Below are 121,896 nucleotides of genomic sequence, written 5' to 3'. Positions count from 1 at the left end.
AGGTGACATCCTGGAAAGACTCCTTTCCTTGGCCCAGATTTTCTGCTTCTGTTTGTATTGCCTCATTTCATGATAATGTTAGTTGCTTCAATGCTTTGCAGAAATAAGCTAAATGGAAAATTAAATGCAAAATAATACAGGGAAGTGAAGCGCCTCCCTCCTTTCTGTTATCCAGGTAGTCTTCATTGAAGAGAGCAGTGACAGACCCTCCGGGGCAGAGTGGCCACCAGGTGGCACCAAAGCTTTCCCACGGCCATCTTCAGTGTGGTAATTTGGCCTGCAAGTGTTTCTATTCAGCCGGCCATTTCTTGGACTGTGCCACACACACTCAGAGTGGCTCCAATCCAAAATGCTCTGGACTTGGTTCTAGGGACTGGCAAAATTGACCTACAGGAGTTGGGATGGCTTCTTCAAGACCCTGAACTTACCAAGACCTGCCCCACCTAGACCAGGGCCGTCAGGGCTGTGAGGCAGCTCCGTGTGTCTACACCATCCCTGGCTGCTGAATGGATGACCTTTGTCACAAATGGAGAGTCCAGGGAGGGTGTCACGGTGACAGGGAAAGAGCCCTATCTCTTTCCACAAATGCTCTAGTGTGACTCCCAGCTGAAATGGACATACTGCCCTTGATAATGACACAGCACTGGACAGTAGCTATGACCACCTGCAGAGCCAAGATTGAGCGGTGGAGACCCAGGTGTGCGGATGTCACCACTCATGGCGGGCTCTGCAATTCAGAGAAACGAGATCATTTAAAGCCGTTTTGTAACCAGAGCTGTAAGCCCCAGATTAGAAACAGGCTTCATGAGAGCTTGAAGAATGACTCATATATGATCTTTATATCAGGGTCTTGACTCCTCATGAGTACATTTGTTATAATATTTTTATTTATTTGGAAGGTGGAGAGAGAGAGTGAATTTCATTCACTGGTTCACTCCCCAAATGCCTGCAACAACCAGGGGTGGGCCAGGCCAAAGGTAGGAGCTCAGAGCTCATTCTGGGTCCCCCACCTGCCTGGAAGGACCCTAACTACTTGAGACATTACTAGCTGTCTCCCAGGGTGTACACTGGCAGGAAACTGGAATTGGGAGCAGAGCCAGGACTCAAAACTCAGGCACTCCAACATGGGATGCAGGCACCTTGAGTGGTGTCATGACAACAGCACCTAACACTGTCCCCATCAGGTGTAACAGGTGTGACAAAAGGTGTTTCTCTTGTGTCCACAGCATTCACGTTGACTTCTCATGCTGGTCTCTCCAGCCTCTAACTGTGTTCTCGGGGATTAAAGAGAAATAGAGTGTAGAAATGATGAGGTGACACTTACGGTCAGATAGGCTCCTGGGGCAGAGAAAGAGAAGGTGGCTGTTCAGCCACTGTGCTACTCTCCTGCAGCCCTGATCTTGGGGAGCCCTGGCCAGAACAGGCCCTTGTCACGGTTGTGAGGGTTTGGGGAGGAAGAAGCTCTCTCTGGTTGGTTTCATTTGCCTCTAAAAAAAAAAAATCTCTTCTGGACTTGTGTGTCTATTTGAGTGTTTCTTAGCCGACAGACTGGAGAATTCATTCATCCAACCAAAGCAAGGCGACAGGAAGTGCCTGCACTTCTGCTTTACTTGGGCCTGAAGAGATCAGCCAGGGGCTTAAGACAGCCCAACCAAAGCAAACACCTGGTCCCACCTGCAGTCAGTGCAGCCTGACACACCCTCTAGTGACTGCCCCCTGCCCTCAGGCCCTGGAATCGACCAGCACCACAGTCCAGTTCTTCCTACCATGTGTGTCCCAAAAGGCTCAACCCTTGCCCCAAGGGTCCCTCTGATGCTTGTGTTAAGCAAGGGAGGCAATGCAAGCTGATTTCTGTAGGGCTTGCCAGGTCAGTGGGGGTGGACTGAGAAACATTTGATGCTTACAGCACACTCTTGGTGGTGCTTAGTATTGGCCAGTGCAGGATCACGAGCAGAAACATGGGGGATCTGATTTGGATGTGTACTTGGTCAGGGCACTTGCTGATACAGCCCTCCAGGCACTGCTGGGGCAGAGGAGACAAGACATTGTGTTCTATTAAGTTCTATCAAGTTAGGGTTAAAACTGAGACTGCCTACCTCACAGAGCCTAGGTTCGAAAAGAAATAATAAGTGAGACAACTCAGTGTTTTTTTTTTTTTTATGGAAAAATTTATTGAGCACCTGTAAGAGGCAGCATCTTTCACAAGAACAATATCCAGGGGGGGTCAGGATTCACCAGTGGGTGTCAGGAGCCCTCCAGGATGAGGAAATGCTGGTGGTGTAGCCAGGAGGGAAGCCGAGGCCTCTGGAACCCGCCCTATGGCTCCTTCTCCACAGGGTGACTCCCATTTCCCCAACACAGGCACCGGAGCCCCTAAATGCGGTCTTCCCGCCCCTCCCCCCTTGTGTTATGGGGCATCTGCCTTTCCTTTCAGGTGGCCCTTGGGGGTCACTCAGTTTGGAAGACCAGACAGTGATGAGGGTGGGCCGCTGAGAAGGGCTGGGCTCTGAGGCAATCCTGGGGGACATGCGAGAAGAATAAAAGAAGGGCACAGGTTAAGGACGAAGACAGGACCATCCCTTGCCAGCTGGGCCACTTGCGTTTTGCCTCGTTGGCTTTTGTAGCTATTGAGCTTGTGCCCCTGTTCCCTGGGGGCTGTGCCATTGCCTGAGTGACTTTTTCCTCCTCCCTGATGTCACCGCTGCCTTCCCTTGCCAGCGGCTGACCTTGAGTCACGTTTCCAGGCAGGGGGGCACTGCTGGTGTAGGAATTGGTTCTGCAGAAAGAAGCCCTTTGGTGTTCTGGGCCTGTAGTTCTGTAGTCATTGGCTTGACGGGAGCAGCCTGATTTCTTGGCATCACACACCACAGTCAGCACAAGGTGCACACTTCAGAGTCTCAGTTCTTAAGTCTCGAATCAGCCCCAGGCAGTCTAGTTCAAGGGCTGGTTGACTTTCACCCTCGGGCCTTGTCTGGCCCACCAAAGTCTTATTGGAACTCTGCCACTCACGTTCATGTTCATTTTATCCACAGTAGCTTTCCTGCCACAGCGGCAGTAGTTATGATGTGACTGAGAAAGCCTACCCTATTTATTACGTAGCCCTTTTCAGAAAAAGAATTAGAAGAGACCATATTTTCATTTATTTACATTGGAGTAGAATATTACAGTTCGAAGTCCTACAATGTCCAGGCCGTTTGAGGCAGGATCTAAGGCTCTCATTGCAAGGACGGTGTAGACCTGAGTGGGAGTCTGAAATCAGTAAGGGCTGCGTGGATAACTGTGTCGGAAAGGTCTCGGAGGCCGGCTGGGCTGGTGTGGCATTTTGGGAGCGCTGAACACTGTGCCATGAGTCATTGTGACAAAGAGCACCAGACTGGGACATGAACAACGCACACCCATGTTCTCCTTCCCCAAAGATAAATGTTTACGCATCTGGGAGACAACTTGGCATTGCCCCTGATGTCACACTTGGCATCGCTGAGGTTGCAGTTGTAAACATGCCCTTCCCGGGGGTGAGAGTTAAATGCCACTCATGCTGCGACAGAACCAGCCACAGGCAGGGAAAGCCGAGGTTGGGCTCCAGCTGCAGCCGTCCCCAGGCCCTCAGCATTTTTTGGAAGTATTTGGTCAGAACAGCGTGGTAGGTAGGTTCCTGATTTTGGGGAGAGGACAGTTGCTAATCTGTACAATCAAAATGCCAGCTAAAATGTCACCAGTCACTTAAAAATAAAAAACGTAGGACCTGTGGCCAGGCATGCTGACTGGAAAAAGCAGTAGAAAATGTGGCTCCTATTGTCCTTAGACTGTGCTTTTGAAAACCGAAAATTCTTGAGATTACCTCCCCATTATGTCTAATACTCTATGATTCTCTAACTCCAAGGAGAGTCTTACTCAGTGATCCAAATAAACTCAAGAGCGTGGAGAGGTGGTCTGGGCTCTCATTCATTACAGTGAATGTTATTGGAAAATAGATGCAAATCTAATTTTTGGAACTCAAATCAAATTTTCAATGCATGATGAGTCTTTTATTTGTGCCAAACCCTTAGAAAATCTCTAAGCCACCTTAGTGTAAATTCGGATTTTCAGAAGCCGCATGGCCTCAAAGGGAGGCATCGGTCCACAGCTGTCTTATTGAGCTGATTTTTCCCATTCTAAGCAAGACTTGAAAATTCCTCGGGCTACTGCGCCCTGCTAATGCACATATACACGAAGAATCCCGGAAGGTGCACATTCTGTTATTGTGCACGGATGGCTCGTGCAAGTCACTTAGTATCCTTCCCACATTCGACATTTTGGCTTTAATTGTTTTTCCTTCTCAGCAGGAAATTGTGCTAAATCAGCTCTGGCTGACTGGATTTTCTTTCCATCTCAAATAATGATAATGAAACATTTAAGTGGTGTAAGTGCACTAAGCCATGCCTCAAATTGAGCATTCAAAAATATATATTTTACGGCTTATTTTATTTGCATACAATGTCAGTATTTTACGACGAGTCCCTAAAATACGCCATCTCTCAGTTAAGAATGGAGAGACTGGCAAATGTGCTCACGGTCCCCAGGCAGCAGATAATGAGATCCCAGACAGACCTGGGGGGCAGGGCAGAGAACGCTGGTGCGTTCCGAGATCAGAGGGACAGGGAGACCTGAGCCTGTGCGTCTGCGTCTGTGCGACTGAACGACACAGGCGGAGGCGGTCAGATGTAGAATTCTTCCATGTCATCATCCTCGGGGCCAGGCAACACGGTGGGTGGTGGCACGGCTCTGCCGGTCTGTGTGATACGGGGAGCATCACAAGGGAGCTCTGGGGGTGACTTAGGGAGCAAGGAGGTGCTGGAAGCCGGGGCAGCAGTGCCATCTGTCCCTGAGGAGCTGGAGGACCCTTGGATGAAGAAAGGGAGGGAGGCCCCCATGTGGGCCTCACTGACAGCGGGCAGTGGTGCTTCTCTGGACCCCTTGTGCCCTGGCCACTGGCTGCTGCGTCTTTCGGAGGGGAGGGGAGCCTCTGCCGTGTTGCAGAACCTGCTGGGCGCAGAGTATGCAGAGACCACAGACAGGTCTGAGGAGGACAGCCGCAGGCCTGTGTCCACGTCCGTCTCCTGGGCCCCCTCTAAGTCATCCACAGAGAGGGGCTGGCTGTGCCTCCACTCGGCCGCCCTGGGCCCTGGGGCACCTGTGCTGGAAAACCACTGTGGTTCGGAGGAGGTGGCTGGCGAGGGTCCTCCCGTGGGCAAACAGAACAAGGACTTGCTTCGCTGGAAACACCAGGGAGGGCCCTGGGGGCTGCCGGCAAGTTCCTGCTGGTGCATGGGAGGCAGGTGCGTCCAGCTGGGTCCTGGGAGTGGGCAGTCGAGCGGGGACTGCGGGCTGCCGCCACAGCTCGGGGCAGTGATGCTTGGAGAAGGACTGGAACGAGGCTTCTTGTCGGAGGAGTGGTGCGCTCGGCCGGCTTTGGGAAACTTCCTGTGTACCCTTGGCACCTGTGGGTGGAGAGGGCACAGCACGTTAGTTAGCTGGGCATGGATGCATGAGACACACTGTACCATCACTGGGAGACTGCTGGATGTGACGGCGCCAGGAACCTCATTCTCCCAACTCTAGAGCCAAGATGGGCAGTGGGGCTTTGAGGAGTTCCTGCATCTCAGGAGCTTGGGGAGATGCAACTCCTCATCCAAGCAGGGAATGACAGCTTTAAATGCACACACATGACCGGGTTCCGCAAACCATCCAAAAGGATGAGGGCCTGGCCGAGCAAAGCATGTGAGACAAGAATTACAGGCAGTGCCAAAAGCGTGCTTGATGGGTTTAAGTCTCCTTCCACCCAAAGCTATCCAGTGCCTCCCCTGGGGACGCTGGAAATGGTACTGATTGGAGCCGAGAGCAATCAGGACTGGACACACAGAGACACCTTCAATTCACAATGGCCCACGGCCCAAGGCCAGCTATTCTCCATGGAGAGAGATTAGCATTTACCAACTGCTGTTAGGAGCAACTACTGCCTTTTTCTATTTTGCTTTGCAAACATTCTGTATGGGAACGGGAGCCACTGAGTAATCTTGTGCAGCCCGGTGGGCCTGGGTGAACAGTTTCACCCACTCTGTCCTCCCATCCACTCACCCGCCCTCGCCCAGCCCTCACTGCGGCTCCCCAGGAGCTCCCTCTTTCTGCTGCATGGAACCGGGGGCCTCCCATGCACACCCCCCACCCCGGGTCTCCTAGATTCTCCTTCCAGTCTGTGTCCAAGCCTACTGGGCAAGCTTACGATGCGAAGTTACAGTTAAATGATGGGTCTGAGGAGAATGCATCTGGCTCTACTGAGGATGGATCACCTGACTTCTGAGTCCCTGAAATAGGGTTTTAAATTAAAAAATTGTTTTAGGCCGGCGCCGTGGCTCACTTGGTTAATCCTCCCCCTGTGGCGCTGGCACCCCATGTGGGCATCGGGTTCTAGTCCTGGTTGCTTCTCTTCCAGTCCAGTTCTCTGCTGTGGCCCGGGAGTGCAGTGCAGGATGGCCCAAGTGCTTGGGCCCTGAACCCGCATGGGAGACCAGGAGGAGGCGCCTGGCTCCTAGCTTTGGATGGGCGCAGTGCCGGCCGTAGCGGCCATTTGGGGAGTGAACCAATGGAAGGAAGACCTTTCTCTCTCTCACTGTCTATAACTCTACCTGTCAAAAATAAAAAAAAATTGTTTTAAATGATTTATATATTTGAAAGAGAAGGAGAGAGAGAGAGAGAGAGGGAGAGAGAGAGAAAGAGGAGAAAGAGAGAGAGAGAGAGAGAATGAATGAGCGAGAGGGCCCAAGAAGAGGGTTCTGACTGGGCTTACTGTATTTACCAGGCTATGAGGCAGTGGCTTTGCCTTTAGCAATACACACCCCTACCTTGCTATTAAAGAAGAAGTCGATTTCCCCACAGGCATGTAGGAAATTCAGTGAGATCAAATACTTGTTTGGAGGGTACCTATTGTGGGCAAAGGAAGGGAAGCTTATGCTGCCAACATTTCAGGCTTTGGTCACACAGCACTTATAATTCATTGAAAAAAAAAAACAACAACAAGGGAACAAATAACTGAGACAAGAGACTGTGACGAGGGACACAGTAAAGGGAATTGAGGGAGAGATCACGTCACCCACTGGGGCAAAGCAGTCTTCGGTGGAGGTGGCCAGACACGTGAGTCTTGGAGGATGGGCACCTGTGCTCCCGATGGAAGGCCTGAGAGGAAGCGGCAGGCTGGGGAGAGGCCAAAGTAAGCAGAAGCTGGGTGCTGGCAGAAGAGCCAGAGGCCTGCAGGGGGCAGCAGCAGTTTAGCTTGGCGGGGGTGCAGGTGTGTGCAAGGTCAAGTTGGGAATGGGGTCCTGGGCCATATTGGTCAAGAAGATCCTGGCCATCTGGGTAAGTAATGCACATGCTAATTACCCTTCCACTAGGGTCATGCTCCGTCTTGATTATGGTTCCTCTCTATGACCCTTCCTTGCACTGATTTCTATCATTTGTCTAATTCCTGGAATCTCCTAATACTGTAGCAATTGAATCGACTCATCCTTTCAATCATTAACTGGGAGTCTTTTAAGCAGAGCTGCTCGATGGGTGTGCTTAGCTTTTCAGCTTTCAGTGGATTATTAAAGATGCCCAAAGAAGGGGCAGCATGGAGTGTAGCGGGTAAGATGCCACCTGTAGCACTGGCATCCCACACGGGCACTGGTTCATGTTCTGGCTGCTCTGCTTCTGAGCCAGCTCCCTGCTAATGCACCTGGGAGAGCAGTGGAAGGTGGCCCAGGTGTTTGGGCCCCTGCACCCACATGGGAGACCTGGAAGAAGCTCTTGGTTTTGTAGCAAGATAGCGCACAGTCAGAACTGTACAGTGAGTCAGAACTGTACAGTGAGTCAGATGGAGGCCAGTCTGGAGGCAGGGAGACCATTTAGTAAATAGCCCTGTACTCTTTCATGTATTAACATTCAGGAATCAGGCTGGCGCCACGGCTCACTAGGCTAATCCTCTGCCTGTGGCACCAGCACTCCGGGTTCTAGTCCCGATTGGGGAGCCAGATTCTGTCCCAGTTGCTCCTCTTCTAGGCCAGCTCTCTGCTGTGGCCCGGGAGGGCAGTGGAGGATGGTCTGAGTGCTTGGGCCCTGCACCCGCACGGGAGACCAGGAGGAAGTGCCTGGCTCCTGGCTTCGGATCGGTGCAGCACACCGGCCACAGCAGCCATTTGGGGGGTGAACAAATGGAAAAGGATGACCTTTTTCTCTATCTCTCTCTCTGTCTAATTCTGCCTGTCAATAAAAAAAGATTCAGGAATCCACAATTGCTCCTTTTCTTCTCCCATGGATTCAGATACTCAGGATTCTCCATGAATTATCTGTTTGGAATTTGCGATGCTTCTTCAATCCTAGGTTTCTACCTTCTCTCTGTGTGTGGTTTCTGTTTTTGCCCCGGTGACTTGCTGATCCTATTCCCTCTCAGCATAGCATATTGCAAACCCCAAGTTGCTTTCCTGAGGGTGGCTTTCAGAGCTGCAGGTGAAGAGCAGCAATTCAGGTTTCTGAGAGCCTGAATTACGGAGCCTTAAAGGATGTGATGCAAACGCTTTTCGAACAGGCAGCAAATGGAGAAGGTGGGGCTCCTCTGGAACTCGTGCTCCCCCAGGTCACTCTCCACTCTCTGGCTGGTTTGGGGCAGCTCCAGGTTACATGGCCATGGGCACCTCGCTGATAAGGAGTAGGACGGTTCTGCCTGGAGTAGGACCCTCTCACTAGGGCTTGCTGAATGTGTTCCACGGTCCCCTAGACTCCCACACAGCCCTGTGACATTGTGCTGCTCTGGTTGGATGGTCTTTCTGCTCTGCAAGGCTCTGAGCTCCACCAGGAAGATCCTGCTTGGCACACGCTTTGCCCAGAGCCTGAGCCTTAACAGGAGAGTAAGTGCCAGGAAGAACCAGCTCTCCACCATGGGGTAAGGAGCAGCTCCAGAAGGCCCAGGTGTGCCAGGTGTCACAGGTGAATGGCGGTGGCAGAGACTGAACTATTTTCTCAACCATTGGAGTCTGGTTGAAGGAGACAGAAACTAAGGCCTGAGGCTCTTTAGAGAAGGAAGTCTTTGGATTTGCAGGCTGCTTCCAGGGGGCACTGTGATGATTAATTAAAACACCTGCCTTATTTCTTCCAAAGGCCGATCCCTCTGGGTGTCCTAATGTCATTTTCTTACTTGACAAGTGTACGCCCCCTTGTGCTGTCTGCCCTTGAGTGCTTGCTCTTGGTGAGGATGTTCACAGTCCGCACCTGCATGGAAAGGGATGCCTCTGTGGGCACTGCTTTGTAAGAAGCAAAAGGGCAAGGTTCCCCTGCAAGAACCTGCTGGGGAACATTTACATCCTCCCAGGCTCAGGGAGCAGGCTGGTGTTAAATTTGGCTTCAAGTCAGGCACAACCGGCAAAGGACGAATCCTCGGTGGTTCTGCAGATTCATGACTGTGCTTGGTCCCAGAAACCTGCCTCGACTTGGTCTTATTTTTACTGCATGATGAAGGCAGGAGTCCAGGTTAACCCTGCACTCTGCTGCTTTACAGAGAGGTGGCACCCAATCTTTTTTTACAGGAGGGGCTGCCCACATGCACAGTGGTGATGCCCGTGGGGTGGGCAGAAGGCATGGCTGGCCCCGTGCTGTCCATAAGGGCAGGACCCTTGGGGTGGGAGCCGGAAGGGGGTAGGTGCAGAGCCCCCATTCCTGCAGCTCCCAAGCAAGGCCGAGGGCCCCTGTGTTTGTGGGATCTTCTTGGAGCAGATCTGCTGGCAATCTCTGGCTGTGCCCAGTGGCAGAGGAGTTGGCTTTCCAGAGCGAAGCAAGACCCTGCCTCCTCCTCATGCAGTCCTCGGGGACTGCCTTGCCGGGCTCCTCCAGCAGCAGTGGCCCACGGAGAGGGCTCCTTGCTTCTCCTGGGAAGCAGTGTGGGCCGGCTGCCTCACTGGACTCCCTTTCTGGCTATTTAAGGAACTTTCTCTAAGGAACAGAAGAGTGTTCCATAAACTAATCTGCATAGGGCTCCCAGCCAGGGAGATCTGGTTATGTTCCTGCACTCACAAGGAAACTGGAATTCAGCAAAGGGCCCACGAGCTTTCCTGCAATTTTGAGCACAGCCAGTTGGGGAAGTCAAGAGGGCTGGTGTGGCCACTGAGCCAAAGCATCTTTTTTCAGGGATCAGGGTGCTCATTCCCTGGTGCACGGCTAGAATCTTTTCTTCTTACATCTCTAAAGCAGGGGATTCTGCTTCTGCCCCAGGAATCCCAGCAGGTTCACTGATGGTCAGCCTCACCCCCCATCTGTCATCTTGCAGAGTAAGGCCATTTCCTCTTGCTCTGTCTTTGGCACAAATGTGCCCAGGGTGGCGCTGTCTGCCATATAATTACGCAGTGGTGGATCTTTCCACCCAGGGACTCATAACAGTTAGGGAGTGTCTCAAGGATCCCGGGCAGTGGGTGCACCCATGAGACTTTTGCTCCAGAGGAAAACATCCAGGGGCAGGCATTTGGCACAGGGATTAAGTGGCTGCTTGGGATGCCTGCATCACTGCTGGAGTCCGTTTGGATTCCAGCTTTCTTCTAATGCACACCCTGAGAGGCACTTGGCTCCCAGACACACAAATGAAAGTCCTGGATTGAGTTCCAAGTTCCTGGCTTTGGCCTGGCCCAGCCTGGTTTTTGTATGCATTTGGGTAGTGAACCAGTGGAAGGAAGATCTCTCTTTGGCTCTCTCTGCCTTTTAAATAAACAAACAAACACACAAAGAAGACAAAGAAAAACACCCCATGTTGCTTGTCCTTTCACTCTGCTCTGTGTGGTTTTTATATTACCTGCTAAGGATCCTGTCCCCTGGGCAGAGCCTGGGCTCTCTTTTTTTTTTATTTATTTTTTTATTTTTATTTTTTATTTTTTACAGACGGAGTGGACAGTGAGAGAGAGAGACAGAGAGAAAGGTCTTCCTTTTGCCGTTGGTTCACCCTCCAATGGCCGCCACGGTAGGCGTGTTGCGGCCGGCGCACCGCACTGATCCGATGGCAGGAGCCAGGTGCTTATCCTGGTCTCCCATGGGGTTGCAGGGCCCAAGGACTTGGGCCATCCTCCACTGCACTTCCTGGCCACAGCAGAGAGCTGGCCTGGAAGAGGGGCAACCGGGACAGGATCGGTGCCCCAACCGGGACTAGAACCCGGTGTGCCGGCGCCGCAAGGCGGAGGATTAGCCTAGTGTGGGCTCTCTTTTGTTGAATGGTCAGTAGAAAGAGATGAGGAAGACTTGGAAGAGAAAGACAAGGTTCACTTTAAAAGTGGACAGACCTGTGTGCATTTTATACCAGTGACCTCCTTAGGAAGAGGTTTGAGAGTTGCCACTGGGACTCCTTACAGATGAGGGGTGGGGGGGTGGAGCAGCCTGTGCTGGATGGCCATGTGCCCACCTTGCTTTCCCCTTTGCCACTGTGGAAAGGGAAGGCTTTCTGGAGAAGCATCAGAGCCATGTGCCAACTGCACTCCTCATGGAATGGAAAGTGGCATACGATCCAGGGTAAACTCAAAGTGCTTTCTCTCCAGAAAAGGAGAATGGCTGCAAAGTGAGCATCACCCTGACTGCCAACAGTTCCACAGTCTTCCAGCGGCACCCCACATAACTCCAAGTGATCTCCTCCTGGCCCAAACCTGAACATGTCTTTGGCAAACCCCACTCCTCAGCAAGCGTTAGAAGTCACCCTTGCCCCTGTGACCTTGTTTTCCAGGATCCTCACCCAAGTGTTCCAGCTGTGGGGAGCTTCTGTTTTTCCCAAACACAGCAGGTTCATTTGTATCTGTGACATTTCAAGGTGATCCCAATGTCTGCTTCAAGAGCACATGCCCATCTTGAGACAGAGTTCCAGGTGATGCTATGAAGCCTGGGCTGTCGCTCTTTTCTCTTGGTACTCTTATATGGAAGTGGTTTATCTTGTAAGATTCATGTGTTGGGAGCTTGGTCCCAGAACGGTGGTGTTGGGAGGTGGTGTGGAGCCCTGAAGTGGTGGGATCTGGCGGGAGGTCCTTGGCCAATTAGGGGCACTGGAAGGGATTCAGTATCTCTGCAGGGACCCTGGTTAGTTTTTGAGGCAGGGTTGTCATTGAGAGCCTGCCTCTGGTCCCACCCAGTCGCTCTCTGGGCTTCCTATTCTGAGATGTGTGATCTCTTCTCCCATCCAAGTACTAACCAGGCCCGACCCTGCTTATGTGATCTCTTCTGCCATACCTACTGCCATTTGCACGTGCTTGTAGGAGCCTGTGCCACACTGTTTGGACTTTCAGACTCCCAGGCTGTGAGCTAAATAAACTTCTTTGCTTTATAAAGTTAGCCAGCCTCAAGTATGCTGCGATAGGAATGAAAAGCAGACCTTCAGGCGTGGTGCTGCTGGGCCACAGGGTGGGCGTACCTTTAGCTTTAGGACAGACTTTTGAACAATTTTCCAAACTGATGGTATCGACGTGCAATCCCCCCAGGACTTTGTAAGTATCCCAGTTGCTCCACACCCAGTGTTTGCTGTCATCATTCTTTCTCATTTTTGCCATTCTGGTGGGCGATGGTGTCCCATCCTAGCATCAGTTTCATTTTCTTTGTACTGAGGATACAGAGCATCTCTCTATGTGGTTACTGGCAATTTGGACTTTTTTTTTTTCCCTGAAGCACCTGCTCTTTATACTCAAGCATATTCTAGACTTAATTCTTTTCTGAGACGTACACATTGCAAATATCATCCAATCCAGGGCTTGCCTTTTTATTCTCTAACTGGTATAATCTGATGAACAGAAGTTCTTATTTTTAACATAGTCATTTATCTTTTTTTTCCCCCTTTTCTTTTAAGGCTCTGCTGTAAGAACTCTTTCCTACCCCATCGAGTAGCTATTCTGAGTCCAGGGGTGAGGGCCAGGGTAGACAAGGGCTTGGGTCCCTGAGAACAAGCACGTGTAGAGGAAGGAATGAAGCATCCAGCTCTCTTACGCCACTATGTGTGATCCTCAGCAGGACCTGGGCCTACCAAGCACCTCCGCAGACAAATGAGACATTCAGCAGAAGTGGACTTTCACACATCTACAGGGTTCATTGTAAAATCTTTACTTGGTACTATGAAGCTTTTAGGAGCTGTGCTGGCTGACCTCTGGTATCTGGAATTATGTACATAAAACAAATAATCTGGGGCCAGTGCTGTGGCGTAGTGGGTAAAGCCACTGCTTGCAGTGCCGGCATCCCATATAAGTGCCCGTTGAAGTCTCAGCTGCTCCACTTCCGATCTAGCTCTGTGCTATGGCCTAGGAAAGCAGTAGAAGATAGCCCAAGTCCTTGGGCCCCTGCACCTGCCTGGGAGACCTGGAAGAAGCTCCTGACTCCTGGCTTTGGATAGGCACAGCTCTGGCCATTGCAGCCAATTAGGGAGTGAACCACTGGATGGAAGACCTCTCTCTCTCTCTCTCTCTCTCTCTCTCTCTGCCTCTCCTTCTCTTTCTGTGTAACTCTGACTTTCAAATAAATAAATCTTAAAAAAAATCTCATTTGCACCTAACAGATACTAAATAAACTCCAGCTGAATAATACACAATTACAAGTATGCTAAAAATACAGATCTTCTAAACTTGCTTATTAGCAGAAAAATTTAATGTGCTTATTTTAGGGTACCTCAAAAAGTTCATGCATGGGGTCAGCACTGTGGTGAAGTAGGTTAAGTCTTTGCCTGTGGCACCTCTGCCAGTTAGAGTCCTGGCTGCTCCACTTCCGATCCAGCTCCCTGCTGATGGCCTGGGAAAGTAGTAGAAGATGTCCCCAGTGCTTGGGCCCCTGCACCGTGGGTGCACGTGGCTCCTAGTTTTGGATCAGCTCAGATCCCGCCCTTGCAACCATTTGGGGAGGGAACCAGCGGGTGGAAGACCTTTCTCTCTGTCTCTTCCTCTCTGTCTGTAACTATGCCTGTCAAATAAATAAATAAATCTTAAAATTTTATGGAATAATGGAATTAAAAGATGTTTATTTCAGTGTAAACAATTTTTTTGAAGGGGCAGGCACTGTGGCACAGTGAATTAAGCTGCCATTTGGGACATCCATGTTGCATATCACAGTACTGGGTTCGAGTCTCAGATTTTTTGCTTCTGGACCAGCTGCCTGCTAATAATGCACCTGGCAAAGCAGCAGATGGTGGCTCAAGTACTTCTTGGGTCCCTGCCACCCACATGAGAGACCTGATTGGAATTCTGGGCTTCTGGCTTTGGCTGTCATAGGCATTGAGAGTGAACCAGGGAATGGAAGATCTTTCTCTCTCTATCTCATTCACTCAGCTTTTCAAATAAATAATATTTATAAAATTTTTGAACTCCATGCATAGTGTTTTCATAATACACATTTTCCACGAACTTTTATATATGTGTAAACATATACATATCATATGTCAAAAATGAACAAAGCTATGAGGACTCTGGGATTCTGGGGGAGAGCATTATTTAATGATAAAGAGCAAGTTTTCTAGTCAAGGATAGCTTCAGGTGCCTCTGCAACCTGCTTTATTTATTAACAGTAGCAGCTCTTGGGAAAATTAGCAGGTATCACAGGAAAGTCTGGGGAGAAAGCAATTGAGCACCTAGGCGTGCCAGGAAACACCCGGGTTATTGATTTGATACCCAGCATATTAAAAGGATATCGACTAAGGAGAAACAACAGAGAAAATCAAGGTCATATATGAGGAGAGGGAGCTGAGGCTGACAGATCCAAGGATCGAGAAAGAACTCGAGAAAGAACACAATGTGTGAGAGTACTTCAAACAGTCAGGCGGAAATGGAGTAAAAAGAGAAGTTTACTTTGGTGCAAAAAAAAAAAAATGAAATCCATGCATATGAGGAGTCTTCCAAAAGGTGATAGAAAAAGCAAAATATGCAAAAAGTATGCATGGATTTCAAATGTTGCACCAAAATAAACTTGTCTTTGATTCTATTTCTCCATGACGTTTTTGAAATACCCTCATGTATGAGCTGCATCTTCCCTGAACATTTATGCTTCAATATGATTTGTAAATTCCGTACCCCTTGGATGTAAAACACAAGAGTAGACAGAATTGATTTTTATATTAACAAGGGCTCATCCGAATTTCATGAAGTGGCATGATTTGAAGGAATTTCAAACGAGAAATACTCCTTGACATGCTTCAATAACGACGGATAGTGAGCAGAAACTTTGGTAACAATCTCATTCTTACTGCATTTGAACAATAACCAAGAGGCAGAGTTTTTGCGGTTTGAATTATCCAGATATTTTCTTCAATTCAGCATTTGAGGATATTTTTAAAAGATTTATTTATTTATTTGAAAGGCAGAGTTACAGAGAGGCAGAGGCAGAGGCAGAGAGAGAGAGAGAGAGAGAGAGAGAGAGGTCTTCCATCTGCTGGTTCACTCCCCAGATGGCTGCAATGGCTGGAGCTGCACTGATCCAAAACCAGGAGCCAGGAGCTTTTTCCAGGTCTCCCACATGGGTGCAGGGGCCCAAGGATTTGGGCCATCCTCCACTGCTTTCCCAGGCCATAGCAGAGAGCTGGATCAGAAGTGGAGCAGCTGGATTTGAACCAGTGCCCATATGGGATGCCAGCACTGAAGGCAGTGGCCTTACCCACTATGCCACAGCGCCAGCCCCCATTTGAGTTTTTTTTTTTTAATATTTATTGATTGATTTGGAAGGCAGAATTGGAAAGAGGGAGAGACCCTCTCTCAGCACTCTCAGCACACGATAGTGATACCTTCCATCCACTGGTTTACTCCCCAAATGGCCACAACAGCTGGTGCTGGGCCAGGCCAAAGCCAGGAGCCTAGAACTCCATCCACATCTCTTACATGGGTTGGGGGAGCACAAGCACTTGGGCCATCTATTGCTTTTTTTTCTCAGGCACATTAGCAGGGAGATGAGTTGGAAGAGGAGCAGCCAGGACTTGAACCAATACTCGTTAGGGATGCCAGCATTGCAGGAGACAGCCTAACCTGCTGCACCACACCACTGGCCTGTGCATTTGTGTTTTGTGTTACTGCTGGGTTGAACTTTGGCAAATTACTATAATCTAGACCAGAGGATTATTGTGTATATATTTGGGGCACTGAGACATTTGGCTTCACCCAGGGTTCCTCTGTCTCAGCACAATCGACATTTTAGGTTGCAGGGTTCTCTGCTGTGGAGAACTTAGCGGCGTCCAGCCACAGAGTCCAGCAGCACCCCTCCCCCCCATCTCCCAGCTGGCACAGCCCCAAACTCTGTGACATGTCTCTCGTGGGGGAGAGTGCATAGTGCCACTCACGGAGAACCACTGCTGACCTTCTGTGTCGGGGGGGGGGGGGAACTGCATGCCCTTGCAGCAGCTCTGGGGTCAACGTTTTGTGGGGACCTCTCCCTGTCATCTTTAAAACTCACATGTCAACAGAGTATTCAGAATCAGGTAGTTCTACCAAGCTTGTACAGGGAGGTGGGAGGATTCTGCCTTCACCTCTGAGTCTCACTTCTTGGAGAAGGGCTGTGGTGGGGACGTTCAGCTCTGGTGCTGTCCCACACGGGAGTGCCAGCCTGTCACTTCTCCCAGAAGGGACCCCCTCAATCTCCTGCCTAGGCGAGGGTGAGGGAGCTGGCAGCTTGTGTTCTTAGTCAGCCTGGGAAAAGGCTGGGCTGGTGGGATAGCGGTGACCCCAGAAATGCAATACAGAACTGCATTTCTTCTCCTGGGCTCAGTGTGGCATGCCCTGCCCCACTGTGCTTGGTATTGTAGGTCTAGGTCACGTGGTCCATCTTTCTGTAGAATAAGCTTCAGTCTTCTGATAGGATGAGGAAGGGGGAGCTGATTTTGGGGCCCAACTGCCTTGTACATATATGCTCTAATAAAATTTTACCTACAAAATAGGTGTCAGTCTAGGGGTTTACCTGCTATATATGAGTGTGTGTTACAATAAAACTTTATTTACAAAGTAGGTGACAGTCTGGAGGTTCAACTATATGTGTTTTCCAATAACACCATTTACAAAAATAGGCAGTAGACCAGGTTTGGCCTGTGATCTTTAATTTGTTGACTCCTGTCACCTTGTATACAAATGTTGGAATCAACTTTCCCATTTTACCTTCCCATCATTGAAGCAAAAGTACAGTGCATGTACTCTACCTTTCTTCCATTTAGTGGCCATTCAGTGGCTCCAAATGACAAAGGCAAGAGACATTCAGTGACGGCAGGAAAGGAGGACTTTTTGGGGCCTCTTGATCTTGTAGGGAGTAGAGGGGATGTGTTCTTCCAGAGATGATATACCGACCTCATCTGCTCCCCTTTTATGAGATCTGGGGTGGATGGAGGTCCAGTTCTGCTGAACTGCTCCAACCAACACGCCTTGAGAGGCAAGTGGTTGGGCTTATGGAGCTCCTCTGAACTTCATGTGTGGGATACTTAGCATTTTTCTTTGTTTATTTTTGGCCTGGAGTCCAAGGACTAGTTCCGTGACAACTAGGCACCCATCACCACCATCTGATATAGGAAAAAATGGATTAGCAAAACTCAAAAGCAGCGCCATCACAAGACTAAGCTAGCTGATTATGTTGAAAATGGCACCACACATAAACCAAGGAACCCCAATGAGTTAGGCCAACATCTTCACAACCCTCCAGTGGGCTTAGCAAGTCCATACTATTGCTCGACAACAGTGGATCCTCACCAGCCCCTCCCGGCCACCCGTATCACCATCAGGATCAGCGAGCACATACATTGCCCAGAAAAGGTGATAGAAAGAGTCCTGAAGCCTGAGATGGTCATGAACACGCCACAGAAGAACAGAAGAGAGCAGAATTTGTTGTAGGGACTGGGCCAGTTCTTCACAATCCTGGCTGCACCGAAGAATCAACTGGGAAGCTTAAACAAATACCCTGAAAAAACTCCCCAGGTGATTAAAAAGAATTAAAAAATATTATTTGAAGAGCAGAGAGAGAGGGACACACACACACACACACATCTCCCATCTACTGGTTCACTCTCCAAATGACTGCAACACCCATGGCTGGACCTGGCTGAAGCCAGGAGCTGGGAACTCAATCCGGGTCTCCCACTTGAGCTGTCACTTGCTGCCTCCTTGGGTGTGCCTCCCAGGAAGCTAGAATCACAAGTGGATCCAAGACTTGGGCAGCCGCAGTGCTGAGCATACGTTGCTCCTTGGGGGATTCCACTGTGCGAGAACAGGGCCCGCTGCTTCAGACGGACCTGTCATTTCCCCCTGGTGCCCAGCCTGCTTGCTTTTGCTTTTATGGCCTCTGAGGTCATGACATTTTGCACGACTCCCTACTCTATATTTCCCAACTATATACTCTCCTGAACTTTAAAAACCTCTTTCTTGCTCACTCTGAACAAAGTTCTTGCAACCTTTCAGCTCCAAAATTCTGTGATTTGGGAGGCTATGAAAGCTGAGCCCCAGAAAACCGTGCCATATCTCACTTTTACCAAGCTAACAGGAGTGGCGACAGCAACAGACAGCAGGGTCCTCTTCTCTTTGTCTTCCCCTGCCAAGTTGGTTCCTTCAGCAGTCACTTTCCCCCCCCACTTTTTATACAAGTGTTTTAAATAAAAGTGTACTGAACTTGGCCTCTCAGTTCACCTCTGTCTGGAAAATGACACAGGTAATGGAAATTCTGGAGAATGAGTTTCCACGGCACATTTCCCTCCCAATAATTGTTTTACTTTGTTCTTATCTGCAAATCTGTTTTAATAACCGAACTGGCTTTTCAGCTTTGAATGCTCATCAGTTCCAACCACTTCTGTGGCTTACGTAAGCTCTCACAGTATTATCTGTGAACTCACTTAAAGCAGAGAACTGTTGAACACACCCGTAATGCAGATGCCAGCAACACAAGGCTGCCTGCATCAGAAGAGATCAACTAACCCGCACACGGAACAAAGACCCGGGCTGCACAAAAGCTCTGTCCAGCCTTCTCTGAACACAGGGACGTCATCACCATTTCAGCCTCTGAAGAGCCAAGCCAGATCTAAGCGGTTGCATGAATCTGCCTAGCCAGGGCGAAGGGCTGATGGTCAAGATGAGCCTTGCAATAACAATGTGTCTACTAAGCAAGCAGAATTCAGTGTTAAAAAGAACCAGGCCAGCAGTATGTCAAGAACTCACTGTCACTGTCATCGGCAAGACCGCAATCCTCATGTCCTCAGCTGCTCTCCTGGCCAGAATAATGTGTGGGCTTTCTTGAATGGCAAGCAGCAGGAAGATGTATTCAATTAAAAAAAAAAAAATCTTGTCTTTGAAGGGCTTACTATTGAAGACACAGAAGACCTAAAGACAGGAAGCTGGGTAGATGTTCAATGGCTGCTCTACTTCTGATCCAGCCTGCTAATAAGCCTGGGAAAGCAGTGAAAGGTGGCCCAAGTGCTTGGGCTCCTACACCCATGTGGGAGACCCGGAGGATGCTCCCGGCTCCTGGGTTCAGACCGCCCAGCTCTAGCCATCGTAGCTATTTGGGGGAGTGAATCAGCAGATGGAAGATCTCTCTCTCTCTCTCTCTCTCCCTCTCTCCCTCTCCCTCTCCCTCTCCCTCTCCCCCTCCCCTCCCCCTCCCTCTCTCCCTCTCCCTCTCCCTCTCTCTTTTTTGTCACTTTGCCTTTCAAATAAATAAATAAATCTTTTAAAAAATGGGCCCCCAGAACTGTCTCACTAATGCTCAATTTCCCACCCATTTGGGATACCCGGATCTTCCACTGTCTTGAAGATTAGCTTCTGGCTGGAAGCTGGTGCTGGCTGGGGTCAAATGGACCCTCCACTGCTCGCAGTGGGGTGCCATTTAATCTGTTAGAATTCTGGAGTACCAATGTAGGTTTTTGGAACTGCTTCTATGCCCACAAAAAAAAAATCCAAAAGCTACTTTTAAATATTAATGTTCAATTAATTAAAGTCGCTAATCTCAAGCCTAATTTCCCCTTAAACTTTTTGATTTGAGTTCAGTACCCAAATCTTATTATTCTATTAATAAAGCTACCAAATGTTAACAATTAATTATTTTAAAAACAGCTTTAGTAGCTTAATTTCTTTTAACTTCTTAACTGTGCTTATACATTTAATCTAATTGATTTTGTTTTGAAGTAGTTCAGGGGTCTAATTAATAAACAAAACTTTTGAAGTACTTAAATAATTCTTAAAATCTAATTAATTGAACAAAAGTATGGTGAATATAAACTTTCATAAATGTTGCAGTGTTAAAAACTTACTAAAATTTTATACTTAACATTGCTCACCTTAAAAGTATAAATCTGGGCTGGTGCTGTGGCATAGCAGGTAAAGCCACCACCTCTGGTGCCAGCATCCCATATGGACACCAGTTCGAGTCCTGGCTGCTCCACTTCCGATCCAGCTCTCTGCTATGGCCTGGGAAAGCAGTAGAAGATGGCCCAAGTCCTTGGGTCCCTGTACTCATGTGGGAGACCCAGAGGAAGCTCCTTGCTTCTGATCGGTGCAGCTCCAGCCATTGCAGCTACCTGGGGAGTGAACCAGCAGGTGGAAGACCTCTCTCTCTCTCTCTTTGCCTCTGCCTCTCTGTAACTCTGCCTTTGAATAAATAAATAACTCTTAGAAAAAAATAAAAGTACAAATCTACATTAATTCTAAACGATATTTTAAACTGGAATCATGAGGTCGACCTCTTGTTCTCAACGGTCAAATTCTCTAAAACACAACAAGTTCTTAAAATACCAAGCATGCACAAATCGTTTCTGAATCTAACACAAAATTTTTAATAGTATGAGTTTGTTTACTAGGGTGTTCTTAATTCTAGATTTTTCTGGGCTTAAATAAGTGTCTACTAAGGAGACAATGATGTCATTCTTGCCAGTGTGGGTCGTGCATGGACAGTGAATTTAGCTGGGACAAGGGGGTGCAAACAGAGCCTTCTGCTGCGTTGCTATAGCAGGGATTCCAGAACTGAAGGGGTTGTTCCCATGGCCATGGCCCATGGCCCTGGATGGGAATCACCGCCTAATTCCTCTCTACTGACGACTTCTGCAGCCGTACTCACCACTGCTCGCTGGCTCTGCAGGCCGTTGTTTTTCCCAAGACACTGACATTGGACCCTGCTGATTTTACAGCTCTCTCAAGGCTTTTCTTCCTCCGCGGCCTCCTGGTAGGCACGTGTTCTTGGGTGATGCAAGAGGGCCCAGTTGCCCCTGGAAGGCCCAGCTGTTTGAAATGTCCTCCTCAAATGTGGTTCTGGAGGAGTAACCTCACACCCGCGGACTAACTGAAGCAAAGCAGGCTGTGGATCACTCAGCCATTAACCTCGTTAGATTCAAGGGGACCTTGGAAAGCAGCTCCTTACTGGCTTCCACGGCCCTACGACACGGCATCCTCTTGGGGCCATTCACGGGTCCCAGGCCTCCAGAGCCGCTGCTCCCTCCCAGGGTCCCAGGTGGGCACGTTATGACTGTTGATCTTGCCCCTGCCATGGAACTGACCGAGCCAACACCCTCCCTCCTGAACTGAGACACGCGGCTGAAGGTGGGTGGTCATGCCAACAGTGTGGCACAGCTCTGGGACTGTGTCTTACAGAAAAATTGCTGGTTCTCACTTAACCCCATTTCCTCCAGTGAGGAAGAGGTTAAATTTTTTTTATAACATTAGGAGAAAGTTATAAAACCATTTCTTTAGTAATGAAGAGCCCTAGAAACTTTCTCTATAATCTGCTTATTATTTCCTCAGTTTTTCATTATCCCTTTCTTGTAACTCATTCCAAAGATGGGGATCAGAACTGAATTTTGCTCCCTAGAACTAAGTGTGTTATTGTCCTGATTCTCAAGGTCAGCCCTCCCCCAAGCCCCCCGCCAATGTATACTGTCAAGAAGAGAGATCTAAGGTAAGAATATTAGGGGGATACCCATAGCTGCAGAAAGGGAGCTGGGCCACAGGACAGGTGCAGCTAAAGATTTGGATGCAACAAGACCTGCTCTTCCTCTTCTCTCTTCTGAAGGTCAGGGCCACTTCTCTCTCTCTCAAGGCAGAACAGCTTTCTCTCCTTGGTGGAAAACAGCTGCCGACCACTCTCAATCTTTACATGTTACAGCTCTAGCCACCTGGAGGAAGACCACCTTTTCCCACCCCATGCCAGTTCCCCAGTGCCAATGTAACATCAGGTGTGTGACAGCCCTGACACCAACTACAGCTAGGGAGGCAGGACTGGGTTATCCCACGTGGAGCTTTGGCTGTGCCTGCGTGAATGGGGAAGGGAACTCTGGGAAGGATGTACTTTATGGAGCTAACCCCTGCACTCAGGTCATTGTGTAGATGGTTTGATAGTAGCAATTTCTCTTCAGTGACTAAATTACATTTCTCATTTGCAATGTATGAATGCCTTTTGAATCAGAGAAGGAGAACACTAAAAATACAAGGCATATTTACATGAAAGCTGTGACAAGAAATCTGTGAACTTAGTTTCTTTCTTGGAAATTTATAGGAAATGAAGAGGAGCCAATATACTATTGATTTAGGTGTGACTTCAGCTTTGCAGTTCTAGGTTTTCTTGTTCTTTTCCTTGTTTTTTATTTTTGGGAAGTTGTTCATCTCTTGATATCCAAGGAAGACAAATCTATTTGATGTTTACAACAATAAATATTTCAGGTAAGCAGTACACTAGAATCAGACCAAAATGTCATATGTTTTGGAATTTCCAAAATACGATATATATTTTGTAAACTATATACTATGCAAAAGCAAAAGAATGCATTTGAAAAACAACATGGTAATTTCTTGCAGAGGAGGCTTACCCACATGGTTTCAGAAGTTTCTGATTTGTGTTACCCATGAAGCTTAGCATGTGTGAGGACAATTCTTGATTGATGACAGTAACTAAAAATCTTCAGATTTGCAAGTTTAGAAGATTTTCAGAAACAGAATCAGCCTCATGTTACAAGTATGACAAAGGTTGAATACACCACTCGCTCTTAGTACCTCTTTTTTTTTTGAGATTTTATTTATTTATTTGAGAGGTGGAGTTACAGATAGTGAGAGGGAGAGACAGAGAGAAAGGTCTTCCACCTGCTGGTTCACTCCCCAAATGGCCGCAAAGGCTGGAGCTTGGCCAATCTGAAACCAGGAGCCAGGAGCTTCTTCTGGGTCTCCCACATGAGTACAGAGGCCCAAGCACTGGGGCCATCTTCTACTGCTTTCCCAGGCCATAGCAGAGAGCTGGATCAGAAGAGGAGCAGCCAGGACTAGAAATGGCACCTGTATGGGATGCCAGCACTGCAGGCAGAGGCTTAACCTACTGTGCCATAGCACCAGGCCCTTCCTAAAACCTCTAAACATGCTATGTAAGGATGGTTCCCTGCTTATCATGGTTAACTAAGATTTTTCAGCTTTCTGATGGTGCAAAAGAATATCCTACTACCATTCTGTTTTTCCACTTCCAGTACAATACTTATTGAATTACAAGAGACATTCAAGACTTTATTACAAAATAGGCTTTGTGTCAGATGATCCTGTCTAACTGTAGGTTAATGTAAGTGTTCTGAACACGTTTTAGGTAGGTGAGGCTGAGCAGAGGTTACGTATATTAAATGTATTTTCAACTTAATGATGAGTTCATCAGATGTAACCCCATCTCGGGCCAAGGAGCACATGTGGTTTCCATTATGTCTTTTGTTTATTATCTGACTCCCTCTGTTGAATATACATTCGCCAGGGCAGGGACTGTTGTGTGTTGTTTACTGATGTCTCTGAGCTCCCAGTGCCTGGCAGAGCGCAGGCACCCTATAAAGCAGCTGAATGAACAACTCATTAAATTTAGGCATGAAATAAATGTCTCATGACTTAAAGACCATAGGCCTGTGTTGAGACCAGCTGCCATACGGATTAATTAGAGGAGCAGATGCTGTGGTAGGACTTCTCCTCTTTCCAAGTGTCGGTCCCAGGGCGGAGGCACACGGAGAAAGCCAGAAGGCCCTGTGTGAGCAGAGGCCAGGGAACATGGCTTCCTCTTCCCAGGTATGTGGACACATCTTTTACAGTGACAATACCCAAGTGCCTGCCCTGCACATTTCCAGGTACCTTGATAAACAGTCTGCACTTGCATTCTGCTATTGGCAACTCAGTCTGCATGGTTCAGGAGGGGCCCATAGCCAGGATTTGGTTGTCAAGTTCTGCCATGAGAAAACACCCACACAAGCACCCTCAGAGCATTACTGAGTCCCTGCTACCTGAAGGGGCTTTGGAGTTGAGTAGGTGGACTCATGGCCACATTAAAATGCAGCCTTAGATACTCAATTTAGGAGCTGAGAGACAAACGTGTTTGTTGTAGATTTTACCTGTTAGATGACAGAGTTCATATAGTCTAAATTAAAATCCTGCAATGTCTAGGCAGTGAGCTCTACAGATGGAAGCCTCCAAGAAACTATCTTCTAAAAAATGGCTACAAATATGTGAACCTTCTCCAATGTTTATAACTGAAATACAAAGCAATTAGAAAGTTTATGGAGGGGCTGGCGCTGTGGTGCAGTAGGTTAATCCCCTCCTGCAGCACCGGCATCCCATATGGGCGCCGGTTCTACTCCTGGCTGCTCCACTTCCAATCCGGCTCTCTGCTATGGCCTAGGAAGGCAGCAGAAGAAGGCCCAAGTCCTTGGGCCCCTGCACCCGCATGGGAGACCGGGAGGAAGCGCCTGGCTCCTGGCTTTCGATCGGTGCAGCTCCAGCCCTTTGCAGCCATCTGGGGAGTGAACCAATGGAAGGAAGACCTTTCTCTCTGTCTCTCCCTCTCAGTCTGTACCTCTCAAATAAATAAATAAAATCTTTAAAAAAAAAAAGAAAGTTTATGGAAAATGCACACTATCAAAACTGCCTGGATTTCAAATTTTATTTTCTACCCCAAATAAACTTACCTTTTAATTCCACCTTTCATGAACATTTTGAAACACCTGTGTATGCAAAAGCTGTGGAAAGGATAATAGAGAGAACATCCTTATAGCCAGCACCTAGATACACTGTGATCTTCTCTTATCCCCTTTGTCTATATGTGTGCCTCAGTCAGCTTTTCACTGCTTTAACTAAAATACTGGAGAGGAGCTTCTTAGGGAAGAAGGTTTGTTTCAGCTTATAGTCATGGGGTTCACAGTCCAAGATCAGGACATTTGTGGCCCCATTGGTTCAGGCATCTGGAAAGGTTGGAGGATGGTGGAGGGATAACCACATGGTGAGGCAGGAAGCAGAGAAGGAAGCTAGGTCCAACTTGGCTAACCCTCCAACTAACCCTGTGGCAAGAACTGCTTCCCAAGGACAAGTCCCCAGTGACCTAAAGACCTCCCACCAGGCCCCACCAGGCCCACCTCCCACCATCTAATGATGATGCCATCATTAGACCAAGTCTCCACTTGTAATCAGTTAACCATCAACATGAGACTTTGGGGTTTAAATGTCTGCATGAGCTTAGGGAGCCAAGTCCTGTTTAAACCATGACAATATGCAGAGAATTTGTTATACACACACACACACATATATATATGCCTACAATTTGTTCTATCATCTATTTATTTATGACCATGCATATACAGTAGCAGCTACATGTAGCTTTTTCTGCATCACTTAAAAGTAATTTGTGGCTCTCACGCACTCATGAATATTTCAGTATGCATCCTCAAAGAATGGTTTATATAAATTCCATATATGTGATGGGGAGGGACACATGTGCACATGTATCAATTAATTTTCTTAAACTCTCGTCTCAGGCAAGCAGGTGCTTTAGTTGTGTGGAGAGAAGCTCTTGCAATTGGGAGGCCCTGGGCAGCCACCGAGTCCAGCTAAAGGTAGAGCCACCTCTGTGGCTTACTTGAATCCTCACTGGGTCACTACTAGCTCTGCATTTTTGGGCAAGTGGCTACAAGCTCTGATGATGGTGATGAAGAAAATAAAAGCATAGCAGGGGTCAGCACTGTAGTATAGCTGATAAAGCCACCGTCTGCAGTGCTGGCATCCCACATGGGGGCCGGTTTAGTCCCAGCTGCTCCACTTCCGATATAGCTCTCTGCTATGGCCTGGGAAAGCAGTGGAAGATGGTCCAAGTCCTTGGGCCCCTGCACTTGGGTGGGAGAACTGGAAGAAGCTCCTGACTCCTGGCTTTGGATCGGCACAGCTCTGGCTGTTGCGGCCATCTGGGGAGTGAACCAATGGATGGAAGACCTCTCTCTCTCTGCCTCTGTCTCTCTAACTCTTTCAAATAAATAAATAAATCTTTTGAAAAATAACACAGCAAATATTTCACAGTTCTTACTGTATGTCTGGATTTATCGTATGAACGGTTTGTTAACATTTTACTAATTTCATCTCATGGACTTGTACTGAATCAACTTAGCTACACTGGAACTACATTTCCCAAGATTCCATTCCCCATGTGATTCGGCTTAGGGTTGGTCATGAGCGAAATGTACACCAGATGAGGAAGGTGGACACACAGGAGCAGCTGATTTTGTGCTCTGAAGGGTGGAGCTGGACTGTCGCTGATCTGCTGGCTCTCCTGTGGGCAGGAGGTCACTTGCAGGCCTGCAGTCCCTCCAGCTCTTGTGGAATCCCTATTCTTAGCTTCTGCTGGCCCTGGGCAGCTGTGCTTTAGGTCCACTGCAAGGGGTGCCAGCTTCTCAGGTCACCACATCACTGGAGTAGACGCAGGGAGACAGGGGCTCCATCACGTCCCTGATCTCCCCGGCTCTCCAGCAGCCTCTCCTCTGACTCTTGGCCAAGCTGATCTGGGGAGATCTCAGGCCACAGACCCAGGTGACCAGCCTAGCTCCAGGAGCACAGTGGTTTCCACCAGCTCCTGCGGCTGTGTGCAGTCCTCAGACTGCAGCATCCCCAAGCTTCCCCATCAATCCCATGACCTCCACATTACAGATGAAGAAATGGAGGCAGAGAGAGGGAGAATAATTTGTCCAATGTCATAGAGCTAGAATCTGAAAGAGGTGAGATACAAATGAAAACCCTGGCTCCGACGTCTGTCTCTGATCATCATTTTTCGAATACACAGAAATCAAAAAAAGTGATTCTGCACTTTCAGAGATTAAAGATGATGTATGGCAAGTGTCGGGGTCGTGACAGATGTAGGGGCATGCTTAATGAACAGAGCACTTGCCGTGCAAGGTAATACAGTGCATGCTATTTTAAAGGTCTCTCTAGCATCGGCTGAGACATCTCAAAACCCAGCTCATTGAGTCCATGGGTGCAGAGGGACAGAGTGGCGAGCCTGAGTCCCAGAGGATGCAGAGTGACAAGGATTTGTGGGACCTCATGAGAACATCGGGAACTCCGGGGAATAAGAGAGGCATCACCTGAGTCTACCTGCGGGTCCACTCACATCCTGTAAGGAGCTTTTATAAACTCTTCCAAATTCTGACACTGCTCCCAACAGGACAGCACTGTGGCCTAATGACACCAGTGGTTACGGCTGCTCATGCCATGGGTCACCCTTCCCTCTCTAAGCCCACTTGAAAAACATGTCTGCACCTTCTAGTCATAGTGGAAGACACCTATTGTTATCTTTAATGTGTCTCATAAGCAGAACCTACTGGGATTCAGCACCCAGAAAGGTTTGGGTTTTAGATCTGGATTGCTTTTTTTTCCCTTTAAATCAAAGAATGAAAACTGCATGATTCCTTCTGCTTTAGGCTTCCAAGCCTGGCACTTAACCCCCATTGCCTCTCTCTGTCCTTGCTTTCTATGCTTCCAGATCTCTTAGGACAACCAATCTGCTATGTATACATTTGCCTAAATATTTTATTTTTTTTTTATTTTTTATTTTATTTTTTTTTTTTTTAATTTTTGACAGGCAGAGTGGACAGTGAGAGAGAGACAGAGAGAAAGGTCTTCCTTTTGCCGTTGGTTCACCCTCCAATGGCCGCCGCAGTAGCGCGCTGTGGCCGGCGCACCGCGATGATCCGATGGCAGGAGCCAGGTGCTTCTCCTGGTCTCCCATGGGGTGCAGGGCCCAAGGACTTGGGTCATCCTCCACTGCACTCCCTGGCCACAGCAGAGAGCTGGCCTGGAAGAGGGGCAACCGGGACAGGATCGGTGCCCCGACCGGGACTAGAACCCGGTGTGCCGGCGCTGCAAGGGGGAGGATTAGCCTAGTGAGCCGCGGCGCCGGCGCCTAAATATTTTAGAATTAAGGCAGTATAGAACTCATACATGCCCAATACATGCACTAAGAAGTCTTAAAGAAATAAAACTCGAACTCAGAGCATTGCACAAAATTCCCAGTAAGTGAGGTGTGCAGCGGTGGGAGACCACTGACTTGCTTCCTTCCCAAAGTGGCCCCAGAGCCTGTGGGTGCCCCAGGGAAGAGCGCTCTACTTATTTCCACCAGGTTTCCCTCTACTTACAAGCCACTGAACCCAGAGCTCATGTAGCTGAAGGTTCACCTGGCTGAGCAGAAGCCCTGCCCGGGGAGGCTCCATCACTTGTTTATCACAACCCACTTTAGCCAGGGTTGTGCGGTGCTCTCCTGTGCAGGGCAAGGCTGTGGCAGGATCCAGGAGGCAGGGAGGTGAGCAAGGACATGGGGAATCCTTCAGGACCTCTCCAGTCTGAGCAGGTGTTTCCATGGAAACAGAAGAGGAAATGCTCTTTGCCTGCTCGCGAGTCACATTCAGTCATCTGGGAGCAGGGCTGGCATCCTGGCACCATGGCACCGTGGGCTCCAGCAGCAGGTGGACGAGAGCCCTGAGGGTTAGGGTCAGCCCCTCCCTGCCTCCCAGCTCCCTCGAGGCTGGCCTGTTTGTCCCTCTCCATTCTTGGTCTACTCTGCGGAGGGAAAGGTCACAGCCAGAGGGCTCTCAGAAAAGTTATGGCTCCTTGCCTGGGGCCAGCAGCCTATCCAGCTACTACTGACTGCAACAGGAGCCATGGTGGGCCCAGGAGCCCTCTCCTTGTCCCTCTGGCCTGGGTGAGTGCTGCAGTGCGGAGCTGTCTTTACTGAGAGCCTGCCACGGGCAGGTGCTGGCATAGTTGCATGGGCCTGGCTGGATCCTCACCCCGTCACCTTCCAGACCACCTCCGGAAGAAAGTGGCCAGTTTAAGGTGCCAAAAGTCCAAACTAATAGAACCTAAGGCCTCTGGTGGGAAAGCCATATCTGAGTACAAGCAGGGAGAGAGGGTTCCCTTTGCATAAAAATTCCAGGGGGACCAGGGGCTCATTCTCTCAGCATGAAGCCAGGAATCAGGCTTCCGGAACACCGTAAGTCAGAGCAATGTTTGACTTCACATCGGGCTGGGGAGAAGGTGGGTAGTGGGAAAGAGAAAAGTAACTAAAAGGTCTGAGCCCATTTAGCAAAAGGGTCTTTTTTTACATTTTTGGGGCCAAATGAGAAAGTAAAAGTGGAACTTTAAAACACAGTTTAAGGGGCTGGCGCTGTGGCGTAGCGGGTAAAGCCGCTGCCTGTAATGGCGGCATCCCACATGGGCGCCAGCTCGAGTCCCAGCTGCTCCACTTCCCATCCAGCTCTCTGCTATGACCTGGGAAAGCAGTAGAAGATGGCCTAAGTCCTTGGGCCCCTGCATCTGTGTGGGAGACCCAGAAGAAGCTCCTGGCTCCTGGCTTCAGATTGGCACAGCTCTGGCTGTTGTGGCCACTGGGGAATGAACCAGCGGATGGAAGACCTCTCTCTCTCTCTCTCTGTCTCTCCTTCTCTCTCTGTGAAATTCTGCCTTTCAAATAAATAAATAAATCTTTAAAAAACACACACAGTTTAAGGAAACCAACACACGTAGCATATACGATAAAATGTGGAAGAAGATGTATCCAAGTGCTCTGAGTGAAATATTTTTTATATCATCGCTTAACTTCCAAACATTTTTTGGGTAATTTGGTTTTATTACTCTCTAATTTAAAAAAAATTATGAAAGCATCAAAGGAAGCCTAATTGAAAAGTAACAAAAAATATACAGTGGAAAAGTTCACTGGAAATTACAGTAGGGCTTGATCTGGTGTTTCAAGGTGAGGCCAACCTGACAAAGCTGGCGGTCAGGTCACCAGGCAAACAGGAGTTGGTCTGCTCTATGGGCTCTGCAGGCCAGACCCCTGCCTGCTGCCTCCCTGAGGGGTCTGCTGTGCTCTCCCTGCTTCCCAAGCCCAGGAGGAGCCCCTCCAGAGCAGCACCCACGTCGCTGAGTGGCGGCTCACACCCACCGTACGGCATGGAATGATCTAGACCAAGAGTGAAGTTGGGGCACTGGGACTCTCTCTGGCTCACTCTTGTCCCTGTCCAGCCCTGGGTCTTGCTGTCTCGGATGGCCCCTGAGGGTGCTGGATTGGCTCCTCTTGGCATCTGTCCTGTGGGGGATGGGCCGTACCCGCCAGGCGCCCCTTGCCACCTGGAGCAACAACATCACTTGCTTCCAGGTCTAACGCCGCACCTGACCTCTTGGGAAGCCACAGCCTTGGACCGACCAAACTAAGTCAGCTAAGTCAGATGGGCAGGCCAAGAGGAAGGTGGCTCTGAGACCGGGAGCAGAAACCATTGCCTAAAAGTCTACGTTCCTGCCTCTGGATTCCAAATCCTGCCAAGCCTTGTGATCGTTGTTTGCTTCTGTTTTCCTGAAGGAAAATGCCTCCTCCCTTTGGGCCCAAGAGGGCTGTGATGTCGCTTACACACGGAGGTGTCTTGAACCCGGATGATGCACTGGGAACTGATTTTTTGCAGGTGACTGCCGACCTCCCTGGGCAATCAGCTCAGATGATACAGCCCAGTGCAGGCAACATGGTTCACTGAGAACTGTCATTTCTTCAGAGTCCCGGCTGGGAGCCAGCAAGCCCAGGCTGGGCGTGGCTCACTAGCTGCCCAAGGGCTGTCAGCATCATTTCCATGGCCTCTCTGCCCCCAGCGCCCTGCTGCATCTTGGCCTGCTGTTCACACGGTGTCTTCCTGCTGCCCAGCAGGCACGCCTGTGCTTTGGGTCACTGTGCTGGGAAAACCAGATGCCAAGGGAGAGGGTGAGGCTAGCTCATGCTTACTGAGGGGCTGCTGTGTCTCCCGCCTGGCGCTTGGGGCTGGAGAAATGCACCTTGAGGCAAGTCTGGTTTGTCCACTCTCCAAACAGCCCTTGCAACTTACACTCACGGTGTTCTGTTATGAATTCTGATGGCATCTACTTTAAAAAGCAGCCATGTGGAAGGCGGTGGGAATCGGACCTAAAGTGACACAGGGCTGCCCCTGCCTTTAGAAGACCCTGTACCTGCAGAAGTCACTCCCGGCAGCCACACGGGGAGCTGTCAGAAATGCAGAGCCCTGGGCTGGGGCCGCGGCTCACTAGGCTAATCCTCCGCCTGCAGTGCCGGTACCCCGGATTCTAGTCCCGGTTGGGGCACGAGATTCAGTCCAGGTTGCTCCTCTTCCAGTCCAGCTCTCTGCTGTGGCCTGGGAGGGCAGTGGAGGATGGCCCAAGTGCTTGGGCCCTGCACCCGCATGGGAGACCAGGAGAAGCACCTGGCTCCTGGCTTTGGATCGGCGCAGCACACCGGCCACAATGCACCAGCCGTAGCGGCCACCTGGGGGGTGAACCACGGAAAAAGGAAGATCTTTCTGTCTCTCTCTCTCTCTCACTGTCTAACTCTGCCTGTCAAACAAACAAACAAACAAAAAAAGAAATGCAGAACCCTGGGCCCCAGCCTGGACCTGCTCCACCAGGTTTCCCTCCAGGTAGGTTGGATGCTTGCTAAGCCAGAGAAGTTAGTGAGTAGAGCTGCCTAGGTCCCCACTGGCTCACGAGTCCACTCCTAGCCCCTACATTTACTGCTGGTCATACGGCAGGGTGGGCAGTTCTGGGCCCTGACCCTCGGTGTTTCCATCTGCACGATGGGGAGAAGATTGGTCTGTGGTTGCAGAAATACTGAGAGCTCTGGAAGATACCAGGGTGCCCTTATCCCCAAAGAACTACTAACTATGCAAGGGACATGCATTATCTTATTATTAGTTCCTAAGGGAATTCTTGCATGCAAGGGTTCATACCTCACTAAAAGGCCGACCCACTGGAGAAGGCTGGCCAGTCTCTGAGAGCACAAGGCAGGGTTGCTTAGGCAGAGGGTGGACCATTGTGACAGGTCCTCAGCCATCCCAGAGGCACTGGCTGGGCCCACCCCTCCCCCATAGCTGGATGGCTGGCTCGAGAGGAAGGGGCTCCTGTCAGCACAGCTGGCCTTTGGAGCTTCTAGCCAGGCATAGAGCTAGAAGGCATGGGGTGGCTTCCCCACACTCCCTTCCCCTCTACTCCTGCTCACAGCCATTCAGGAGACAACGTGACCCGGGGAGAGTCCTCCAGACACTCCCATGTCCCATTGTGGGGCCTCGTCACTCTGCACCCTCCCCCAGGAAGGCTCTCCCACCCTCCGTCTGGCCTACTGTGCACACCCCCTTCCGCCTCCTCTCTCCTTCCTTCACCCATCCACTGCACTTCCTGAGTGTCTCATGGATGCCAGACCCTGTAACAGGCATGAGGGATACAGCAGTGGGCAGGACAGACAACATCCCCCCGAGAGGAGAGCCAGGCAGAGGGGACAGCGCTGAGGTCAGAGCCGGGGCACAGGCGAGGAGAGGGGTTGGAGGAGAAGGAACTGGTTGTCCCCTGGGGACAAAGGGCAGGCGCTGGGGCAGGGCAAGCAGAGCAGTCACAGGATCTGACCTGGGTTTTAGAAGAGCCCCTCAGCCCTCCCACAGCAGGGCTACAGCAGGGAACTGTTAGGAGACCCAGGAGGCTCGGAGCAGTGGCGGCGGCTGCAGTGAGCGGGGCAGGAGGAGTCTGTGGAGTCTGGAAGGAAGACCTTGGAGATGACTCAGGTATTCAGGGTCTGGCGGCTGAGGGATGGTTTACCCTCCTGGTTGGGATCCTGCACTTCAGATTGGGAAACCGAGGTCCCCAACACAATGGGACATGCCCAGGGCCATTCAACCAGTAAGTAGAAGAGCCAGATCCAACCCAGATACATGTGATTCTGAAGCCATGACACTCACGGCATTGGCAACGCCTCCAGGGGGCCGTGAAAGGCAGGGCCTGCACACAGGGCTCGCCTGCTAAATGCCCACAGCGATTCCCTCAGCGTTGTCAGCACCCAGAGGGGCTAAGGGGGTTGCAGACCCATCTGAGAGCCCCTTGATGGCCCATGTCCTTCGTCCCCAACCCAAATGCATCTAGTATGACTGAAGAATGACACTTTGTATTTAGCTGTAATGTACTTAAAGACTTCATGTGGCTACTGTCTACAATTGAACAGCTCAGCTCTAGGAAATATATAGAGAGGCCGGTGCCTTGGCTCACTAGGCTAATCCTCTGCTTGCGGCGCCAGTACTCTGGGTTCTAGTCCTGGTTGGGGCCCCAGATTCTGTCCTGGTTGCTCCTCTTCCAGTCCAGCTCTCTGCTGTGGCCTGGTGCAGTGGAGGATGGCCCAAGTGCTTGGGCCCTGCACCTGCATGGGAGACTAGGAGGAAGCACCTGGCTCCTGGCTTCGGGTCAGCACAGTGTGCTGGCCGCAGCATGCCAGCCGTAGCGGCCATTGGGAGGTGAACCAAGGGAAAAGGAAGACTTTTCTCTTTGTCTCTCTCTCACTGTCTAACTCTGCCTGTGAAAAAAATAAATAATAATAATAAAAAAGAAAATATAGAGAGAATCAAATAGATTTTGGATGCTATTCTTGGTTCATCTTATTTTTCTTATCAACAAATGCCTTCTACTTCAAACCCCTTATGTATCTAATTCTTTTTATTAATCTTCTTACATACTATGTATCTTTGTCAGCCACCATATATCTTTTTAAAAAATGTAATCCCTACCTACAAATTTTTTAAAAAGATAACAGTCATATTTTCAATGTTCTTTTCTCCTCCTTCTCCTTCTTCTAGCTACAGACACTTTCATACAAGACAGAGTAATCAATATGTTCATTTACAGGAGTGGAGAACATTCCTCTGCCACAGGCCATTTAGATATTTATAACATCATCTGGGGACCATATAAAATTATCAGTTTAAAAATTAGCCTGCTAAAGATGTATTGAATTTCAGTGCTGCCTTGCGGTTGCCTCGGCAGGGCCAGGCCCAGCGATTTCTCATACAGGTCTTATACTGCCTGCTGGCTGCAGTCCTCCACCCCTGATTCAAGGGAAGGGAGTCCCGGATAGGGGAGGAACAGCCTTTTCTGTCTCTGTCGGGTTTCTGCCTCTGTGTGTTACGTATATGAATGTTCAATTTGTGAAAATTCACTGAGCTGTGTAATTAGGACCTGTGCACTTTCCCACCGTATGTTATTTATACTCATCTTCAATACAGAGCAAACAAAAACATATAAAAAGAACCCACTCTAGTCAAAACCCAGCATCAGGTTAGTTCGATGGGCTATGTCGGACAGTCCTTGACTGGACTAAGCTGTAGCTTGGCAGCATGAGGCAACAGTGCGAATTTCTATGATGCACTTTCCAGAGAAATCTCAGGCGGCTCCTGTTGCCAGTGACCCCCACCCAACTCCCTACCTTTGCCCTGAACCAAAAAATGCCAAGAAAGCAGTAGAGAGGAGGAGGGCACCTTTCTTTCCATCTTGTCAGATCCTAGTTACAAGCACTAAGGGGGAGAAAACCATCGTGGCCTCTCTCCTGCAGAGGAATGAAAATGGAAGGAAGAGTTCTAAGAAATGGGACATTAAGTCAATGGTGCAGGATGGGGAAGGAAAATACAACGACATTTTACAAAGCAACGAAAAACCACCCAACCAAGATTTCTTCCAAGTACAACGCCATCCTTACATTAAGCCTTTGACAGTGTAAATTAAAAATATACTATCTCAAATATTAGGAAGAAAGAAAGAAAGAAAGAAAGAAAGGAAGGAAGGAAGGAAAAGAAAGAGAGAGAGAGAAAGAGAGAGAGAGAGAAAGGAAGGAAGGGAGGGAGCAAGGACCTATCATTACATCTTGCAACTGTGTCTATGAACCACATTGAATCTGTTCTCTTTGCATTAATATCACACTCACATGAGGACTGATGAGAGCTGTGTTATAGTAATTACCATGCATTTGCTGTGACCCTGAGAATCTAATTATTAATAAAGTCCTTTTAAAAAGTATAACTCCAGGGGCTGTTGCTGTGGCATAGTGGGCTAAGCCTCCGCCTGCGGCACCAGCATCCCATAAAGGTGCCAGTTTGAGTCCCAGCTGTTCCTCTTCTGATCCAGATCTTTGTTATGGTCTGGGAAAGCAGTGGAAGATGGCCAAAGTGCTTGGGCCCCTGCACCCACATGGGAGACCCGGAAGAATCTCCTGGCTCCTGGCTTTGGATCAGCTTAGCTCCAGCCACTGCAGCCATCTGTGGAGTGAACCAACAGATGAAAGACCTTTCTCTCTGTCTCTCTCCCTCTCTGTCTGTAACTCTACTGCTCAAATAAACAAATAAAATCTTTTTTAAAAAAAGTATAACTCTGGCTGGCGCCGCAGCTCACTAGGCTAATCCTCTGCCTGCGGCGCCAGCACCCAGGGTTCTAGTCCTGGTCAGGGCGCTGGATTCTGTCCCAGTTGCTCCTCTTCCAGTCCAGCTCTCTGCTGTGGCCCGGGAAGGCAGTGGAGGATGGCCCAAGTGCTTGAGCCCTGCACCTGCATGGGAGACCAGGAGGAAGCTCCTGGCTTTGGATCGGCGCAGTGCGCCGGCCGCAACAAGCCAGCCATAGTGGCCACTTGAGAGGTGAACCAATGGAAAAAGGAGGACCTTTCTCTTTATCTCTCTCACTGTCTAACCCTGCCAGTCAAAAAAAAAAAGTATAACTCCATCCAATTGAACAAAAACATTCATCTTCAAAATTATGGTTGAAATGGAACCTAGGGAACATCTGAGGACTAAAAAGAATGCTAGGCCAGCTGTGGCGTGGTGGGTAAAGCTGCTACCTGCAGTGCCAGCATCCCATATGGGTGCTGGCTCGAATCCTGACTGTTCTACTTCTGATCCAGCTCTCTGCTCCAGCCAGTGAAAGATGGCCCAAGCCCTAGGACCCTGTATCTGGGTGGGAGACCTGGAAGAAGCTCCAGTCTCCTGGCTTTGGATTGGCATAGCTCTGGCCATTACAACCATTTGGGGAGTGAATCAATGGATGGAAAATTCTCTCTCTTTCTCTTTCTTTCTCAGCCTCTGCCTCTCAGTAACTCTGCCTTTCAAATAAATAAATAAAATCACAAAAAAACATATTGTTAAGCTCAAACAATATAATCAATTTTTAAGAAAAGAGACTATTAAGAAAGTAGGGGTGCTCTCAACTCCTCCACTCCCCATGACCTAAAATACCTAAATTTTTCTAAAGACAGGAATATAAATGTTTTCTTTGGAAAGCAACTTAAATTGATGGGCAGGTGTGTAGCTCATGCTATGGCAGAAGGCTGCTCTCCGCAGTGATACAGGTGAATTATCACTTGTTCCGGTGGCCATTGACAAGAATTGTGGGCACCATTTGTGATTTCTGCCCACGTTAACTCCTCAACATTCAGGCAAAGGCTTGCATTCCTAAGTCCCAAGATAGAAATCCTTCTTCTTATCCTTTTTACACTTTGATCCCTTAACTTCAAAAGCCTGCACCTTTGTAAACTTCAGAACCATCTAGATGTGTGGCTCTCCTTTGAAATAGCCTCTCAGTGGTTCCTTTGAGCAGAACCCACACCAAGCTTTTGTACTTTGCTCTTGCATTTATGTTATTAGAGGGATCAAGAGAAAAAAGTCTTGCAATTACTGCAAAAAGGAAGAAATCACTTCAGAAACAATCACACTCATTTTGTTCTTCTTGTAGAAACAACATCCTTTGCATTTCGTTGACTTTTACTTGGCACAACTCTATTGTGCTTTGCGTCAAGAACTGGCAGTCTTCAAACACAGAAGGAAATTTTTCTCACTTTTCAAAAGGGATTAGAGAGCAAATGCTAGCACTCAGCTTACTGAGAAACAAAGCAACAATACTTAGTGTAGTATACGTGTGCTTCAAAAGGAAATCTGCAGGTCAGCTAATTTCCATGAATATTAAGAATCTCAGGGTGACCTTTCTGACTTGACGATAGGCTGCCTAAAGTCTGAGCCAGTTATCTCACGGGGCCACATTCTCGCTTCATTTCATGATATGTGGTTTAGCGTCCTGGGGTTTAAAGCCAAAACCAACAAAAACTAGGAAACTTTACCTGTGATTTGAAAAGCCCCAATCAATGCCTGTAAACGCCCCCAATTCTCTATCGGCTTTCTTTTTTCAGGTAGCCAAAGGTGGGGGGGAAAAGTCTCTGCTTTTCTGAAAACAAAGCCTTGCGTGCCAGGAATGGATCTGTTAATTCCAAAAGGCATGGGTCTGGAAGGCATGTCTCAGGTAGGGCCAGGGGTGGGAGGTCCTGTCATCCACCTGTTCCATTCTACTCTACAGAGTAGGTCGTGATCTCTAATGAGTCTGGGACAACCCCTGGAAGGAGGTGAGAAGGAAGGGCTGGTAATAAGCCAAGGTGTTAGCTGTGGAAGACCTGGGGCAGTGTGCTTCCTTCTAATGTATCCACACACTCCTTCCCCATGCCTCCCTCACTGGCTCCTTCTTCAAGTGAGTCCAGCCTGCTGCCTAGGAGTATAAGGGTGGGAGGCAGGGCAGGCCGGCGTGGGAAGGAGGAGAACACGCACTGGCTCCCAGTCATCAAACCCATGGGCATCCTGAAGAACACCTGGTGCCATCTCCCTATGGGACAGGGGTGGATTCTGGAAAGCTCCCTTAACAAATACTAGACCCAGGGGGTTAGAAGCTCACTCGACCTCCAGGAGCCCTGGGGTCTGTGCTGCTCCATCAAGGGGTGACAGAAGAGAACTGGGCGTGGCTTTGCTGTGGGACACCTGAAATGCAAAGTACCAGCTGGAAAGGCCTCTCAAGCTCCTCCGGGTTGTGGATGCGGTGTGGACAGCTTGACCTGGCCTGGGAGCCGCCCAGAAGACCCCATCTCCCCTCTGTCCTAAGGCTCACTGTGCAGCCAGTGGCAAGGTTGCTGGCAGAGCCAACCTACTGGCTTCTAGGCTCCCAAAGGCAAACAGACGGACAGACAGACAGAGGGACGGACGGATGAACGCGCGCCCGGGGGTACCTGCAGAAGAATCTTGTTCCCGTCGTGGTCCTCCGTCTGCCAGCGCCCCTCACTGATGGGGCTGCAGGGGTTGGGCAGGAGGGGCACCAGCTCACCCATGTCCTTTACTCGGAACTCCAGCACGGAGGAGTCGGTGGGGACCGGGTTCTGGTCGCAGGGTAGCCTTTTCAGGGAGAACTGGATGTCCAGGTCCAGGTTGGAGAAGATGGGGAAGATGCAGAAGTCGGTTTTCCTCTGGCTGGGGCTCCGACGGAGAATCAGCTCGTAGAAGCGCAGGCTGTCGGCGTAGCTGTCGTGGCGACAGTAGATGGTGAAGCGCACGATCTCCTTGCCATAGTGCACGGGCCGGATCGCCCACAGAGGAGTCCCGGGCGCCAGCGTGAAGAAGTCCTGGCTGCAGGGCAGGTAGGGCAGGAACCTGCCGTGCACGCGCTCCGTGTGGTGGTGGCGCCAGGGCGGCCGCCGCAGCGTGCGGTGCAGCTGCAAGATCTGCTCCTCGCCGTACTCTTCCTGCAGGAACAGCACCACGGCCAGCGCCGGCTGCGTGCCCCTGGGGGACTTCCGCCGCCGCCCGCTGGAGCGCCGCTCCGACACCCGGAATAGCGGGAGGTCCGGGTGGATCCAGGCCAGGACCTTGTCAATGGCCTCCTGCAGGGGCCGCGACTCCCCTGGGTCCGCGATGATGTGGATGCTAACCAGGAACGGGTCTTGTGCCTCCTCCACCGAGAGCTCACCTGGGAGCATACACAGACAGACAGACACACACACACACACAGAATGAATGGATGCATGAACGAATGAAATTGTGATTATTGCATTAAGGTGTTCCGAGATGACATGTGTGGCCTTGGCAGGGAGAGAAGCCAAATTCTAATACAACTGACTCCACGATCTATAATTTTCTGATTTCAAGGTCAGGTGCAAGAACTACTAGGGCAGCTCCCTAGTGGCCAAGGCTAGGAATGGTTTCCAAGCTGTTCAGTTTTAGGTCCTGCATCTGAGCAGGTACAGCCGGGTAGGGAACATTTGACTTCCTGTTTATCTACGAGAGGACAGAAAGTCAAGTCTCAAAGGGATGAGGGCCCACTGGAAAATATGCTGCACCGCCACCTGCATGCCATTCAGTATTTCCTGACAGAACTGCAGCATTTCACCCTACAAACTCCCCCAGTACCACTGCGCTCCTCTGCTTTGCTTACTTCACTGGGCTGTTCTGTTCATTCATTAAACCAGCCCTTATGGGCTCCTTCCTATATGCCTGGCACTGACCCATGGGGCCTACTGTGCAGGATGTGAGAGACCTGTGCTTGCTCCCTGGGAGCTACTCCAGCTGAGAGTTCAAGCCCAGCCTAGGGAGGTGTCCTGCCCATGGTACCTCCCTGGTCATGATCGTCTCGCTGCTGGAGTCACAGGGACAACAGCCTGGTGGGCGCAAGTGCAGTGTTCTTGCTGTTGAAGTTTATGGGGCTGTGCTTTGGGATGCGGTTTTGAAAGCTCGGTAGGCCCATGGCTGCCCACGTGGGGCTGCCTTTTGGGCCACTTCCTGGCTCACGTCCACCCTTCCTGAATGGGGCAGTTACCCGCCCTGTGGCCTCTGGCAGAGTATCTGGAAGCACTGGACTCCAAGTGTCAAGCTTCCTGTTTACCTTGGCAGCACCTTCCCGTGGGTGACATAGTTTGCTGGCCACCCTGGCATATTTCTAACTCTGATTAGCTATCCTTGGTAAAAGGCTTGCTCTTTTTAAAAGATGGCTTGGGGCAGGCATTAGGCCACCACGTTAGGATGCCTGTATCCAATACTAGAGGGGAAATTTGAGTCCCAGCTCCTGTGCTCTGATCCAGCTTCCTGGGAATGCACCCTGGGGCCCAGCAGATGATGGCTCAAGTGCTTGGGTGTCTGCCACCCACAAGGGAGACCTGACGTAGTTCTGGTCTCCTGGCTTCATTCTGGCCCAGCCCTGCATGTTTTGGGTACCTGGAGAGTGAATAAGCAGATGGAAAGATTTCTCTTTCTTGTCTGTCTGTCTGTCTGTCTCTCTCTCTGTCTTTCAAGTAGATGAAAAATATATAAAAACATTTAAAAATATGGCTTTATTTGCCTTTGTGTAAATTGTGTGACTTACTTCAGGGAAAATAAGGCATCTTTAGGCTAACTGTGATGGGCAGTGTCTGGAATCTAGACCTGTCTTCACATTGTCCACTAAGGGTATCTGGCATAGCAGGACCATGTGGTCTGTGATGTCTGAGAAATGTGATGTGCTTTGTAAACCATGACCTTAGTTCACAGGAGGAAAGGTAACCTTTGTGGTAGGTAAGCAAGATACGCCCGGTGGGCTTATGGGCTAGTTTCACTAAGTGCACCTGTAATAACACAGCTTCGATTTTGTTGGGTCAAAATCTGTCTGATATTTCACCCCAACTCTGATTGTTAGACATCTCGCTGCAATAGTTCAATTTGTTGTTACCTTCTCTCTTTCATTCATTCATTTGCACACTTCTGGAGCAAGCACTGTGAGTAGGTACCAGCTACTGGGGAAGCAAGGAAGCTGGCACCGCTGAGAATTATGGGAGTCTGTACTGACTCTGGTATGAAGTGTTCCTCTGTAGTTGTGCAGTGCACATCCTGCGCAGCCACAGGCAGCAGCCATCTAAAGAACCGTGGCCACAGGTGAGACCTACACAATTTAGATGGGAACACAGGCAGAAAAACTTAAAATTCAGGGGTGGGCACTGTGGTGTTGCAGTTTGGGCTGCTTCGTGGTGGTTTATGTCCCAGCTACTCTGTTTCTGGTCCAGCTTCCTGCTAATGCACCTGCCTGGCAGCAGATGATGGCTGAAGTGCTTGGGCCTCTGCTACCTGGCAGGAGACCTCGATAGAGTTCCTGGCTCCTGGCTTCAGCCTAGTCCAGGCCTGACTGTTGTGGACATTTGGGAAGTGAACCAGTGGATGAAAGATCTCTCTCTCTCTCTCTCTCTCTCTCTGACTTTCAAGTAGACAGAAATGTATAAGCAAACATTAAAGAATTAAAATTCAATATGATCTATGCCTATAAGAAATGCAACAGACTTGGGGCAGAGGCTAGATTCTAAAGTCAGTATGAAGGGCTGGTGCCATGGCTCACTTGGTTAATCCTCCGCCTGCGGCGCCAGCATCCCATATGGGCGCTGGTTCTAGTCCCAGTTGCTCCTCTTCCAGTCCAGTTCTCTGCTGTGGCCCGGGAAGGCAGTGAAGGATGGCCCAAGTGCTTGGGCCCCTGCACCTGCATGGGAGACCAGGAAGAGGCACCTGGCTCCTAGCTTCGGATTGGCGTAGCGCTGGCTGTAGCGGCCATTTGGGGGGTGAACCAACAGAAGGAAGACCTTTCTCTCTGTCTCTCTCTCTCATTATCTAACTCTATCTGTCAAATAAAAAAAAAAAAAAATAAAGTCAGTAGGAGGGGCCAGCACCGTGGTGCAGTGGGTTAAGTCACTGTCTGTGGTGCCAGTATCACATGTGGGCACCAGCTACTGGGGAAGCAAGGAAGCTGGCACCGCTGAGAATTATGGGAGTCTGTACTGACTCTGGTATGAAGTGTTCCTCTGTAGTTGTGCAGTGCACATCCTGCGCAGCCACAGGCAGCAGCCCTCTAAAGAACTCTAAAGAACCAGCTGCTCCACTTCTGATTCAGCTCCCTGATGATGGCCTGGGAAAACAATGTAAGATGGCCCAAGTGCTTGGGCCCCTGCACCCATGTGGGAGACCTGGAGGAAGCTCCTGGCTCCTGCCTTCGGGCTGGCCCAGTCCCAGCTGTTTTGTGGCCATTTGGGGAGTGAACGGGCAGATGGAAGATCTCTCTTTCTGTCTCTCCTTTTCTCTCTCTGTAACTCTGATTTTTAGATAAAAAAATAAATCTTTAAAAAGAATCAGGTTTTGAGCAAGCTGCTCAAATTCAAAAATAAAGTCAATACAAGGTAAGGGTTTCCCGTAGATAGAAATCACTACCATTGAAAACTCGCTGGATTTCCAATCACGTCCCGCATGGTTCTGACTTGCAATAAGACTGCACAGCCAGAGCGCTGGTTCTTTGATTGAACACGAGGTGAAATAACCGGTTTGCTGCAGGACCCTGTAGAAAAGAACAGTCTGTTTCTTTAAACACCAGACCCCCCACTAGGAAAATCATGCCCTTCACTCTACAAGAAGCTTTTGGGAGCTTGAGAGGCTTCTGGAACCTGAGGATGACTAAGGTAAGAGCAGAGTGAAGCCTTCATTCTCCTGCGACAATGGGAGCAGATGGGGGTGGAACTACTGAACTTCTCCTCCTCTCCCTCTCATCCCTCTCTCTGGTGGAGCATGGATTTGCAAACTTGGAGAGCTAAGCAGGAGCCAGATGCAATTCCAACTAGCTACTATGTAGCAAATGAAGGAGCCACTCTTTCTCTCCAGGGCATCTGAGAAGGCTTCCTGGAGGATGCATCCTGTAGATCTTGAAAGGTAAATAGCATCTCACTTACAATAACCTCCTATGTAGCAGTGATCACTGTAGGAAGGAGATGGTCCACGAAGCCCCAGAACTTTGCAAAACCAAGCACATCTGAGAGGGGGCAGTGAGTAATTCTTAATTATAGCAACAGATGTGCCTGGAAAAGTGGACTGGAGCCAGGGTGTGCAGGGCCTCAGCTCCATGTGGTAGGTGATGGAAGGTTTTAATAAAGGCTGTCATGTTGAGATCAAGACAGAGGGGAGGTTCACTGAAGGCAAACAAGACAAGAAAAAATCAGGACTGAGCAGCGCAGGGGTTTACATCATTGGCCTTAAGTCTCTCTCCTGCTCTCTATTCGTGCTATCTGCCATGTCGCTTTTCACTTCCTCCCAACAAATGGAGGAAGTACATTTCTCCACACTTGGAATTTGGACCAGGCCAGATGCTTGGCTTTGGCCAGCAGAGGGTGACACATGTTTGTTTTCCCTCTTGGGGCACCTGGCATTTCCCTAGGGAAGAACACACTGGGGCTAGCCCACCATCCCAGGGGGAGGATGACAGGCGTGCAGCAGAGCCCCCTACCTGAGCCCAACCTGCATCAGCCAGCGGACTCTGAGCTGGAGCAGCTGACCCAGACGTGGGAAATAAGAAGTGACTGTGCTGTCAAGCCAGGGAGTCTGTGGGTAGTTGTTACAGCACTGCTGACAGGTACAGATGGAACCAGTGGGTGAGCAGAAGAGGCATGGATGGCTTCCCAGGCTGGTTAGGACGACAAGTGACAGAGTGGAGCCCACAGGCTTGGGGGGTGCTTTGTTGAGAGAGTAGGAGAGTCATGCACCTTGCTGTCTCCAGCTGGAGCACTGGTGTGATACCATGCTTCGCTGTGAGGGGGAACAGAAGAGGGCGGGCTTGTGGGGAAGGCTAAGGAGTTCTAGGGTGGCCACTTGACTGGGGTGAGCAGACTGCCTGTTGCCGAGGTGATGGGCTGAATTTAAGGATGGGCCAGGCACCCTTTTGCTCTTATGCAGTTATTTGATAAATGTGTGCCTCCCTATTGATCTGAATCATGGAAATTCATCATGATGGCTTAGAAAGCAATTGGAATTCATGGGATATTTCAGACCTTTTCATTGCTCGCCGTTTCTGCTCTCCTGGGTTCTTTCCATTTCATTGAACATGAACACCATTATCAGCAGAAGTGCAGTTGAAACTGCAGCAGAGAACATGCAAACCAATGAAGTTTTCCACCAGTCAGTAACCAGGGAAGATGCCACTGTCACCGCAAATGCAGACTGCACCTTAAACTCCAACAGGAGAGACACACGACTTGTCCAAACATCAGTGAATGATCAGTATACATGGAAAAGGAGAGAGAGGCTTTGAGCAACCTGCGGTAAACCAGTTCACCCAAGACTTTATCCTAGATGATTTTTGAGAATGAAAAATAAAGTCCACATGGAGTAGAAGGAGCGTTTTGGCTAGGAGGTCCCTTTGAGACCCTGGGCCCACCCTCAGACACACAGGTTGCCATGTCAGCTTACGTGAACACATGCGTGGCCTTCTACATAGACGAGCTCACTGAATCCTCACACCAACCCTGGAAGGGGGCCCTACGATTGTCCCCAGCTTAGAGAGCAGGAGATGGAGGCACAGAGAAGTAAAGTAACCTGCCAGGGCACACAGACAGGGTTTGGCTGCAGCATCTGAGGTCCGAGCACACTGCCACCCTGCCCTGTCTGTGGCGCCCATTCCCCAGCAAGGTGATCAGCGGCTACTCTCAGCCAGGCCTGGCCAGGCTGCCACTACCCTTCCTTCTCCATGGCTCTCCCGCCTCCTCCAGCTGGCTGCCTTCCTGGCTACCAGCCAGAGCTTCACGTCTTGGACACTCATTTGCGTCTCTTTCGTCTGGCCCTGGGTCTCTGAGAAGAACAAGCCAGAAACCGCCGCCCAGTGGGCACACGCCCAGGTCCTTACATCTCAGCACTACCCTCAAGGGCAGTGCCAAAAGGCCAGCACTACATGTGGGTGCACTGGTGGGAGAGAAGGAGAACCGTGACCCAGAGGAAGGCTGCACCCACAGGGAGGCCTGGGTGGGGAGCGCTCCGGGGAAGGTAGCAGTTGAATTTCCCAAACTCGTCGGGTGCTCAGCCTTGCACCACCTCCAGCAGTCGCACAACGGTTTCCCAGGGAGCAGAAACAAAGGCTGCGCTGAGGCCTGCGTGGCTGAGTGAATGTTTACAGCTCGGCAAGTGGGCAAGGTGCCCGGCCGCGGAGCAGGGCCTGGGCTGAAAGGCAGCAGACCGAGCAGCAGCTCTCCTGGCAGCTCAGGATGCAGCCGGGCCAGGGGGACGAGGACCCCCAATGCTCCCCTTGCACTGCACGGGCCAGGGAGGTGCAAGGGGTTGCAATTCTGCCCCAGAAGAGCGAAGGGGAATGAGCAGGGGCATTCACATGTTCCAGCCATGGCTGGCAGGTGCCCGCTGCACGGGATCCAAAACCACGCACAAGCTCACAGACCATAGAATGCGGTTCCAAACTGTCATTGAGTGCTAGGGTTACACACAGCCCAGAGAAACCTGCTTCTGTGCAGCTGGATAGGAAACCCAGTGTTTGAGGGGAAGGAGAGGAAATGTGAATAATTCATTGTCATGAAAAGCCTCTAGGTTTCCCTGGAGCAGCAGAGTTGACACAACTGAGGGATGGGCTCTCCTTTATCATATCCATTACACACCTCCGCCCAGGGCCCCAGACAGCACCTGTTGAGTCAGAGTCAAACACAGACCCAAAGGGAACCAGGCAGGGGGAGGGGCTTCCCCATGGCGGCCGAGAGGCTGGCGCTGTCCCCACCATGTTAAGGAGGCTTCCAAGTTAGCTGGCACTTCCCAACAGAAGACAGATTCTTTCTCCGAGACAGAGTTGCCTTCCTTTGATAACGTAAGACAAAGACAACTTTCAGGAGGATGGAGAATAAGCTCGGGTCTTCCAGGAGGCAGAAAGCGCACTATTACCCTGGGTATTTGTTATATTTGTCCCAGTATTTCACCTGTCCTATATATCCTTCCTCTGACCACTTACATTTTATAGGAGAAAAAAATTAGACAATAGTCATCATTTATGAAGCTCTTATGGTCTTGCCAGCTTTACATATGCCATCTCATTTCATTTTTAAAATAACACCACCAAAGGGGTGTCCCCCCTCCCCTGCCACTCTGCAGGTGAATTGTTAATTAGCTTGCCCAAGGTTGAGAAGGGCAGGGGCTGCCTGAGCCCCAAATCTGTGCTCCTGACCCATGTGCTCTCTCACTTCCCAAGACCGCAGTCCTTAGCACCATCCTGTTGGTTTCGTGCCTAACCCTTGGCCAGCCTGGTGCAGCTCTGCAACCCTGGCTTGGCTCCTTCAGCCAGCTTGGGTGAGAGACTCTGTCTGATTGGACAGACCCTTCACCTGGGCGGGTCTCGGAAGCCGGAGAAGGGTGGGGGAGGGTGGACTGAGGCACTTCTGCCTGTGGACGTCCTTTGGGGTTCTGGATTCCCCTCAGCTATCTCAGTGGCACCGGCAACAAGACCCCTCACCACATCCCCTGCAGCCTGTGACTTTGCACCGGCTTGGCCTACACAGTCTCACACGTCCGATACCTGCCAGACTGGCAAAGTGGTGCATCTCCATGGCACCCTCTTCCCACAGTGGGTATGTCCAGCAGAACGGCCAGATCACTCATCCCAGACGTAATGCCTGGGCACATCTCAGGTAGACAAGCTCAGTTACTCCTGGGAATTTTTGAGCAACAATCAACATCACTGTCATCGCACCCACAAGTTGTCGCTGTGAGCGTGCAACTCGGGCACGACCATTAATTCAATCAAGAGGTGATTACTGAGCACCTATTATGGGCCAGGCACAGTGGGGTAAAGCAACGTCTCTGCCTTCACAGAGCTTATGATCCAGGTGAGGGAGACAGATGATAAACAATAGATGAGATGCAGGCTGGGAGCGGAGCGCTACCGACATTCCTGGAGAAACACAGGTTCCACCGCGGATATAATAAGAGGTTGCCAAGGCAGCAGCTGTAACCCTTCCCCATCAACTGAACAAACCACCATGCTCCATCCCAAGCACTAAATTTCCTACCCACACCCCAGTGCCCCCCCAGGCCCCCAGGAAGCTGACAGATCTGAAAAAAGGGCATTCCCACTGCTGGGGGTTGTTTGATTTGGGGAATCCGGCCCGCCTGGGAGCCTGGATTCAGAGCCTCTAACCTCACAGGCCTCACTTTGAATAAGCCTCTCATTTGCATGTCTAAAACCCTACTCTGCGGCACTGAGTAGCACCTCTGTTTGGATACAGTCACCCAGTGGCAGAAAACCCAGGTGGCAAATGGGTCAGACCCAAGGAAGGCTTGCCCAGGGAACAAGTTGAGACTGTGAACCAAGATCAGGCCGTAGACAGGAGGGAAAGGGCTCCAGAGCAACCAGAGATGTGAAATCCACAGACAGGGTTGCCCTCCCCTAGGAAGCTGCCTGGTCTTCCCAGAATGCCAGAACTGAATGCCTTGAGAAATGCGGCTCCCACATTCTTCCCGGGAGAGCCCATTCATCCATGTGATGAATAACCTGCCTTTGCCGCCTTTCGCAGGGTTTTTAAAGCCAGTTCTTCAGCCCTCTGCACTAATGAGAAAATTATAAACAACCCCCCTAGCCAGCCACTACTCAAGATAAAATCTTAGACTTGTAAAATTCTTAGCGGTTTAATAATTTCAACAAGGCCATTGGCTGGCCTGAAGCTTCGGGCTGTGGGAGTGGCAAGGCTGGTCCCCCCATATGGGTCCCCAGTGGAAGCCGGAATTAGATGTAGAGTTGGGAATAGTGAAATGTGATGGCAATGAGGTCACATGTAAATTTAGGGGATCCAAACTGTGTTCATAGCATAGATAAAACAGTTCTCCTCCCTCAGCCTAAATTCACAGAACTTTTGTGTAATTGAAGACTTGAACATAGGCTGAAATGGTTGAGCCCAAACTTACATTTTCAATTGCCAGAGGAGAGTCATAAGGAATTTTCTGATCCTTCAGCCCTCCCAAGCTTTGGGAAGAAGGATGTTTTTGCTATCACGGCAATTATGCGCCTGCTGTCTCCATTTTTATCATCTGTTGCAGAGACAATGTCAGGAGCTTGGATGGCTCATTTGCATTCCTGAGCTCATTCAGAAACCAGGTCACTACCAAGAGAGAGATAATACAGAAAGTCAGGAAGCCTGCACTTTTTTCCACGTGAGAGTGGGACATGCATTTTTCTTTAAATGTATTCCTAAGCCACATCCAGTCAAGCCCATCATTCCGAAACACCTTCTCCTGGTGGGAAGGCGAGGGGGAGAAAAGCCAGACATTAACCAGAGAGTAATGACAAAGATGCTTTAAATTCCAGCATAGCTCAACATAAATTCAAGAGAACCAGGCGGGTGATGGAGAATTAATCTGATGAGGCATAAATGCAACGAGAAATGCCTCGACACATTTGTGTAAGTCCTTAAGAACGTACTGGTTTGGAAAGTTTATGAGAAGATGCGCCACGGCTGCCGCACACCAACAGCCCCTGCTTAATGAGATGCTAAGACCCCCTTTTGTCAAATAACTCAAGGGTTCTAAATGCCTGAAGAGATGATGACGTTTTACATAGAATCCTGTCTTCTGTGCAGCAATTTCCGTTTTTTTCTTAGCATTATTATGGGCTTGTCATTTTCGTAGGCAGCAAAATCATCCTGAGAGCCAGGATCTCAATAAAATCCTGTACTGGAGAGGATGCAGTGGGACAGGATTCGAATGAACACTCACCTTGTTTTGAGAAATAAAATGAGTCTACCAGGACAACACAAAAAAGACAAAAGAGGAGACTCGTAACCCAGGAACCCCCAGGCCTCCTGCTCTCACACTAGAGCGAGCTGGGAGCCTCCCAGCGACAGGGGTGAAGGCTTCTTTTCAGAAGGGAGTTATGCTGGAGGCATGTTGAGAAATCAGATGCACCGTGATTGGCCATTACCACTGTTCTACGAAAAGACCCAATGCGTGTGTTTATGAAATGCAACCCAAATGCCACAGCAGAAAAATCCATGATGAAATCTGGCAATGGTTTTGCTCATGATCAAACCAACGATGTAGGCAGTGGAGCAGGGGGACTCACTGTGTAGCCTAAAACTTAGTGAAATATTCAAATGTGTTGCCACTCTGAGTATGATACTGACATACCCCTGGTCTGTGTTTGCAAATCTCAGATCACATGTGAATCGAATTCCATTTGAGGAGCAAGCTTACCGGTCGTGGCCAGGGCAGTGAGTCCAGCCCCCTCGTTTTACAGATGAGCTCAACCCATCAGACCACGCAGGTCTAGAAAGAGAAGGAACGAATCTCCTGACCCCCGCTGTGGGGCTCTCCCTTCATACCACAGCTGCCCCTGTTTCTAAGGTACCCACTTCTGCTGCAGGACCCCAGGACTGCAGAACAGACGGAGACACAGAGCGTCCCGTGTTGGGGGAACTTACAACCTGATTGAGAAAGCGACAGCCACACATGGGACAAATACACAATAACTGCAAATGAGACACGGCAAAAGCTCAGTGATGTAGAGGGTGAAGCTCAGAGAAAAGACTCGAGTTTCCCCACAGGGTTCTTGCCTGTCTGTGGTCCTCCACCTGCGGTCAGGCTGTTCACCGCTTCAGGGTTGGTGCTGGTCCTAATGAACCCGCTAATCTCGTTTCTGATTTTTCTTTTTCTTCTTCTTCTTTTTTTACAACTCACAGAAGAGAAAATACTCTTGCCAGGCAAGGCTCTTACTACAAGATCTGGGCTCCTGGAGACACAGACTTCTTTCCAGGCTACAAACAGACCAGAAGGTTCACACCTGAGACAGGGGTCAGGGTGGCTTTTGCAGCTCAGAAGATGCCACATTCTGGCTCCTGGTGGGAGGAGGAAGAAGACTGGAAGAGACCTGGCTCCAGTCTGTCTGCGAAAGAGGCACCCATCAGATGTGTCCCGAGAACTGCACTGCTGGGTGCCCCCTGCAGCTCCCTGTGCCTTCCCGTGTCCGGGTGGGAGGGATGGGCAGCGTGAAGTTCAGCTCAGTTGCAGAGGAACACCGCAGCCCTGCTTTTACATGTGAGTCTGTTGCACTCGCGGTCACGGGAGGTGCTCATCCGAGTTCTCTGTGGACAGCACAGCGAGTCACAAGGCGGTTGATGGGACCCACGTGAGCAGGCAGCCTCAGAGGGGACTGCCAACTGCTCAGTCCAGCAGATCTGTGACGCCACGCGTTTCAGCCTCACCATCCTCCAGCCCGAGGCAAGGACGTTTTAAACACGGAATCAGAGACAAAGCCCGATTCTGAGCAAAGATTTCTTGCCACTGTTCTTGAGGCAAAAAAAGGAAATTCATCCTTCCAAGCTCAAGTAGAATAGTGCATCCTCACATTGTTGAGCTGGTAATAATGTCAGAAGATGTTAGGGTGAGATGAAAATACAAGAAGGAATGAGAAGAGAAAGGAAGATTCCTTCTTGTCCATAACTAGTGTTCTGGACAAAGCAGAAGTGTAACAAATGTGGAAGAGGGAGACGTGGTTAGCATGCAGAAGAGACAAGGAGTGGGACTCTCAGCTTTTCAGCCAGCTCTGAATATTGGGAAACTTCAAGGCTATGAACTGGCTTCCTGCACAGTATCCCCCAGTACTTTCAGTCCATTACCCCACGAGATACTAAAGGCAGCAGTGTGGACATCTAATACAGACAGAAACTGTCTACTCCCATGGAAAATACTCTCCATAAAGTCTGGGCAAAGCAGTGACTGTGCTGCTGTGGCTGTTGCTTCTGCCGGAGGTTGGAGTGGGAAATGTAACCCATTCCACGCACACTGAATGAGAGATACAGGAAAGCCTCCAACTTGAGGGTCTCCACAACCTGAGAAGCTCCCTAGTTAGAACCTACTCCACAGAGCAAGTCTGCTCACGGTTTATGCATCATATACCATATGCTTGTCTCTCTCTCTCCCTTTTTGTCCATAATCCATCTATCTCCTCCTTTTCAAGTTTCTTTTGAAAATTTATTTATTTGGAAGGCAGAGAAAGGTTGAGAAAGATCTTCCATCTACTGGTTCACTCCACAAAATCCCACCACAGTCAGGGCTGGGCCAGGCTGAAGGTAGGAGCCAGGAATTCCATCCAGGTCTCCCACATGGGAGGCAGGGATCCAAGTACTTGGACCACCCACTGCTGTTTCCCTAGGTACATTAGTGGGGAGCTGGATCAGAAGTGGAAGAGCCAAGATTCAATCCCAGGCACTCCAACATGGGATGCAGATGTCCCAGGACGCAGCTTAACTTGCTGTATCACAACACCCACAAACCACATTTTTATGAGACGCCCCCCCAAACCCTCTCATCCATGCCAGTGAGAGAGTGAAATGACGCCTCTGAAGAATAACCTGGCAAAGGGATCAGAAGCTTTAAAAGATCCCTACACTTTTTAATCACAATTCTACTTGTAGGATTTATCCTAATAAAGAAGGATGTGCCCCAAGACTGAGTATACAGATCTTCCTGACAATGCTGCTTATAACAGTGAAAGTAACCTAAACAGCCAACACGAGGGCACTGGCAAATACGGCACAGTGTAGAAACAGATGGGATGCTGCACAGGTTTTCAAACCATTGCAGCTGTAGCTTTGCTGACAAATAAAGATGTTCACAATATAGTTGGAAAATCAGACAATAAAACAATATATACAAAATCATTTTTTGGTAATAGTATATATTTACAGGAATACGGATGCTCAAGGGCCAGCACTGTGGCGTAGCAGGTAAAGCCTCTGCTTGAGATGCCGGCATACCATTTGGACACCAGTCAAGAGTCTGGGCTGCTCCACTTCCCATCCAGCTCCCTATTGGTGGCCTGGGAAAAAGCAATGGAAGATGACTCAACTGTCTGGGCCTCTGTCACCCACGTGGGAGACCTGGATGAAGCTCCTGGCTCCTGGCTTTGGCAGTTACAGCCACTTGGAAGTGAACCAGCGGATGGAGGATTGATCTCTCTCTCTCTCTCTCTCTCTCTCTCTCTCTCTGTAGCTCTGACTTTAAAATAAATAAACATTTAAAAAGAAAAAAGAAATATAGATGCTCAGAAAAAAATCAATAAAGGCAAACTATGAAAACTAGTTGTTTCTGGATGACTGGATTGTGAGTTTTTGTCTTCTTTGCTAATTTGTATTTTCTCATGCATCTATAATTACTATGGATGCTTTGAGCATTACAACTCATTTTGTCATTGAGAAAAGCAGCAGGTGCACATCACAGGCAGGTGTAGTGCTGGCTGCCCCCTTTGTTTTGTCCATTACAGCCTCACAGCCCCAGGGAACCAGATGTCCCTGGTGTGTCCCCGCAGCTTCTCAGGGGAAAGACTGTCATGAGAAGTCGCCTCCATTTTTCTCTCATATCCTGCATAGAAATCGACAGCCTCTGTGACGCTGCGGTAGCACAATGAAAACTTATCTGAGCAGCCAGGACTATACCACATTTTTTGGGGGAAGCGGATGTCAGTGTAGCAAAGGATCAAAGGACCTGCCCATGTGGTATACCGTCCTCACACTTCAATTTCCTGATGCATATCTTTGTTATTGCATTTTTCTTATCAAACTGTCAACAGAAACATGGTCTCACTTTTCAGGCTCCCATTTGGAAGACTCTGAAAATAAAGGCCCCACATCACCGAGTAACACTCTAAATGCACGCACGCTTGCAGCTTCGGTAGCTTCATTCATCTCAGAGGTTTCACTTGCTACGTCCACCGTCCTACAAGTGCCGCTGCCCCTGCCTCTTAAAACATCCCCAAACACCATCTGTGTTTCATGAAGAACCACACTGCATGGAGGAACGCAGCCATTTCTTTTAAGTTACTAATAAAATAATTTAAATTTTTATCAAGGGAAAAATGATTTGTCATATGGATTCTAGAGCCTATGGATTATACCATTAAACATCAGAATCCACATGTAATGACTGCAGAGGAACCACATCCATCATGGATGACTTCAGCGCAGTTTTGCTTAGAGGGGGAGGTGGGTCAGCTCAGGGCTCCTCACACTTTCAGTCTGTACAGAACCCAGCACCTCGGGAGATCCAGGGTGGGGCCTGGGATTCTGCATTTCCTTTTATTAAAATTAAACATTTTTGATATGCAATTTTGTACATTTTTATGGAATGCAGTGTTTTATATATATGTATACATAGCATGATCCATTCAAAATTTACAACCACCTTTCTCATTTTCTTATGTCTCCTTTGTGCTTGGAGCCTACCGGCTCCACTCCTCCAGTTCTTTATACAGCATACAACAAACACATTATTGTGAACACAGTCACCCCATCACGTCGTGGAATGCTAGAACTCTTCTATCTCACTGTGTTTTGATACCCATTATCCAATCCTCTCTCTTCTCACCCCCACCCTTCCCAACCTCTAGTAATCACTACTCTAAGTTCAGAGCAACTATTTTCTTCAAACTTCCACGTGAGAAAAAATATATGGTATTTGTCTTTCTGTGACTGGCTTATTCCACTTAACATAATGATTGCCAGTTCCATCAATTTTGTGGCAAGTGTCAGAATTTCATTCTCTTTTATAGCTGAAGACTAGCCTATTGCACATATGTAACACTTTCTCTGTTCACTCATCAGGGAACACCTGGGTTGATTCCATTTCTTGGCCGTTGTGAATGGTGCTGCAGTGAACACGGGAGTTCAGGTATCTCTTCTACATGCTGATTTTATTTCCTTTGGGTTTATTCCCACAAATGGGATAGCTGGGCCATGGAGATCTATTTTTACTTTTTTTGAGGAACCCCTATACTATCTTTACCATAATGGCCACACTAATTTGCATTCCCACCTTATCAGCATTTGTTACTGTTTGTGTTTTTGATAATAACCATTCTAACTGGAGTGAGATGATACCTCATTGCGGCTCTGATTTACATTTCTATAATGGCCAGGGATATTGAGCAAGTTTTTTCATGTATTTGTTGACCATTTGTATGTCTTCTTCTGAGAAATGACTAATCAGATCCTCATTCTTTTTTTTTTACTTGAGTTTTTGTTTCTTATATATTCCGAAGATTAGTTCTTTGTGAGATGCAAATATTTTCTTCCTTTTTTTAAAAGATATATTTATTTATTTGAAAGTCAGAGTTACATAGAGAGATGAGAGGCAGAGTGAGAGAGGCCATCTGATAGTTCACTCCCCAATTGGCCACAATGGCAAAAACTGTGCCAATCCAAAGCCAGGAGCCAGAAGCTTCTTCTGGGCCTCCCATGCAGGTACAGGGGCCCAAGGACTTGGGCCATCCTCCACTGCTATCTCAGGCCATAGCAGAGAGCTGGACCGGAAGAGGAGCAACTGGGACTAGAACCAGCACCCATATAGGATGCCAGTGCTTCAGGATAGGGCATTAACCCGCTGCGCCACAGCGCTGGCCCCTTCCCTTTCTATTAGTTGTCTTTTCACTTGTTGATTGTTTCTTTTCCTGTGCAGAAGCTTCTTGGTTTGATATAATCCCATTTGTCCTTTTTCTACTTTTGGGTGCTTGTGCCTTTGGGGTCTTATTAAAAAAAATCACTGCCTATGCTAATGTCTTGGAATGTTTCCTCTGTTTTCCTCTAATAATTTATTAGTTTCAGGTCTTATGTTTATGTCTTTGATCCATTTTCAGTTGACTTTTTTATAGTGTAAGAATTGCGGGGAGAGGTCAAGTTTCAATCTTCTGTATTACACTATCCCAGTACCACTTATTGAGGATGTCCTTCTACAATGTATGTTTTTGGCTCCTTTGTCTAACATCAGTTGACTGTAGATGTGTGAATTAATTTTGGGGATCTCTATTCTGTTCCATTGGTCTATGTGATTGTTTTTATGGCCATATACCATGGTGTTTTGGTCACAGTAGCCCTTTACAAAGTCTTTTTATTTTTTATTTTTTTTGACAGGCAGAGTGGACAGTGAGAGAGAGAGAGACAGAGAGAAAGGTCTTCCTTTTTCCGTTGGTTCACCCCACAATGGCCGCTGCAGCCAGCGTGCTGTGGCCGGCGTACCATGCTGATCTGAAGCCTTGGAGCCAGGTGCTTCTCCTGGTTTCCCATGTGGATGCAGGGCCCAAGCACTTGGGCCATCCTCCACGGCACTCCCGGGCCACAGCAGAGAGCTGGGCTGGAAGAGGAGCAACTGGGACAGATCTGGCGCCCCGACCGGGACTAGAACCCGGTGTGCCGGCGCTGCAGGCGGAGGATTAGCCTATTGAGCTGTGGCACCAGCTATTTACTAAGTCTTAGAATCTTTATTTCTTTGAAAGGCAGAGAAAGAGAAAAGAGGGAGAAGGAGAAGGAGAAGGAGAGGGAGAGGGAGAGAGAGAGAGAGAGAGAGAATGAATCTTCCAGCCACTGGTTTACTCCCCAAATGGCCACAGCAGCCGGGGCTGGGCCAGGCAGAAGCCAGGAGCCAGGAGCCTCTTCTGGATCTCCTACATGGGTGCATGAGCCCAAGTACCTGGTTCACCTTCTGCTTCTTTCCCAGGTGCATTAGCAAGGAGCTGGATTGGAAGTGGAGCAGCCAGGACTTGAACCAGCACCCATATGGGATGCCAACACTGCAGGTGGAGGCTTAACCTTCTAAGCCACAGCACCATCCCCAGTCTTGAAATCTTGTGATGTTTCCACCTTTGTTCTTTTTGTTCAAAACAGTTTCAATTATTTGGGTTTTTTGGTGCTTCCATATAAATTTTAGGATAGTTTTGTCTAATTCTGTCTAGAATGTCATTGATATTTTGATGGAGATTACACTGAACCTATAAATTGCTTTGGGTAATATAGACATTTTAACAATAATTCATTGTCCTAATCCATGAACACAAGAGGGCATCCCCTTATTTGTGCTTTTTTCAATTTCTTTCATTAGTGTTTAGTAATTTTCCTTGTAGAGGACTTTTACATCCTTGAATTTATTTCAAGGTATTTTGTTTTTTTAAAATAGCTATTATGAATGGAACTACTCTTATAAGTTTTTTGTCAGTTTGTTATTGGCATATAAAAATGAAGGGGATTTTTGTGTGTTGATTTTTGTATCCTGTGAATTTACTGGGTTCATTATTAGTTCTAACCTCTCTTGGAGGTGTATCTCTCTATAAAACTGTGTCATGTGCAAACAGAAGAAATTTGACTTCCTCCTTTCCTATTTGTATGCCTTTTATTACTTTCTCTTGCCTAGTGATTATGGCTAATGGTCCAAATTGAATAAAAGCAGTGCAGTAAACATATTTAGTGCCAGATTTTAGAAGAAATACTTTCAGCTTTTTCCTCTTTAATATGATGTTGGTTGTGGATTTGTCATTTATAGACTTTATTATGCTGAAGTATGTTCCTTCTATACATAAGTTGTTCAAGACTTTTCTTTTTCTTTTTTTTTTTAAGATTTATTTACTTATTTGAAAATCAGAGTCACACAGAGAGAGAAGGAGAGGCAGAGAAAGAGAGAAAGGTCTTCCATCCACTGGTTCACTCCCTGGTAGGCCACAACAGCCAGAGCTGCGCTGATCTGAAGCCAGGAGCCAGGAGCTTCTTCCAGATCTCCCACTCAGATGCAGAGGCCCAAGCACTTGGGCCATCTTCCACTGCTTTTCCAGGCCATAGCAGAGAGCTGGATCAGAAGAGGAGCAGCCGGGACTAGAACCAGTGCCCATTTGGGATGCTGGCACTGCAGGCAGCGGCTTTACCTGCTACACCACTGTGCTGGCCCCTGTTCAAGGTGTTTTTGTTTTGTTTTGTTTTGTTTTTATCAGGAATCACTATTGAGCTCTATCAAATGCTTTTCTGCAGCTATAGAGATGCACATTCTGTTGAGGTGAGGTACCACACTTACTGAGTTGTGTATTCCCAACCATTCCTGCACCTCTGGCATAAATCCCACTTGGTCATGATGAATGATTTTTTTTCATGTTTTGTTAGATCCCATTTGCTGGCATTTTACTGGGATTTTTGCATCCACATCCATTAGCCTATATTCTCCTTTTTTGGGTTGTGTCCTCCACTGGTTTTGCAATCAAGGTAACGATCACTTTGTAGAATGAGTTTGAAAGGGTTTCCTCCGGTTCAGATTTTTGGAATAGTATGAGGATAATTGGTGTTAGTTCTTTCTTAAAAGTTGGAGGAATTTGGCTGTGGTCCTTGGCTTTTCTTTGTTGGGATACTTTTTATTACTACTGCAATCTCATTATTTATCATTGATCTGTTCAGGTTTTCTATGTCATCATGGTTCAATTGTGGTTAAGTTACATGTATCCAGAAATTTACCCATTTCTTCTAGGTTTTCCAATTTGTTGCCACATATTTGTTTATAATAATTCCTGGTGATGTTTAGTGTTTCTGTGATATCAGTTATAGTATCTTCTTTTTCATCTCTCCTTTTACTGACTTTTCTTTTTTCTTAGTTTATCTGGAAGTTTTTTTTAATTTTATCTTTTCAAAAAACAACTTCATTTATCTTTTTTGTTTTTTAGTTTTTATTTCATTTTCCTCTGCTCTGATCTTTATTTCTTTCAATATACTAACTTTGGATTTGCTTTATTCTTTCTTTTTTAAGGCCTTTGAGATACATGGTTTAGTTGTTTATTTTTTTTCTGGAGGCACTTACTGCTATAGACTTCTCTCTTTATACTACTTTTGCTGTATCCCACAAGTTTTAGTATACTGTGTTTCCAATTTATTGGTTTCAAAGTGTTTTTAAATTTCCCTTTTGATTTCTGCTATAATTTGCTGTTCATTTAGGAGCATGTGGTTCAGTCTCCATGTATTTGCATACTTTTTAGACTTTCTTTTGCTGTTAATTTCTAGTTTTATTCTAATGTGGTCAGAAAAACAATACATGATGCGATTTTGATTACTTTTTAATTTGTTGAGAGCTGTTTCATTATCTAATAGTTGGTCTATTCTAGAAAATGTTCTAGTTTCTGATGAAAAGAATGTGCATTCTGCAGCTGTTGAATAAAATGTTCTGTAAATGTCTGTTAGGTCACTGGTCTATAAGGCAGCTTAACTCTGACATATCTTTGTGTGTTTTTTTTTTTAACCTGGATGACCTGTCCATTGGTGTAAGTGGGTTGCTGAAATCCCTCACTATTGTGGTATTGAAGCTTATTACTTCCTTTAGATCTGATAATTTTTAAATTGCATTCACTAACATTAGGGGTGTATATAGTTACAACTGTTAAATCTTCTTGCTGAATTGACACTCTCAGCATCAATTATGACTTCTTTGTCTCGTCACAGTTTTTGTCTTAAAGTCTATTTTGTCTGACATAAGCATAGCTACTCCTGTTCATTTTTGGTTTCTGTTTGCATGGAATATCTTTTCTATACTTTCATTCTCGGTCTGCATGTGTCTTTACAGGTGAACTGAGTTTCTGGTAGGTAGCATACAGTTGGGTACTTTTTTTTATTCATTTGGCCAGTTTTAATCTGTTTCTGGGAGGATTTAGTGTATTTACATGCAAGGTTGTTCCTGATACAAATTTATTTATCATTCCATTCCCTTTGGCCCGTAAGGTTTCTCTTGAAAAATCTGCTGTAAATCTAATGAGGGTTTCTTTAAAAATGACCTGGTGCTTTTCTCTTGCACATTTTAGAATTCCCTCTTTGTGTTGCACTTTTGAGACTTTATGATGTATCACAGCGAGGCTATTTTCTGGTTATGTCTATTTGGGGGCCTAGGGGCCTCTGTATCTAAATGTTCATATCTTTTCTAGATCAGGAATGTTTTCAGCTATTAAGTCATTGACTAGGTTTTGTTTTCTAAAAGGGTTCATACTGATAGCACACTACCCTTGATACAGTAAGAACCAGTATTTTTTTAATTAAATAATTATTTTATATTTGGAAGACAGAGATCAACAGAGATCTTCCATTGATTGGCTTATAAATGCTTGCCATGGCCAGGGCCAAGCCAATGTCATGAACCCAGAACTCAGTCTGGGTCTCCCACATGCACGACAGGGACGCAGGTATTTGAGCCATCATCTGCTTCCTTCCAGGGGCTGTGCACGGGCAGGAAGCTGGAATCATAAGAGGAACCAGGACTCAAACCCAGGCACTCTGGTGTGAACAGCAAGCATCCAAGCAGCATCTCAATCACTGTGTCCGAAACCAGTCCCTGAACAGGTTTTATAGGCATCTATTCCTCTCTTTGCCTCCAGGACTTCCCATGATTCATCTATTTGTTTAATGGGGTACCAAAGGTCTTGGAGGAGATTTCACTATTCATTTTCTCTTCTGGGGGACTGGGGAGTCTGGGGGTCTATCTGACTGGAATATTTCAAAAGATCTGCCTTCCAGTGGAGGATGGCCCAAGTCCTTGAGCCCTGCACATGCATGGGATACCAGGAGGAAGCACCTGGCTCCTGGCTTTGGATCGGCACAGTGCGCCGGCCATAGTGGCCATTTGGGGTGTGAACCAACGGAAGGAAGACCTTTCTCTCTGTCTCTCTCTCTCTCTCTCACTGTCTAACTCTGTAAAAATAAATAAATAACTAAAGGATCTGCCTTCAACTTCAGATATTCTTAACTTTGCTTGGTCTAGTCTGTTGTTGAGGCTTTCAACTTTATCTGTTATTTGGCGCATTGCGTTCTTCAGAGAGATCTCTATCTCTTTCATGATTTTGTTATTAGTAGCATGCATTGCTTTCCCGATTTCATTCACCTGCCTGTCTGTGTTCCCCTGTTTGAGTGTCCTTACAGTCATTCTTTTGAATTCTTTGTCAGGGGTTTCAGCAGTCCCCTTTTCTCTGAGGTCTCTTCCTGGAGCATTATTGTGTTCCTCTGGGGGCATCACATTGCCTTGCTTTTTCAGACTGCCAGTGCCCCTACACTGGGATTTGTGCATCTGTCAGATTAACTGGTTCTGTCACTTTTAATGACAGACTTTAGTGGGAAAGAAGTTACTTTGCTGAGAATGTGTCTTCCCCTGTCTGTTCAGTCGGTTATTTTTGGCTGTCATTCTAGTTGGATGCATAGTCTTGTTTCCCTGTTTCCTCCTCCATAGCAGTTGATGGCTGCAGCACTGGGGGGATGGGTCTGTGCAGCAACCTGTGGGGCAGGCTCCAGGATCACAGGGCACCTGGAGGAGGCTATGGGAGCATTGGCCTGGAGCCCCACTGGGTGCAGCTCTTCACACTCGTGCAAAGTCCAGCAGGGACATGTGCACCCTTACAGTGCTCACCCCAGGTTTCTGTGCATCGACTTGACACCAGCCAATCTGTCTGTCCTCCAGCCAATTACTCTCTGCATCTTCTGCTACTTAGGTACTGAATGAGCAATCCTGTGGTTGCCAATGTTGCAATTTTGGAACACAGAGCCCACAGCTCCCAAGATCAGCCCTGCCTAGGGTAGGGCCAAAGCCCACTTGCTTTGGGCTGCCTGCTGCTGAGGTGGGTTTGCGTCCCAAGGCTGCTGCAAACAACCACAGGTCATGCTGGCTGTGATAAAAATCTGGTTGACTGGGGCCACGGGGCTCTATAAGGGCCTCTACTTTCAGGTGCTGACTGAAGGACAATGACCATTAGCATCTGCCCAATTTCAGTTCTACCAGGTCTAAGACTTTGTTCTGTGCACTCTCCGGTGCCCTACTCCAGAGTGGGAGGAGTCTTGCTGCTCGCGTCTACCGGCAGTGGGAGGAGGGGCAGTGAAGGCAGTCCCATGGCCACCCAGAACGACACTAAGCTGCCGGGCATTCCCGCCATCCCAGCCTGCGTGTAAGGTACCCGGTGGTGTTCATGACTGTCCCAAGCTTTGAGAAGGAAGTCTCTTTTAGGGCCAAAATTAGCACAGCAAGGAGAGAGTTCTACAGGATAATCTGAAAGAGACAAGGAGTTCACTCGGTGATCATTTCCTGTTGGCACTTTTTCTTGGGGCTAAATATCCTCTCCGAAAAACATAACTTTGCAACTCCCAGCACTTCCTAAGAGTAATTTTCTAAGTATGATTATAATTAATTGGATGGAAATACTCAATCACACATGATGGGGATGTCATTAGCATTACTCGGCATGGTAGACTTTTTTTCCCTGGCATAATTATTGTTTTTCTTTTATCCTGTTTAGAAATCTCTCCCCTTTTATTGAAATCACTCAAGGATGCAAATCGTACGTAGTGGCTTAATGATCTTCTAAGCAGATTTCCAGACCTCTGGAATAGCGAACTAAAATTCTGAGTCTAAATTAAATGTATCTTCTGCAGAAAGCAGTCTGGTTGATCCAAGGTCTCCTGTGTGCCAACAGGTGTGGCATTTTTCGGGAGACAGACTACCTGGCCTGTCAGGCTAAAAAGGGCAAGGAGGCACCCACTGCAGAGAGAAGACATTCACCCAACTGAAACCCAGCCGGCCATCAAAGAAGCCCACGAGCCCCTGCTCCCACAGTCAGCCGGCGGCAGAGGACACGCCACAGAAGTGCTTCCGGGATCACAGGGGTCAAGGGAAGGTGACCCGGCTACCCAGTGTCCTCCTGTGCCCCGGGCCTGCTCCTTTAGAAAGCAGCAGTGGCCTCTCACCCCAGGCTCTCCCCGTGGCCGTGGCCGACAGGACGCTCTCAGTCCAGAGAGGCTGGCGTGGACTCTGAGCCGCCCTGGCTTCCAGGTTGACCCTGGAGGCCACCGGAGAGGCTGTCTCGTCGTCTGCATTTTTCTTTTGGGTCAACGAAAGAGCAGAGAGAAAAGACACAGGTTCTCCCTTTCTCTCTTTTCAAAAGATTTGTAAGGCAAGCACATCCGTGCATCCGGGACCTTCCGGAAGCATCCTCAGAGGTCATCCAGCCCAACCGCCTTGTTCTACAGAGGAAACAAGGCCCAGAGAGGGTAAGCGACTGGCCCAAGAGCACACAGTGAGTTTGTGGTGGTGGAAGCGGGCCTAGAACAGTGCACCTGACCATTGCCACACTGTTCTTGTACCTTACCCTTGGGGATGAGCCGCAGGAGGAGGCGGCCCTGTGCTCAGAGAGGAAACATGGTGGCTACGCAGGGTGACTGGTGCTCCCCGGAGGGAGCGCTCGGGACAGTTCCCCTGGGATGAAAACCCAGCTGCAGACAAAGGCGCAGCAAGGTGGACGCTCAGGCTGCCACAGGGGAAGCGCAAGCACGCCTGTGAACACAGGCACGGATGTGCAGAGGGGCAGACATGAGCGCCGAGAAGCCGGTGGAGGAGTGACTCCCGACCCAGAGTCAGGAATGGTCAGAAGGGAGCCGTGCAGTGGAGGCAGGCTGAGGACGGCAGCAGAATGACAATGAGGGGGCCGGGCCAAGGCAGCTGGAGGGCAGCCCTGGGTCCTGCTGGTTGCACAGAGGTCGCGGCACAGGGCCCCTGCAGCAGCAGGCCGACCTGAAACGGAACCACTCGGGCTGAACACCGCACCGAGCAGCCAGCTCTGAGCGTGGTGCCCCAGCTGGCAGCGAAAGGCTAGCTTCATCATCTACTTGGGCAAATACCGTTCCTTAATGTCACAGTGAGACCCACAGGTTAGCAGGGGTACAGAGGCGTCCTTCTGCCGAGGGCCGGCTGCCTTGGCTGGGCCACGTGGTTTTGCCACGGGATGTTTCCACCCCTGCTTTCAAGGCCAGATGCATTTATTGGCTGCATTTTTTTTTTTTTCTTTCACTGACTGCTCAAGGTACCTCTCCCGAGTGTGGTGGGGCTGGGGTCTCTGTCCCTGGCTGGGAGGAGAGGTGCACCAGGCAGGTACCCCAGAGGCCCAGCAGGACCCCCTCCTCTTTCTTCCTCATTAACAGAACCATGGGGGTGTTGGAGTGGAGCCACAGAAAGCATTTCCCAGATGCCCTTGTAGCCAGGGATAAACACATGACCAAGATCTGGCCAACAGGGATAAAGACATTCCTGGGTAGAATCTGTGGAAAAACACCTTAAAAAGTGAAAATAGCTTAGTCACCAGGTACTTCCTGTTCCTTCTTCCTGCTGAGAACAATGATGTGATGGTGGTGATGGAGGAAGCCATATTGTAAATCTGAGACAACCTCGAGGATGGAAGACAAAAGCCAAGAACGGCTCAGCCGAACGACTAGAGGATCTTCTACACTGCACTGCTTCTTCTGGACTTAAAAAACATATTTTTTTTTTATGTTAGAGGAAAACAAATTCCCGCTTGGTTAATCATCATCTGTCTATTTATGTAGCCAGCTACACTTCCTAACTGAGAGAGGAATACACTCCTCACCAAGAGGCCCATCGCTGGAGGCCGAGGTGGGACCCACCACCTATTTGAAGGGAAAAGGAAGAGCAATAACAGAGTATCGATCCCAGCTGCACCATGAGCAATGCTAACTTGGAGACCACAATTAAAATAATGGAGAGAAAGCCGTCCCAAACCAAATTACCGGTCTCACGGATGGGAGAGGTGCTTCGTTGTGACCCCAGAGGACAGATCTGACAGTTGCAAAATGAACGAAGGCTTCAGGCGAGTGTGTTAGAGAAATCATTCTTCAAGAAATGTGGCCTCTGGGCGAAGCGGAATGGAATGAGGACGGCGGCACAGAGAGACGCGGTTCGAGGAGCTGTCTGTGATTTCAGGAATGCAGAGCTTCAGGGAGTACGCGTCAGTCACCCGAGCACTATTCTCATTATTACTAATGGTTCTTAATAAACTAAGGGGCATGGGGGGGGGGGGGTCTCCAGGTAGCTGAACGCTCAGAAATTGCTCACTGCAGTTACACTAATAACTAAATATAATTTGACACTCAATGACAATTCCAGGTCTGCAGCTTCCCCCAGTCTCCTGTTACAGAGGGGAGCCAAGCCGGGGCCTCAGTCAACAGAATAATCCAATTAAGGGCTCCTGCATTTGGGACTGAGTTAGAACTGAGAGTTTAACAGGAGAGTTGCAAAGGGCAAAAACAAGTCAGTATTTACTGATTCACAAAATCCAGACTTTACTGTAAGAAGGTTATTTTTTGTTAAAGTCAGTGTTCAGCAGTCTGAATGGCTTTGGACATTCACGTGATTTTAATCACTATAAATCTTTTCTAGATGTGGAACAGAATTCCCCATAAAGACTTACTTGCTTCTACTTTCTTTTTTTTTTTTTTTTGCCAGGCAGAGTTGTGGAGAGAGACAGAGAGAAAGGTCTTCCTTCCATTGGTTCACCCCCCAAATGGCTGCTACAGCCGGTGGGTGCGCTGCGCCAATCCAAAGCCAGGAGCCAGGTGCTTCCTCCTGGTCTCCCACGCCGGTGCAGGGCCCAAGCAGTTGGGCCATCCTCCCCTGCCTTTCCGGGCCACAGCAGAGAGCTGGCCTGGAAGAGGAGCAGCTGGGACAGAACCGGTGCCCCAACAGGGACTAGAATCCGGGGTGCTGGCGCTGCAGGCGGAGGATTAGCCTATTGAGCTGCGGTGCCAGCCTCTACTTTATTTTAATATCAAATATAGGCAGCTTATTAATGTTCAGGGTGCTTCATAAACTTTTTTTTAACATGTATTTATCATTTGAAAGTCAGAGTGATAAAGATGTAGAAAAACACACACAGAAATGGGGGGGGGGCAGAAAGAGAGGGAGAGATTTTCCATGCACTGGTTCATCCCCCAAATGCCCACAACAGCCAGGCTAAGCTAGGCTGGATCCAGGATCCAGGAACTCTGGGTATCCCATGGGAGTGGGAGGAACTCCCCAAGTCCTTCGGCCGTCACCATTGCCTTCATCTGCTGCTTTCCTGGTACATTAAAATGAAGCTAGGTTGGGAATAGAGTAGCTGGGACTCGAACTGGCACTTCAGCATGGAATGTGGGCATCCTAAGTGGCAGCTTAACTCACTATGCCACCGTGCCCACCCCCAGCAATCATTGTTTTAACCATAGACAGTAGTGTCCCTTATCCCAGGGGGATGTTGTCCGAGTCCCCCAACGGATGTATACAACCTCAGTACTGAACACTGTAATCTACATTTAATCATATAAAAACATTTCTATGATAAAGTGTAACTTATAAAGTAGATGCAGTAAGATACTAACAATAACAATAAAATAGAACAATTATAACGATATAATGTAATAAACTGTGGTATCAGGATGCTCGTGCTTTGGGGCCATTATTAGGTAAAATAAGGGGCACTGAACACAAGCACTGCGCTACCTGGCAGTTGATCTGACAACTGAGACGGCTACTAAGGGACCTACCTAGGACAACGGGAGTTTCATGTCCCAGGCGGGACGGAACGGGACAGAGGATGACTTTATCACCCTATCTAAAATCTGGAAATTGCTTATTTCTGGAATTTTCCAACATTTTTGAATCCTGGGTAACTGAAACTGCAGAAAGGGAAGCCACAGTACTTAGGGGTTACTGGATGAATCTAGGAACCACCCATAAGGCAGGAAGCCCGGATAAGGGGAGCTGGACAGAGGAAACTGTCTGCAGCCCTTTGAGCTGCATTGAAGTCGAGAAATGACAGCTAAATTCCCTGTGTCAGTATTGCTATGGACACACTTCGCAGGGTGTTGGCAGGGATGGATGTTCCCGCCATTTGGGGGAGGGAATGCTATTTGCAGAAGTAAAAGGGCAACACCAACCCACAGATGAGCAGGAGCACTGGGCAGCTCCAGGGCCTGAGCTTCCTGTCGGCCTGTGGGCAGCAGGTGTTTGCAAAGCTCAATGAATGAGTCATCCCAGGTTCTTCAGAGCAGGTGTTCCTAGAAGCATCTGGGAGCAGCTGAGGAAGCCTGGGCCACATCCTTCCAGCAGGATTTCCCTGGGGGAAAGAAGTGGTCCCTCTAGTCCCGAAATCAAGGGACAATCATTCTCAGAAAAGCTTCCACTGCCAGAGTGAATGCATCCCGTGTCACATCCTTTGGCAAGGATACCTTTGGTGATTCTTACTATGAAGGGGTGTCGACATGGGTGGCCTCCGTGGGACACAGCCCTGGGTGGGGGTGGGGATCTGTTAAGACATGCGACAGGACATTTAACAGATACTTACTGCTGGTGGAGGACAGGTGGCTGTAGTCGGACCTGAAACACAAGACCTCATTGTTAGTAGCATGGTCACCATCCTTCTTCATCTAAGTGATTTACTCAAGCTAGACTTTGGAATGGTCAGTGGGAAGTAGCATGTAACTGGTAACAGAATATCACAAATTAAAAGCTGAGGCTCATTTTGTGCAAAGTCAAGTCATGTCCGAATGGGCAGGCAGAACTTCAAAGGCATTTTAGAAATCAGGGGCTCACGTGGGCTCTACGAACCCCCTGATGGGAGTCAGGTGGTCCTCGGCCATCTGAGTTTGGTGGCAAATTTCTGTATGGTTGTTTACGCGCCTCGGCAGATCCATGGCTCCTCCGAAGACTAAGCCTGTGCAGACGGGCACCCTCCAGACACTGGCACCGCACCGCGGGGAGATGTTTCTTTGCTGACATAAGCAGGGCACGCCTGTGAGAGAGAACCGTGGCCCACGAAGGCCTCCGAGTTCAAGGCACGGCTGAGCAGCAGGAAACACAGAGGCACAAGGACAGGAGGAACAGGATGTGGGCTGTGATAGGGAAAGGGGAGAGGCAGGGTGAAGGCCGGGAGAAAGGACCCATTGGGTTTCCATGCTGACACTCAGCTGCCGGCGCCCAGCCGCTGTGAGAACTGGAATCCGGCCACGGAGCTGCCCTGCTGCACCCCTGCTGAGCGCCTGCCCTGCCTGTGTGGCTTAGGAGGCCCTCTCTGGCAATGAATTCACCATGGAGCCCTGTATTTTCTCCCCCCAGTGTCCCAAAGTCATTCCCAGTAGGAAATTAATCACTTAGGCCCACAGGGATCTAACTCGATCTAATTCTGACTTGGTAGTTAGGGGACGCAGTTATGCAAATAAACTGCTTAATTATGTTTAATTTTACAGATACAAACTTCTTAGTCTCATGCTGCCTTTCTTGAATCACCCAATTTTCAGTCCATTGAGCTTCTTACCGCATTAAAAAAGCACATGTGAGAAGCCTCTTTTCAAAAAAACCCGAAGAAGCTTACCTTTTGTTAGTTAAAATAACCTGCATTCCCCAGACAAGACGGTACCCGGATTTATTAGGAGAGGAGTAAAATGGAAGAAAGACAGCATGTGGTTTTCGCTTTTTCATATTTTAGTATGAAACCCTTTAGTAGCCATAGAATTCTTGAATTGTAAAACCGGAAAGAATAACAGCTACTACTAACATGTGCACATTCCTTGATATATTGCAAGCTCATTTACATATATATGTATATATATAAAATGGGATTTTTGTTTTGTTTTGCTCATTAGGAAACTGAAGTGATACTAGTTGTAAGAGGATCAGGAGGTGAGGAGTGATAATGAGGGTGGTGAGGAAGATGCTGGCAGGGAGGTGGCTTGGCTGGGGTGTGGTGACATGGGGAAGACAGCAATGCCAGCACTGGTACATTAAATTCCTTGTAGAACCAGGCAAGATATAAACAGACATTGGGATAGTACTTGGATATGTAACTATATATAAATGCAGGGAATGCTCCCCCATCATTCCCTGTGGGAGATGAATAGCAAAACAATGCCATGACAATATGATCATTTGAAGATGGCCAGGTTTTACAGACATGTCATGACTATTCGAAGACAACATGCACTAAGAATCTGCAACATTACTATTTCTCTCATTATTAGAAATGTGCCAGTGTTTTCAGCGAGGGCTTTCCAAATACGCCTGAAGCAGATGGGGTTCACATATGCGTACATTTTAAAGATCTGCATGCAGATGGAGTTGTATGCAGGATGAAATTTACATGGGAAACATCGCTCCAGAGTCTTACAGTGCAACAGGAGTATTTTAGGACAGGCGCTAGCGTAACTGACACCCCTCCACCATTCAGTCCCTGTCTCTCCAGACTAAAGGCCCTGCCTCGGCGAGGCCTGCCAACTGGTCGGTCTTCAGCAGTCACACTCGTCCTGCTCCGATTCCTTCTCCACACAGCAGCCAATCTTTGCAAAGCACAAATCTGATCATGTCTCTCCCTCTCTCTCCTTCTCTCTCTCTCTCTCTCTCTGGATGAAATTCAAGCTCACTAGCTGAAAACACAAACCGCTCTCTCCAGGACAGATGGTCTCTGCCCAGCTCTGCAGCCCAACTTCCAACCCTGTTCGCCATCAAAACAGAAATCAAACGGCCAGAAGGGTCACCTAAAATCTCACATGCCTCTCCCCCTCTGATCGGAAGTTTCTGTACTTTGCTTGGAGCTGATCTTTTCACTGCACGCCATTGTACCATGCTGCCACCTAGATTCTGCAATTATCATTTTAGATGAAATAATGCACTGTAATGTATTCAACCATTTCCCTCTGTTTGGCTATATGATAGGTCCTGATTGCTCACTTTTACAAAGCACATGGCAATGAGATGTTACGAATATAGCTTTCCGTTCTTCTCTTGTCCTTAGAAAAAATTATCATCACTAAGAATTTAGACTGAGTCAAGGTATGAACACTTTTCTAGCTCTTTTTTTTTTTTAGAAAAAGATTTATTTATTTATTTGAAAGTCAGAGTTACACAGATAGAGAAGAGGCACAGAGAGAGAGAGAGAGGTCTTCCATCCACTGGTTCACTCTCCAATTCGCCGCAACAGCTAGAGCTGCACTGATCTGAAGCCAGGAGCAAGAAGCTTCTTCCAGGTCTCCCATGTAGGTGCAGGGGCCCAAGCACTTGGGCCATCCTCCACTGCTTTCCCAGGCCATAGCAGAGAGCTGGATCAGAAGTGGAACAGCCAGGACTCCAATCGGTGCCCAAATGGGATGCTGGCACTGCAGGCAGCGGCTTTACCTGCTACGCTACAGCACTGGCCCTACTTTTCTAGCTCTTAACATAGATTCCAAATAACCCTAAAGGATCATTTACCGGGAACTGTGCAAAAGACAAACTGTTAAGCTTGAAACAATTTTGTGCACAAATAGGTTCAAACAATTTCAGAAAACAACCAGATACAATCAGGTACTTGATCAGGATTCTCTGGAGAAGTCTACACGTGCCAGCTTTCTTAGAGTGGGAAGAACAGCAGTTGGTACCTACCTAGAGCTTTGTTTATTGATCTCACATGATAAGAATTTACCTAGGCCGGTGCCGTGGCTCAACAGGCTAATCCTCTGCCTTGCGGCGCCAGCACACTGGGTTCTAGTCCCGGTCGGGGCGCCAGATTCTGTCCCAGTTGCCCCTCTTCCAGGCCAGCTCTCTGCTATGGCCCGGGAGTGCAGGGGAGGATGGCCCAAGCGCTTGGGCCCTGCACCCCATGGGAGACCAGGAGAAGCACCTGGCTCCTGCCATCGGATCAGCGCAGTGCGCTGGCCGCAGTGCGCTGGCCGCGGCAGCCATTGGAGGGTGAACCAACGGCAAAGGAAGACCTTTCTCTCTGTCTCTCTCTCTCATTGTCCACTCTGCCTGTCAAAAAAAAAAAGAAAGAATTTACCTGGCTGGCTGCATAAGACATCAACCCTGCCAGAATGATGCACTGAAGGTGAATTCGGGAATTTTAGGATGAAAAAATTTTGGACACATGATATAGATGAGCAGAATAATGCAAGTATATGTTTTAACACACCTGATGCACACAGGGAGCCTCAAAAAGTTCATGACTAAAAGGAATTAAAAGAGAACTTTGGGGGCCGGCGCTGTGGTGCAGCGGGTTAACACCTTGGCCTGAAGCGCCAGCATCCCCTATGGGCACCAGTTCGAGTCCCAGTTGCTCCTCTTCCGATCCAGCTCTCTGCTATAGCCTGGGAAAGCAGTAGAAGATGGCCCAAGTCTTTGGGCCCCTGAACCCGCGTGGGAATCCCGGAAGAAGCTCCTGGCTCCTGGCTTTGGATCCAGATTGGCGCAGCTCCGGCCATTGCAGCCAATTGGGGAGGGAACCAGCGGATGGAAGACCTCTCTCTCTTTCTCTCTCTCTGCCTCTCCTCTCTCTGTAACTCTTTCAAATAAATAAATCTTTTATAAAAAAAGAGAGAGAAGTTTAACTTTGAGAAGCAATGACTTTGAACAGCCCTTTTCTTAATTGTTGAGGAAAAGGCACCCCCCCATTCTATTTGTTGAACTCTTAACATAGAGTTTATCATATGTGTATAAAGTTAATTTAAAATAGATCTTAGTTAAAAAATAAGAATGGGACTAGGAGAGGGAGGAAGAAGACAGTGGGAGTGTGGGCAGGAGGGCCAGTACGGTGAGAAGAGTCACCATGCTCCTAAAGTTGTAATTATGAAATGTATGAAGTTTATATTTCTTTTTTTTTTTTTATTTTTGACAGGCAGAGTGGACAGTGAGAGAGAGAGAGAGACAGAGAGAAAGGTCTTCCTTTGCCGTTGGTTCACCCTCTAATGGCCGCCGTGGTAGGCGCGCTGCGGCCGGCGCACCGCGCTGTTCTAATGGCAGGAGCCAGGTGCTTCTCCTGGTCTCCCATGGGGTGTAGAGCCCAAGCACTTGGGCCATCCTCCCCTGCACTCCCTGGCCACAGCAGAGAGCTGGCCTGGAAGAGGGGCAACCGGGACAGGATCGGTGCCCCGACCGGGACTAGAACCCGGTGTGCCGGCGCCGCAAGGCGGAGGATTAGCCTGTTGAGCCACGGCGCCGGCCTGAAGTTTATATTTCTTAAATAAAAGGTTTTTCAGAAAAAAAAAGTTTATTTTGGTGCAAATCATTTTTGAAGGCCAGGCAGTTTTTTCATGATATACATTTTTCATAATATACATTTTTCTATGAAGTTTCTGACACTCAGGTATTTTTACACTAAAATAAATATTTTAATTCCATTTTCCCACAAACATTTGGAAGTGCTTTCATATATAAAATGAATACTTTCCTGAATTCTCTTTCCCAAGAAAATCATGGCCTAAGAATCGATCTTGGCATTTCTGTCAGAATGGTTTTGATGTTTCTGTAAAATGCCAGCCCAAGGCCTCAAGGGCCTCTTCTGTTAACTGCATTGAGCTGAATGCCTGGTAATGCAGGGGTAACCAGCTCCACCTTGAACACAAAGATAATACAGCACTAATCGATCATCTTGTCTTCTACCCAGGATTCCCTCTCTGACCTTAAGAAAAAAAAGTTCTATTTTAAAAGTTAGTCCATTATTCTTTCCCATTCGCTTATTTAAATCTAGGCCATGAATTGTTTGGGATTTCGTAGGCCGTGGTGAAATACCAGCTGGATTTCACACAAAGACAGAGGACATGGTACGACCCTGGGCAAGGCAGAAGCTCAGCGACAGCTGATGCAGAAGTGCAAGTCCATTAATGCCAGACCAAACTATTGAATTGAAACAACCCATCAAGGTTGCTCACACTGGAAAGAGTGGCTTAGAGGCCAAACCTGGGCCACCTCACTAGTGCTGCCGTCATTATAAAGCTCTGGCTTGTCTTTGGGGTCACGAGGAGCCGCCTGCCCCTCTGTTAAAGGATTCTGTCTCTGCAGCTAATTTATCACCCTCGGCAGCCCACTTGCCAGTTTTTTTTTCTAACAGAAAGTCCAAAGCTGCACAATCTTGCTTTCAAGTAGATTTAGGAGGTGGGAGTTTCAAGATGACCCTCCCTCGGCACACAGCACGTGCTAGCTTTTAGCTGTGGCTTGTAGTAGGTGGCCCAACAGCAAAGGCAGCGTTTCAAGCAAAAGAAACTGAGTAGAAAAGCAGAATGATATACAGCGCACATGGCTCCATGGCGGGGGATGGGGACACAATGTCACCAGTTGGGAAGCATGCTGGAGACTGGCACTTCCTTTCAGGCCACTCACAAGCCACGCACCCCCGGGCTCCATTTCACCATCCATGACATAATACTACTTCCAGTACTGAGGCATGCCCTACAGTCGGTAGGACGTTCCAAATGAACATCCAACTGCCTATGGCATTTACAGGCATCACAGCGGAGCCAGGGCTGTGGCATAGGGGGTGGAGCCACCACCTGCAGTGCCGGAGTCCCATGTGGGCACCGGTTCAGGACCCCGGCTGCTCCACTTCCGATCCAGCTCTCTGCTATGGCCTGAGAAAGCAGCAGAAGATGGCCCAAGTCCTTGGGCCCCTGCACCCGCATGGGAGGCCCGGAAGAAGCTCCGGGCTCCTGGCTTCAGATTGGCGCAGCTCCGGCAGTTATGGCCAATTGGGGAGTGAACCAATGGATGGAAGACCTCTCTCTCTCTCTGCCTCTCCTTCTCTCTGCGTAACTCTGTTATTTATTTATAAATAAATAACATCTTTAAAAAAAAAAGCTTGAGTGCTAAATGCCACACATTGTAGTCAATTCTTTAAAAAAATAAAATAAAGGCATCGGAGCATGTAACATGAGGGATATAAAGGACCTATGGTCTTGATTTCACCATCTTTATTGTAGAATGAAACCTTAAGTTTATCATTTGGAGGGTTTTTTGCAGCAATAACAATGGTGCCGTGAGAAATGGCAATGGGCCGAGGGTTAACTTACGCCACGTACAGTTCTAGAGGCTCATGGACTCCTCACCACAAGCCTGTGAGGTGGGTGCCAATGTCTTCAGCTGAGGGCACTGAGAGCTTAAGGAACCAGCTCAAAATCCCACGATTCCCCAGTGGAGGAGCCACAGTGTGGACAGCAGCAGGTTGGCCCTTGTAATCATAGCTTTCAAAGGGCCCAACATAGTCTGCTCACTGGCAGTGAGACCCATAAAATGCCTCAGAACCATCTCTTCGGTCTGATAGATAAGGAGACCAGTCATCAGTTTCAGCAATGTCCTGAACTCCCTTGCTCCAGTGCTCTGTTCACCCTCCCCCCAACGATCGCTCCACCCCCAATCCTGGATTATCCCAACTCCCTGCATGCTCTCTAGGCCTGACTCTGGGCAGCTGAGCACTCCTGCAGGCGAACAGCCAGGTGGGCTCCTAATCACTAATCTCACTGGCTCTCACTCAGTGCCCCTAAACAATGATTTCAGATCTCTATTCTCCTGGGCTGGGGATGGGAAAGTGCTGCATTGAGCCCCAGTGGAAACCCCGGCTTCCCTTCCCTCTCCCTGCTGTGGGAAGGGAGCTGCCTGTCCTCCTAGCCAAAGCTGATCCATCCACAGGCAATCTCAAGTCCACCTGCTCTCACCTTTCCCAAAGGCTGACTGTACAGACTACCATCTTTTCCCCTCTATCTCTATCCTTTCCCTTTTAACAGACTCCTTCCTACCAGCACTGCCTGCCCATCAGTCCGATGTTTAGGAAATCCTTCCCTCACCCTCCTCTTCATCTCTCTTCTCCGATCTGGCTTCTGCCTCCACCACCCCACTGTCAGGTACCACTCTGCCTTCACCTCATTCCCACCATTTAAAAAAAGACACTTCGCACTCCTCAATTAGTTTCTCAGTGGCACAGCTGATTGCGCCTTCCTTTCTCAAAGACTCAAAGGCTTCAGCGATATCACCTTCGGCCTTGACTGCGTGCCTACTCATTCCCAGGCTCCTTCACCAGCTCGTGTTCCTTACCTGACATTTCAGTGCTGCAGCTCCTTGAGGCTGCACAGAGTTGTTGAAGGATTCAACGAGTCTCTGACTTTTTTTTTTTTTTTTGACAGGCAGAGTGGACAGTGAGAGAGAGAGACAGAGAGAAAGGTCTTCCTTTTTGCTGTTGGTTCACCCTCCAATGACCACCGGTGCACCACGCCTATCCGAAGCCAGGAGCCAGGTGCTTCTCCTGATCTCCCATGGGGTGCAGGGCCCAAGCACTTGGGCCATCCTCCACTGCACTCCCGGGCCATAGCAGAGAGCTGGCCTGGAAGAGGGGCAACCGGGACAGAATCTGGCGCCCTGACCGGGACTAGAACCTGGTGAGCCGGCACCGCTAGGCAGAGGATTAGCCTGTTGAGCCATGGTGCCGGCCTTTTTTTTTTTTTTTTTTTGACTTTTTTTTTTTTTTGGACAGGCAGAGTGGACAGTGAGAGAGAGAGAGACAGAGAGAAAGGTCTTTTTTAATTTTTTTTTAATTTTTTATTTATTTATTTTTGACAGGCAGAGTGGATAGTGAGAGAGAAAGAGACAGAGAGAAAGGTCTTCCTTTTTGCCGTTGGTTCACCCTCCAATGGCCGTTGCGGCCAGCGCATCGCGCTGATCCAAAGCCAGGAGCCAGGTGCTTCTCCTGGTCTCCCATGCGGGTGCAGGGCCCAAGGACTTGGGCCATCCTCCACTGCCTTCTCGGGCCATAGCAGAGAGCTGGCCTGGAAGAGGGGCAACCGGGATAGAATCTGGCACCCCAACCGGCACTAGAACCTGGTGTGCCGGTGTCACAAGGCGGAGGATTAGCCTGTTGAGCCATGGTGCCGGCCGTCAACGAGTCTCTGAACAGTACCTGGCACACAGCAAATGCAAAGTGTTTGCTGTTACTTTGCATTGCTTTAACCTCTCCCAGGGCCTCAATGGTCATTTTTAGGTAGACAGGTCCCAAACGCATGGTCATCATGCAGATCTCTGATCTCCAGCTGGTGCCAGACCCAACTGCTGACTCATCATTTTTACTTGGATGTCTCTCAAGACCTCAACCACATATGGAAAATAAAGTGCCTTATCCCCTGCCTCAACCTGGTTTGGAAAAGATCACAGGCTCCTTTGAGAATATGCTTTTAAAAAAAAGAAAAGTCAGTTCTCTTCTCACTTAAAAAACCTCACAAAGCACATCATTTTGCACACAACTTGAAACAGCTCATGGATTCCCAAATTAAAGGGCACTGCCTTAACAGAGGCATCACTTGAGCTGAGTCTTGAAAGAAGAGCACAGTTAGAGTTACACCTGTTGGACACAGGTGTGCCAGGTGGAAAGGGCATACCTGGATGGCCGGACAAAGGCAAGGAAACAGAAAAAAGAGTTGGGTGTGGCTAGGCACAAAGTGCAAAGAACCGGGTGAGAAGCAAGGCCCAAGAGAGAAGGAGGGAGTCTACAATGTTGGGGTTTAGGCCACGCTAGTGTCTGTGCACTTTATAGATGATGGAAGCATAAAAGTTTCTGAAGGAGAGATCAGATTCGCCTCATATAGCAAACATTCACTGTTTTCTTTGTGCTTTCTATGTAATCACAATAGGTAGCAAACCATACAAAAGCTGGATGATGGGGGGCAGAGGCAACAAGCTCCAGAAAGCAGGGAAACCCTGAATGACTTTTTTTTTTTTTTTGCCAGTTAAACAAAAATTCAAGGGATGTAGGACTACAAGGCAAATATAAGACTAAGAAGCATACACCAAATCTATTTTATTTAAACGCATACCATTCCACCTTTAGCTTAAAGATGCCAGCAATGCAATCAGAACTCCTTAGACAATTCAGTCTGTTTATGAATACACAGCCTAGTGACAGAAGCACAGAACGGACATCCTGGAGTCAGCATGCCTGGGGAGCCCCTCCAGGAGCCTTGGCAGCTGTTGAGCTGGTGCCTGGAACCCCGGGGTGATGTCACCCCCTGGGTCAGGGCTCCCTTTCCTTTCTCCAAAACAGAGCCCTTAGAAAAAATATCAGTCTTAGATAAACTCTGCAAACTGAATATGAATGGCCTAGTGGACAGTTTACTTAACCCAGCCATAAAAGAGCTGGTTAATTTTGCTTTGTTTCTTCTCTTCATGGTCCAGTTAACTACAGGCAGGAAAAAATTGCCAAGGAGCTTCAATTAAAGTTGATAAATACCACATACAAAGTGTGGAGAAATGCAAAGGGAGTTCAGTATTTGGAATCAGGTTACCCCCCTGGGTTACAATTGGTTTCTGCAGTGGACTATGAATGATCCCAAATTTGGATAACAGGGCAAAGCCCATTGCCGGGACAATGTGAAATCCTGTCTGAGCTGGGAGTGCCAGTGGGGGCTGGGGTTGAGAGGCAGGAGGCCCCAGGTGCGGAGCCTAAATGGGGGTTAGGCCGACCCCTCTGAGTCGGGACTCCCTTCCTGCCCTCACAGAGTGGCCAAGCCCAAAACCTCCCAGGCTTTCCAGGAACGAGGCTTTCCGTAGTCCGGGCAGCTCTCGCCCTCCCCCAGGGTCACTCCAGAAAGGAAAAGCCACCCTTTCCTCCGGGGTCAGTTCCGCCTCCTGGCTGCGAGCTGACTCTGCACAGGAAAGCCCTCCAGAGATAGCGGCCGGGTGGAAGCCATGGCAAGCACTTTCATCTCCTTAAAGATATTTGGTCTTTATTCCACGCAGGAAAACAGTGTTACTGGGAAAGGACTAATTAGTTCCCCAAAGCCTGAACTAATTGTTTGAGTCCAAGAAAGCGAACAGAACACTTCCTCCAATGAGCAGGGCTACATCGCGGCACTCCCCACCCCGGCCCGGACAGGTGCGCTGGCAGCTGAGTTCCATGGGGGCTGGAGGCGGCCTGGCCAGCGCAGGATAAAGTCCCCCAATGAAGACACGAAATGGGAAATGCCATCTTCCTGGTGGACTTCTGCATGACTTTTGGGTGCCGGGCGTCCCACCCTGCTTTTCCTGCCTTCCCAACCCCAGGGCTAGACTCCTAGAGGACGGACCCGCGCAAGGCTGAAACAAGTGCAAGAGCATCGCTTCTTTCCACCGGTGCTAAGGGGCAGTGCTTCGGCCTGGCACTCACGTGACAACGGCCCGGCAAGAGGGGCTGCGGTGGGACTACACGGATCCTCGAGTCCTTCCACTTCCCTCCCCCGGGGCTGGGGGCCCGCGCCAGGACCAGACACGTGGTTCTGGCCCCCACGGGACGGCTCGGGAGGGGTCCCGGCAAGAGGGGAAGACCCGTGCGCGTCTGGTCCGGCCGCAGCAGCTCCGGCTCCACAGCCGGGATCAGGAGGGTTCCCTGCCCCTAGGAGCCGCCGCGCAACTCGGAGCGCGCCCCCGCCCACCGCCGGGCCCCGCGCGGCTCACCCTCCGGTCTCGGCGCCCGAGTCCGCGCAGTCATCCTCCTCGCCGCCGCCCGCCTTTGGGTCCATGGCGCACGGCCCGGCCGCGCTCCGCTCGCGGGTCCCGGGCGTGACCCGGGGCGCGATCTCTCCAGGCCTCCCAGGCCAGCGCGACCCCAGTCCGCCCGGCTCCCTCGGAGCTTCTCGCAGCCCGGCTCCGGGAAACCACTCGGACGCCGGCTGCCGTCACCCTCGCCGCGCCCTCTCCCGGCCGCGCCGCCCCTCGGCTCCCGGCAGTGCGCGCGGGTGTGCACCGGCTGTGTGCGCGGGCGCGCGGGGCGTGTGCACCGGGTACAACTACACGAGGATGTGCGCGCGTGCACGGGTGTGTGTGCACGAGAGTGTGGGCGTGTGCGCGCGCGCGCGTGTGTGAGCCGTCGTGTTTCGCAGGCTTGTGTGCAGTGCGTGCGGGAGTGGGCGACATGTGTGCGGTCGCCTGCCTCTCTGTGGAGTGCTAAGAGTGCGGTGTGTCTTTACATTTGCAACACCTCTGCACGTGCAGAGAGAAGGGCCGGTGCGAGTCTGTGACCGCGTATGGGACGTGGCTGTGTAAGCGCACACAGGGGATCTGCGCTCTTCCCTGGGCCCAGAGTCTGCGAACCCGGAGTCCCGGGGATTGCCTTGGGGATTGCCTTGAGGCCAGCAGCCGGAAGAAATACCCGACAGCACCCGGGAGGCGGGAATGTTCCCCAGTTGGGACCAGTTCCAACACCTGGATGTTTTCTGAAAGCTTGTTCGGAACAGCCAAGGCTGAATTCATTGTCGCCTTTCTCAGCACAGGTCTAACTGGCTCCCCAGCTTGCCAGTTCACAATGCTGTCATGCACTCTGGCTGTTTTACACCATTTCTTCAACAAATAGTTTAAAGCGCAGGGGATGCACCTGCCTTCAGGAGATGTTGCAGCAAGAGGAATTACGGATGCTTGCCTAGGACCCCCTCAGCTGCGCAGCGTGAGCTCCTGATCGCTGCAGAGGCCTCCCCTCCCCTCCTCCCTCTTGGTGAGGGGGGTGGAGGCAAAGGTGGCCTGAGCAGCTTGGGTCTCATTCTGGCCGCCCTGCTGAAGCCTTACTCTCTTCTAAGGCAAATTCACCTCTTTGGGTCTTAATTTCCGCATCTGTTGTGAGTTCAGTGAGTCACATATGTAAAACACTTAGCCAGGGTCCTTGTACACCCCGAGCACGGATCACAGGCAGCTGTCATGACACTGCAAGCAGGAGCTAACCGCATTCTCAACCTCAGTGTGCAAAGCAGTGCCACCCTGGGTGACAAGTGCCACCGTGAAGAGGAATACGGTGTCTTTGTCCTTCTCTACCTTGTCTGCTCTTCCTTCCTACTTATCCAAGTCTCACTTCTTTCTGATTCTTATGTTAAATAAGTGACACAAAAGAGCACTCCAAGGACAAGAGAAGAATAGAGAGGCAACCGAAGAGTCTAGAAGAAACGCAGGTAAATATGCCAACCCCAAGTCTCAACTGGGCTTCCTACTGAGTGTAACTTTGCTTGCACTCAGGACAGAAGTGGATGTGTGACACCCAATTGGTGCTCACTGGCTGAAGGAAAGGAGTGGTTCCTAAAGGACACCCCCTTCCCTACTCCACGCACTGATTTCTAAAAGAAAACTCCCAAACAGGGCATGGGACATTGTGGGTGATGCATTGCATATTGTCATTAACTGCCATTCAAGTTTGTCAGCTCATTCATTGTCAAACAAGAGGTGAACTCTGCATATACAAATGAGATTCCTGCCCTCATGGAGCCAGAGGGGTGACTACACAATAGATTATGTATGCATAGTATTATTTATTACACTGTTATTTATATTATTATTTTCATTATTTATTATTAGCTTATATATAGTATTATATATCCCTATTATGTATATGTAGTATTTTTTAAAGTTCTTTTTTTAAATTTGACTGTGACCCTGTCGGAATAAGATCGAAGTCGGCGAACCCTAAAGGCTTCCATAACCTTGGCAACTCATGACTAGAGCCTAGGGAGATTACTGACGCCATAAACAAGAGTGTTAAATTGTTAAGTCAACAACAGGAGTCACTGTGTACTTTCGTCTCATGTGGGGTCTGTCCTTAATGTGTTGTCCAATGTGAAGTGATGCTATAACTAGTACTAAAACAGTATTTTTACACTTTGTGTTTTTGTGTGGGTGCAAACCGATGAAATCTTTACTTAGTATATACTGAATCGATCTTCTGTATATAAAGATAATTGAAAATGAAAAAAAAACTTGGTTTTAAATTGGACATCGCATAGAAAATTAATCAATTTTTAAAAATATCATGTAGGATCTCTGTCCTTAATGTGCTATACATTGTGATTTAATGCTATAACTAGTACTCCAACAGTATTTTTCACTTTGTGTTGCTATGTGGGTGCAAACTGTTGAAATCTTTACTTAATATATACTAAACTGATCTTCTGTATATAAAGAGAATTGAAAATGACTCTTGATGTGAATGGAAGGGGAGAGGGAGCGGGAAAGGGGAGGGTTGTGGGTGGGAGGGAAGTTATGGGGGGGGAAGCCATTGTAATCCATAAGCTGTACATTGGAAATTTATATTCATTAAATAAAAGTTGTTGTTGTTGTTGTTTTTTTTTTAAGAATAAATGAAAGGGGCACAGCCGCCGCTAGGGGGTGGGTGAGGGAAGAGGGCATGCCAGACAGAGGCCAGCATGTGTGAGGCACTGAGGCACAGTCAGGCTTGGAGCATTTGGTCAGAAGGGCATGAAGGAAAGTTGGGTGACTGAGCTACACAAAACGACAAAGGGGACAATGATGCTATTCAACATCGGAGTGACAGCTCCAGGAAGTCACCCAGAAGCATTAGAGCATATTTGGAAAGTGAAGGCACAAATGCTGTGTCAATGAATCCAGAATAAAGAGAGTGATAGAAATGGCCAAATGGGTAAATACAATGAATGTTCTACCATCTTGTTATCCCTGCAGGCACAGGGGAACCTGGCTATGTCTGTTCTGCGTAGGGACAATTCAGACATGCACCTCATTGGATGTCCTGTGAAATAGATGTTTTTCTGTGTCACAGAGGAGGAATCAAAATCCCCAACTGGTGGATTATGGGAGCCAGGCCATCCATCCAATGGGATTGCAACTTCCCTGTTGAGCTACTGGGTCATCCAGTTCTAGCCTTAGGAAATTGGCAGAGAAAAAGGCCGGGGAAGCAAGGGTAAAGTCCGCATGAGTCTATAGACGGATCTTGAAAAATGAGGTGCAATTTAGAGGCTTTCAGCTTTTCTCAAATACACAGAGGCAGGCCCGGTCAGACCAAAACCTGGGACCACATCTCAAAAATGCAGCGCTGCCTCAGGTGTCCCTCATCCACAAGGAGTGCACGTGTTCTCAATCATGGTTGGTGTGGATGCCCATGGCAACCCGGTGAGCATGTACTGTTAGGGAGATGCAAGTATGCTGGGCGGTACCATTGCATTCCAGTTACGTGTGGGCTCCTCGTTCAGATCCCAGGTCTTATAGCCTCAATTTACTTATAAATAAATAAGTCAGTAAATAAATAAAGCAAGAGACAGGGAACCAGCGTAAGTACTTTCCAGTCATCACCACGGGGTATCTAACCCTTGGCCTCGACCACAGCTCCCACACTCTGCTTTCCAGCTATTTAACGTGAATCACTTTGGTTGTGGGGTACAGCATCCTCCGCCCTCTCCCCTGTAAGATGGGGACAGAGGAAGGCCACTGGCCCATTGGGGTACCCTGCCTGCTGCCCTAGAGATGTTCCCATCAGAGCTTGAAGACAACATTTGAGGAGCGCTGAGATATAGAGGGGAGTGCCCCAAGGCCATCTTCCAGACCCCCAACCCCCTGCGCTCAATGCTTACACACTCACCAGAGGGAGAGTGCAGCCACCGGCACTGTGGTTCTTACTGCATGTCGGGCATTGAGGGAGGGATTCCATACACGAGCTAAAGCCTTGTGAGGCTCCCGATTGTGTTCTCTCTCTCTCTCTCTTTTTTTTTTGGACAGTCAGAGTTAGACAGTGAGAGAGAGAGAGAGAGAGAGACAGAGAGAAAGGTCTTCCTTCTGTTGGTTCACTCCCCAAATGGCTGCTGTGGCCGGTGCGCTGCGCTGACCCAAAGCCAGGAGCCAGGTGCTTCCTCCTGGTCTCCCATGTGGGTGCAGGGCCCAAGGACCTGGCCATCCTCCACTGCCTTCCCAGGCCACAGCAGAGAGCTGGCCTGGAAGAGGGGCAACCGGGACAGAATCTGGCGCCCCAACCAGGACTAGAACCCGGGTGCTGGCACCGAAGACGGAGGATTAGCCAAGTGAGCCACGCCGGCCCCGATTGTGTTCTGGAAATGAGGCAGTTGTGAATCTCACGGGGGACTCCAAGCCCTTTGGGAACCATGAAGCACAGGAATACGAGAAATCATTGATTTTTTTTTTTTTTTGATAACTTTTTCTCAGAAAGGTCTGAACATCACTCTCAGGTTCTATCTTACCTTTCCATCTCTACTGATATGATTGCATGTGTTAGTGTATCAGAAAACAAAGCCATTCTTTCACTCATTCATTCATTTACTTACTGAACACTCAGTGTGTGCCAGGCAGTGGCTGGTGCCAAGGATACATCAGGACTAGGCCAGAGCTAGTTCCTGGCCTAATGGAGTCTTTGTGGTCAGGCCTGGGCAGTTACCATGGTGCATGGTCATGGACAAGCTTTGCCATCCCACCAATCCTAGCCTTTCTTTGCTGGCTCCTGAGAGCCCTACCTGGCACCTGACGGGTTCACGGAGCTATTGGCCATTAGAGTAGGTCTGGAATATCAAAGCCCCTTACTGGAGGAAAAAGCTCAAAGCAATTTTTGTAAAAATGTATTTATTTCTTTGGGGGAAGAGAGAGAGAGGGAGGGAAAGGGGTCTTCCTTCTAGTTTCCTTCTCAAATGTCTGCAACAGCTAAGACTGGGTCAAGGAAATCAGGAGCCAGGAACTCCATCTGGGTCTCTCCCACATGGGTAGCAGTGACCCAAGTACTTGAACCATTAACTCTTGCCTCCCAGGGTGCCATGACCTCAACAGTGAAACTGGAACCCGAAACCACAGTGCTCCAATACGGCATACAGGAGTCTTAGCTGGTATCCTAACCACTATGTTAAATGCCTTCCTCTCAGAATAACCTGATGGTAAATAAAAAGCATCAGCTTTGCTGATAAAAGTGATAAATGAGTCATCAAAAAGACCAAAAATAATGGAGAGGAGTCTAAATTCTGAAAAACAGTAGATAAGCGGCCTTAAGATAAGAACTTTAAGGTAAGAGACTGAAAATAAATAAAAACAGAAATCTCCAGGGTGTGGGATTTGCCAGGCCGCTCCCATGGCACCAATGTGTACCAAACACCAAAAAGCCAGCTGGACCTAATACAGTCCTGTAAGTAAAATGTGAGTTTAGATTGTCCAGCAGCACAGAAAACTGGAAAACATGTTGGCTTGGACAGTGTTGTTCACTCCTTTTTATTTATTTCTTTATTTTAAATAACATGTTTCCCAGAAACAAAAATTTCAGGTTAAAGAATGGCATGGAAAAAAAAAATCGTTTTTAAATTCCCAAGTCTCCAGGACAGCCTGTCTGATGTGAAAAATAAATATTATGATCACGACAAGAAAAATTATAAGCGATTGACAAATCTACTTAGACAAAGAAAGCCACTAGCCTTCCATGCAGACAGAAGGGGACCAGATGGCACGGGGATAAATGGAATGAAAGATAAACTGTCGAGTTGGAAAATAATCCCATTAAAGTATAAATGACTCCGCTTTGATGAGGCAGAACACAGATAGGAGTCCTGCCCCCCAAAGAACACTCTGCTTGCAGTTTCAGGACTGAGATATGAATTCCAAGCCAGACCCTGCTGCCCCTGCCCACTGGGCCACCCCAGCGGCTGGGCTGCTGGGTGTAAACTGAGACCAGGCCGTGAAGACCTCTGGAAACAGAAATGTAAGACTGCCAAGGAAACCCTAGACCAGGGCACTGCCCTCCAGGCCCCGGGAGGATGGACGCAGCTTCTGGGCATTGTGGCTGGCACTTCCCTCCGGGAGGTTACGTTTGGCCTCCCCTGGCGCTCAGCCTTCCACAGCTCTGCTACCTGTGCCAGTCGGCCTGGAGGCCACACTGACTGACACTGACTTCTCGCAGGTTTGGAGCACACATGCTCAAGGTCAAGATGTGAGCAGAGTTGGTTTCTCCGGAAGCTAATCTCCTCAGCTGGCAGGTGGCCGCCTTCTCCCCGTGTCCCCACGAGGCCTTTGTCCTGTGTACCTGCACCCCTGAGGTCTTTTCGTGTGTCCAAATTTCCTCCTCGTACAAGGACTCCAGTTCAGATTGGATAAGGGCTTACCCTAATGGCCTTGTTTTCCTCATCATGTCTTTAAGGATGCTATCTCCAAATGGGGTCCCATTCTGAGGTACTGGCGCTGAGGGCCTCAACATATGAATTGGAGGTGGGGGCAAAGTTCAGCCTCCAAGATTCCCTTTGAGGTAGCCTCAGGTGGGAGGCGAGGTCCTCCAAAGGGTAGAAGTTTGTAGGTTTCGACACCAGCCAGACTGCTCAAGTTCAAGTCTTCCCTCTATCACTTATTTGTTTTGTGACCTAGGGCAGGTTACATGAGACCTCTCTTAGACTCAGCTTCCTTGCTCCTGCCACAGGCACATTAGTGCTCTATGATGCTCCCACAGCTGTCACATGCAGTGCCAGGGCCACGCTGGGTGTGTGGGAAGCATTGGGTGTTGTCATTTTGCCGGCTGCCAGTTTCCAAGTCTTCAGGGCCCTTCTCAGATAAGTGATCCTGGGCTCTCTCCACATGAATGCCACGTGTTCACGCACCCACTCTTCAAAATTATACTCACTTGGGCATCCTGTGGCACCTGCACCAAATAAGACAGAGGCCATGCCCTTGAACCTCAAGAGTCCTTAGCAGGAGATCCAGGCTGGTAAATTCCAAACCTCAATACGGTGTAATCAACGTTGTCTCTGGGGTGTGTGCCGCTAGTTCTGAAACAGGTACAGGAAGCGGTGGGAGCCCAGGGCAACAGGGAAACAATAGGTTCTGAGGAGAGAGAAAGAGGAGGAGGTGATGTGAAAAGGTGTCACCCAGTAGATAAGCTGAATGTTAAAAAGTGAGGTTGAGTCCATCAAAGAGACTGAGAGGGGAAGGGCAGGAACCTGGCTTCTCTGAGGTCAGGCTGTCCAGCCTCCCCCCAGCCTGGCTCCTCACTGGTGCTAGTGTGTTGCTACTACAGACATCTGGCTCCTCCCCGCTGGACCGGGGCATTTGGCTCAGGACCATCCTACCTGCTTCAGTATTTGTCTTCATTTCGCACCTGCTCTACCTACGCAGTTGGAAACTCCCAGACACAAATTGACGACCACCAGTTCCAGTCCTTTGTGACTCCCACCTGTTCCTTAACCTTGTAAAGGCTTCATTTATGCAGCTAGAAATGGAACTGTCCTAAGAGATCTTGGCTGTGAGAGCCATTGGCCTCCAGTGCAGCTTTAACGACTTTCATCACCGTGGCAACCCGCAGACCACAGCAGACGGCTCCACTGGGCACTTCTCTTCCAGCCGCGATTCTCTCTCTCTCTGTCCTCCTTGCACTCACTCCCTGAGAGAGATCCTGTCCTGCTGGCCCATCAGCTACTCCTGGGGACCCTTCGCAAACCCTCAGTCAGGCCGAGGGTTCTTCCCCTAGATCCCTTTGTAGTAGAACGTTTGTCGTTACACCTGCAGGCTCGCTCAGTCTTGTTTGAATTGCCAGTTTATGTCTGGGGATCCAGCGTTCTTTTCCTGAGTTGTGGGTTAATACACAGTTATTCTTGAGTATTGAAACTACATTGTGATTTAATGCTGTAACTAGTACTCCAACAGTATTTTTCACTTTGTGTTGCTATGTGGGTGCAAACTGTTGAAATCTTTACTTAATATATACTAAATTGATCTTCTGTATATAAAGAGAATTGAAAATGACTCTTGATGTGAATGGAAGGGGAGAGGGAGCAGGAAAGGGGAGGGTTGCGTGTGGGAGGGAAGTTATGGGGGGGAGAAAGCCATTGTAATCCATAATCATTAAATAAAAATTAAAAAAAAAAAGCATTGTGGGCCATTTCTGCTTATCAGAAGTGCCCTGCAATGTTTCTCTTCTAATTTCATCACCATTGTCTTAGTCCCTGCTTCTGTATTGCACTAGTCTTTCAAATGAACTCCAAAATTAATTCCTGTCCCTCCCATCCAGAGTACGCTTCCCAGAAGACAATTCTGACCATCATTCCTTCTGTAGTCTGTAGGGTTGCAACAGCTTCCCATTGCTCTTAGGATAATAGAGATGAGAACTGTATGCAAATCTCCAGCCATATATCACCACAGCCCCTCTCATCCTGTCCACAGTGTCTACACTCCAAATACACTGACCTTTTTGAATGCCTGGAATGGTCAATCACACCTCCGAGAGTGGCACAGGGCCTTTGCATATGCCCGTTACTCAACCTGGAATACTCTTCCTGGCCCATCTTTACCTGGTTCCCTCCCACTTGGTTGTCAGATCATCTTGCAATCATTATTTCCTTCTTGCTAGATTGAGCCCCTAATTTTACACATTCAGATTCTTTTTTTTTTTTTGAACAGGCAGAGTTAGACAGAGAGAGAGAGAGACAGAGAGAAAGATCTTCCTTCCGTTGGTTCACTCCCCAAATGGCCGCTACAGCTGGTGCGCTGCGTGGATCCAAAGCCAAGAACCAGGTGCTTCCTCCTGGTCTCCCATGGGGTGCAGGGCCCAAGCACTTGGGCCATCCTCCACTGCCTTCCCAGGCCACAGCAGAGAGCTGGCCTGGAAGAGGGGCAACCGGGACAGAATCTGGCGCCCCAACCAGGACTAGAACCCGGTGTGCTGGCGCCGCAGGTGGAGGATTAGCCAAGTGAGCCACGGCGCCGGCCACAATCAGAAATTCTTTTTTTTTTTTTCTTTGACAGGCAGAATGGACAGAGAGAGAGAGAGAGAGAAAGGTCTCCCTTTGCTGTTGGTTCACCCTCCAATGGCCGCCACAGCCAGCGTGCTGTGGAGGATTAGCCTATTGAGCTGCGGTGCCGGCCCAAAGATTCTTAAAGTCATCATTTCCTTTTTGTTTGTGTGGTCCTCTAATCATTTCCTTTTCCAACTCTAAGTGTGAGCTCCATGAAGACCAGACTATCTACTATCATTGTGTCCTCACTGTCTAACTTAGTACCTGTCACATGGTGCTCTCACAACAGACACACCTCTGCTTCGCTTCTAATGCCCAGTCTGGAACACCGTAGGGATTCCTCAAAACTTGCTGCAAGGGTGACAGAGCACATGGGCTGTACATGTTTGGATGCTTCTTCCAATTGTATGGAGGAAACTAGAAAAATTCCCAAAGATACTCATTCTCTTTTTTGTAAAAAAAGTACTGCTTTGTTCAAGAGCTTATCATGGAAAAGGAGGACTATGTAGCAGAAGAGACACCGTTTAAGTCATTAAATTTCCTTCCAGGAGATCTACTTACTGGAAGAAGCATGAAAACAGTGTACACTGACGATGGTCAATTCCCACAACCCCTCAAGAACTGACTCAAGTGAATGCTGGGTGACCTCTGGTCTCTTCCAGGCATGAGTAATCTAATCTGGAAAACATCATACAGTGAACTGGCTGTGCTTTGCAAGTACTTTCTGCTTTCACTTTTCCATAATGTTTTCCAGAATTTGAAGTATTATATCTGAGTCATCACCAGGTGAATTGGGCCTTTTTCTCCCCAGTCTGTCACTGACTGGCAACTTCCCAGGGTGAAGGGTGGTGAGGCTGTGCCACCTGGTGCGCTCACAGGTAGCAGTTGCTAAGCACTGTGAGTTCTTTGTGGGGGGTAATAGGATCTCTCCAGGAAGAAAAGGGGCTGTCTTTTGAGTATAGGGATTCTTCTTCCTTGGGGCTAGGTTAAATGCTACCCTGCCCAAGGGGAGCAGAGTGATCGCACCACCTCCCTGAGTCTCTTTCTGCACTGCGGTTCCGTGATCTTGTTAACGTTTGACAGGAGGGTAAGTGTAAATGCACAATTCCATATAACCCCTGCGTTTTCTCCTAGGGATAAAATTGAATAGAAAGTGGTATATATCATAGTGTTGGGGATCTGGCTGTGTGCTTTGGAATACTAACTAGCTGCAGGGTTTCGTCACCTTGGAAACAGGCACAGCCCGATATGGGGATCTCGGAAGGCTTATGCTACTGATTCAAAATGTGCGTGGAGTTGGCTTCATGGTGGCAGGGAACACATGTGATATTTTATTGGTGACACTAGAAACACTGGCAAGTGGTGTTCTAGGCAATTTAGGAACTAACATTGCATAAATCTAAAGGATCGAGGTGCAACCACTGATCTTAAAAGTGGAAAGTTTTAGATTGTTTTGTACATGGTGCTAAATGCCAGGATGATTCATAGAAGACAAAAAAAAAAAAAACCTGCCAAACATCTGCTTGTATGGTTTATATGATGCCAAATATTGAGATATTTGAAACCTTCAAATGTCTGACATTGCAATAACGAATTTCTGGATGAACAAGTGTGGGGTTTATTTTATTTTTTTTCAAACTTCTATTTTGGTGCTGTATAAATAATTTTTAAAAAGCTCTTTACTAATGTAATTAGAGTTCACATTGTCCAGGAGGCTTTACAAAACAAGCACATGTTCCAATTCTATCACAGAATTTTTCTCCAGAGAAAGACCCAGAAGACATCAAGGTGATGGCTCAGCCCTAGCTTGCATAGGTGGCCACGCCCTCCACCCTGGAGTGCCCCCTGCACTTAGTATCCATGAGGCCACTCCTGCTGTTTTTTTTTTTTTTTTTTGGATCTCTGGATCTTCTTCTCAGGTTCCTTTGTTAGAACCTACAGTTCCATGTGGCTTCTAATATTTGAGTCTCTCTGTCCCCAGTGCCTCACCTTCTCTTCTCATGCTCCACGCCCCCCTCCACCGTGATCCTGTGCATTCTCATGAACAAGTGCCATCAATCGAACTGATGATTTCTGTATTTCCATCCTTGATCTCCCTGCCGAACTCCGGTCCTAATCGAATTCCCTACACAGCATTTTCACTTGGATATCTCTGGAATTGAGCGTGTCCAAACTCATCATTCAGGTGTTCTTTCCCAGATCTGCTGCTTTTCCTTTATGGTTCCCGTTAAATGAGCTCCCTCACCTACAGGCACCACGGAATCACGTCTGATGCCTCTCATCCGCAGTCAGCGTAAACATGCCTCATAAATATCTCTGGCATTATCGGCTTCTCTTCATCTCCACTGTTACCCCTCAGTTCAGGCCAAGGTCATTGTGGACCCAGGTGCAACCCTGTATCCAAGCCTGCCCTCTAACCAACTCTTCTCCCGCACCAGGCAGAGAACTCTTACACACAGGCAAGCCATCTCTTGTTACTGCTCTGCTTGAGGTCTCTTTTGTGGTCTCCCAGCACCCCGAGGAGTAGCAGGAAGAATGGGTTTTCAGCATGACTGTGACTGAAATCTTAGAAATGCCTGTGGGGCCTGTAAGTAGAGTCCTCAGTAGGAGACTGTCTTAGTGGGGGCTGGGGGCTGCCAGAACAAAATACGATACACAGGAAGGCTTATGAACAACCGAATTTTTTTAAAAAAAGATTTATTTATTTGAAAGGCAGAGTTACAGAGAGGCAGAGGCAGAGAGAGAGAGAGAGAGAGAGAGAGAGAGAAAAGAGAGAAATAGAGAAAGAGAGAGAGGTCTTCCATCTGCTGGTTCACTACCCAGATGGCCACAGCAGCCAGAGCTGAGCCCATCCGAAGCCAGGAGCCAGGAGCTTCCTCCAGGTCTCCCACACAGGTGCAGGGGCCCAAGGACTTGGGCCATCTTCTACTGCTTTCCCAGGCCATAGCAGAGAGCTGGATCAGAAGTAGAACAGCGGCCAGCGCCGTGGCTTAACAGGCTAATCCTCTGTCTTGCGGCCCCTGCACACAGGGTTCTAGTCCCGGTTGGGGTGCCGGATTCTATCCCGGTTGCCCCTCTTCCAGGCCAGCTCTCTGCTGTGGCCCAGGAGTGCAGTGGAGGATGGCCCAAGTGCTTGGGCCCTGCACCCGCATGGGAGACAGGAGAAGCACCTGGCTCCTGGCTTCGGATCAGCGCCGTGTGCTGGCCGCAGCGGCCATTGGAGGGTGAACCAACGGCAAAGGAATATCTTTCTCTCTGTCTCTCTCTCTCACTATCCACTCTGCCTGTCAAATAAAAAAAAAAAAAAAGAAGTAGAACAGCCAGGACTTGAACTGGTGCCCATATGGGATGCCGGCACTGCAGGCAGCAGCTTTAACTCACTGTGCCATAGTATCAGCCCCCGAACAGAAATTTATTCTCTGGGGCCGGCACTGTGGTGCAGTAGGTTAATCCTCCACGTGCTGCACTCCAGTTCTGATCCACCTCTCTGCTGTGGCCTGGGAAGGCAGTGGACCTTGGGCCCCTGCACCCACATGGGCAACCTGGAAGAAGCTCCTGGCTCCTGGATTGGTGCAGCCCAGCTGTGAGGGCCATTTGGGGAGTGAGCCAGCAGAAGGAAGACTTTTCTCTCTATCTCTCCCTCTCACTGTCTGTAACTCTACCTCTCAAATAAATAAATAAAATCTTAAAAAAAGAAAAGGAGTTTATTCTCTTAGTTCTAGAGGGTGGAAGTCTGAGATGGTTCTGGTGAGGGTCCTCCTCCAGGTTGCAGACTGCTGACTTCTTGATCCTCACATGGCATACTGAGAGCAGTCTAGACCCTTGCCTCTCTTATAAGGGCATCAATCCCGTTCATGACGGATCCACCCTCATGACCCAATTACCCACTAAAAGTCACCTTCAAATACCTTCCCACACTCAATTCTCCACTTAACACTTTTCAGGGGACACAAATCGTCCATAACCAAGATGTAAATATGGTGATTGTTGCAGGAACTAGGAGGCCAAGGGAGATACACTACAGGAGGTCCCCCAATCAGAGCCTCATACTGAGATCACACATGAGTGTGCCCACAGAATTTCTGAGGCTTCAAAGAACAAGGAATTCCAACTTGCTAGAGCCCCTGGAATTGACCAGTGTGTTGGGGTTGTTTTGTCTGCACCTAACAACTGAGGTGCAATCAACATGTCAGTTCAGTTAGTCATTGTATAAAATACAACCATCACATTTCCCAAAGGCTTAAGTTCATCGCTAAAGACATTCTGTGCCTGAAGACAAATTGTAAGACAGATTATATTCAGAAGGCTTCTTGGTGAGCACAGAAACCAAACTAGAAAAGCAAGATAAATGATTCTTGTTGGAATATTGGTCTGGACTATTCCAGACCCTGCAGAAAGTGAGTCTGAGAGCTCTGTACTTAGGAAAACCTGGTGCTGGGATAAAAACAGAAAAAACACTGCTACAGGAGAATTTTTATCTACAAATGTTTTACCCCTTGTCATAACAAAACAATAAGCAGCTAACAGAAGGAAAACACAAGGCTCTGGTGATGTTCAGCATTCAGATAGAAATATCTAGCTCAAAGCATGTCACAATTTGACTGGTAACTTTGTACTCTTAACAGGAACCAGCTGGAAGAATGTTCTAATTTATTAAACTTTTGCCCTGAGGAAGATAGAGCAGTTTAGGGAATAGTCATTTGATTCCTTGCTTCTGCTTAGGTCTTAGGGAAAAAAAAGAACCGAAGAGCGATAAGCACCACTGTGCTGCTGCTATAATGCCTTGGGGGAAAAGAATCCAGGAGAAGAAAGCTCTGCTCTCATGAGCAGAGACTGGGAGAAGCACAGTGAAAGTTCTAAGCTCCAAACTGCTGAGGTTTGTGGATTCCTCCTGCCCCACCCTTCCCCTTTGAAACGACACTGAGAATTTAATTCTGAGCCAGGCTCTGCTCTGCACCTTTTACACATATTACCTCAGTGAATCCTCAGCCCTGTGTGAGTTAGATGCCGTATGTACTCCCAATTTGCGGACAAGAAAATTTAGGAGCAGGTAACTTGCTGGGGCGCCAAGAAAACTGTCAGCTTCGAAATGGAATCACCAGGGGCCGGCACGGTGGCATAGCGGGTGAAGTTGCCCCATGCAGTGTCGGCATCCCATATGGGTGCCGGTTTGAGTCCCGGGTGCTCCACTTCTGATCCAGCTCTCTGCTGTGGCCTGGGAAAACAGTGGAAGATGGACCAAGTCCTTGGGCCCCTACACCAGCATGGGAGACCTGGAAGAAGCTCCTGGCTCCTGGCTTTGGATCGGCACAGCTCCGGCCCTTGTGGCCATTTGGGGAGTGAACCAGCAGATGGGGGACCTCTCTCTCTCTTCTCTGCCTCTCCTTCTCTCTGGGTAACTCTCACTTTTAAATAAATAAATCTTTTAAAAAATGTAATCACCATGGTCAAACTTCTGCCAAACAGAGCTGAGGGAGGCCACAAAGGGAGGGCCTGAAATGTGAAAAATCCCACAGAACCACAACCTTGCACGAAGGCTGCCTCGACCTCACATGGAAAATACTTCTGTGAGGATGTGCACCACTGTATGCTCAACCTTGGATGGATGTCACCCTTGATCTTGATTCCTGAACACTCTTGTTCTTCATCCTTACAGCCAAATATTGTTGTATGAAAACAATTTATGTACTGCTCCTTGTTTGGCTTCTTAAAAAGTCTCTTTGCCTTAACTTCTTTAAATATACAAATAGTTTACTATGGCACCTTTATTTCTATTGCAATGCTACTCCCAAATAAACTTACTAATCTTTGGAGAATCTCTGTCATCTAGGTTGACAGTGTGTAGCCAAGGAACTGGCTGAGCAGGGCTATAAATTTGGGTGGTTTGATTCCAGATTTCAGTCTTGAGAACCCAAGCTCTTCCTTTAGTCTTCCTAGAAGTGAGAATGTATTCCCAGTCCATGACCCATCGTCCTGAGGGATCCAACAGCATGGTGTTTGTGGGAAGCCTCGGTCAGTGTGATGGACACCTGCACCTGGGTGGAGAATGGGGCTGCTGGGACCTGAGATGTTGGTGCTTTCCCTGTTTTCCTTTCTTACCTAAACACCACAAAATGGGGTTCATAGGTTCCCCAGCTACAGGCAAGCTGGGTTGGTATGGGAGCTCTTCAGTTGGCCACAGGCTCCTCTGCCTTCTGACTTGCGCACTGGACATGTGGATAGAACCCCACTGTCTGTGGCTCTTTCCCTAGGCTGATCACATCCTTTCTTTCAATCTTTCTTCAGAGGAACCATCACTCAGATGTTGGCTTCCAAAGTTAAAAAGATCCCTTCGAGTGTGCCTCTCTGAGATGAAGCTACTCTCTAGTTAGCCAGACCAGGCTTGGGCAAACACAAATTGCATCTGTCCTGCATTTGCACTGGATCTCTTTGTTTCATTCTATTGTGGAACATTGCCCATGATGTCACCTGTGTTGCCATTCAGTGCCCAGCAGGTAACATTATTTCTAGGTTCCAGTGGTGATGCTCATGGAGTCGGGGTGGAAATAAACTTACTTTTTATGAGTTAGCACAGGGAGAAGGGTATGAGAGTGTCAGTGGGAGCTAGTACCAGAGGGAGACAGCAAAGAGTCCAAACAGACCCTGGACAATGAAAGCAGGGAGGGGACAGGAAGGAGGATACGAAGGCAGACCCCTGAAGACTAATGGGAAACCATGTCATGCTGGCCAAAACAGGTGGGCTACTTGGGAAGGGAGTTGGTCATCCATAGTGACAAATATCATGTGGAGGTCAATAAAATGACACCTATGAAGATGTCACTAAGGGTCAGAGAGGCTCAAATATCAACTTGTCAATAAAACTTTCCTTTATCACCTTTTTAAAATTACACTTCACTTTTCCCCCACTCTGCATATTATTAAGTTAATGACATAAATTCTTTTTTTTGGTTAAGATTTACTTAATTGATTTTAAAAACAGAGTGATACAGAGAGAGAAGGAGAGACAGAGAGGAAGGGAGATCTTCCATCTACTGGTTTACTCCCCAGATGGCCACAATAGCCAGGGCTGGATGAGGTCATAGCCAAGAGCCTGGAACTCAATCCCAGGTCTCTCACATGGGTGGCAGGGCCCCAGGTATTTTGACCATTTTCTGTTGCTTTCCTAACAGCATTAGCAGAGAGCTGGATTGGAAGTGGAGCAGCCAGGACTCAAATTGATGCTCTGAAAGGGGATGCTGGCATAGCTGCTTAGCACACTGTGCCACAACACTGGCCCCTTATGCTGTGGTTTCTTCAGCTCAAAATATTTGCATATGGTGAAAATTTTCAGATAGTACAAACATTATACATTGATAATGAAGGGGCCGATGTTGTGGCATAGTCAATAAAGCTATTGCCTGCAACACCAGCATCCCATATGAACACCAGTTCATGTCCCAGCTGCTCCACTTCCCATCCAGCTCCCTGCTAATGACCTGGAAAAGCAGCAGAGTGTGGCCCAAATACGTGGGCCCCTGCAACCATGTGGGAGATCAGAAGAAATTCCTGGCTCCTGGCTTCATTGAGGCAATTTGAGGAGTGAACCAGTGGATGGAAGATTTCTCTCTCTGCCTTTCCCTCTCTCTCTGTAAACTTCCCTTTTAAATAAATAAATAAATCTTAAAAAAAAAAAAAAACCAGTCATGCTCCCCCCGCCCCAAACTTCTTGTTCCACTACCTAACTCTCTTAAGAGTTTTTTCTGCTTCCTTTCAGGTATTTTCCATGCATATGTTCACAAATATGAATATGTTGCTTTTCACCAATTTGCAGTATTTTATACAGACTATGCGTTGCCTTCGCTTTTGCACTTAATATATTTTAGAGATGTTCCTGTATGAATACATACAGATATGCTTACTTTTTACATTTTTATTGTATGTTGATAAATTATGATTGCATATACATATGTAGTATACAAAGTGAAATGATTCATGTCTACAATGTGGAATGATTAAACCAAGCTAATTAACATATCCATTACCTCAAATATTTAACATTTTTTGTAGGGAGAATATTTGAAATCTACTCTAACTTCTATTTTAGAAAGCTTTCCTTTAATATTTTGTTGCATGAATTGTCACATTTTTAACTAGTTACCTATTGATGGACCCAAATGCCTTGAGGAAAATTCTTGTACTATCTCTTTGGTATTTTGTCCAGATGTAAATAATTTGTAGATAAATTGCTAGAAGAATAATTGCTGATATGAATTTAAAGCAATTCTTCTTCAGTTCTAGTTTGAATGAATTCAAAACTTGGTTTTCCTTTTAGCACCCCACTGTGTTAGACTAACATTGAGCTGATACTTCACCCCTTGCTGCCCAACTTCCTATTGTAATAATGAAGATATTTAATAGCTATGCAAATAATACACTGGAGATATCATTTATTAATGTGGCAGCAGTAAGTACCACTTGTGCACTGAGAGATTGACTTAATAATTCAATTCCACAGCCTTTATGAAAGGCTCGATTCCCGGGCTTGCTTCCTCTTTTTGTGCACATCAGTCCCACGTGTGGTCCTCGGCCCTGCAGAGAGGAGCAGGGGGTGCCGGGCGGGTTTCGCCATCCGAAACTGCAGCTGAGCCGGCTGGCTATGCTTGTGGTGGCCCAGCTGTGGCCAGCAGGAGAGCTTTCCGCTGACACATGTTAAGTAGAGGGAAATTCCTCTTTCCTGAGAAATCAAGGGGCATTCAGCCCCTCACGACATACCTGAGCTTGCTCCACCTCCGCCTATAGCCATGAGTCAGGGATGCGACAGGGGTGGCGCAGCCCGTGTAGAAGTCCTGGCAAAGAATCCTAGCGCAGAGGGGGCCAACCTGTGAGTCTCAGGCTTGTGAGCAGCTCTTAGAACATTCCTTAAAGCACAACTGGAGGAAACATTTCCCCAAAGTTCCCCTCTTTTTTTTTTCTCTTTGGCAATAAAGCAGAAATATTATTAAGAAGTGAAGCCCCACATCACCACTGTGTGCTGGCAAACCAATTCTCTGGGAAAAACATCCCTAATTTGAATGGAGTGTTTGCCAATATCTATGGTATAAATACTGCCCCTCCCCCCATACTCCACGGCTAGATGGGAAGGGACGTTCATAATTGGCTCTCATGAGCTGTTATGAGCTGGCCGTAACATACCACTGAACATTACTTTTATACAGAAGTAAAAGAACTCTTCTCTCTAAACATGGGTCTTATTTCCAAATTTTCATTTGTGTCAATATTAACATCTGACCAGGTGATAGTGAGAAGCTGGAAATCTTTTATAATTAACAACGAAGAATATTCATGTCTTGTGGTTGGTAACAAATCTCCCAACATAATAGCCACCAAAGACCTATTTGACTCTGCTCACAGCTTTCATAGGTCAGGAATTGGGACAGGGGAGATCTGGGGACCGATTATCTCTGCTTATGTGACAGTGGCCTCAACTAGAGCAAGTCAGAGGATGGAGTTTACTTGACAACTGGGAGACTGGAATCATCTACAGTTTACCTAATTTACTGACACTGGTTTTCACCTGTGACCAGAGAATGTCTCAACACTGCCTCTGCATATAGCTGCTTGGGCTTAGCTAGGATGTAGCCAGGTTCTGAGAGCAAGCATCCCAAGAGAACCAGGTGCACACATTCTATGGCTTTTTATGATGTATTCTTGTTTCCTGCTAGTTTGTTTTTCTGTTGGAACTTGTAATAAGGGAACAGTATAATTTCTGCTAAAATTATAAGCTTGCCCAGATTCAAGAGGAGGGACCGGACCAATCAATAGGAGTAAGATCAAAGTCACATTTTAAGAGGAGTAAGCAGAGTGGGAGATATTTTTGTGGTCATCTTTGGAAAATAGAATGTGCCAGAATTGACACTTAAGAAGCTCTTCAGACTGGAAATTGACTCCAACCCAGCTCATCCTCCAACCTCAGTGAACCCTGTGAAAGCTTTGATCCTTCAGAGACCTCCAAGAGCTCCGTTACGTGTTTTATCTGAGTGTTGCAAACTCTAAGCCTAAATCATCAGAAAACAGTGTGAGGGAACTATATTCGCTTAAGAAACTACAAAACTAACATTCTGACTAGCGTTGTGATGTAATGAATTAAGTATTTACTACCTATCTGTATTGCACCTTGATAATCTAATGTATATTGTGAATTTTCCTATTTGATGCCATAAGTATTTTTGTTTCAAAATTTCAAGCTATGTCTTGGTATATTAATGGAAGAAACTTCAGGAAGCACTGAGTTTAACTTTTTGTCCTCAGTTTTTATAGAAGATACAAGGGAAGCTTAGTAAATTACATTTTTATATCTTTTGTGAATCCTTTGTAAGCCTATTTTCAGTTGGGTGACTCCATGTTCCTCATATAAAGAACTTTGTGACCAATTTCCCCTATGAATCAATACCAGGAAAAATAAATTGCTTCTCTGAATGAACTGGAGCATTTTAAAATATGGATCAATGGAATCAATGACAAATGACAATGTTCTAGAACTGAAAATGACCTTAATGTGACCTGGTGCTTCCCAGCACGTTCACAGAGGAGAACAGGTACATAGAGTTATTAAACAAATTAAATGTGCCCTGGGTTCCTTTTTTTAAAAAAAAATATTTATTTGAAAAGCAGAGTTACAGAAAGGGGTGGGGTGGAGAGAGAGAGTCTTCCAATTGCTGGTTCACTCCCCAAATGGCTCGGAATGATGGAGCTGGACCAGTCCAAAGGCAAGAGCCAGGAGCTTCTTCCAGGTCTCCCACGTGGGTGCAGGGGCCCAAGGATTGGGTCCTCTTCCATTGCTTCCCCAGGAGCATTAGCAGGGAGCTGAAGTGGAAGCGGAACAGCTGGGACTTGCACCCATAGCAGTGGCTTTACCACAATGCCATCCCTGCGCTGGATTTCTTAGCAGCAAGTCTTCTCTCAGCCAGTCCTCTGGCCACTAGCCTGTGTGAAAACCATGGGAGAAACTGCTGTTGCCACGCTGAGCTGCTTGGAGTCCTGAACTCAACTACAGCAACCAATTTATCCCAGTTGCCTGATGACATCAAATATAGCCTCCCAATTTTTTTCTGATCATTTTTGATGAGTATGCTTTACATGGCTTTTAGTTAGCAGCTCCAGATATTTTCAGAAGGTGCAATGAGAAATCACATTAATTTAAAAGAAATGAGTGCCTAGAGGAATTTGCAGATTAAACCTGCATTTTGGAAACTGGAAAGTGTTGTCCTTGTAAAAAGGTTCACCATGGCTAATTTCTACCACCCAACTCCTTAACCTGTAATGCAGCTGGAATTCATTTGCACCTCCCCACTTGGGTTGGCGTACTTTTTCTTTTTAATTTTTTTGGGAAAGATTTACTTATTTGAAAGGCAGAGTCATAGAGAGAGGTCTTCTATCTGCTGGTTCACTTTCCAAATGGGCACTACGGCTGGAGCTGGGCCATTCTCAAGCCAGGAGCTTCTTGAGGGTCTCCCATGCTGGTGCAGGGACCCAGGTACTTGAGTCATCTTCTGCTGCTTCCACTGCTTTCCCAGGCCATAGCAGAGACCTGGATCAGAGATGGAGCAGCCGGGACTCGAACCGGCGTGTTTAGACTACTGGCACTGTAGGCGGCGGCTTTGCCGGCCAAGCCGGAACACCGGCCCAGCGATGCCGCCAGCACAGACATTTATTCTTACTGGGAGCCAGTTAGGAAGAACCTGTAGGCCTGCAGGTCGTGGGCGGGACTTCCGGCAGAAGCCAGGCGAGCAGGAAGAAACCCTCTCTGGGCCACAGTCAGCTTACAAGGTAGGATTCCTGGTCTTCTTGCTGCGTCCATCGCACGGGAGGTAGGGTGGGGGGCCGTGAAATGGCTTTTGCAGGCTGTCTGGGGCCTGAATCACGTGGTTTTACTCCGTCTTACACTACCATCTTTTGCATAGGAAACAGTTCCTTCTTTCAAGGATTTAGTACTGAGGTATTTCTTGGCACTTTTTCCTCCCTCGCAATCCGTTCCTACTCCTTTCCCTTGCCTGAGGGCAGAGAGGTGCAAGACACAGGTTTCCCCTTATCAAAAAAGCTGCTCTTAGAAAATTCTAGGAGGATGGTCCAAATGTCTGGGTCCCTGCTACCCAGGTGGGAGACCAGCATGAAGCTCCTGGCTTCTAGCTCAGCCCTGGCCATTGTGTCCACTTGGAGAGTGAACTAGCAGGTGTAAGAGCTCTCTCTATGGCCCTCCCTTTTTCTCTCTAATTCTGACTTTCAAATAAATAGTCGTCTTTTTTTTTTGTTTTTTGGTTTTTGTTTAAAAAAAAAAAAAGCTCCTGCCCCAGACCCAGCCATTGCAGCCATTTGGACAGTGAACCAGCAGATGGAAGATCTCCCTTCTCTCTCTCTCTCTCTCTCTCTCTCTCTCTCTCTTCTCACTGTAACCCTACTTTTCAAATAAATAAATTTTAAAAATAAAGAAATTGTATGATTAGATCACAATTGTTTAAAGCCTTTGCACATTGAAGAGTATGAGGTTGCCTCCATTTTCCAGTTACTTCTAATATTGCTGCTTGAATATTCTTTTATATACCTATTTGTCCACATATTACTATTGGATATATAAAACTTGTGTATGTTATAGGTCTTAAAAAAAACTCATGGAGAATGTGTATTTTTAAAGTTTTTTTTATTCATTTATTTGAGAGAGAATTACAGACAGTGAGAGGGAGAGACAGAGAGAGAGGTCTTCCATCCGTTGGTTTACTCCACAGGTGGCCACAATGGCCGGAGCTGTGCCAATCCAAAGCCAAGAGCCAGGTGCCACTTCCCAGTCTCCCATCTGGGTGCAGGGGCCTAAGGACTTGGGCCATCTTCCTCTGCTTTCCCAGGCCACAGCAGAGAGCTGGATCAGAAGAGGAGCAGCCAAGACTAAAACTGGTGTCCATATGGGATGCTGACGCTTCAGGCCAGAGCTTTAACTCGCTGCACCACAGTGCCAGCCCCCATCTTTGACATTTTATGATTATGTAGCAATAGCTCAATGTGTTTTTTTTTAAAAAAGATTTATTTATTTATTTGAAAGGCAGATTACAGAAAGGCAGAGGCAGAGAGAGAGAAAGAAAGAGAGAGAGGTCTTCCATCTGCTGGTTCACTCCCCAGATGGCTGCAACTACCAGAGCTGGGCCCATCCAAAGGTAGGAGCCAGGAGCTTCTTCTGGGTCTCCCATGATGGTGCAGGGGCCCAAGGACTTGGGCCATCTTCTATTGCTTTCCCAGGCCATAGCAGAGAGATGAATCAGAATTGGAGCAGCCAGGACTTGAAATGGCACCCATATGGGATGCCGGTACTGCAGGTAATGGCTTTTACCTGCTACACCACAGGACCAGCCGCTCAATGAGGCTTTAATTTGCTTTACCCGATTACTAATGATGTTGAGCTCTTCAACATGTATTTACTCAATATTTGCATTTCTTGTGTTACAAAGTACATGTTCAAGTCATTTACACTTTTCCTATTGGATTTTCTTTTTCTCTTTGACTTGTGGCCATTCTTGCAGGTTTTCCAAGTGGCATCTTAGCTGCTTTCAAATTGTCACTCTAATGTCAATAATGTTTATTGAAAATTTCTTCTCCTGTTCCATGGATTTCCTTTTCATTCTGTTTATAATATCTATTGATAAACTGAAGCTCTTAAATTTAATGTAATCCAATCTGTCAATTATTTTTCTTTGATGTGTCCAAGTGATGAAGAAATTCTCCAATACCATCTTCTGGAGTTACTGTAGTTTGTCTTTTACATTCACATAATGTAAAATCAAAAAATAAAAAAAATTGATTTTTCTATAGCAGTGAAGTGAGGCAAGATAATTGTTTTCCATATACATATCCAACTATTCCTGCATGATCTATTAATGAGACCATTATTTCCCTACTTTTTATGAGTAATTATTATGCCCATGTATTAGTTAGCTTTTCATTACTTTAAAATGCTGGAGAGAAACTTCTTAGGAGGAAAGAAGGTTTATTTCAACTTACGGTTTTGGAGGTTCACAGTCTAAGATTTGCAGCACCTTTAGTCTGGTATCTGATGAGAGCAGAATGCATTTGCAGGGAAAATCACACACATGGTGAGCCAGACGCAGAGACACAGAAGCACATCACTGTCCATGTCTATGTGTCTTTATAAAGCATCGTGCTTTGTCATGGGGCTCCACTCTAGCAACCTAATCTAATCCAATTATTTCCCAAAGTCCCCACCTTCAGCTACCATAATTGAATCAAATCTCTACCCTTAATACATCAACCATTAGTAGTAATGCATTAACAAAGACTTTGAGGTTTAAATGCCTGACGTGTCTGGGGAGCCAAATTCTGTTCAAACCAATACAACAGTATTTGTGTTTGTACAAGGCTGTGTTCCTTTAACTCAGAAAAATTTTTAAAAATGCTCACTGAAACACATTATCTGAAGTTATTATTTAACCAAAATTTAGAAACTGTTCAGCAAACATAAGTATTTCTACTGTTCTTTCTTTTATAGTGTCTATTAAAAAAAAACCCAAAGACAGCCATTGTTTTATTTTTATCACTGTGAACTAAAGCCTGAATTTGGGCAAAAGTCAAGAGCTGTCATAATTACATAAGGGAAGAAACAGTCTCAAGAACTATTTTGAATGGACGCATCAGTAAGAATGATTATTTTTTGAAGATTTATCTATTTACTTGAAATTCAGAGTTACAAAGAGAGAGAAGGAGAGGCAGAGAGAGAGCGAGGTCTTCCATCTGCTGGTTCACTCCCCTATTGGCTGCAATGGCTGGGGCTACGACAATCTGAGGCCAGGAGCCAGGAGCTTATTCTGGGACTCCCAGGCCATAGCAGAGAGCTGGATTGGAAGTGGAACAGCCAGGTCTCAAACCGGTGCCCATTTGGGATGCCAGCACTGCAGGCGGCAGCCTTATCCACTCTGCCACAGCGCCAGCCCCACCCAGTGGTGTTTACACCACAGCATCCTTGAGAGCAAATGCTCCCTGAGTTTAGCAGCATTCACGCAGGTGCTCCCCAGCAAATTGTACCGCATCCCTGCTGGCTTCCCAGTCATTATCACAGGTACTTTTGTTAAATTTCTCTCCCTTCCTTTTATTTATGAAATGCTTTGTAGTTAATTACCATCATTCATGTTAATGCTCAAGTTGTCTCCAGTTTTGGTCAATGAGAGCCTCTTCAGGCTGCCTCTTGTGTCCCTTTGACATTTTCCCATTAGTCTATAAGTGCTTCTTTTCTGTCTCACACAGCAAGATACCCAAGTGCAATTGATTTTTGCGTATTGATCTTGTTTTCAGCAATCATATTAAATCCACCTATTAATTTAATAATTTGTAGATTATTTAGGACTTTCTACACACAATCAAAGAATTTTCAAATAATGATCATCTTAACTCTTTCAGCCTAATCTGTATAATTTAGTAGTTTTCTTTTATCCGTGGGAGATATGTTCCAAGACCTCCAGAAAATGCCTTCAACTGCAGACAATACAAACTCACTCACTCACTCACTCACTCACTCTGTCTATCTATCTATCTATCTATCTATCTATCTATCTATCATCTGTCTATCTCTGTTTATCTCTATACCTACATACTGATTTCTTGCTATGCATTTTTATGTATGAGAAACTTTATAAATTAGGCGCAATAAGATCTTTTTTTTTTTTTTTTTTTGACAGGCAGAGTGGACAGTGAGAGAGAGAGACAGAGAGAAAGGTCTTCCTTTACTGTTGGTTCACCCTCTAATGGCTGCCACGGCCAGCACACTGTGGCCAGCGCACCGCGCTGATCCGAAGCCAGGAGCCAGGTGCTTCTCCTGGTCTCCCATGCGGGTGCAGGGCCCAAGAACTTGGGCCATCCTTCACTGCACTCCCGGGCCACAGCAGAGAGCTGGACAGGAAGAGGGGCAACCGGGACAGAATCCGGTGCCCCGACTGGGACTAGAACCCGGTGTGCCGGCACCGCAAGGCAGAGGATTAGCCTATTGAGCCACAGCGCTGGTGCAATAAGATCTTAATAGCAGTAAGTATAATAAAATAAGACAACTATAGCAGTAAAAGTTATGTGAATATGGTCTCTCAGTCTCTCAAAATATGTTGCTGTACTGTACTCACACTTCTAGTGATGGTGAGACCACACAGTGCCTGTGTGAGGAGATGAAGTGAGGCCAGTGACTAAGTACTTATTATACACTGTGGCATTCACTTTTTTTTTTAACCATTCACACCATTTATTCTTCTGTTTGAGAGGCACACGCATGGAGGGAGAGGGCAGGCTCCCCTCCATGGTTCACCCCCCAGACTCCTGCAACCGTGGGGGCAAAGCCAGGAGCTGGGAGCTCAGCCCAGGTCGCCCATGTGGGCTGTGGGAACCCAAGGACTGGAGCCCTCGCCGCTGCCCGCGGGGTCTGCATGAGTGCCAAGCTGCAGCCAGGAGCCGGGTCGGGTGGGGTGGGACGCAGGCTTCTTAGCCACTAGGCCAAGCGCCTGCCCCCATGTCAGTCGTTTCAAGAGCACAGCTCAGGGTGTTGGGGACATTTGCCACCGTCTGTCACCACTTCTTGCCAAGCTAAAACTCTGTCTCCATTAAACAGTAGCTCTGCCTGCCTCCAGCCACAGCCAGCAACAATGTATCATCTTTCCCACCCCGGGAACCTGACTGCTTCTCCTGTTGATACAAGTCCCTTGTCCTGCCAAGTGGCTGCCGAGCCATCCAGCCATCCACCGTGGGGCTGCTCTGCCGTCAGACCCGTGGGCAGACCCCAGTGGTCCCACCCTCCAAGTGGACTCAGAATCTGACCGCTTCGGCCCATGGCCGCGGCCAGCGTCTGGGCGAGTCTGCTCTCACCTGCTGTCTGAACCACTCGCTCCATCCTCATTTCCTCTGCCTTCACCTCCCCATCTCTGCCCATCGCACGTGCAGCTGTGGAGAGCTCACGAGAAGCCATCAGCCTTCAGACCCTGCTCTCTGTAGCTCCGGCCCCCCAGGGTCAAAGCTGGTCTTCCCAAGGGTCCACAAGTGTGCTTCCACCTCAGGGCCTTTGCACTTGCTGCCCCCTGTTGTGGCATTCACTTTTGCAGTTTTAGATGTGATAGCAAAACTAACAGGAACTTCTTTTTTCTCTTTTGCACTTTCCTGGGTACATGGTTTCTTCTAAAAATTCTCCAGTGAGGTCATCTGGGCCCTGAAGCTTGGTGGGAAGATTTTGTGTTACTGATTGCATTTGTAATGTTTGTAAGGCACTTAGATTTCCTGTTTTTGTCTTGGTCATATTTGGTTGGCCATAATTTTAGGGACTGGTCCTTCTCAACTACTTATTGGCCTAAAATTATTCTTCTTAGCACCTTTTCAATGGTAACAGCATCTGTAATGATGTTTCCATTTGCATCCTTGATATTTACTCTTTTTTCTTATGTGAATTGTCAATTCAATCAAAAGTGCTTGGCTTTGTTGATCTTTTCTATCATATAATTATTCTTAATGTCTTTAGTTTACACTATAATCTTTATATTTCTTTCCTTCTATTTATTGGTTTTCTTTTGTTAGCATTGGAATGCTTTGGAAATTATATACTGTTTTTCTCTTTTAGTGGTTAAACTAAAAACTACAATGTGATTATTACCTTATTAAAGTCTAATATTATTAAATATTTTTATTTTCCTCTTTGCCGATAAAGGGACATTAGAATATTTGAAATCCATTTATTCACCTTTTGACCTATATGCTGCTATTGTATATTTTAATTCTATATGTTTTTAAATCTTCATAAGGAATTACAATTTCTATCATCAATTTATGTTACTAGGTATTGGAGTTATGCTGATACTATCTTTGTTCATTTTTTTTTGCGTCGCACTATGTATTGGAGTTATGCTGATACTATCTTTGTTCATTTTTTCTTGCGTCGCATACCTTCCATCTGTGATAATTTTCGTATTTATTTATTTTAAACACTCATTATTTATTCTTCCTGTCTAACTGCAACTTTGTACCCTTTGACCGACATCTCATTTTCCACATTTCCTAGCCTCTGTAACCACCATTCTACTGTCTGCTTTCAATAGTTCAACTCTTTATTTAGAAATAAGTGAGAAAATATGGTGTCTTTCTTTGATGGTTTATTTCACTTAGCATGATGTCTTCCAGTTCCATCCATGTTTTCACAAATGCCAAAATTCCCTTCTTTTTAAAGGCTGTATGATATCCCATTGCATACACACATTCATGCACCCCATTTTTTGATTCATGCATCTGTTGATGGACACTTAGGTTTGTTCTATAACTTAAATAATGCTGTAGTGAGCATGGCGGACATAGATATCTCTTTGGCTTGCTGATTTCAAGTTCTTAGAATATATGCCCAGAAATGGGACTGCTGGATTAGATGGTAATTATGTCTTTAGTTTTTTTTTTTTTTTTTGGAAGCACCATGTAGTTTTCCAGAATGCCTGTACTAATTCAAATTCTTCCAACAGTGTACAAGAGTTTCTTTTGCTTCACATCCTTGAGCTCCTCATATAGTTGAGCATTAGCCTCTTAGCAGGTGGATGATTTGTAAATATTGTCTCCCAGTTGTTGGATTGTGCTTTGCTCTGTTATTTTTTCCTTTGCTGTGCAGAAGCTTTTTAGTTGAGAGTCTCATTTGTCTGTTTTTGTATGTATTGTTGGTGCCTTCAGAGTCCTGTCCAAGAAATCACCACAAAATCAACTCATGACTAGAGCCTAGGGAGATTACTGACGCCATGAACAGGAGTGTCAAATTGTTAAGTCAGCAACAGGAGTCACTGTGTACTTACATCCCATGTGGGATCTGTCCTTAATGTGTTGTCTAATGTGCAGTGATGCTATAACTAGTACTGAAACAGTATTTTTACACTTTGTGTTTCTGCGTGGGTACAAACTGATGAGATCTTTACTAATTATATACTGAATCGATCTTCTGTATATAAAGATAATTGGAAATGAAAAAAAAAACCTGGTGTTAAATTGGAAATGGCATAGAAAATTAATTTTTAAAAAAATATTATGTAGGATCTCTGTCTTTAATGTGCTGTACACTGTTATTTAATGCTATAACTAGTACTCCAACAGTATTTTTTTCACTTTGTGTTGCTATATGGGGGCAAACTGTTGAAATCTTTACCTAATATATACTAAACTGATCTCTTGTATATAAAGAGAATTGAAAATGAATCTTGATGTGAATGGAAGGGGAGAGGGAGCGGGAAAGGGGAGGGTTGCGGGTGGGAGGGAAGTTATGGGAGGGGGGAAGCCATTGTAACCCATAAGCTGTACTTTGGAAATTTATATTCATTAAATAAAAGTTTAATAAATGAAAAAAAAAATCATGGGCAAATGGAATTAAAAGTTAAGCTGATTTTGGTATAAAAACTTGAAATCCACCTATAGTTTTTCATAATATGCATCACAAGCCCTTTAAAGATCCTCAAAAGAATGGATTTCAAACATTTTTGCACCAATATAAATTGATCTCAATTCCGTTTACCACAAATCTTTGGAAGTACCCTCTAATAATTCCATATGGAAAAATGAGAAGTTGTTTATTTTTTCCCTCACTGAAGGCTAATGTAATTAATGAAGAAGTTCATACAGAAAGAAATCTGTGTCTGTAATGTGTCAACTTCCTTACCGTCTTTGTACCTTTCCCCTTTTCTCCGTCCCCAACATAGTGCTTGGTCCCGACTCCCAGCATTCCCCAGGTTGGGTGACAACAGCCTTGGGGAGGGGCTTCCTGTTTCTCCTCCACTCCTTCTGTTCCTCTGTCAGGGCCAGAGAAGGCCTCCTGAAACCCACAGAGGGTTGCTGAAGCTCCACGGAAAGTGTCAGTCATCATTTAATATTTCATTTTAATAAATTTAGATGGACAAGACTATTCTAGTGACAAGGGTTTACAAACTGAAGAATTAGTGCCAACTTTACTGAGACTATATGAGTTTCCCTGTTTCATGTCAATCATGTGCGATAATTAGGAAACACAACTGCAAATTAAAAAGACAGAGACATTTCCACATTCTGTGTCCCCTGACTACTAAGTTTTATTCTTATACAAGGGGTCTTTTAAAAGGTCTTGGATAGTGTGTATTATGAAAAATGGACACATGGATTTCAAAATTTTTTGCTTCCAAATAAAGTTGCATTTTAATTCCATTTTCCATGATCTTTTTTAAAGTACTCACATTTATATATCAAGTTCTAGAACAAAAGGACTTGCCTTTTCTAGAATCACAGAAGAAAAGGAGTTGGTCACTCAGGGAGGATGCCAAGTACCCACTAAAAGTGCCTCTGAAAATAAAATTTATCCTCATATCCCAGGGGTGAGTTGAACATGGTCCTGAGTGAAGGCAGAAGAGCAATGTGGGTGACCTTTCATTGTCCTTGACACTAGTGATCGAATTTTGGAGTCTGTTCTTGGAATAATTCCAACAGGGCAGAGGAATTATAATTTTCATCACTTTGTTTTGGTTTTATTTAAAAATCCTGTGCTCTATCTTACCTTTCCTTCACCCTATATCTTTATTTTTCCTCTATTTTGGCCCACACAAAAGCTGTATCAAAATAGAAATTAAGTAAAAAATTAACAAAATAAGATCCTTTTTTTTATGTGAGCCATTTGGAAAGAGAGTTTATGATCAATGTTGGTCTTCATTACAACTGAAATGTAGTTAGTGTTTACTTTGGGTGGGCTCTGTGCATAAAATATGTAATATAAGCCACACCACCGGCATTTTCTTTGTCCCAGTTTTACAGATGAGGCACAGAGGAGTGATTTATTCTAAACTAGCAGGGAGGCAGTGAAGCTCCAGAGCTCTCACATCTGTAGTGCAGGGTGTGATGAGTGGACATCTGCCCACAGCAAGATTCAGTCTTCTTGAGTTTATATACTTTTCATGTATGGAGGACCAGTGATGGAAAACTCTAGTCAAGGTAAGATACATAGAGTGCTAATACAATTCCATTTCCTGTAGGCTCATTCTGGTTTTTTAAAAAGATTTATTTATTTATTTATTTGAAAGTCAGAGTTACACAGAGAGAGGAAAGAGAGAGAGAGAGAGAGAGTCTTCCTTCTGATGGTTCACTCCCCAATTGGCCACAAGGGCCGGAGCTGCGCCGATCTGAAGCCACAAGCCCAAAGACTTGGGCCATCCTCTACTGCTTTCCCAGACCATAGCAGAGAGCTGGATTGGAAGTGGAATAGCCGGGTCTCAAACCTGCGCCCAGATAGGATGCCGGTGCTGCAGGCCAGGGTGTTAACCTGCTGCGCCATTGTGCTGGCCCCCTGTTGTCATTGTCATTGTTTTGTTTTGTTTTGTTTTTTTCTTAAAATTTGTTTTTTTAAAAGACAGAGTTAGAGAATGAGATCTTCATCCACTGGTTCACTCCCCAGATGGCTACAGTGGCCGAATCTGGGCTGATCTGAAGCCAGGAGCCAGGAGCTTCTTCTAGATCTTCCATGTAGGTGTAGGGGCCCAAGTACTTGGGCCATCTTCTTCTGCTTTCCCAGGTCCATTAGCAGGGAGCTGGATTGGAAGTGGAGTAGCCAAGACTGGAACTGGGTGCCTATATGGGATGCCAGCACCGTAGGCAGTGACTTTACCTGCTACGTTGTGGCATTGGCTCCTGTAGACTCATTCTTAAACCCAATTGCTTTGAGCTCCCTTATTGCTCCATATTATTTGCTATTTGGTCTTACTCTTGACTAATATGTTTTTTTGTCTTTCCTTCCTGAGATCTTGCAGCATATTAGATATTAATGTTGATAATAATGGATGCCCTTGCCTTTTGGGTATAAGAGTTGGGAGCAAAGTAGATTTGCCCTGTTGGGAGAATGAGACTGAGATATTGAATAGGAATATAAAGGGTATCACAGAATGGAGTCTATAGGATATGTGCTGGGTTAGGAGGTTGGAGACAAATATTTGGTGAGGTCTGAGGTTTGCAGAACATTAACACTTACCACATGTGATGTGAGCTTTCCCCTTTTTGGAGGACACTTCAAAAAGCTCCTAGAAATAGAATTAAAAAATAAATTTATTTTGGTACAAAACATTGAAATCTATGCATAGATTTTTTTATAATACACATTTTGCATGAACTTTTCAAGATCTCTTATATTAGTCATCTTTTTGCCACTATAATGAAGCACCCAAGACAAGCTACTTACAAAGTGGAAGGAGGCTTATTTAGCTTACAGTTTGGAAAGCTCAAGCACAAGATTGGGCAGCTCCATTGGTTTGGTTTCTGATGGGCTCAACAGTTGACATTGGCAGAGCATGTGTCAAAGAAAAACCATGAGCCACGGGGCCAGCGTTTGTGGCACATCCCATGTGGATAGTGGTTCATATCCTGGCTATTCCACTTCTGATCAAGCTCCATGCCAATGCATCTGGGAAAGCGGCAGAAGATGACCCAAGTGTTTAGGCCCCTGCCATCCACGTGGGAGACCCAAAAGAAGCTCCTGGCTTTGACCTGGTCCAGCCCTGGCTGTTTCAGCTATCTGGGGGAGTGAACCAGTGGATGGAAGAGCTCTCTCTCTCTCTTTTTCTCTCTCCTTCTGTCTTGCCCTCTCTCTCTGTAACTCTGACTTCCAAGTAAATAAATCTTAAAAAAATTTTTTGAGCCAGGAAATATAGAGGGAGAGAAAAGAAGAGAGGAAGGGACTCGATCCAAACTTAAGCTATTATAACACTCAGTCATGGGAATGACTTTCCAAAGGCATGCCCCCAGTGACCTCAGGACCTCCTTCTAAGTCCTGCCTCCTAAAGGTTCCACCTTGTTCCAAGAGCACCACCCTGGGGACCCTGTCTTTAACACTTGGACCTCTGGGAGACACCTAAGCTGATATCCAAATCATAGCATCTGTGATTCCACAAATCTTCAGCAATGACCCCAGAAATAATGGCATTGTTAGATGATTTCATTTTCTGTGGAAACTACTGAAAGACTGAATTCTTGTTCTGGTGAGTTGAACCTGAATCAGAATCAACAGGCATAGGTAAGGGAATATGAGTTTGCTGGGTAAAATATTTTTTATTGGACAGTAGGAAATCAGCATTCAAGCAGTTAGATGTAGACAATTCCTTATGATGTTCCGACGACTGGTCATGAGAGAGGGGAAACAGTGGAAGTTTTCAGACCTGAGACAGATTTATTCATAATAACCCTCGTGCTCCAGTTATCATTGCTTAATTACTGTTATCATTGCCACTAATCATTACAAATCAAGCAGTGCTTTTCTAAGTGATTTCAATCTACTGCCTGCATGTAACATCAAAGTATCCAGATGGGGAGTGAAAAATTAAGGACCCTCAAGATGGTGTTTGAGTAACACCAAGCATCCAGCAGTGGGGAGCTAGAATGTCAAGCTGATTGATGAATTCCCCTTCTGAGTCAGAAATTCTGAAGTCAGGTAGCAGCAGCCAGTAAGTGCACCTTGGCAGGCAGTTTCCTAGAAATGAAATCTGAAAGTTGGAATAGACCATTGCATGTAGCCTGAGAGCCTATTGAGAATGGGTCCCCCATGTTATCCAAAAGTAAAGCTGGCCAAAAAAGGGATGAGAGGCAGACAAGAGCTCGGGAAGTCTGCCAAAGGAAGGATTTAAAAGAAATGTAGGTGGCGGGAGATGAATGGCAGTGTCCCAGCTAGGATCAAACAGCTTTGGAGGTAAAACCTACCAGAGATGCAAAGGTCCAGAAACATAGGCGGAGAGGTGACGCTTAGGCTGTTTCCATGGGGTAGTCCCAGGGGGAATGTTCTGGAAATAAGATGGAATGAGACATCAAAGAGGGGCTTTTTTTTTTTACTGTTTTTTTTTTTTATAATAAATTTCCAATGTACAGCTTATGGATTACAATGGCTTCCCCCTCCCATAACTTCCCTCCCACCCACAAACCTCCCCTCTCCCACTCCCTCTCCCCTTCCATTCACATCAATATTCATTTTCAATTCTCTTTATATACAGAAGATCAATTTAGTATATGTTAAGTAAAGATTTCAACAGTTTGCACCCACATAGAAACACAAAGTGAAACATACTGTTTGAGTACTAGTTATAGCATTAAATCAAAATGTACAGCACATTAAGGACAGAGATCCCACATGAGGAACAAGTGCACAGTGACTCCTGTTGTTGACCCAACAAATTGACACTCTAGTTTATGGTGCCAGTAACCACCCTAGGCTCTCGTCATGAGTTGCCAAGGCTATGGAAGCCTTCCAAGTTTGCCGACTTTGATCATATTTAGACAGGGTCATAAAAGACAGGGTGAGGGTAGTAACCAATGATCCTAAGAGTGGCATTAACCAGGTCTGAACAATTATACAGCATTAAGTGGGAAAGAGGACCATCAGTACGGACAGGTTGGGAGTAGAGCCATTGGAGGTAGAGTAGAGGTTATGATTACAAAGGAATGAGGCCCAAGTGTGCTAGACAGGGTGTAGAACAAAGGACAGAGTCATTATTAGAGGAGCTAAGAAAGGTGTTGTCTAAGCTACAATTAAGTTTTCTGATTGAGAGGCAAATAGAACCTGACAGAAGGGGCTTGATAATAATCTGTTGGGCTTTAGGCCTTGTAAGTTAAGAGGCCCAGACCTATCTATCTCTTCACATGGGCTACATCCTAAGGGAGGTGTGAACCTCCTAGGGGAAGGCACTCTGTTGACTTTCATTACTTAGCTGGCCTGGGAGGAGAGCTGGCCAGGTAAAGGCAGGTGGCATCTCTAACAAGAAATTTACAGTTCTGCCTTCAATGTTGCTGACCCTACTTGGCCGTCCCCTCAGCTGCAGTGGTCACTTTGGAAGTTGGGCTGAGTGAAGGGCTTTTCAGCTTAGAGCAAAAAGATCTGTGGCTCTGACCTGGGCATCCTTTGACTCCAGGGCAGGTCCATTTCCAGTGATCCAACTCTTGGCAGAGCTGCCAGGGCTCTTCACAAGTTGACTTCTGCTGAAGCACAGGCTTACCACATTGAAAGCCACTGCAGTGGACTGGTCTGTTGGGTCTCCTTGAGGGCAGATCACTGTACAGATCAGCCATTAATAGGCCTGCCACCCATTGTTTTTGTTAAAGCAGACCAGAGGATGCAAGTCAAGGGAGTGCCCAAGGCCCATCTCTAAAAAGAGGGGCTTTTAAAAGTTGGAATTTGGGTGACTATAGTTAGTAATAGTTTATTGTGTATTTCAAAATGGCTAGAAGAGAGGATTTTGAATGTTTCCAGCACAAAGAAATGATCAACGTTTGAAGTGACGGATATGCTAGTTACCCTGACTTGGTCATTGCATGTTGTGTACCTGTGTTGAAATATCACACAGGACCCCCAAGAATATGTACAATCATCTGTGTCTGTTCAAAGCTAAGTTTGAAGCCCATTTTTTAAGCTGTGGTCTAAGAAAGGTTGAGAAGAGTAAACCAATTTAAGTACAGTACCTAATTCTTAATTAAGTAGTAGTCAGAATTTTAATACTAGGAATGAAAGAAAGGAGAACCAGTTCTGCTTACTTCATTCTGTAGTCGAAGGCTTCTCAGACACTAATGTGCAAAGAATCACTCACGGAGTGGCTTAAATGCAGGTTTTGAGTCATTGTTTCTGGGTGGAACCGGAGATTCTGCATTGCTAAAAATCTCCCACAGTGACACCTAGGCAGCTTGTCCTTGAATCATGCTTTGAGTGTGAAGGCTGTAAATCAGGGATTTCCACATCTGGAATTACAGTGATGCTCCTTGGGTGACACTAATATTCTGTAAGATTTTAGAACCAAAGCTACTGAAAACTTTGTATGTTAATTAGTGCAAGAACCAGAGTAGTTAGGACATTATTGAAACTTCTTCATGCAAAGCTTTTTTTTTTTTTCCCTAACAACATGTAGAAAAAATATGGTAGATGTTTGTATTCATTTTCTAAGGCAGGAGCAGGTGTTTATCCTAATGGGTAAGATTCCCATATCCCACATCAGAGTGTTGGGTTCAAGTCCTAGCTGTGGCTGCTGACTTCAGCTTCCAGCCAACACAAACCCTAGGACGCAACAGTGGTGGCTCAAGTAATTGGCTCCTGCCACTCACGTGGGAGACCTGGGCTGAGTTCTCAGCTCTTGGCTTTAGTCCTGCTCCATGGCTGTTGTGAAAATGTGAGGTGTGAACCTACAACTCTCTCTCTGTCTCCATCTCTCCATCTCTCCATCTCTGCTTCCTAACTAAATAAAAACATAAATTAATAACATTATCTAAGACAGCATTCAGAAATTTGGGATGAGGCTGGTATGTTTCTAATAAACCGAATAGTATCTGTGATAAAGATGTGGAAAGCCTCAGATGAATCAAAGAAGACAAAGGAAATAAATACATTCGTAGACATCTTAACATGCTCTTGAATCATACTTGTGATTATCTGCATGATAATATTTGTAATAACTTCTGGGTGTCTAAGAAACTACAAATGGACTGTGTGTTTATGTACATCTGAATGCGTGTGTGTATAAGTGCATGTGTGGGAATGTTGTGTGGGTTTAGTCAGAGAAGTCTTACTTCCATTGTGAACCCAGAGCCAAGAATTACTGACATCCTGCAGGTACTGACTGTACCTGTAATGTATTCAGGCAGTGAAAATATGATACTGTTTAGGCACCTATTTTCTTCTAGATCCAGTAGACTCTTCCACTTAATTTTTGTAGAGCCTCTTACCTCTTCAGGACTCAGCAGTACCCAGGCTCTGCTACATCCAAGTTTTCCCTTTTAGTAGAGCATAATTAAATGCAAATACAAATCACAACCATTGTCAGAATTCAAATGGATTCTAATGAGAATTAATATTTCCCATTCTGATTCAGAGCACATAATAAGACAAAAATTCAAAATTAGGCAGAAGCCACTTACTTCTCAAGCATGAATAGCTATATTATATTCACTTAATAGAGATTAGAATTTTGCCACCCAGTTATCAGAGCTTTAGTTATCAATGACTTCTAACCACCCCCACTAAATCTTACCCTCCATGATAACAATTGAACAAATGAATATGTGACTGAATTAAATGAATGCTATTATGTGTACTTTTAATTTTATTATCAAACCTTGTCTCATTAACATAAAAGGAAAGCAGTATGTTAAGCAAACAGACAACTATGATTCATATTCTCTCTCTCTCTCTCTCTCTCTAGACTCTCTCAGAATTCTTTTGGGTGCAAATGAAAAATTCCCACAGATTTTAGCAAAGTAAAAAACTACAAAATTTAGGTATACTTTAGGTACAATTGTCCCTAAAGACCAGATTTCTCAGTCTTTCCTGCTCTCTTTCTATCTCCTTTGAATGTTGGTGTTATTCTTACAATAGATGGTTTTTTCCAAATAAGGAAGATGACTTGAAGCAGCTCAAACTTACAGACCTTAGGATTCAAGCTCCTAGACCTAGAAAAAGAACCAGCAGCTTTCCCCGACAGTCCTGGTGGAAGAATTCTTGGGGAGATTGGGATCGAGCCTGCCCCACACTGAAGCCATTGCTGTGGCTGTGGGGCTGGAGTCCTCTCATTGGCCTGTTTTGGGTCACATGCCCATTTCTTGGATTATGTGGTCTACATCCTCCCCACATTGTCCACTTTGAATATAAGAAGGATGTTTCTTTCAGGCATGGAGGGCCAAGACACTGTGGCAAAAAAAAAAAAGTCCTATATGAAGGATCTCTGTGAGTGAGACCCCAGGGGAAAGAAGGGGTCATCAAAGGAGGACATACTTTTCTCTGAAGGGAGGAGAGAACTTCCACTTTGATTATGACCTTGTCTAAATACCGCTGGAGATTGTGCACTCAAAGGCTTCCATAACCTTGGCAGCTCATGTCAAGAGCCTCAGGTTGTCACTGACATCATGCATAAAAGTGTTAATTGTTAAAATCAACAACAGAAGTCACTGTGCACTTACTCCCCATGCAGGACTTCTGTCCTGAATGAGTCATACTATGAGAATTAACTGTAAAACTTGTTCTCAAACAGTTCTTTATATTTTGTGGGGGGGGGGGTACAAATTGTTGAAATCTTTACTTAGTATAGAGTTGGTCTTCTTTGTATAAAGTTAATTAAAAATGAATCTTAATGAAGGATGGGAGAGGGAGGAGAGGGTGGGATGGGAGTGGGAGTGGGAGGGCGAGTATAGGGGGAAGAACCACTATATTCCTGAAGATGTACTTTTGAAATTTGTACTCATTAAATAAAAGTTTTCTTTAAAAAAAAAAAGGATGTTTCACCCAAAGGAGGGGTAATAAGCAGATGTGAGTATTTCTACCTCATTTCAGGTAAAGTGCAACTCAAGGGAACGCTACAAAGGACAGAGAATTCTCTGGAAGGGGTTAAGGAATGTTTAATGGAAAAGAAACTAAAACAATAGAGAGGACTCCAACTAACATGCATCTGTGTGTTTAGTAGGGTTTGTATCATTGATAGTGAATTTCAGACAAGCTATGATGGTTCCAGGATGTGTAACAGAAAATACAGTCGGCTGGCTGCAGCACATCTTAGGAGTCTTCACATCATGAAAATATTATGAAGTACAGAAACAGTTTATAATGATGTGTGATCCTTGATCCAGAATTAATCCCAGACATCTTACAGGTGCATTTGTCACAATCGTGTGAGTCTTCAAGGCATACTACTGTGTGTTTTGCCAGGAGCTTAGCTGAACTGGAGAGAGCTGAACTGTGAGGTGTCGGCACCAAGCAACAAGACAAAATGAAGTAACAGGGAAGATTTCTGTTGTTCACTGAGATAGTATGAGCAAGAGACCAAAACTGGAGGAAGCACAGATTCTCCTCTGTTATATTTTTATCACATGGGACAGTATACTGGCGAGGTGTCAGGTGGACCAAACCGGACACAGGAGTCCCTGAACAAAAGACTTCTGAGTTCGCGGAGGTCCAGGGAGGGGCAAGAAGAGGAAAAGTGTTGGACACTGATTTGGAGTGGGGGAAGTATCTTCAAGGTTTCCTAGGAGGGAGACTTCCAAATGGAGGCCCCTGGGCTGGGAATGCTCTGCTTCCCAAGGGCGGGGCTGGCCAGCGGACTGTGAGCCCTTCATGGCAGTGTCCTGCAGAGCCTGCGACACACAGGCTGGCCACCAAGTGTGTGTGGCGTGGCAGGGCTCTCGCTCAGGGAGCCCGTCAGGGAGAGCCTTGCTCATGGCTTGCAGTTGTGCCTGAAGATCAATCACACAGGTTTCCCTCCACGAGCTGGACTCCTCATATCTGTTTCTAACAAATACTATAAATGACAGAGTTTTAGTACCATTACAGAATACTTTTTTCCCCCTCTGTGGCTCACTTTAAAAAAAAAATTTACTTATTTATTTGAAAGGCAGAGTAACAGAGGGAGAGAGAGAGAGAGAGAGAGAGAGAGAGAGAGAGATTCCATCTGCTGGTTCACTCCCCAGATGGCTGAAGCCAGGAGTGAGGAGTTTCTTCAGAGTCTCCATGCGGGTACAGGGGCTACGCACTTGGGCCTGAGCATTATCAGGGAGCTAGATTGGAAGTGGAGCAGCTGGGACTCCAACTGGTGCCCATTTGGGGTGCTGGCATCAAAGGCAGCTATGTGTGGCTGCTCTTATGGTGAAGAAGTTAAATAAGAGCTGACAATAAATGAGGCATTGTTATTTTCATAATTGTAGTCCTGTGGGAACTTTGTGCTATCTAGAATAAAAATTCAGATTCTCAGGGTTCAAAAAACATATAGATTTCATTTTACCCGACATTTTACTTCTTGTATTTGAACCACACCTGAGTGGTTATCCCACCTGTGACTGAATGTCAGTGACAATCACATTTTCTCAGACTTCCATGGTCAGAAAATTCTTGAAAATATTTTAAAATTTATCTTCATGTATTTGCAAGATATAGGAGGGACAGAGTGCTCTCCCATTCTCTGGTTCACTTTCCTAGTGTCTGCAATGGCTAGGACTGGACTGGGGCCCAAACTGAGACCTGGAAACTCAGTCCAGGTCTCCCACATGAGTGGAAGGAACCCCGCTGCTTGAACTATCACTGCTGTTTCCCAGGAAACTGGAATCAGGAGTCAGAGCCAGGAAGTGAACCGTGTACTCTGACATGGGATGTGGGCAAGTGTACTGCTAAGTCACATGCCCACCCCTAGGCTTTTAAGAAATCTTTATATTGGGGCCGATGCCGTGGCTCACTTGGCTGATTCTCTGCCTGTGGTGCCGGCATCCCATATGGGCACCGGATTCTAGTCCCGGCTGCTCCTCTTCCAGTCCAGCTCTCTGCTGTGGCCTGAGAGGGCAGTGGAGGATGGCCCAGGTGCTTGGGCACATGGGAGACCAGGAGGAAGCACCTGGCTCCTGGCTCCTGGTGCTGCGCCGATCATAGCAGCCATTTTGGGGGTGAACCAATGGAAGGAAGAAATTTCTCTCTGTCTCTCTCACTCACTCACTATCTGTCAAAAAAAAAAAAGCAAAAAACAAAACCTTTATATTATAAGTTAGCCTATTGCCAAAAAAAAAAAAAAAAGAGGAGGAAAGCCTTCAAAACCAACATTGGCTTAGTGAGTTATTTTAAATGAGCAATCAGTTCAAGAAATAGAACCGAACCAGAGACTCTTGAAGCACCTCCACGAGGCCTGCCCCAGTCGCCACTCCTGCCTCCCCTAACAGTGTACTGTTGCGTTGATATGGTAGAATAAACTAACCCAGCAACCAATCATTTGTATTATTTAAATATTTTTGTTATCCAATTGTACATCACTATACGCCATAGTTAAGTCTTGCTCGTTTAAAATAGTTAGAGCTGCTAAATCTCTTTCTCTGGAGCTTTCTCCATTTCATTATTTCTCTTTAAATCATCTGTTTCATTTGACCTAAAGAATTATCGAGGCTGGCGCCGCGGCTCAATAGGCTAATCCTCTGCCTGTGGTGCTGGCACACCGGGTTCTAGTCCTATCGGGGCGCTGGATTCTGTCCCAGTTGCCTCTCTTCCAAGCCAGCTCTCTGCTATGGCCCGGGAGTGCAGTGGAGGATGGCCCAAGTGCTTGGGCCCTGCACCCCATGGGAGACCAGGAGAAGCACCTGGCTCCTGCCTTCGGATCAGTGCAGTGCGCTGGCCGCGGCGGCCATTGGAGGGTGAACCAACGGCAAAGGAAGACCTTTCTCTCTGTCTCTCTCTCTCACTGTCCACTCTGCCTGTCAAAAAAAAAAAAAAATTATCGATAGTGTGGACTTTTGATTGCGTAAGCATGGTGTAACACAACACGTTTCTCTGCCCTTTGCATTCCCTGTGAATTGGTAGTGGAATCTGAAGTCCTAGTCAGACCCGTGCTTCAGCCCCTTCCCAGGACTCTGAGCAGTGCTGTGCGCTGTCAGGAGGAGGCACGTTACGTCTGCTCATTTCTTTCTGTGATGTTTGCAACTGCTGATGCTGTTTGCCTAGATTCATTTATTCCCTGGGATATGCAAACTGTGGTATTTTAAATCTATGCCTTCTTAGAATTTATTTATTGCAAAATTCTATCAAGAGCATTTCACTCATCCTCGGTGTGGTTACTGAGTGGTCTAGTTTATACAGAAAGGTGCATAAATATTTTTTTCTTTTCATTTACTTATTAGTTTTCAAAACGGGAATTGTTTTCCTATCATTCTCTGAAGGTGAACAATGCAATTTTAAAAATATTATGAAGCTGTTGATGTAACGTTTCTTTGATTACAGGTACCCATTTGAGGTTCAAACTGTTCTTTCCTTGTCCAGAAGGAGCCTCTTCAGATTTCTTTCTGAGTGCTGTTGACATGACCCTAGCAGCCTCTGAGAGCTTTCTTGCTATTTGGCAAAACAAAGTGTGTGAGGCTCATCTTGGTCATTTCCTGTCCCAGACCGGGAATCAATCACTTCCTCAAGGAAATTGGGAGCTCCTTGGTGGAAAGGGTATGTTAAAACTGGGAGTTGCTAGGCTCTGAGTCGGCAGAGTAATAGCTCTGTCTACCAGATGCTAAATGTTCTCATAGATTCATATTGACACTTCAAATTCAGATTCAGATATATAGGGTTTTTTCCTTCATCTTTTATATTACTTCTGTATTGAATTTTTCCACACTGAGAACGGGAGAATCTTGATTCTCAGGGACTTGAAGAATTATAGTATTAGAACATGTAATGTGGCCGGTGCTGTGGCTCACTTGGCTAATCCTCTGCCTGCGGCACCGGCACCCCAGGTTCTAGTCCCGACTGGGTCACCAGGTACTAGTCCTGGTTGCTCCTCTTCCAGTCCAGCTCTCTGCTGTGGCCCAGGAGGGCAGCAGAGAATGGTCCAAGTGCTTGGGTCCCTGCACCCCCATGGGAGACCGGGAGGAAGTACCTGGCTCCTGGCTTCAGATTGGCACAGCGCCATTAGGGGAGTGAACCAACAGAAGGAAGACCTTTCTCTTTGTCTCTCTCTTATTATCTATAACTCTCTCTCTGTCTCTCTCTCTCACTGTCTAACTCTGCCTGGCAAAAAAAAAAAAAAAAAAAAAGAAGAAGAAGAAGAAAAATAACATGTAATGCATACTTATTTTCTTTTTTTCCCCACATAATCTCTGATACCTGCACTAATACTGCCACCCCAGTGAAACATTCTTTTGCATCTTATTTCCTATTCTACCCTACCATGTGCAGTTGTGTCATGTCTACTCTGCCTGACATGGAGACATCATGTATTATTTTTTCTCCTTTTTAATCTTAAACGTAATTTAGTTCTACAAGTAAATGTGTATTTATTTAATATTCACCCTCCTTGTTTTGATGTCTCTCTAATCAGTTTGAAGTTCATTTTTTTTTTTTTTTTTTTACTTTTTGACAGGCAGAGTGGACAGTGAGATAGAGAGAGACAGAGAGAAAGGTCTTCCTTTTGCCGTTGGTTCACCCTCCAATGGCCGCTGCTGCGGCCGGCGCACCGCGCTGTTCTGAAGGCAGGAGCCAGGTGCTTCTCCTGGTCTCCCATGGGGTGCAGGGCCCAAGGACTTGGGCCATCCTCCACTGCACTCCCGGGCCACAGCAGAGAGCTGGCCTGGAAGAGGGGCAACCGGGACAGAATCCAGCACCCCGACCGGGACTAGAACCCGGTGTGCTGGCGCCGCATAGCGGAGGATTAGCCTGTTGAGCCACGGCGCTGGCCTGAAGTTCATTCTTTAGTGTAGTCTTCAGGAAGGACTCAGAATCTGACCAACAGTATTTCCTCAATTCTTGATGTATCAAACAGTTTGTTGCCTTTATAGCTGAAAGTCACTTTGGCTAGTTATGTGATGAATGGTTCTGTTTTTTTCTACAATATGTTATTCCATTTTCTCTGGCATAAGCACTGACATTAAAAATTCTGAAATTCTGGTGGCAATTTAATTTCTCTGATTTTTTTTAGTGGTTTTGCCTAAGAACAGGATTTTTCTCTTTTCTTTAAAGTCCATTAATGTTGTTGGAATATAACTTGATGTTTTTCTTTTGGGTCATTATTTTTATGTACCTAGTGAACTCCTTTGATATATAATTTTTTTAATTTCAGTAAAATTTTCTTGAATTGTATTTTTTTAGTATTTATTCTGTTCCTGTACTTTGGGTTTCTTTTTCTGAAACTTTCATCATCTGTATAATGGATCTTCTCTGCCTATTTTTAGTATTTGCCACATTTTCTTAAGTCTTCTTTATACCTACATTTCTTTTTAATTAAAAAAATTGTTCTTTTCACCTTGTATTCCTCTTGAACCATCACTGTTATGTTAATTTGCTCTGTTTCTTCTATTAGTCTTCATTCTGAAATGATTTCTTTTTCATTTGTCTTTCTTTCCTGAGTCCTATTACCTTATTTCTGAGGTGAAAGTGTGTTGTGGTCCTTCCAGGTAAAAGCAACTGCACACCAAAATGTCATTTTGGGAAAACAGGTGAGGAGAATGTGGTTTACCTAAAAGACAGAAAGTACTGGCGGTGGGTGGGGCTTGCCATGGGCCTCTGCGCCTGTCAGTCAGTCCCGGGGTCCTCAGAGCGATGGTGCAGCGGTGCCAGGTTGAAGTATTGTATTTTGCAAAGAGTGCTGAAATAGCAAGAGTTCGTTCAGAGACCATCTCTGTGCCCCAAGAAATAAAAGCATTGCAGCTGTGGAAAGAGATAGAAATTCGACTTCCTGGGTTGGCTGATGTTAAAAAAAAAAAAAAAAAGACAGAAAGTACTGAAAAAGATCTCTTGAAAACAGAGGAGAATGTATCATTCTACCTGGCAAGTTGAGTCCCTGTGTCATTCACTCATCTCATCTGCTGCCACACTTCCCGTGAAGGGGCTCAGGGCACAGAGAAACATTAGAGAGGGAAGCCATCTTTTCTTTCACATCTGAGTAATTTTCTGTCAAACTTTGACCACACTGATCCAGGACAGTCCCTAGTCTAATAAAAAAGTTCATGAGGGCTCTAGGCACAGGCCCCTCTTTATCACCTTCTTCCCAACATCTGCACTGAAAGAGAGGAAGAAATCTGGAATAGTTTGGGTCCATTTCTATTTTACCAGCTGATCCATTTTTTTTTAATCTGCCATTTTAGTATTCTGCTTTTCCTGACTGTGGGTAAAAATGACTTTTTTTTTTTAACAGAGATGATTATATGTGGAGATAGTTTAGGGTAGAGTCCCATAGTTCAAAATTATGCAAAAAAAAAAAAAGTACACATCTTTTCTGAATTACTCTCTGCAAAGTACAGAGGGACTGTTACTACTGAGAGAAGTGAGGTGAGTTAGAGTAAGCATCAGAGCAATACATAATAAAGCAAACACCTTTTGCACTTAAATATTAGTTAGAAAACGTTGGTTATGTAGCTATTCTTAAGCAGTGTTTTCTGTGCAATTACGCTGCTCTCTAACCTGTTGACTTCTGTTACAGGACTTGTCACATACACCCTCCTACAAAAATCATTTGTGCTATTTTAAGTTCCTACAAAGAATGTAGCTGAAAGTTGAGTAGTCCAAAGTGAAAGGGTAGACAATTGGACATGATGTTATATAGGATCAATCCATATGAAATCACAACATGTTAGGTTGGCCTCACCTAGGTAAATTAAGGAGTAAACATCAAAGATGCAGTAAATAAATCTTCACTGAACTCTTTTTTAAAAATTTATTTGAAAGGCAGAAAGACTGATAAAGAGAAAGAAGGGGAGGGAATAGGAGAGAGAGAGAGAGAAAAGACAGAGATATTCCATCCAGTGGTTCATCCCAACAAATGCCTGCAATAGTCAGGGGTGGGCAAGCCCAAAGCTATGAAACCAACTCTTTCTGGATCTCTCATGTGGGTAGCATGAATCCAAGTACTTGGGCCATGATCCATCTATTGCCTCCCAGGTGTCTTAGCAGGAAACTGGATAGGAAGTGCAGAGTAGCCTGAACTTAAACCACACACTTCAGTATGGGAGGTGGGCATTCCAGGTGTGCCACAACACTAGTCCCATAAATGCTTTCTGTGTGTAAATTACTATAGGAGGTACTGTGGGATAAATAGTAATACATAAGCTAACCAATTCACAAATCAATCTGAAACAACTCATCCAAGAAAATCCTTTTTATTAAAGTTCATCCCAATTTTGAAACTGTGTGGGATTTATTGAGTATTTAAGAAATGAGTTGGAGATACTGATTATGAGATAAAGATGATTTCCATGTTACTGAGGATGCACTCTAAAATGCAAGCAAAGTGAAAGTGATGAAATATTTTGGAAATTTTATCACATGTTTTTTCATTAACTCAGCATTTATTAGTCCCCTGCTGTACTTCAGGAGCTCAGAAGAGTACTAAAACTGAAATATATATATATATATATTGGAAGTCTCTAACATGTATATAATGAGGAAAGATATGACAGCACTCAGATAAAGTTCGTGGAGCAGAAAGATAAAAGAAATCTTCCATCCACATTTAAAGAATGAGAAGGGCCGGCGCCGCGGCTCAATAGGCTAATCCTCTGCCTATGGCGCCGGCACACCGGGTTCTAGTCCCGGTCGGGGAGCCGGATTCTGTCCCGGTTGCCCCTCTTCCAGGCCAGCTCTCTACTGTGGCCAGGGAGTGCAGTGGAGGATGGCCCAAGTCCTTGGGCCCTGCACCCGCATGGGAGACCAGGAGAAGCACCTGGCTCCTGGCTTCGGATCAGCACGATGTGCCGGCCACAGCGGCCACTGGAGGATGAACCAACGGTAAAGGAAGACCTTTCTCTCTGTCTCTCTCTCTCACTGTCCACTCTGCCTGTCAAAAAGAAAAAAAAAAAAAAAGAATGAGCAGTGTAGGAGGAGCTGGCAAAAGAGGCTGGAAGACTTGACCGGAGAGGAGGAAGTTT

General features: G+C 47.1%; 1 protein-coding gene across 1 annotated transcript; it reads right to left on the bottom strand.

Annotated features, from left to right (window-relative positions):
* Positions 1–2,230: 2,230 nt before the first annotated feature.
* FAM124A (family with sequence similarity 124 member A) lies at positions 2,231–76,566 on the bottom strand. Its single transcript, XM_062195345.1, has 4 exons — positions 76,502–76,566; positions 65,637–65,668; positions 38,134–38,867; positions 2,231–5,477 (listed from the first exon to the last, which is right to left on the bottom strand). Exons 1-4 carry the CDS (start codon positions 76,564–76,566, stop codon positions 4,695–4,697), a joined length of 1,614 nt encoding a protein of 537 aa, XP_062051329.1. The 3' UTR covers positions 2,231–4,694.
* Between the last annotated feature and the right edge of the window lie 45,330 nt (positions 76,567–121,896).

The sequence above is a fragment of the Lepus europaeus genome, chromosome 6, assembly GCF_033115175.1.
Source record: "Lepus europaeus isolate LE1 chromosome 6, mLepTim1.pri, whole genome shotgun sequence".
NCBI classification, from domain to species: domain Eukaryota; kingdom Metazoa; phylum Chordata; class Mammalia; order Lagomorpha; family Leporidae; genus Lepus; species Lepus europaeus.
The sequence above is the reverse complement of the archived record's forward strand: the minus strand, read 5'-3'. Positions and strand labels throughout refer to the sequence as shown.

Coding starts and splice junctions, on each gene's coding strand:
- FAM124A (XM_062195345.1), bottom strand. CDS start 76,566: ATGGACCCAAAGGCGGGCGGCGGCGAGGAGGATGACTGCGCGGACTCG. Junction 38,868..65,636: donor CCACCTGTCCTCCACCAGCA/GTAAGTATCTGT, acceptor GTATGCTCCCAG/GTGAGCTCTCGGTGGAGGAG. Junction 5,478..38,133: donor GGAACAAGATTCTTCTGCAG/GTACCCCCGGGC, acceptor CTCCACCCACAG/GTGCCAAGGGTACACAGGAA.